Here is a 122,743-nt window from a genome sequence, read left to right as displayed (position 1 = left end):
ACTGTGTAGCGTGCATGTGTGAGGGATGCTCTAAACGATTGGGTAGGTAGGAATGTCATAACAGCTCTTCCATGCTGTGTGTGATGAGAAGTTGATGTTTTAACCATATGGGTGGTTATTAGGATGTTAAATATTGCATCTTTCTTTATTGTTTTCACATGGTTGAGTTTGGGCCGCCATACTTATTATCATATTATTGAATCTGCTTCTTTATTGGATCACAATCTTTCAGGTTTTGTAAAAAGAGAGAATCAATCGATTCTCTCTCTCTCTCTCTCTCTCTCCCCCCCGCGTGCGCCCTTCTCCCCTTCCTGGATCCGGTCCTTTGCAGCCCCTCTCATTCTTTACTGATTAGGGACAAGACAACAGAAGAGAGCAGATCTAAGCTTGGATGGGTATTGAGTTATACATTGATAATGTATCTGATCATATTGGTAGACACCCATAAACTCCATCACGCATAGTAGCTAGTCCCTAAGTCTAGATGTAGCAAACCCCCCTCCATGGTATGGCTGAAGTACCCTAAAACATCTCAGAGATACTGGGAAGTTGCACATGTTCATCCAAAAGGATATAGCAATATATTGAAACACAAGGATGGTAGTATGACATAATAAATGGAATGAACTACCCCCAATACACCTTGCAAAATCCTTGGCACCCGATGGATCCACACGAACGGACATAATAAATGGAATGAACTACCCCCAATACACCTTGCAAAATCCTTGGCACCCGATGGATCCACATGAACGGACCAATCTAGAACATCCGAAACCTAATTCGACAAACAGTCAGGTAACAAGTCCGGGTCACACCCAGGTACAAGGATCGTTATATGACAAGAAGGCAAGTTTCAGTGCGTGTGGACAATCATCGAATGATTGTCGTAGAGATGCCCAATCTTTAGCAAGAGAGGGATCTGTGGATTTATAGGCACATGTTAGCTTTTATTGGTCGTTGCATCCTTGCTTGGTTTTCAACGTTGTGACTATCATGAGATGAAATTGCACGATCTATTGTGTTTTCAGAGGATGAGTTCGGGCATGTTCCTGGATTCATCTAGATGTATATTGCCTTACATTTGAGAATGTATTCATAATAATGGTAGATGCCCACAACTGAGTTCCATAATGTAAGCCACAATGCCATAAAAGCTTTTGTTGTGTTGTTTTTAACATTGAGTTTGAGCATTAAGAGTTTAATTTTGATAATTCTTTTTTAAAGAGTGGGTCCTACACTGGGATGCAGAACTCCAGTGACATGGAACATGCTTGCTTATGATGAGACGCAAGTCAAACAAGAGCTCCCTTAACCTCTTTCCTAGGGTTCTCCTTTCTTCTTAAGAGGCTAGAGGAAACAAGCAACTAGTTCTAGGCTCTCACAGACACCCATAGTACTTTATGTGCTCGTTTATGCATTGTGTAGATATGTGCATGCATGAGAGCTACAATGGTGTGCCCATGATATGATCCACAATTTTTTTCGCTTTCTAGCAAGCTGTGCTATTTTCAAACCTCTTGCAAGATTGTGAGACTCCGTTGAGGTTGACATTGCCTTCACCTATATTGGGGCAATTGTCAATTCTTGTTGTTGATGGAGCTTTCAACTACAATGGTGTGTGCCCATGATTGGGTCTTGTTGATGTTCGTAACATGATCTACAATTGTCTTCGCTTTCTAGCATGTTTGTATAGGTTGTGCTATTTTCAAAGCTTTTGAAAGATTGTGAGGCTCAGTTGAGATTGACGTTGCCTTCACCTACGCAAGGGTGATTGCCACTTCATGTTGTTGATGGAGCTTTCACTTGAATGTCACCCACAAATCCTGTTGAGACGGTCCCGAGTCTTTCAAGAAGCATAGTTGTGCATTCAAGGAGCAGTTAATGAGTCACGTGATGAAGTTTCAAATTGTTGTAAAATTTAGTCCTTGTTCCTTATTGTAAGTGATGATATCTCGTATACTAAATTCTTACACCAGTCCATCAACACCCATAGATTAGTAGTTGGATTGAACCAAATCAACTAGAATCTTCCTAAAGCCCAAGGTATTGTAAATGTGCCATATTGTCCTGAGCATTATAACATCATCTATCATAAATGAGATACATGTTGCATTAAGTGGAGGGGATTTAAGAAGCGTAGTCATGCATGGGAGGGCCATCAATGTATTGAAATCTCATTAACATGTGCATTCAATGGGCAATTAAAAACCTTATTTACACATGGTATTTCAAATATTGTAACCTTAACAGTTCCATTTCTTCTCAGCAATAATAAAGATAATAAGGAGTCACCTTAGAATAGAACATGTAACAGCATGATTGCATGCTTTAAATGGCCATTTCAAAGGCACACTTGGTCTCTCATTTTGCGTTAGAGGCACTTCAAATGTTTTGGACAATGATTGATCTAGATGCTCACAATAGTGCACACTTTTACAAGTGCAATTGGGTTTTCTCAAGAACGAGCATCATTAATTTTGAACAAACTATGAAATCCTTTGAGCATCATTAATTTTGAACAAACTATGAAATCCTTTTCATAAACGATAGCTCTTAGGGTTATAAAATTAAAAGACCCATTCATATAGACTAACCTTTACAAAAGCTTAGCGAATAGGGTTTCACCATATCATTCACTAGAAGTGGCATTTTGCACTAAATTACCAAAATCTTATAAGTTTGATAGGCACATTCTTAAGATGACCAAAGACAACTTTCCAATTGTCAAAAAATGATTATACTTCTCCGAAGCATTAATCCCTAGTTGCTAGTAGCTCCATCAAAGCTTAAACCAACCACCATTCATCAAACATAATAGTGAAAAATTATTCCATCAAAAGTGCATGAAGTTACGATCTAAGAATTTTAAATGTACCTTTGAGCATGACAAAAAGTCTGGCAAATAGGGTTTCACCATATCATGCACTAGAAGTGGCACCTTGTAGTCCATTACCGCAGTCTTATTAACTTTGAAAAGGGCACATTCTTGAAGACGACTTCACATGTGCAAAGACAACTTCCCAATTGTTAGAAAATGATTATACTTCTTTGAAGTATTAAGCGCAAGTCGCAAGTAGCTCCATCAAAGCTTAGATCAACCGCCATTCATCAAACACAATATTGAAAAATTATTCCATCAAAAGTGCATGAAGTTGCCATCTAATAACTCCAAATGATGGCAAAAGTTTGACATGTTTAGTGATGCAACTCAAATCTATGGACACCAAGGCACATTAATGAGTTTTAGGTGGCTCTTGAGATTATGGGCACATGTATAAAAGACAATGTATGAACCGATGACTACTCTTATGACTTGATGTAGATGGTAGGTGCAATAAGGCATGACCATAAGTTTTCATGTGCATCAATGCTAAGAATCAACAAAAAAGTTGCAATGTCACCCCAACCACAACAATCAAGGTCAAAGAGCACAATTCATAACCCTATCACAAAAAAGATAAATAACAAGCCACAAACCAAAATGGAAGTGATATAAGCAACAAAAGAAATACAACCAAGAAAATTCAACTATAGATCTATAAGTAGTAAGAGGTGAGAGAAATATCGTAAAAAAGGATGTACATAGGTTTGAACCAAGTGGACCTATGTATAAAACTTAGACCACTCATGAATATTGGCCACAAAGGTCAAAATCACATGAGTGCACTAGATGAGGTATAGCAACAAGGCCAAGACCAACCAATGCCCAAGAAGACAATTGAAGAACAAACTCGCATTAACACATTATCAATCAAATAAGGCCAAACCAAGATTAAAACCAACTCACACTAACATATTTTCAATCCAACCAAGATTAAAACCAACTCCAACTAACATATTAAGATTAAAACCAACTCACACTAACATATTATCAATCATGTCCAACTTTGTCATCCTAGATATGACCAAGGCTGAACAAACATATCCTCTACTTCTTGGTGGGCCATGGTTGCAGTCAGCAAGGGCCATTCAAGATTGGTCAATTGATGAAGTTCGGTTGCCACCATTAGGATCCACATTCTTGGAAATAGATATGGTTATGAGAAAGACACGGCACCAACCATCAATAGAATTAGGGGAAGAGGTTTTGAAGAGCAAGTAGGAGTGGAGGAGGACCATTGGGCTCCTAGGGCAATATTGGCCTATTCGGGTAGAACAACTCGTCTATGATGTGATAGCTCTCAAGGGGAGGGTGAGAGCTCGACATACTTGTTGGATCAGGTTGGAACAGAAGAGGAAAAATCTATTTTCTTGGATTGGATGGGAGCCTTGGGCTCCCTAGCCACCATCAACATGGTAGAGTTATGCCAGCAAGAGGATTCGAGGTCCATCTTGATACTTCAAGGATGGTGCAAGAGGGAAGTCATGAAGCATTTTGCTCCTGGTCTAGTAGCACTAGTTTATGAATGCCGTTTGTTCTTTGCAATAATCCCCACATTTATTATAGAATGGTGAGTACAAGTACTGAGCAAGGTAGTGTGGTAAGGTCAGTAGGATGACTCAAGGACATAACCGTCAAAGGCTTAACGAGGACACAAGATATGGATAGCTCATACTAAACTAAGGACCATGCTACAACAACAAAGGAGGAGGAGACTGATGGCACTATAGAAGACACTGATGGTATTGTAGAGGACATTGATGATGCCGAGAAAGATGATGATGGGATCACAGAAGTAAACATGTATGATAGCGAGTAGGATGACCACCGATGCTTAATGTCACCCGGAGACTAGTAGTAGACTGGATGACTAGTGAGTGGAAGGACACCTACCACCATAGTACATCAGGATGGGTATGGAGGAAACCAAGAGTAGACTAGACAGCTAAGAGGAATTGTACATATTCCAACTATAGTAAGGCACATTCCACGCAATGGAACACACCACACCCATTATGGAGAGGAGGACATAGATGACTTTAGTTTGCTTGACCTTTATTTGTTAGAGGCAGATCTTCCCACCACTAAGGATCTTCTAGGGACCACTTATGAGGTGGGGGGCTTACCGTACCAACGCATGCTCAAACAAGTGTAGTGGCATAAGAAGAGAATAACAAGCAATGCTCATCCTTTGCAAGAAAACCCACCAATTTCTTTTCCATTGTCTTGGCTACGTAAAGTGGAAGGGGAATTTTCCCCTTGAGGATACTCCTGCATATGAAGGATTGGGAATAGGGGAGACAAGTAACCCCACATCCCTGAGCATGCCCTAGGTTGATCATGCAAGGAACTGGTAGTACCTTAACATTGGAACTAAGGAACAACCTCGACATTTGAAGGTAGCTAGTTGGGTTTGTGAACATGACTACCTTCTAGCAATAGTAAACAGATTTTTTCCAAGAATTTTGTGGATGTCTTTGCCTGGTCATACAAGGATCTGAGGGGGGTGTCGGGTGAGTTCATGGAGCACTGCATCGACTTATACTTTGACATAGACCCAATGTGATCAAAGGACCTTACTGTTTTAATAAGGCTGTCCAAGATGACATTCGAAAGATGGAGCAAGCAAGGTTAATCTACCAAGTTGACTATTCTAAGTGGGTCAGTGGAATCGTAGTTGTACCCAAAAGAGAGATCGGAAAAATTTGGGTTTGTGTTGACTATCAGAGTTTGAATGTAGCCACATGAAGAGATAAGTCTCCCCTTCCCTTCACTGACAGGGTGTTAAAGATAGTGGCAAGTCATGCTCTATACTAATTCATTGATGGTTAGAGTGGGTACAACCAAGTCAGGTTTTGAGAGCAGGATCAATCTAAAACCACCTTTGTCACTCAATGGGGAACTTTTGCATACTGGATGATGCTCTTTGGTCTTTGTAATGCAGTGACCACATTTCCATGCCTTGTCACCAAACTGTAATATCGGCACATTCCTTGAGGTCTTTTTAAATGACTTCTATGCTTTCAATGGTAAGAATGCCTCCCATCTTGATCCAGCCATACACAATGCTCATCTATAGAAGTTGAAATGGGTGTTTAATAATTGCAAAGAAGTCTGCTCTTGTGTCTGTATCCCGACAAGTGCTTCTTTTAAGCACTATGAGGAATTCTCATTTTCTAGAAGGGATGACTATAGATCCATTACCTATTCCCTACAATCCAAGAGAAGTGGGGTCCATTTTGGGGCATGTGCATTACTACACAAGGTTCATCCATTCTTATGCTAACATTGTTGTAGCCCTCACAGAGCTTCTTTGCCAAATCTTTTATCTAGTATGAACCTCAAAAATTAGCATTTCAAAATCTAAAGGAATGACTAGTGAGGGCACCTATTCTACGACAACCTAACTAGGATGTCATTTTTCATATGCATGTGGATGCAAGTGGGCTAGCCATTGGTGCAATATTGGCCTAGCCTGACAAGCCATATGCTGGATACTTGTTTGCGGTAGAGTGTTTCTCAACATGGTATGATAACATAGTTCATTGTTTGCCCACGAGTGAGTTTCCTAAAGGACTAATCCCAGCAGAGAAGAGGACGTGGATCATCTAGGTAGCACCATTGATTTGCTGGGCACCTATATAAGTTGGGGAAAGAGCATATTTTGCGGTGGTGCATGCTCCCTCATGAAACTATGTGCCTCCTTAAAGAGGCTCATGCTGGCATGGGGGGTGGTCATATGGGCCCTAAAGCCACTACTCAAAAAATCATGCAAGTGGGGTTATGGTGGCCGAAGTTGTTCCAGGATTGTCATGCCCATGTGAGAAGGTGTGACTCGTGTCAAAGAGCAGTACCCAAACCCACCAGACGTGAGTATCTTCCAAAACCCTCTTTCGATAATTGGGCCAATCACTCTGGCCACAAGAAGGGGAAACAATTATGTTATAGCTGCCACAGATTATGGTACAAAGTAAGTGGTGTCCCACCTCTTATATGATCAGATCATATCTAGGTTGGGGTGCCCAGTGGAATTTATGAGTGATAGAGGCTGCCATTTCATCAATGATTTCATTACAGAGTTAGTCACCCAAATGCAAATGGTTCACAAGACATCCACTCCCTATTATCCTCGTGGCAATGGCTTGGTAGAAAGTATTAACCAACTTTTGGTGGAATCATGACCAAACTTTGCCTTAGTTGTCTGAAAGATTGGGATGAGTTACTTCCAGTTGCTTTATTCACTTGTTGGACCACCTATAAGGCTAGTACAGGGTATTCCCCCTTTGAGTTGGTATACGACCTTGAAACGGTCGTGCCCATATAAGGTTCACATGGAGGCCACTTGGGTGATTGCACAAATGGATCACGAAAATTATTCCAAGTGGGGGTGTTTACTTGGCCACTTTGGAGGGCAAAATGTTAGCTGCATCCATGAATGTCTCATGGGTAAGGAAGTATCATGTTCAATAAGAATATCTCCCTTGATGATTCTTTTATATACTTTTAAAAAAAAAGGAGTGCATGTATTACACCATGTTCACCCCCTGTTCACTCTTGGTGGTCATCATGGTGACAACCTTGTCAACCCATTTCACCTTCTTCACTCTTGTCACCTTCTTCACCTTGGTCATCATGATGACAACCTTGTCACCCCATTTCACCTTGTTCACTCTTTGTCACCCTATTCACTATGGTCATCATGGTGACAACCTTGTCACCCCATTTCACCTTGTTCACTCTTGTCACCTTCTTCACCCTAGTCATTAGGGTGACAACCTTGTCACCCCATTTCACCTTGTTCACTCTTTGTCACCCTGTTCACCTTGGACATCATGGTGACAACCTTGTCACCCCATTTCACCTTGCTCACTCTTGTCACCTTCTTTGCCTTGGTCATCATGGTGACAACCTTGTCACCCCATTTCACCTCATTCACTCTTATCACCTTCTTCACCTTGGTCATCATGGTGTGACAACCTTGTCACCCCATTTCACCTTGTTCACTCTTGTCACTTTCTTCACCCTAGCTATCATAATGACAATATTGTCACCCATTTCACCTGGTTCACCTTGCTTGTTCAAGTGACAACCTTATCACCCCCTTGTCACTATTGACAACCTTGTCACCCCCCTTCACTTTGGTCACCCTAGTGACAACATTGTCACCCCCTTTCACTGTGGTCACCCTAGTGACAACCTTGGCACCCATTTCACTCTCATTGTCCAGTGACAATTTGTTACCCTCTTTCACTCTGGTCACCCAAGTGACAACCTTGTCACCCCCTTGTCACTCTTGACACCATTGTCAGCCTCTTTCACTTTAGTCATCCCAATGATAACTTTGTCACCCCTTCGCCACTCTTCTCACCTTGATCACACTTATCGCTCAACCTTGTCATTCCCTGTCACGTTGGTCATCCCTGTGACAAGCTTGGCACCCTCTCATACCTTTGTCACCCTTGTGACACACTTATCATCCTTGTCGCTCCTGTCACACCCTCATCATCATTATCACCCCATGACACCATTGTCACTCTTGACATCACTTGTCGTCACCTCGGGTCCTACAGTTGCAAATAGGCTTTCGTGACTTTGTGTGCCTAAGGACATCTGCAGACTATAAGCTGCGACTCAAAAGAAACGTTTTCGCCATGGTATGACATCTCGACCCACCAACTTTCACTCTATCCATAGCCGAGTAACATTGGCAACGTTTGGTGCAATGCCTCGCAGAATTGAGGGGCAACAGCCTCCCATTGGACCCGGGCAGGGCATTGCATGATGTATTGAAACTAATGAGGACTGACCCTGTCACAACAACGCAATATTACGTACATAAGTTTAGAGCTTTGAAGACTTTGTTATGACAGGATGAAAACATTTTGGGTCGGATATTGGATTTCTTCTTCGTGATGGAGTTTCAAAACAGGGGCAGTCAACATGACCATGGGTTAATTTAGGTCGAGAACGTGCCTTCTTACAACAATGCCAGTGCAGCATAGAGCAATTCATTGACAAATACATCACCACAAAAAGTGATTCCCTCAATATCAATCAAATGGTTTTGCAAACCCACAAGCACAGACAAACCTGCAGAAGGAAGAACATACATTGCAGGTTTGGTTTCCCATGACCACCCATGCGGGAAACCAAGATTCTTACGCCGCTGCAGAACAATGCAAATAGGAAGGAACACCAAAAAAACTATCTCAAGATAACAACAGCTTTGCAAGGCGCTGCAATTGCTGTGCTTAGATTTGATGCCTTCCTTGAAACACTAGCAATGTTCGAAAATGATTACAAGCTCGCTCTAAGAAGCAGTATTTCCCAAACAAAAGTCTTCATCAAAAGAGGCCCGAAGGACATTTTCACAAATAATTTCAATCCCATGCTGACCAAGCTCTAGGGTGCAAACACTGACATCCAGTTCATTTTAAACCCTCACGGAGCAGTAGCATACTGTACATTGTATATGACCAAGGTCAACAAAGAGACAAGCACGGTGGTGAAATCAGCAATGGGAGCAAGCATCAAAGAAAATGCTCCCGCAGACGAGCACATCCAGATAGTCGGCAACATAATACTCAACACACAACATATTAGTGCACAGCAAGTAGTGTACCTATGCCTCTCACTTCCACTGAATACCTCCACTAGGGAATTCACATACATAAATACTAAGACACCCCTCCTTGGAAGCCTCTCGCATCCCCTCGGCTGGGGTCTTGCCCTCGAAAGTCCCTCATCCATGGATCTTCATCATCCATGCATTCCCATTGGGAGTGCCTTGCAAAGGAGGAGGAAGCATAGATCAGTTAGGTATCACTTGTCAATAAGGAATTCCAAAAATTCTTCAAGAACACTTGAGATAAATTTGACAATGGAAGATAACCTAACTACTAGATACGAGTATTGGTAAGCAACTTCGAGATCTTGACAAATCCAAGTTGGACCCCAAGGTTACTCAAATAGTGCACGACCTCAAAAAGGAGTTTTGAGGAATGGGCATCTAAAAGAAAATGAACCAAGAGACGACCATCATACAGGTACCTAGGTACTAGTGTGGTGCATAAAAGACATGCAAATTAACTACCACCAATGCTCTAATATACACTCATGCAACTCCCTCAATAACTTGGGGTGAGGTAGCAATGATAACACCACAATAGTGACATCAATGTGGTGCCATCCATATTTGCTCCAACCTCAACTCCAACTTCCCCTCTTGAAAGGCCACTTCTCAAGCAACAATCCAATTTGGGAACATTCAACATCTTTGACAAGGAATCAAATTTTGACCCTATCAATGCATGGGATCCAAATTTATCTCAAGAATTCCTTAAAAAGAGGAGAAATGATCATGCAATAATGGGCCTATCATGTGAACAGAGTTTCCATAAAGCATGACTCGCATAGAAGCATACATTTTAAAAGACATAAAGCCCCAAATCCTAGCAAATAGACACCACACGATGCATGGTTGTGCACAAGGTGCATAAAGCTAAAAAGAAAAGGGAAATGTAGCTTCTTGAGCCCGCTTTAAAGAATAAACAAAGCTAAATAGTCAAGCATTCTTGATCATAATTGTATTGCTAGATTGAAAGTGATGCATCATCTCAAATGATGTCATGAAAAATGACTCAAAACATTTAGCTCGAATAGCGCTTGACCTAAAAAACGAGGTATGAGGAGAATGATTGTATAAAAGAAAAGGAAGAAAGAGACAATCATACACATAAGTAGGCATTAGTGGGGCATAGGAGACATGCAATTAAGTGCCACCAACAACCACTCATGCAACTCCCTCAAGAACTCATCATGCGGTAGCAACAATGACATCAATAGCAATTGGCAACCATATGTGCCGATTCCAATGTCCCCTCCTAAAAAGTCACCTCTCCAACCAAAATTAAATTTGGAAACACTTAATGTCTTTGATAAGGAGTCCAAGTTTGACCCTATCAACACATGCATCATGGGATCTTGATTTAACTCAAGAATTATCCAAAAGATTAAAAACTGTGACTCCCATACAAGCCTAATGTTTGAAAAGACACAACCCCAAGAAGATCCTAATAAAGCCTAGCAACCATTTTAAAATTGGGGTAAATATTGCATGCAATGAAAAATGTTGTCTACAAGGTGCATAAATCTAAAAAGTAAAGAGAAATGGATATTATTGAGTCCATTTATACAATAATCATTTTTCAATTGTCAAGAGGTTTGAGGAACCCTTCAAAAATTTTCTAAACCCTTGAACCCCTATGGAGGTAAGTATCTCGATCAAACCTTGTGAATAATACTTCGATCAAACCTTGAACCCCTATGGAGGTAAGTATCTCGATCAAACCTTATGAATAACACTTCTAAGTTCTTTCCCACCTAAGTTTATCCTCACTAGTGAGTGATCCCATAGGAATATATATGGCATGTATCCCCTTTTCTTGTGTTGTATTGATGCCCTCAGACTCCTCACATTGGAATGGAGCTACATTGCTTCCACTTTGTGATGAATCGCTAGCATCACATTGGCCCTTTTGATTGACAATCATACGTCCAGCCACGTTGGTCCTTTTAATTGATAACATCTTTGACATTGCACATGCTCCCAAGCCATTTCTTGTTTGTTTCAAGGGACACCAACATAGCTATTGTCACCCTCTTTGTAGCTAGTTGAGGTAAGCTATGCATCCCTTTCACTTTGCATAGGCCATATCACAAGTCATAGAGTAAAGTCTCTTGTTGGTGCATCTATCAAGGTGTTGGTAGAGTTTTCACCGTATTCATTTTTGGGTGCAATCTAAATCTTTTGAAGACTCAAGATTGGCAGTTATTGGAAGGGCCTGATGTTGCTACCTCAAGTGCTCCCATCAATTGTGAGACCATAGCTTGGTTATTTTCTGTCACGGAAATGTTCCAATTCATGCATTAGCAACTACTACTTGCTACTGATATGCAAGAAGTCTTTTTCTTCACATTGTTTCTTTCTTTGCAAACATTACAAACATGTCTTTCATTAATGTTTTGAGATTGTGCCACTTCTATCCTCACTCTGCAATTTGTTCCTTGTGCCTTGACCAAGCTTTTTAGATGTCCTATCTCATAGCTTCTATTTGGCTCTCTTGCAAGCCATGATAAGCTACATATTGATCAACTAGCTTGTGAACCAAGCAAAAAAAGGAAGGCGATGAGTCTAAATTACTTGAATAAACAAGGAAGATAATACCAGATGACAAGATGCACTAGAAAGAGGCACATTGTGCTGTAAACACTTGTTGTCTCTATGTCAACATGGACTTAGGTAGCACAGAATGTGTATGTAGGAGGGTAGTGGCAAAGCTCCGCTTGTACTTGCATAAGTCTAGGAATAATCCCTCTTAGGAATCCAACTTGCATGTTCTACATGCAAGTTCTACATGCAAAGGAGCAACATGTAGGAGTTGCATGTAGAACTTGCATGTAGAACATGCAAGTTGGATTCCTAAGAGGGATTATTCCTAGCCTTATGCAAGTACAAGTGGAGCTTTGTCACTACCCTACACACTATGTTGTCTCTATGTCAACATGGAGTGGCAAAGCTCCGCTTGTACTTGCATAAGGCTAGGAATAATCCCTCTTAGGAATCCAACTTGCATGTTCTACATGCAACATGTGAGTTCTACATGCCACTCCTACATGCAACATGCAAGTTCTACATGCAACTCCTACATACAACATGCAACTCCTACATGCAACTTGCAACTCCTACATGCAACTTCTATATGCAAGTTCTACATGTAGAGAGAGAATGTCTTACAATTCCTACATGCAGAGAGAGAAGCTCTCCAACTTGTATAGATACCCCATAATGGAATGAAGCCCACACTCTTTAGGACATTGTGTTGAGTTCTACTTGGGTATTCCAAGCAATTGTCTCAAGTGTCCATGCTTCCTTACACTCCACGTCCAAAAGCATGTCCTAAACTTGCAACTCCTCCTCCCCTCTCCTCCAACCTTACAACCCATCCTCTCCCTCTCCTCCTCCCCCCTCCTTCTCCTCCTCCTCCTCCTCCTCCCTTCTCCTCCTCCCCCCCTCCTCCTCCTCCTCCTCCTCCCTCCTTCTCCACCTCCTCCTCCTCCTCTCTTCTCCTCCTCCCTCTTCCACCTCCCTCCTCCCTTCTCCTCCTCCCTCCTCCTCCTCCCTTCTTCTCTCTCTCCTTTTCCCCCATGCTCTTACATCTTCTTCCTCTCCCACTCCTATGCTCCCCCTAAACCCTTAGTTCCTCAACCCTTAACCTCCATGATCTACGAGTTCTCCACCATGTACTCTACCCTGAACCTTCAATCCTCCTTCTAACCCTTGAACCTCTTCTAAACTCTAGAAACTCTTTCTAAACCCTAGAGCCTTCTTCTAAACCTTGAACCTCCCTCTAACCCTTAAACTCCTCCTAAAGCCTTCAACCCCCAATGAAGGCGAAAGCCTTCATTACCCCAACCATGATGATGCATGTTCCTTTCACACATGCATGCACTATGTTTTCTTACCACACTTAAGCCTATGTCAGAATCCTGCGTACTAATAATACCCTACTCTTTCTGTGGAAGCCATGCAAAAGAGCTAACATTTGGTACTGCTATCGGGGAGACATCCATAACTTCATTGATAGAATAGTATATACCACCATTAGCAAAGTGGCAATTTGCAACATTGTCATTTTTATGGTGGTTTCATGATGTTTTTTGGTAATGCATGTGTGAAGAGCAAGTACTATCAATCCTCTGAAGTTAGTGGAAGATGATATGTTATCAGTCACTTGTGTAAAGCTATATAGTCAAATAGCTATGCAGGTAACTTGGCACCAGGTTAAGTTTTGGGTTTTCTTGCTTTACTCAATTTGCCTATTGCTAGAGGTCAAGTAACGAGTAAACATACGCAAGTATGTGTAAAAAGCAAACTACTGTGAACTTTTACAAACATAACACCCAAGGGCAAGGAGAGTAAATTTTTTTTCCCAATTGTAGCCAAACATATTAACCACAAGCATCAACCTTGGGTTACTACCTTGCGAAATGTTCTTTATTTCTTAAAAAGAAGCCACTTGAAAAACAAATCAGGCTAGGTAATGGACACGAATGTGTAGAGCTTGGAATTTTGATCATTTCACCTTTTTACAAAAGAGCGATTCGAGCTAACCATGAAAAGTTGTGGCTCGGGAAGAGTCTAGGGTCTGACCCTAAACTCTTCCCATGAAAAGTTATGGCTCAGGAAGAGTGTAGGGTTTGACCCTAACCCTACACCCATTCCTATAAAAACCCATTCCACCCCCTCATTCTTCTTCTTTCACATATAGCCTCCACCCTCTTTCCCATTCCGAGCCCTACACAAGACCCTCCTCCCTCTCCATCGACCACCACCGTACTCCCATCCTCACACGATGAGTTGTTTCGAGCCCATCTCGCGTAGCGATAACCTAGCCATCCACCCACCGTCCATTCGCCCTCAACAATCCTGTTACATCAAGAAAGACTTGTAGAACGCTCAAGTGACCATCTTTTCCTCCCTTTGGATTTCCGTTAAGTTTTCTCCAACCCCCCCAGAAGCTCTCCAACTTGTATAGATACCCCATAATGGAATGAAGCCCACACTCTTTAGGACATTGTGTTGAGTTCTACTTGGGTATTCTAAGCAATTGTCTCAAGTGTCCATGCTTCCTTGCATTCCACATCCAAAAGCATGTCCTAACCTTGCAACTCCTCCTCCCCTCTACTCCAACCTTACAACCCATCCTCTCCCTCTCCTCCTCCCCCCTCCTTCTCCTCCTCCTCGTTCTCCTCCCTTCTCCTCCTCCCCCCTCCTCCTCCTCCTCCTCCTCCCTCCTCCTCCACCTCCTCCTCGTCCTCTCTTCTCCTCCTCCCTCTTCCACCTCCCTCCTCCCTTCTCCTCCTCCCTTCTCCTCCTCCTTCTCTCTCTCCTTTTCCCCCATGCTCTTACATCTTTTTCCTCTCCCACTCCTATGCTCCCCCTAAACCCTTAGTTCCTCAATCCTTAACCTCCATGATCTACGAGTTCTCCACCATGTACTCTACCCTGAACCTTCGATCCACCTTCTAACCCTTGAACCTCTTCTAAACTCTAGAAACTCTCTCTAAACCTTGGAACCTTCTTCTAAACCCTGAACCTCCCTCTAACCCTTAAACTCCTCCTAAACCCTTCAACCCCCAATGAAGGCGAAAGCCTTCATTACCCCAACCATGATGATGCATGTTCCTTTCACACATGCATGCACTATGTTTTCTTACCACACTTAAGCCTATGTCAGAATCCTGCGTACTAATAATACCCTGCTCTTTCTATGGAAGCCATGCAAAAGAGCTAACATTTGGTACTGCTATCGGGGAGGCAAAGTGGAAATTTGCAACATTGTCATTTTTATGGTGGTTTCATGATGTTTTTTGGTAATGCATGTGTGAAGAGCAAGTACTATCAATCCTCTGAAGTTAGTGGAAGATGATATGTTATCAGTCACTTGTGTAAAGCTATATAGTCAAATAGCTATGCAGGTAACTTGGCACCAGGTTAAGTTTTGGGTTTTCTTGCTTTACTCAATTTGCCTATTGCTAGAGGTCAAGTAATGAGTAAACATACGCAAGTATGTGTAAAAAGCAAACTACTGCGAACTTTCACAAACATAACACCCAAGGGCAAGGAGAGTAAATTTTTTTTCCCAATTGTAGCCAAACATATTAACCACAAGCATCAACCTTGGGTTACTACCTTGAGAAATGTTCTTTATTTCTTAAAAAGAAGCCACTTGAAAAACAAATCAGGCTAGGTAATGGACACGAATGTGTAGAGCTTGGAATTTCGATCATTTCACCTTTTTACAGAAGAGCGATCCGAGCTAACCATGAAAAGTTATGGCTCAAGAAGAGTCTAGGTCTGACCCTAAACTTTTCCCATGAAAAGTTATGGCTCAGGAAGAGTGTAGGGTTGACCCTAACCCTACACCCATTCCACCCCCTCATTCTTCTTCTTTCACATATAGCCTCCACCCTCTTTCCCATTCTGAGCCCTACACAAGACCCTCCTCCCTCTCCATCGACCACCACCATACTCCCATCCTCACACGGTGAGTTATTTCGAGCCCATCTCGCGTAGCGATAACCTAGCCATCCACCCACCGTCCATTTGCCCTCAACAATCCTGTTACATCAAGAAAGACTTGGAGAGCGCTCAGGTGACCATCTTTTCCTCCCTTTGGATTTCCGTTAAGTTTTCTCCAACCCCCCTCCCCCTCCACCCCCCCCTCCACCACCCCCTCCATCTCCCCCTCCACCCCCCCCCCCCCCCCCCGCCCCCACCCCCACCCCGCCCCACCCCTTGCAACCCCCCCCCCTCCACCTCCACTCCCATCCCATCCCCACCCCACTCCCCCCCCCTCTCCAACCCTCCCCCTCCACCACCCCTTGACCCCCTCAATCCAGAGAGAGAATGTCTTACAATTCCTACATGCAGAGAGAGAAGCTCTCCAACTTGTATAGATACCCCATAATGGAATGAAGCCCACACTCTTTAGGACATTGTGTTGAGTTCTACTTGGGTATTTCAAGCAATTGTCTCGTGTCCATGCTTCCTTGCACTCCATGTCCAAAAGCATGTCCTAACCTTGCAACTCCTCCTCCCCTCTCCTCCAACCTTACAACCCATCCTCTCCCTCTCCTCCTCCCCCCTCCTCCTCCTCCTTCTCCTCCTCCTCCCTTCTCCTCCTCCCCCCTCCTCCTCCTCCTCCTCCTCCTCCTCCCTCCTCCTCCACCTCCTCCTCCTTCTCTCTTCTCCTCCTCCCTCTTCCACCTCCCTCCTCCCTTCTCCTCCTCCCTCCTCCTCCTCCCTCCTCCTCCTCCTTCTCTCTCTCCTTTTCCCCCATGCTCTTACATCTTCTTCCTCTCCCACTCCTATGCTCCCCCTAAACCCTTAGTTCCTCAACCCTTAACCTCCATGATCTACGAGTTCTCCACCAGGTACTCTACCCTGAACCTTCGATCCTCCTTCTAACCCTTGAACCTCTTTTAAACTCTAGAAACTCTCTCTAAACCTTGGAACCTTCTTCTAAACCCCGAACCTCCCTCTAACCCTTAAACTCCTCCTAAATCCTTCAACCCCCAATGAAGGCGAAAGCCTTCATGAACCCCAACCATGATGATGCATGTTCCTTTCACACATGCATGCACTATGTTTTCTTACCACACTTAAGCCTATATCTCTCACCGAAACATGACTCGAGGTCCTAAGCTGCTACACTTATACTACAAACGACAACATTAGTATATCTATAGGTGACAAAAAAGCCTCAGAATCCTGCATACTAATAATACCCTGCTCTTTCTGTGGAAGCCATGCAAAAGAGCTAACATTTGGTACTACTATCAGGGAGACTAGCTTCTCAAGTAACGAGTAAACATATGCAAGTATGTGTAAAAAGCAAACTACTATGAACTTTCACAAACATAATACCCAAGGGCAAGGAGAGTAAATTTTTTTCCCCAATTGTAGCCAAACATATTAACCACAAGCATCAACCTTGGGTTACTACCTTGAGAAATGTTCTTTATTTCTTAAAAAGAAGCCACTTGAAAAACAAATCAGGCTAGGTAACGGACATGAATGTGTAAAGCTTGCAATTTTGATCATTTCACCTTTTTATAGAAGAGCGATCCGAGCTAACCATGAAAAGTTATGGCTCGGGAAGAGTCTAGGGTTTGACCCTAAACTCTTCCCATGAAAAGTTATGGCTCAAGAAGAGTGTAGGGTTTGACCCTAACCCTACACCCATTCCTATAAAAACCCATTCCACCCCCTCATTCTTCTTCTTTCACATCTAACCTCCACCCTCTTTCCCATTCCGAGCCCTACACAAGACCCTCCTCCCTCTCCATCCACCACCACCGTACTCCTATCCTCACACGGTGAGTTATTTCGAGCCCTTCTCACGGAGCGATAACCTAGCCATCCACCCACCGTCCATTCGCCCTCAACAATCCTGTTACATCGAGAAAGACTTGGAGAGCGCTCAAGTGACCATCTTTTCCTCCCTTTGGATTTCCGTCAAGTTTTCTCCAACCCCCCTCCCCGTCCACCCCCCCTCTCCACCACCCCCTCCATCTCCCCCTCCACCACACCCCCCCTCCACCCCCACCCCCACCCCCCCCACCCCTCGCACCCCCCCCCCCCCCCCCTCCACCTCCACCCCCATCCCATCCCCACCCTGCTCCCCCCCCCCTCTCCAACCCTCCCCCTCCACCACCCCTTGACCCGCTCCATCCCCCCCCCCTTCACCCCTTCACCCCCTCTCCACCCCCCCATCCCCCCCTTCTCCACCATCCCTTCCACCCCCCCCCCCCCCCTCTCCCCCCCCCCCCCCCCCAAGCACCCCCTACCCCCCCTTTCTCCCCCCCCCCCACATACCCCCCTCCTCCCCCCCTCTCTGTTCTCCCCCCCACCCACCCCCTCCACCTCCCACCCCCCTTTTTGCAACTCCCCCCCTTCCCCTCCCTCGTCGGCCGCTCCTCTCCCTATCTAATCTAAGGGCCTAAGGCCCTTGCTAACTAAAGGGCTAAGCCCTTGTTGCAGCCCGCACGCAGGGCAGTGCAGTGGTGCACCCGCGTCCGCGTCTCCATCCTCGCTCCTGCGCCACTCCCTTCGCCCACCTCTCTAACACTCCCTTCCTCACCACCTTACCTCCTCTCCTCGTTACCTCCCCTCACCACCTCTCCAACCCTCTCCTCCTCTTCACACCCCCCTCCCCCTCAACTGCAACACCCCCCCTTCTCCAAATATGCCGCCAACCGCTAGCCCCCCCCCCCTCCTTTTTTTAAAAATTAAAAAATAATAATAAAATCTAACCCACCCTAAAACTAACCTAGGTTAGGTTAGTAACTTAGGTTAGGCTAGTGTTACTTTAGGTTAGTAACTAACTACAGATAGTTAGACTCAAAGGTTGGTTATGTTAAGTCTAACCTAACCAGTGTCAAATAGATTAACTGTTGTTAGGATAGGTTAGCTGCTGTTAGGTTAGGTGGAACTGTTATTTGGTTAAGTGTTAATCACAATTAGTTTAGGTTCAATTAGGTTACACTAACTATTAGTCACAGTAACTGTCTAGTTACTTTAATTGGACAGTTAGGCTAATAGGCTAGTTACACTAACAAGAATACCCTAGTCCAATTTCCTCGATTGGACTTAAAGCCTATTTATACCAAACCTTTGACCAAGAGACCCCCCCCCACCAAAAAGACCCCATTTTACCCCTACTTCAACACTTCGTATCTCGCCATTTAGGACCCAAACTGGACCTCGTTTGAACCACGGTTTCACACATAGAAACATCAAGCTATGGGGCATTTTTCCAACCCATTGTACACCATTTCGGCATCCCTAGCACTCGTTAATTTGTGCCCCTTGTGTGGGTCTCTTTTCGCACTAATTCGCTCATATATTTCCGTCGTGACCGATTGACGATCCGTCTGCACCGGCACATTTCCTACACATGGGCACATGAGCCAAAATAAAAGAAGAGGCTCTCGCAGACTATGCAATGTATAATGAAGGCAATTCGTTCAAGGAAGCCCATAGTGCAGGTCTGCAGGAGGCAGGTTGCTTGGTGGCACGAGCCGTGAGGAGACAAAAGCACTTGATGGTGGGGAGACTAAGGGGTGGGGAGGTGTGTAGTGAGTCAGGGGTAGTGGAAATAAACCGACGGGGTAGCGGAGGTTTGTGTAGTAATTAGGTTAGGGGCACGTAGGGTAATTGAGTTTTATTAAGGGTAAGGTAGGAAAAGCAATTTATGAAAAAATAGACATTAAAATTAGGATACGTTTAGGATAATAATTAAATTAGTGTAGACTCTAAGCTTTAAGAGATACAAGGAAAATATGAGGAAGAACGAGGGAAATTTAGTAAAGAATGTTTTTTTTTTAAAGGGGGAAGCAAGGAATTTAAGGACATTGGGAAAATCAAAGGGAAAAAAGGGAGAGGGGGTAGAGGAGAAAATGTAAAAGGATAGATGTAGAGGAGAATTTTTTAAGTAAAAGGATAGGAATAAAAATAGGAAAATACTTAAATTTAAGAGGGATTAATGAACAAAGGTCATTAGAAATTAGGGAATAATTTTTTAATTTTCTTTTATAGGGAGATAATTTATTAAAAAAAAGAATGCATAAGGAAAACTTGGGATGATCAGGGGAAGTAGGGGAGAATAGGGAGATTGGGGTGGGGGGGGAAAGTGGGGAAAGGAAGTAGGGTAAAGTGAATGTAAAGGGGGAAAGGAATAGAAGTGTGTGTGTGTGTGGTTATATATTCATATAATTTGCCCTCTCCTTTTTCCCTTTTTTCCTTTTTCCTTATTGATTTAGAATGCATTCCACTTTTATGGTTGCTGTTTTAGTATCATGGGCTTTTATAATGGGCTTTTATAATACTCTTTTAGTGTCATGGGCTAGTTTTGATCAACCAAAAGTGATTGATTATAGTCCTTAGCCATAATTAAACATGAGCGAGTAATGTATTGGATGTTCAAACACTTACTAAACAAGAGACGTTATCATATTGGAAAATACATCTTATCCAGTGACGAGATTACACTCATCAACAACTTCTACATCAAACTAAACAACAAAATGACATTGGACAAGGTACACTCGATAAAGAATTGGGTATGCCAAGTAATATTTCATTATAAAGTCATATTATATGACAAGACAAAAACCAAACAGTTGTACACTAGACAAAACATTGTTAAGCATGAATTTTTGTGACATGGATAACAAGTGGGGAGATGCATTGTAAACCTTCCTTCCCAGTGTCACGTGTATTGTTCTAACATAATGTTATGCTGGATGGTGGCAGGTTAGTACCTCTCCTTCAATTAAATATGACAAATTTCACAAACTTTGATGATTATACTTGGGTATTTATTTCAACAAAATTATTTTGATTGATTTTTAGATTTCTGGAAATTTATGAAAAGATAATACTTGAAAAATAAATTTACCATTCGATTGAAATACCACATGACAATTTGAAGCATTCTATTATTATACAAAGTAATGCTTAGAATCAGATTTATATTAATTCAATAAGTTGAATAAAGTCCAACAATGTAGAGAATTGATTTGCATACGTCTTGTAAACACACACACACACACACGCGTGCCCATGCACCCACATAAACTCACACACAATCTCCTTCGATGATGTGATGTTTCACCCATCCTCATTCCTCTCTCTTTTTCTTTTAGCTTGACATCTCTCATTGGATCATGATATGTTTAGACAACATGGTTCCCTTGCTTAACCTCCTTCCCTAAGCATATTTGACAATTGCTTTTACCTTCTCAAATAATGATATGTTTGGCCATGATGCTTGGCAATGATGCTATCCCATCCCCTTCTTCCCTTTGTCTATTCCCTTTAGCTATTAGAATGCCTAGTGTAGTGAAACAACAAGGTCAAACCAGAATGGGTTTTAGTATATTTCTCTCTAGAATATGCAAATTTTTTAATGTCGTGTAAGCTTAACATAACTAAATAGTTAGGGGAACCAAATCATTTTCTCAAATATTTTTGGAAAACATTTTAGGTAAAAATCATTGTGAATGCCTAAACTTAAATGAATTAATATATTTCGAGAAACATCCACGATGCTTGGCAATGATGCTATCCCATCCCCTTCTTCCCTTTGTCTATTCCCTTTAGCTATTAGAATGCCTAGTGTAGTGAAACAACAAGGTCAAACCAAAATGGGTTTTAGTATATTTCTCTCTAGAATATGCAAATTTTTTAATGTCATGAAATAGTTAGGAGAACCAGATCAATTTCTCAAATATTTTTTGAAATTTTTTAAGGTCAAAATCATTGTGAATGCCTAAACTTAAATGAATTGATATATTTCGAGAAACATCTACACATGGAGTAAGATACATATTATCTCCCTTTGTATAAAGATTTAAGTCAAGGTCCATTACTTAGCACCTCATGCAAAACTATTGATTACTATGGAAAAGATTATGAGTATTGTGTGTACAGGTGTGTGCACTTGTGCATGTGTGCAGTGCTTATGCATGTGGGTATGTGCTTGCATGTGCGCATATGCACATGTGAACATAGGTTCGCTTGGTATATGAATTATGTGAGGCCACAATACCTTGTGTCTTTACCATTTGATCAATGAGAAGATAGACAAATTTGTGCTCCAAGGTTGGTTGTCTTTAGGAAAGCTAATGATCACCATGTATGCATGAGATTCACAAGAAATAAGGCAATGGATAAATTTATATTCCAAGGTTCATTGTCGTGGGAGAATCTAATGGTCATATGTGCTACAAATTAGTAATTTATTAAGTAGGCATGAGACTCGCAAGAAATGAATGCAATGGAAAAATTCAAAGTTTAGAAAAAAGAAGCAATAGAAGCTCGTAAGGTGTTAAGAGTTGTAGATAATAAGTGAGCTTGGTCATGTAATCATGAACATAGCATGCACATCAAGGTACAAGGGAAGGAGAAAAAAGAAGATTTGGTAGACCATTCCATAAGATATAGCGTTGCATGTAGAATGGAAAGCGACCAATGATTGATTACAAAAATGGGGTGGTGATACACTATCATTTTGCTTAGTTCTCATCTTCGTTATCTCTCCTTAGCTAACCCTTATAGGTCTCATGGGCTAAAGGCCATATCAATGCATTAGAGATTGGTGATCGAATCATTAGTAAGATGAAGAGAGTTTTATATATGTTTAAAGCACTGGAAGTCCTTATGAAGCAACGAGATGACAAGATCACAAGGTTAGGTGGGAGGAAATATTAAAAGATCTAATTACTTTCTCTCCTAATCACTGCAAACCTCTTCGCTTCTCTTCGCCTCTGCTCCACTCACATTCAATGCCTCCCTCCTCCCCCTCTCACTCTCTCCTCCTCTCTCTTCCCACTCCTCTCCCTTCCCTCTACCTTCCACTCCTCTCTCCCCCTTCCTCCCCTTCTTTTCCTCCTTATCTTCGAGAGGCCTTCACAGCCCCCCTGCCTGCACTCTACTGCCCCCCTCCTCCTTTTATACTGTCTTGGAGGACCTTTTGGATTCGGAGGCTTCTCGAAGACGCCTCCAACTTGCTGCACCACCAATCGACTGCCTCCTCCCCATCGTGTCGCGTCCTCCCCATCGCGTCGCATCACCTTAGCTTATAAGATTGACCATCGCGTTGCCTTACCTTAGCTTAATTTTTGGTGCACGCCCCCAAAACACATAGAAATTAATTAATTGCGAGTTTTCCTCGTTGGGAGGCCCTATTCAAAAGAAACTGACCTTGGATCTTCTTAATCCTCCTCTCCTCTCTCAATGTCATTAGTAATGGTTTTCTTTTGGAGCAAGTGTTTGGGCTTGAAGCGATATATCATTTAGGGTGAACATGAGTTGTGAGCATTGAAGAAGCTTTATGTGGTGTCACAAGTTGTATGATGAGTAGAGAGCTCTAAGAGTTATTTAGAAGGGTGGAATTTTTAGTGAGTGCTTTAAAACCTTGTTTTCCTTAGTTTTTCAAGGGATAGAGGAGGGACTTCTAAATATGATCGAACTCTTGGAAAGTGAGAGGGGTAGGCTTGGAGCAAGAGAGTTAGGTGGGGGCACATGTGATGGAGGTGGGATGTGGATAGAAATAAGATCAAGGCTAAATTCTAGAAGATCAAGGGGTGAGGAAAGAAGGGTTAGATTGGTCAAGCAAACGGCCAAAATATTGATTGACTTTGACAATGATATGTTTAGACAATCCACCACATGTTATCTTTGATTATGACGAGTTGTCTCTTAAGCATAAAGTTTTGAGTATTGCTTGCATGCCTTCTTTTGGATTAAATAATAATATTTTAGTGAGTGGCAAAGATGGAGACAATCAAAGAAACAATGCTCTAACTTTCAAATACGACCCATCTCTTGGAAAGTGAGATTGGGAAAGGGAAACATTCTGTGGCACATGCTATGGAGGTGCATGGTGGATGGAAAGAGCTTGGAGGGTACATCTTGAGGAGGCAAGGAAGTAGGGAGGATAAGGCTAAAGACAAAAGGCCAAGCATCTCCTCTTTGATTGTGATAAGTATGGAAAATGACTATGCCTCTCTCTCTCTCTCTCTTTCTCTCTCCCCTTTGAAGATGTCATCTTTTCTTCGCTCCTTTCTCTTTCTCTTCTCCACCTTGTAATCTCTCCTTGGATCATGACATGTTTAGATAACATGGGACCCTTGCCAAACATGTCTAGCAAGGGGAAGGAAGTTTGGCAAGGGTGCCATGTTGTCTAAACATTTCATGGGTGTCCTCTTCATTCCTCTCTCTTTTTCTTGTCATCTCTCCTTAGATCATGACATGATAGTGCCGTTGTCAAACCTCCTTCCCCAAGTATGTTATGCATTTTCTCTTTCCTTCTCAAACAAGGATATGTTTGGCAATGATGCTACCCCATTGCCTTCTTCTCTTTGTCTACTCCCTTTAGCTATTAGAATGGTGCTGCAATGAAGTAGGAAGGTTAGATTGAAATAGGTTTCAGTATACTTCTCCCTAGAATATATAATTCTTTTTATGTTCAATGTAAACTTAAGAGACTAAATACTTAAGCAGCTTATAGCATTTTCAATGATTTTTTGTTTGGAAAACTCAAATCTTTTAGGTAAAAATCATAAAGGAATCCTAAACTTTAAAGGATTCATAAAATTCTAGAGAAATTTGCACATGGAGTAAGACACATATTTTCTCCATTTATATAAATATTTAGGCAACATAATGTTTATATGTCAATGACTTCTTTTGCACCTCATGCACAATTTTTGTTTTCTATCCACACATATTTATGGCCTTTAATAACTATTAAGGCAACATAGTTTTTATAAGTCAAGGTAAATTCCTTTGCACCACATGCAAACTGTTGATTATGATGTAAATGCATTATGTATTTTTCATGTACATGTGTGCATGTCATTTGCATGCTGTGCATATGCTTGCCATGTTTGTGTGTGGGTGTCTATGTTTGTTTGTGTGCATGCATACATGCATGTGTGAACATAGTAACTCTTTGTAGGTGAATTGTGTAACGTTATGGTAACTTGTGTGGCTCAATGAAGTGATACACAAATTTGTGTTCCATAATGGTTGTCCTTGAGAAAGCCAACGAAGATTAAACTCTACAAACTAGTAATTCAACATGTAGGCATGAAATTCACAAGAAATGAATGTACTTGAAAATTTCAAATTCTAGAAAAATATAACAATGGAAGGTTGTAAAGCGTTAATAGTTGAAGATAAAATTACAAACTTAGAAAGCTATAGAGCCAAAAAAGTGTAAAACAACATGACATAAATAATCATAGTAAAGTAATCCACCAAGGTTACATGTAATCCTCCTCTTCATTCCATCTCCCTAGTTAACCCTTAGAGGTAATATGGGTTGAAGGCCATATCAATGGCATGTTGCCACAAACATTGATGATATCATCACTGGTGAAGAGGGTTTTAGATTATGCGTGTGAAGAAATCGTAAAGAAGCAGGGATGAAAAGATCATAGGGTATAGGTAGGAGCAACTGTCAAAAGCAACATAAAATTAGATCTAAGCAAAACAAAGATTTTGAACCCTCTTACTCCTCTCCACTCTCAATGTGGTTTTCTTTCGGAGGAAGCATTTGAGGGGCGTTGAAGTAATAACAGTGAATAAACTAAGTAGAGGCATGAGTTGTGAAGAGTAAAGGTGAAGAAGCTATACTTGGTGGCACGAGCTTTGAGATGAGTAGAGAGCTTTAAGAGTTACTTAGATTAGAAGGCTTATTTTGGATGTAAAATGGAATTTTTAGTGAGTGCTTTAGAAACTTGTTTTTCTTACTCATTCAAGGGAGAGAGGAGGGACTTCCAAAGATGTTTGAAATCTTGGAAAGTGGCTTGGGGAAAGAGAGTCAAGGCAATGTCACATGTGATGGAGGCGAGATGTGCATAGAAGTAAGATTGAAGCGAGACTCAAGAAGCTTAAGGGGTGGGGAAAGGAAGAGCAAAGCTGGTCAAGAAGGGGGGTAGGATATTGATTGACTTTGATGATGATAGGTTCTCACAACTCACCATGCGCTTTGGGTGTCTCTTGCTCTCTTTTTCTATCTTCTCCACTATGCTGTCCCTTGTCTTGTATCAATTTTCTCATCTCTTGTTGGCTCATGATATATGTTGTAACAGCAGGATGGCTCCCCTTTGCCTTGCATTGTCAGTTTTGCATCCTTGAGAGATGATGGCGATGGGGTTGGGCAGGAGTGTCAGGGGCTTTTGTATGTCCTTCCAAGATGGGGCAAAGGTAGGAAAGCGGGGAGGGAAGCAGAAGAGAGGTTATAGAGGAAGGTGGAGGGTTTGTGGCAATGAGAGGAAAGCGGGGAGGGAGCAGAAGAGGCGTGCAGGAAGGGGGGGGGGGGGGCAATCGGAAGAAGCGAGCGACGGAGCGAGGAGGGACAGTGGGAATTCAAAAAGTGGGTAGGTAGGGAATGTCACACAAGGAGGAGTGGTGGGTGGTGGGGCCAGGGGTCACGGGAGAGAGTGGGGTGGGGGGCCAGGGGCACACGAGAAGGAGTAATTGTAAAGGGTGGAGTTAAGTAAGTACTTAAAATAAAGTTGGGGGGGGGGGGGTGCGAGGTAAAGTAACTACTTAAGGGTCAATACATGCGCTCCCGCCCTTTGAATTGTTGTGGCAGGGACTGTGAAAGCTCAAAAGTGAAAAAAAAAAAAAAACTTTAGTTCTGCTTTCCTGCCTTCCTTCCTTCATCCGCCATAGCCAAAAGCTTCATCCGCCATAGCCAACAACAGCTTCATCCGCCATAGCCAACAGCTTCATCCGCCATAGCCAACAGCTTCATCGCTCCTCCCTTCAACCTGCATTGCTCCCCCCCTCCTTCCTCCCTCCCTTCTTCTCCCTTCCAGATCGCTCTCTCCTCCCTTCACCTCTCAATTTCCTCCCCCGCTTCTGCACGATCTCCCTCTCAGCGACTGCCAGCCCCGTGACAACGGAGTGCGAAGCCTTTCCGCGAGGCCAGCGGAGTCGGACGCCATCGGAATGCATCACGCAGGGAGGAATTCCTGGGATTGCATCGCGCAGGGAGAAATTCCTGCGACGACAATGTCGATTTGCTGCCCGACTCGTCTCTCAATTTGAGCTCTTCCCTGTGAATTTTTTGACAATCCTCCACCTGCATTCCGCACTCCTTGCTCTTCCTCCTCATTCAGGCTCCCTACAATGTCATCCAAGCCCCGAACAATCTCCCCCTTCAGATTTCGGAAGCCTTCCTCCTTTAATGGCGCACTGCCGGGCCAATCGCCTGCTTCAATGACTTCCTCGCACGCCTTCGGATCTAGCTCCACCTCTAAAACTCCTTCCATTTCGGGACGGTCCTTGACTCCCGGTAGAGGACGGAGTCTGCCACCGCCAACTCCTCCTCAAAAACTCCATCTCAGCTCGAACTCATCAGTTGGTTCCGTAAGTCCGAATACTCCAACGTCAGAAAAAATGGACTACATTGGCAGGTCGAAAGAGAACGTCATTGTTACTGTCCGCTTTCGCCCCCTCAGGTGGACGCATTTGTGGACATGCTTATTATCGTTGCTGTCAAGCCATTCTGAACTCTAGAGTTTTCGCGCATGGACTTATTCTGGTCCTTGTAATGTGCTGCAGTGCAAGGGAAATTCAAAAAGGAGATGAGGTTGCTTGGTATGCAGACGGAGATACGACAGTGCGCAGTGAATTCAATGCAGCCACCGCCTATGCCTTTGGTAGTCGACTTTCCGCCTCTTATTTTCGTCCACCATAGCAAGCGAGCACTGTAGGCTGGCTTTCATCGTCAAACAAAACAAAATTGCAAAATTGTATCTCGTTTTCCTTTACCCACCTAAACTTGTGGACTACTTTCAGATCACAATTTTTTTCGAAGAGTTGCTCGAAATTGCACGCCTCCTGCAGCCGCTGTAGTTTTTGTTTGAGACACACCGTCTACCCCTACAAATTTCAATTTGTGGAACTTTTCTGGCCTTTGTTCTCCGTCTGCGCATCGACTTTTGCTTGCCCTACCGAAAATTTATTTTTTGAGTGCACCAACGTGGTCGTGTCGATGACGCGTTGAAAATTTGTCGAAATCGACGGTGAGATTGACTCATTTCTCCAGAGTATGCAATTACCGGGACATCGAAGGAGAGACTGCACATCATGGACAATTTTTGATGTATTCTTCTTTGGGTAGATAAAAAAAATCAAAATCTACGTTTTTCTTGTCAACCCTAATTCAATCCTCCTTCTTTGGTTGGCTTGATATCTCTCGCTAGAAACATAGTCATCATCTCCAGATGCATCGGGCTGTACGTCATCATGTGGCTGCCAAACTGGCTGCTCATTGTCTGAATGCCATCAAAAGCATCAAGTAAAATTCAGACGATAGTGATGGCTCCACATAAAATTTGAAGTAGAAGTGGGATGCATCATATTCTTTGCAATATTTGTATGAGGACAGGTCTACTTGCTGTAGCTACTTCGGCTTTGGTGCATAAACAGAACTGGAAATTACAGCAGAGAAGGTATGCAAAAGCACTCTTTATATAATTCTACAAGGACTGGAAAACCTTATTCAGGGTGAGCTACAAGCATCCACCAAATGCTGGGCACACTGCAGCCAAAAGTTAAGCTGAGAAAAATGAGAAATATGGGCCATACTCTCTCTTCTTCTGACTGTCCCCTTCCACCTGCTGGGCCAAAAAATATGGCCTACTGGAAGGGGCCAGGTTAAGGTCAGGCCTGTGTGGACAGCCCAACCACAGGTCAGGCTGTTCCAGTCCAAATAGAGCAGCAATGTAAGAGCTCGTAGACACCAATGCTCAGCTATAGAAGCAAAAGTACCTGCACACACACACCCCCGCCTCAACCACCGAGTAAGAAGTTAGAACCCCCATCAGTGGGTAGGGGAGTTTTTGTTCTCCCTCTCCAGCCTCTCCTCTTGCTCTCCTCTCATAAGCTGTGTCCTTGGCACTGCAATGCTCAAGAAACCATGTCTTACTCATGTGGAAGCTTTGTGAGGATAAGTGCAGCCAGCTGAGTAGAGGACAATGCGGCACCCATCGCCAATAACTGGTCATGGATGACCTTGGCCTTCATTAAAAATGGCTGCATCAAGCTCCTTGCAGAATACTCAAGACCGCAGAGCTGACCCTGCAACGTGACTGCCTGCAGAGAAGAATCCTGAGCATAGAGATCCTCTAATTTGGAACATACTTTAGAAGAACAGTCTAAGGTTTGCACTGCCGGGGAGACCTCCTTTGTCTGCACCAACGCTGTTGCACCAATGCCGAGTGTGCCTTAGAATCATGTTCCTCCCAATCTTGCAATTCCTCAAGGAAAGCATCCTCCTGGTCTTTGGTCCAACGCTTTGTGCTCATAGGACGTTCTGGCTTCTTCTCATGGCCTTGAATAATTTCCCAGAGACCCTTACAGGTGAAACCCAGCCAACAAACCCACCAACAAGGTCTGTGACTTGGCTGACTTAACACGACCAGATCTGGTCAAGTTGGTTGATGTGAACTTGGTTTGGGTCCTGGGTTGGCCTTAATCTGCCCATTATTTGGCCTAGGCTTTGGCCCATACAGTGGCCTATACCAAGCCCTAAATTGCCTCTACCAAGGCTGCTAAAGAACTATTTGGCTATACCTCTCTCTAGGCGGGCACATCCACATAGTAGCCCTCACTCACCACATATGAGATGCAATATATTCTAATAGGTCAAGCCTTGATGCCTCTCATATGGGGCTCAGAGGTAGGGCATTGATCTCTATGGATCCTTCCAACTTATTCTCGTTTGCAAATTGAAAATATATTGTATTGATTTTGAGACATCTTGTGAGTGATGCACTGAAAACAAAAATTTGTAAACCATGAAGCAAATGCGAATTTGAACCTTATTTCAAGTGGCTATTGTTTCAAAATTTCAGACTCGGTCCTCCTTGTGCATTGCCCAAGGTCACCATGAAGCATTCAGAATACTCTTCCAACTGAATGTGATCACAAAAAGGACATAGGATCCAGTTATAGCTTTCACAATATAGAGCTGTTGCTCTCTTTCCCAGTGCTACAATAGCAATGCATCACTAAATATTTGCTCGCAATATGAGCAATGCAACAGCATATACCCCTTTTCAAACCTGGTTCCTGTGAAGTTGGACCTTCATCCTATTGCATAAGACTGCATGTGAAGACACTACATTCTTGTTTCATCTCTGATTTTTGCTGTCATATATGGTGGCAAATTCTTGCTCACCGATGTTATTGGTGCTAGCATTATTATTTACTGTGTGCACTCTCTTTGAATGAAACCCCAAGAAGTTGTACAAGGATACATGAGCCCACCTATGTTGCCTGTTTGTACGGCTGAGCCATACACTGCCTTCTTGTGCCGCCTGTTTGTACGTCCTTGGTATGGCTGGCTGTCCGTGCTTGTTCCCCTCTTTATCTGTTCGCTTGGTCTCTTCCTCTTCTCATCCCAATCATGGAATGTTGCTGCTCTGATACCAAATGTGAAGAACTAGAGTTTTCAAGAATGCAAATGTGTGCAATGCATGCAGAATTTGAAAGCCAATTGGCCCTCCTACGGGGGAAGAGTGCCCCCGTGAGAGTACTTGCTTCTATCTGACCTACATGCAAGGTGGGAGAGAGATGGCGGATGAATGCAAGGTGAATACAGAATGCTACGTGAGATTCAAAGTGAAGGGTGATACCTCGTCATTAATATCCCTTGAGATCACTCAAGCTCCATCTTCCCATTTAGACCTACCCTCAACCTATGACCATGCATCTAATCTACCATGCAATGCACCTTAATGCACCCTTCCCTTCCTATTGCCCCTAGGACCTAGACAATTTGGTGTGAGAGGTTGGGGAGAGAGAGAGAGAGCAAGAGAGAGTGAGCTTGAGAGCTGAAAGCTTGATAGCTTGGTTGCAATAGAAGAGTGTAAAAGAGTACAACAGAAAGAGTTAGAGATAAGGTTTTGTCCTAGTGACAAAACCTTAGTAGTCACTAACCATAGTTAGTGAACTAACTGCGGTTAGGGAGAAAAACCTCTTAAAGAGGGAAAAGTGTCCCTAACTAGCTTATTAAATTACATTGGTCACTGCTGAATTATATCTATAATTCTAACACCCCCCTGCAGTGCCAATGTCATGTACAAGGCTGATCAATCACCAAACGGATATAAGTTTAGGGCACTGCGAAATGCCTCAAACTTTTCACGTGGTAGTGCTTTGGTGAAAATATATGCAAAACATACTGATCTCTCCTGCATGCAACTTCTCTCTGACGTAGTGATAGTGAATTTCAATGTGCTTCGTGCGAGCATGAAACACTGGATTCTTTGCCATTGTAATGGCACTCTGACTATCAGTGAGAATTGGAGAAGGACCCTCCAAAGACAGATGAAGATCAGCAAATAGACGTCGCAGCCAGACACATTCAACTGTTGCTGTGAAAGTTGCCCTGTACTCGGCTTCGATGAGGTAGCCACTGTAGATTGTTTCTTGCTCAGCCAGGGAATGCAAGATTTACCCAAAAAGAAACAATTGCCACTAGTGGACTGCCTAGTGTCATAATCACCAGCCCAATCTGAATCACTGTAGGCATGCATCTGCAAGTCAACCCCCTTGGGAAATAACAAGCCAAAAGACTTCGTGCCCTGCAAATAACGGAAGATGCGCTTAACTGCCTGCCAATGCATAGTTTTTGGGCTGTGCATATACCTGCTCACCTGAGATACTGCAAACTGAATATCAGGTCTAGTGTTGCAGAGATATATGAGGCATCCAACAGCCTGATTGTAAGATGTGGCATCAACTGATTCTCCTGCATCATGCATTGTGAGTTTCAGCCCCGGCTCCATGGGAGTGGCTATGGGCTTACAATCATGCATGTTAAATCTGTCCAAGAGTTTCTGCACATACTTGGACTGAGACATAAGAGTGCCACGTCTCTCTTGAGAGAACTGGATCCCCAAATAAAAGTGAAGCAGCCCCAAATCTGACATGTCAAAGGTGGTCTGCAAATCAGCTTTGAAATCTGCAATTTTATCTTCATTGGACCCTGTGAGCAGTAAGTCATCGACATAAAGAAGGATGACTAAAATTTCCCTTCCATCCATCTTGATGTAGAGGGTGCTCTCAGTAGGACATTGTGCAGCCCTTTGTTGGTAAAAAAGGCATGAATCTTGGCATACCATGCACGAGGGGCCTGTTTCAGCCCATACAAAGCTTTGTTTAGCTTGCATACCTGAAGTGCATTTGCTGTAATCTCAAAGCCTGGAGGTTGTTTGACATACACCTCTTCCAGCAAGTCTCCATTTAAGAAGGCTGTTTTTATGTCCAACTGATGAACATTCCACTCAAAATGTGCAGCCATTGCAATAACAGATCGGATGGTGGTCATCGGGGATGTAGGAGCAAAAGTCTCCTCATAATCTATGCCCTTTTTCTGAGCATAGCCTTTAGCAACCAGCCTTGCCTTGTATCTGTCAATGGAGCCATCTGGCTTCCGTTTCACCTTGAAAACCCATCGTGTGCCAATGGCATGTTTACCTGGTGGCAAGTCTACAACATCCCAAGTCTGATTTTTTTCAATGGACTGCAACTCATCGTGCATGGCATTCATCCAATGCACATTGTCCTTTGCTTCTTCGAATGTTGCAAGCTCCTCCTCATCAAGAAGAGTACCTGCATATGCCGATTCCACTGAATTAGCACCTTCCATGTGCCTTGCTGCACTGCGAGTCCTGCCAGGTAATGGAGCATCAATCTTACTCTCTCTGAGAGTCTATAACAGCCAGTTTGGGACTGTTTTTGCTGCATGTATGTCTGCAATTTCTTGCTGCACCACCTGTTCCACCGCCTGTGGAGGTGGCAAGACATCCTGTGGCTAAACTAAAGCATCGGGAGGTGGCTGTAAATTCTGATTTGCATCAGAAATATCAGCAGGGGAACCCAAGGCAATGGGTAGCAACCCCTCAAAAACATCCTCTGAAGAAGAAGGCATATGAAATTCAGCCTGAGTGTGAGCTGAATTTTTTGCAAATATCACATCTCTACTGACAATGATCTTGCGTGTAGCAGCATTGTAGAGACGGCACCCCTTGCTTTCTGCACTGTATCCAACAAATATGCACTTAATTGCCTTATTTGACAACTTGTGCCTAAATTCAACTGGCACATGAGCATATGCAAGGCATCCAAAGACTCGGAAATGATCCACTGAAGGCTTTCTCCCATTCCAGACCTCATAGGGAGTTTTTGTTTTCAAAGCCTTAGTGGGAGCCCGATTTAAAATGTAGTTGGCACACATCAAACCTTCAAGCCAGAATTTGTGAGGCATGTGTTTGCTTTTCAGTATACATCTGTCCATCTCCATAAGAGTTCTATTTTTCCTCTCAACTTTGCCATTTTGCTGAGGGGTCAGCCTCACTGTGAGCTGATGCACAATACCCTTGCCTTTCAGAAAAGCATCAAAATCTGCAGACAAGTATTCCCCACCTCTATCTGTGCGCAATGTCTGTATCTTGAGTCCGGTTTCATTTTCAACCATGGCTGAAAAGTGTTTAAACACCATGAACACTGCTAATTTGCGCTTTAGCCCAAAGATCCAAGTGAAATTGGAGTAATCATCAATAAAGGTAACAAAGTAGAGATGACTACCCAATGATGGAGTCCTCATGGGACCACAGACATCACTGTGTATAAGCTGTAATTTGCGGACAGCTTTAACTGAACCATTCTTTTTGAAGGGGAATCTATGCATCTTGCCTAAAATGCACCCTTCACAGGCATGTGGAGGAGGTATCTCAAGAGGTGGCAATGCATCAACCATAGAGTGCTTTTGAAGTGTCATCAAGTTGTTATAATGCATGTGGCCATATCGGGCATGCCATAATTCTGCATTTTGCATGGCAGCAGTAGGGGTAGAAACTGCAAGAGCATGGGCTGCTCTTTTCTCAAAAAGATCAAGCTGAAAAAGCCCATGCAGCAGAGTACCAGATAATCTTAAGGCATAATCATTTTCCGTGTCTTGGACAGCACATTTGTCATCCTCAAAGATGACCTGAAATCCAGCTCTGTTAAGAGTGGACACTGAAAGAAGATTCTTGGTGATACCAGGCACATATAAGACATCTGAAAGTCTGAAAACTGAGCCATCAATGGCAGTAAGCTCAACTTCTCCTGTGCCACGTACTGAATATGACGAGTTATTGGCACAAGTGACTTTCTTAGCAACGGGAGGTGGATGCAAGGAAGTAAAAAGACACTTCCTAGAAGTGATATGCTTGGATGCACCGCTGTCAAAATACAAAGTGTTCAGTGTTTCATTGACATTGAAAGCAGATGCATCCGTAGAAGAGTCATAACTGCAAGTCAAAAATGCATATGTATCATCATTACAAGTGGCTGTACTATCCCGAGCATTTGGAGCAGCCAGCCTAGAATCTAAAATGCAAGATAAAAAGGCATAATCCTATCCAACAAAGTTGGCTGCAGCATCCCCACTGTCAGAGGCATGAGGAGCTGAATCTGAAACAGCCATACCGGAGCTGTTTTTCTTCTCTTTTGCAAGCCTTTTCCTGCATTCTGCAATGTGATGACCTGGCTTTTTGCAGTAATGACAAAAACCCTTCTTCTTGGGCTTACTCGCATCATTTTTAGCCTTTTGTGAAGGCTGTCTTGACCCACTGGAAGGCTGATTTACTGATGTCTTTGCATGTCCCATTGTTTTTGACTAAAACTTTGAGGGCATAGCTTGTTCACCTGCACGTGAAGCCAAGTTTTTCCTGGTTTGCTCTTCCTGAAGCAGAAGTCCTATCAACTCATGAAAAGTGAGAGGATTTGCACCCCCCCTCAATGATAAGTTCAGCGAGGTATGAAAGCTGAGATGAGACTCAGGAAGAGAATTCAGAGTGGTAGTAATCATCTCTGAATCAGGAATAATCTCATCTATGTTCAATAATTGCTCTCTGAGATCCTGTAGCTTTGTGAGGTGGACTGACATGGAGTCACCCTCTTCCATATGTGTATTACTTAACTCTCTTTTCAAGAAAGATACCCTTGCATCATTCCGGGCTGCATACATGCTTTCTAAGATATCCCACGCTGCCTTCGAGGTCTTACACGACCGGATATGCGGAATGATAAATCTTTTCATTGAAAGAGAGATGCATGACAAAGCTAAGGCATCCCGTGAATCCCATCTCTTCTGCTCTGGAGTAGTGGCTATAGCTGCACCAACAACTTGTTTTGCAGCTACACCTTGTGCACGACCTCTTCCACCTCCTTGTTGAGGAGGGGTATTAGGTGCCATACCTGCTGGTCAGATCTCACCCCCATTCACATAATCCCATAGAGGGAGTAGTTGGTACCATCCAACTTGTCTTCTTGTGAAAGACCACTGAACTAGAAGTCATTTTGATTTTGCTGGGCCATATCTGAGAAAGAGATTTAAGCAGATACAAAACTGAATTCCCTTACTGGGAATGAAATGCACAACTCCCAAAAAACACAGCCAAGCACTAGCTGTAAATGCAACTCAGATTTCTGCACTTGCACTGTCAGAAATCTGTCCAAGCATCAAAAACTCTCCAGAATCTGCCAAAAGTGCTGCAAAACACTTCAAGAAAGGCAGTATGAACTGAAAACTCCAAAATTGCTCTCCCAACACAAAAGCCCCAAAATAGACCCGAAATTGCAACCGGAAAGGGGCAAATTGATCAAAAGCCCCAAATGTTGCAAGAATTGCGCTCTATCCGCAAAAGCCCCAAATTTCACTGCGAAATTGCAGTGTTATCACAAAATCCCCAAATTTTTGCAAGAAATTGTACTGCAAAACTGAAAGCCCCAAATTTCGAGCTTGAAATTGCAACTAGAAAGGGGCAAATGCACAGAAAGCCCCAAATTTTGCAATTTCAGCAGAAAGCCCCAAAATTTTGGGCTAAACCTCTGAATCTGCTTGCAACGTCTGCTTCACAAGCAACTACGAACCCGAAGATACCCAAATGATTGCAAAAGACTGCAAATGTCTGCACAAACACTACTAGATCTACTGGTATGGTGATTGTACGACAGAGTACGGATGACCGTACTGTACGGTCGATGCAGGTTGGTGCCACACGTGTGGTACGGAATATCTGTATGCAGTTGTACGGAAGCATGTACGATTTTTATACGCAAGAGCTGTACGGAAGCAGGTACGTTTTTTTACGTAGGAGTTGTACGGAAGCTTTGACGACAGATGTACAAAATATGACGCAGGGTTGGTACGGCGATACAGCGTACGGCGCCACACGTGTAGTATGGCCTACAATCTGTACAGCCGTACGGTCAATGAGACTGCAAGTGCGAGCAGGTACGAATAGCGATGATGCAGCTGGTACGGTACGTGCAGGGTACGGATTCCGTACAGTCGTACGGACTGTACGGATAGTCGTGTGATTGCTTCGAGTTGTACGGACGGGATGTAGCAGCAGGAGCGGCAGCAGGAGGCTAGAGCTGAACGAGGCTCTGATACCAAATGTGAGAGGTTGGGGAGAGAGAGAGAGAGAGCAAGAGAGAGTGAGCTTGAGAGCTGAAAGCTTGATAGCTTGGTTGCAATAGAAGAGTGTAAAAGAGTTCAACAGAAAGAGTTAGAGATAAGGTTTTGTCCTAGTGACAAAACCTTAGTAGTCACTAACCATAGTTAGTGAACTAACTGCGGTTAGGGGAAAAAACCTCTTAAAGAGGGAAAAGTGCCCCTAACTAGCTTATTAAATTACATTGGTCACTGCTGAATTATATCTATAATTCTAACATTTGGTGCCGTGACCCATCTGAAGCTTCTTTGCCATCCTCTGTTAGAGAGCGGTTGAAATTCAAGCTAAAGATTCCAAGACCCAGATCATCGTGGGGCATCTCGTAACATGAGCCCCTCTCCAACTAGACTGAAGGACTTCGTGATTTCAAGGGGAGATGTTTGTATTGGTGATAATTCTATCATCAATGTTCGTGGAGAAGGCAATCTCGACATCATCCCCGGCGGCAGAGGAGGGATGCACTCCTCCAAGGTACTGCTTATTCCCTCTCTTGGTTTCAATTTGCTGTCAGTTTATGAGACCTGTACACTTGGTACCATGGTTCTATTTGATGAAGACTTTGTGGAGGTCAGGGATAAAGTAGCTGGCCAAGTAGTTCACATTGGTACGATGAATCATGGGATTTATACCTTGTCCACTCTTTCCTCAATCATGTCACCCCTTCAAGGTGACATGTGGCATTTCCATTTTGGTCAGTTGAATGTTGAAGCACTATGTAGAGCTGCCTGGGACCACATGGTCCTTGGTCTACCTAATGTGGGGAGTATGCATGGTCATCGCAATTTATGTATTCGAGGGAAGCAACACCAGGATGCATTTTCGAAGGAGGCCTCTTGGCGGGCTTCTACACCTGTGGAGTTAGTCCACGTAGATCTTTGTGGACCTATGACAGTTCCTGGTCTTGGAGGTGCGCTCTATTTTTTGCTAAAGTAGTCCATCATGGTGTGTAGATTTGTGATTGTGGTGTTCTTTGAGAGGTATCTATGCTCAAGTCACCACTATGGCCTTGCTTTCAACAAGTTAGCACAATCACTAATCCCCATTTAGAGAAAATGTAAAGTAGCTCAGATAAATATTACAAACAAAACTTCCAGAAACTAGAAACGAAAGGTGTAAATTTGAAGGAAAGCAAAAGAGAAAATGTAAGTGAAGGTGAATGAATATGGGGAAAGGTAGATGAGTGAAAAGAGAGGAGAGGAAAGAGATAAAAGAGGGGATGGACCATTAAATATGAGTGGGGACGTGACCATTTTGGCAATACTATCACATGCTTTTAATAAAGGTGGTGTCATACAAGCTAAATGATAAAATAAATCACTACCCTCATGTCAGGCCAAAAAATTTGATCCACACAGAGTGACAAGTTCATTGAGGATCTCTACAAAGACTCAAGAGACAAAAAGCTGAACCTGAAACTCATTACAATGGCCTATACCATCACTAATCCTAACATTAAACACTAAATAAACTAGTCAACTTGACCAAATGCATTGCAAAAAGTGGGATGGACCAGATTAGCACAAACTAATCAAGTTCATGCCTTAGGACCCTTGCAAGGCCAAAAAGCTTAGTGATCAAACTTTGAGTGGAATCTTGCTGGATACAGTGGTCCTGTCTAATTGCCCTAAGCGGTTGGTCTCTGTGTCGTACAGCCTCATGAATGAAAGTTGCCAACATCTCTGATCTGGGTGTGACAAGAGGCTGGAGAGTGGTTTGGATCCATCCCTAAAAGGACAATAGTAACAACCTTGGATCTCATAGTACACAGGGCATTTGAAAGAAAAATGCTCCAATCTTGTGTATTTCATAGAGTGCAGGTGCGACCCTCTCTAGGTATGCCCTCAGCCGGTCTGCTCTCAATGCGTAGTCGGTGTGATGAAACACAGAACTGCTTGATTGATATCCTCAGAGAATGGGGGAGGTGGATTTGTGTGTGGGTAGGTGAAGCCCTCCTTTGGTATCCATTAAGTAGTAATCTCTGTAGAAGCTGAGGAAAAACTGAGCCGTCCAATCAAAGAGAGAGAGAGAGAGAGAGAGAGAGAGAGGGGGGGGGGGGGGAGGGGGGAATACAAGCTGCTTGTGTTAAAAAGTTCATCAATGTTTGCCAACTGGTCTCGCAAGTTAGTTCACATAGGATGTACTCCGTCAAGCTTCCCACCCTTGCATTTTACAGTGATTTCGCTCATTTATGATCGAAGCTCATTTTTTCCGTGGTCCATCTTGTCCAAGAGGCTCCATGCTGCCTTAACTCCTTTGTAATGCTTGATACTCAGCATGGCATTCCTAAAAAAGGAGCGTGCAAATTATGGAGAGTGCCTGTTGTCGTGAGATTTCTTTGCTCATTTAGAGGGGGACATGCAATGGTAGTGGAATAACCCTGCTACCTCTTGTAATTGCCAAGGACAATAGTTGGACGCATCCAACTTATTCCCATAAACCTTCCCTCTTGCTCCCTTCTATGTCTTCTCTTCTCTTGCAAATCTAAAGCAGCCCCTTGTTTCACTAGGGTGGGTGTTTTTTTTAACTCTTTCATGTGATCCTCTTTTGAAAGCTTGTATATTGGATGAAAGTACAGCTTAAAGTAAAGACTCCAATGTGGTTGCATTCATTATTGAAGCTATTTTCTCCTTTTTTGTGTTATGTGTCCCTTTGTTCTGCAGCTGTGTTTACTTATGCTTTGACCTTTCTTTCATGCTTTTTCTGCCTACCAAATCAGCTAGAGGTTGTGTTTCTCCTCTAATGTCCTAGGTGACACTTCATTCTACATTTCAAGCTGTTGTTATTCTCTGTTATTATCTTGGCTACTGCCTCTTTAATTACATCAGATTACCGTCCTAGTTTTACGTATTTCTGGTTCGCATAGTAGTGGATAAATAGGAAAAACTTTCATACGAGATATTAAAGAGTTCATTTTTTAGATCTTAACTCCAAAAAGGCTTAGTTTTATGCATAGTCGGATCAGCATATCAGTACTTAAATAGTATGAACTTTCACCACGAGATATTAAGGAGTTGAATTTTCAAATATTTTTTCTTTGTCCTTTATAATACAACAGAAAATGAGGCCATGACCCTTCTTCAACACATTGTCCATGAAAGCAGGCCACAAGAGGCTGCTTACAAGGAAAATAAATCTCTCATGTGTATAGCAGCATCAGAGATGTCTTTTAAGGCCGCAAGCATAGGATGCTTGCAAGGAAAGAAATCTTTCACGTGTAGAGCCACATCTTGTAAACTGCCACATTTTTTCTAACCTTAAACACAGTATGGATGAAAGTCGAAGCACATATACATATATACAGAGGAATCTCATAGGATTCAGCAGAAATGTACAATATTTAAAAATCATCTTAGCTGATATTTTGTGTGTGCAGACCGTGTATTTGGGCCTGCAACTACCACTAGACATGTGTATGATGTGGCAGCCCAACATGTGGTCAGCGGTGCAATGGAGGGAATGAATGGTAAGAAGAATGATTACTTGTGTTAATTAATTTTTTATTTTTCAATGTGTGGATCTGCACAGATGTTAGATGGCCAAATTGACCTTGTGTGAAGGTAGTGGCCAACATTTGAACTAAATTTGGGGTAGGTTTTGTACAGGTACTGTCTTTGCATATGGTGTCACCAGCAGTGGCAAGACACACACCATGCATGTAAGTCTTTGTGAAGGTGTTGCTAGTAAATTGTAGACTTAATAATATAAGAATTACATACGGGGTATAGCCCTTAGCACACCCATCCTTTAACATCTAGAAGTGGCAATTTAGAAGGCAAGGAGTGCACCGCGACTAACTTGTCAGTTAAGTCCCTTCTTGTGGTCAATCTTGTGTCACAACATCCACAGCATGCCACATGGCATAGATCGATCTTTGTGGGGTAACTATGAATGAACTATTTTTTAAAGCTGAATCAAGGTATGCATGATGCTATGCCGTTTTATGTGGAGTGTCATGTCAAGCTATACCAGATTATAGAAGCATCTTTTTGCGTATTTTTCATTGGAAGAGACTAAATTGAAGTAAGCTGTCTTTACAAGCAATCGTACCTTGGATGGAGAGAATCAGAATGTGCCCTGCACCTTTGAGGCTTTTAATGTGCTCGTGTGTGCATGGTATACTTGTGTTGAATGTGTGTTTCAATGTTTGAAAGTGCATGTTTACACAATGATCTGTTCCCAGCTTTGACAAGCAATGACATCTGTGTGATGGTTTGTACCTCTGTTGACTTCAATGAGGTCAGAAGATCCCCCCCCCCCCCCCCCCCCCTCTTCTCTCTCTCTCTCTCTCTCTCTCTCTCTCTCTCCCTCTCTCACATAGCTAGGAGACTCTGTACTTATATAATTGGTGCTAATTACAATGCAGGGTGATCAGAAGTCTCCTGGGATCATTCCTTTGGCAGTGAAAGATGTTTTTGGAATTATTCAGGAGGTGCCTTTTCTAAACTGTAATATGTCAGTATTGTAAATGAAGTTTGAAATACCAGGAAAAGATTTGAAATATCTATCAGCTCTTTGCCTTCTAGCCCCTTTTTTACATTATTTTCCTGTTATGTAGCATAGAAGATATCAAGCTGACTAAGGTAAATGTTTCGCTCTTCTGATGTAACTGTTCCCATTATATGCTGCCTGAGGTCTCAATATTTTCAGGGTAAGATTGCATTAGTCTTTTAAGTATGAGGAGTACCTTCTATTTTTTGCCTGCTTGGGGAGTCTTGCATTTCTATCGATTGTTATTGAGGTTTTCTTTCCCCCTTCCCCCAAAAGAAGTGCCTTTATTATTCAGACCTTGAAAACGAAACAAAAGGTTCAGCTATCTGTGACGCGCTGACCGAGAACTGCCAGCTGTCATCTCGGGTCCCAGATCACTGCCTAGGGGACCCTGGAAGCAGGTGCCAACAGCTAGTGTGGAAAATTGTACAATGAATTCTTCCTCGATCGGTGAAAGTATTAAGGATACCTGCAGGCAAAGGCTTGCAGAAATGCTCCTGCTTCTCAGTGGTCTTTCTCAACTCTGCGTGCAGAGTGTAGATGACGTCACATCAAATGTTGACAAGGTTAGTTGCAGGATGAAGCTACTGTCCTCACATCACAAGGATGCAGGATGGTACCCAAAGGCTCGAGGTGGTACTGCTGGCAATAGTCTACCAGACATTGCTCTTCAGGGAAAGCTCTGGGCACATTCGCGTAAGAGGCAGCTTTGAAAGCTTGGAGATTGAAGAAGGATCCCATGCAATAAACTTGCCTACGAGGGCTCGATTTTGCTTCTCTTGGTCAATAATACCAAGACCACTACATTGAGGCCTGACGATGATATGTCAAGCTATGCCCAAGTGTTTTATGCGCCATTCGACCCCACCCGCAAAAACTTCTGCACCAATGCCTGAGCTGTCCTATGCAAAAGCCCCAGCAAGACGTGAAATGTTAAGCCATGGCCAAAAGTACCTAGTTAACCACAAAGCTCTCTTTTTGCCAAGCAAAGTTTGGTGGAGCTTCTAAGGAGATTAAATGGGTTAGTGACATGCTTGATAGCTAAAGATGGTCAAAGCCTCTCACATTCGAGGAGCTTGGTCCATTGTTGCCTCAGGAGGAGGCTCTATAGTTGTTTGATGGAGTTAGTTTTTATTTCACTAGATCAGCCTTGGAAGTACATTTTATATCATCACATGTAGCATTCCACTCCATGTCTAGGTGGTGGAGGGGGGGCAAGCTTTCAGTGGGACTTTATGGGTATTTGGCTTTTGGCTCCCACCTCAGTTTCATTGCTAGCCTTGTTGAGGCTTGGGATTAAATTATTTTACCAGGGCTTTCATGTATCTCTTTTTCCTCTCAAGATGAGGTTGATACACTGTATGTGTTCTTTCATGATCTCATTTTGAATCAGTTAGACCTGCAGGACTTGTACTCAATGTGCTGCTTAGGAGTTTGGTTTTGTTGCATCAGTGGGCACTTAGAAATTGGCTGGTCATTTATCCACTTCAAAGCTTTCTCCTCGCACTGGTCTTACATGCTGTTAAGCATTGCTACTTTGCCTTCTTTCAGCTTCCAGGTGGCACTTGACTGTGAGATGTATATGTATGGCATGGTGAGTTCTCTCCTATTGTACTTCTTGATATTTGTTTTGCATTGGTGAAGCTGGTCGTTGATCTTTGGCACATCATTGCTCTGATCTTTCCAATTCTTCAAATTTGGGTTGTTGAAAAGACTAGATGCTAAGTGCCTTTTACTAATCCTTTTTCTTGATAGCGGCTTTGGGAGGTTCGGCATTAAGTACGTACTCATACCATATTTCTACATCTTCTTGGCCTCTTTTCCATAAGAGGCTTCAGCCTTCCAATTTGTATATCAGTCCTGTCTCATGTTGCCATCTAGACACAGCTCTAGCACTCTAGCTCATTCTATCTTGAGGCATTGTTGCTTGGCTAACATAGCAAGAGAACATTATTTTTTATTGTTAGCTTTCAGGAGCTCAAGATTCTGCTACCTTAACTGAGATTCCCAAGAAGTCAATTCTTGTTTTACCACCTTCTTGCCTCTTTGTAATACAATGTGAGAGCTTGCTAGGAGTTTGACCACATGAAGGCACATTCTTGTCATGTTCCCTAGATATTTTCTGGTTATCTTGTCGGATCTGACTGATGCTTTTCATGGAAATTGAGATCGTTGTCAGGACAATTCTTGGCTGCTAAGAATCCACTCCATAGTTTTTGCAAACCTAGAGATAAGATTCCCTTTTCCAAAAGTCATGGCATTATCTTCCACCAGACTGGATTCTTGTAGATATATTTGTTGTTTATAGGGTATGTAGACCCTTTTTGGTTGTTTTTATATAGCCTTGGACTGGTTTGTTGGTTTTTTTTGGCTACTTTGCGACCTTAAGTTGCTTTGGCATCTCACTGTTTCCCCTCCAAGCTAGCTATTCATTGCTTAATTAAGAGTTTCTTTCTTTTCGCTTCCCAATAGCATCTGCTTTTTCCAAAGGTTGCTTGGACCACCATGGTGAGATATGCACGACCATGGAACAAGTGCTTGTATTTGATTTGTTTTGTTTTCTTTGCCTTTCCAATAGCAATGACTTCCATAGGTTTGCTTTGACCAACCATGGTGAGAGCAGCAGTGGGAGGAGTTGTTCTTGTATTTGAATTTTCGGTTTGACCATATGTGTTTGTGACCGTCTGGCTTGAACAAAGGCTGTTCTTCACTTGGCAGAAGGCCTTTTTCTTGCTACTACGATACAAGGATAACTCTATAGGCTATAATTTATTTTACACTTTAATAATTGTAATAAAACTACATGTAATGCCATTGAAATAAAAGTGACAAGTTTCTAGATTGCTCTATCTAAGCATAGTTGAAGTTTTTGTTTGGTTATATGTCACAGACTCCAGGGCGAGAGTTCCTTCTTCGAGTCTCGTATCTTGAAATCTACAATGAGGTGCTTTCTATCTGTCTAGTCTCACATTATCTAAGGTGTTTTGTGGCAAGATTTCTAAATGATTGGTGTTTTTGAGACATTCAATGCTTATTGCATGGAGTTGGTCCATTGTTGATGAGCTTAAGCTTTTCAGAGTTGAAGTAACATCATGATTGATTTTTTTGAATTTCAGGTCATTAACGACTTGCTAGATCCTGCAGGGCAAAATCTGAGGATACGCGAAGATGCACAGGTGAGGCAATTGGGACCTTAATTTTTTTCCTATTGTGCAAGTCTATCAAGTCGAAATGGTTTTATATGCATGTATCAAACAAGGTTGACCATAGTAGTTTGAAGTCCTCAAAGGAAGTTGGCTTTTATAATGAAACCATGAAGATGCTATGGTGATCCTAATAGATGTTGAAAGCTTATTGTGTTGAATCCACAAAGGTATCCATGGAAAAAACATCCAAAATTAGTGTATTTTCCAACTCAAGACTTTCGGATTAAACTATGTTGTTTAGAGTTTTGCTTGGCGAACCAAGTTTGACATGTGTGTGTGTGGACTGTGTTTGTGGCAAGCTCTCTCTCTCTCTCTCTCTCTCTCTCTCTCTCTCATGCACACATGCACGCACGGGAACATTGACAATAGACACTCAGAGATTTCTTCCCAAGTAAGATCCCATAGAGAAGGCGGAGCCGGCTCTTCACAACTATCAAATTGTAGGAGGTTGGACATAGGATCCTTGAGGTCTCATCCCATTTGAAGCACCCTCATATTAGCATTGTGGTGTTAGGCCATTTCATGATACCCATGGGCCAAGCAAAGTAGAGAATGGAAGAAGTAGATTTTCTTAAGAGATACTAGGAACCCGATAGGATTCTAGTTGGGTCCACATAGAGCTTAGGCCCGGGGCATGTGTGTGTGTGTGATCTTATGATGTATTTTTGGATAGTCTCATAGGCCTCTTTGCCATTTCACAGACATGAGACGTTAATTGGCACTTTTTTAATTTCTTGTGTTCTCTCACTTTTGGGTCCCAAAAGTTGTTATAAGCAATAATTATGGAGGCTTGAAGAATATTCTTCTGGTACACATAAACCTGCTTATTTCATTCCACCATTAACTTGGGTTGTGGTCATAGATTTCAATGATTTATGGATTTTACCCTTTTGCCTTATTTCTTGCACATTAATTTTGGTACTTCAAACCCTCACCACTACAACAATCTCTCTATTAGTAAGCGTTGACACCATTATCTTGGTCAGGATACTAGTGTTGCATCTGCTTCGTGACTTCCTTTCTTACTTGCCTACTTATGCTCTTAGCATGTCTCTCCCTTTCTTGAGACAACTACATGAGACAAAAAAAAGCTTGAAGAGGAGAAAAAGGGAGGGGGGGAGTCAGTCTCAACAAGAAAAATGTGAGGCAACGGTAGAGGCAGTGGGTGTAAGAAACATGTCCCAACTCAAGTAGCACATGAGAGCACCAAGATTCAATGTAGAATGGGAGGGACAATAGAGAGCCCCAAGCATGGGAGGGGGGCCACTAAGCTCCTACAATGCAAAATGATACTCCAAAAGAATTTTGCGCCTAATGTCATTATTATCGGAGACATTCTCTACCTTTGTAGAGTAAGTAGCCGTCTTCAATACTATGTTTTTTCTACTTGAGTTCTTTATCACCAATCTGTGTTGTGTCACCATTTCCATGTGACTTCTCAATGAAAGCTCATGAACGTGTTGGTCTCTCCAAATAATTGCTTTCCATATTTCAGAATAGTGAGGATCAACTCACATTTTGCTTTCAAGGACTCCGGGAAATCATTTTGGAATCAAGTAGAACTCCATTCATCAACTATTGGCATTGGCTTAGGGATCCTGCTGCCACATCGAATATCCCCTTTCAATATGTTAATTGGATATCAAACTCTTGCGTTATTTTCAGCCCACCTAGCTTTTGTTCTTGTAAGCTCTGTTTATTGCAAATCCATTTGATACTTTCTTGATATAAAAAATGATCTTAAACTTAGCCATTTCTTTAAAGCATAAACTATAACATACAGATCCTTCTCATACGTTGAGTATTTTTGTTGAGCACGGTTTAACTTTTTGCTTTCAAAGCCACTAGTCGATTCTTTTATAAAAGTATTGCCCCAACAACAAAATCACTGGTGTTTGTTTCAACTCATGAATGGTTCATTGGGATCCACTACCTTTAAGATAGGAGCTGATGTTATAGCTACTTTTAACTTTCAAAACTCTTCATTTGAGGTTCATCCATATGAAGGTACTTTTCTTCCCCTTAAGCAAATTTGGCTCGGAACAACAATTTTGGCATAGTCTTGGATGAATCTCCTATAAAATCTAGACAAACATAAGAATATTTGCAATTCTTCAATGTTAGTAGGATGTGGCTACTCCAATCTGGACCTTACCTTTTTGGGATCCATACGAATCCCTTCTTGGAATATACTTTGTCCCAAGTACTTCACTTCTTTTGCAAAGAATTCACTCTTGGATTCTTTAGCAAAAAGAGAGTCATCTCGAAGCAATTGGAACACCTGTCAAATGTTCCATATGCTTTTTTCTTGTTTTACTATAGATAAGGTTATCATCTAAGAGTACCACAGAAAATTTCCCTAAATATGGCCTCAATATGCTATTCATAAGTATCATAAAGGTTGCTGAAGCATTTGTTAAATGGTGTTACTCTGAATCGGATAATGCCTATACCTTGAACAAAATGATTTCTTGGAAACATCCTCTTCTCTAATTTTACAGTATTCTGAGCCAGCTGTTTGCCACGTCATGCAAGCATTGGATTTGTATGGTCTTTCAACAGGGCTGAAAGACCATATACCAAAACCGAATCTTGCCCTTACTTGAGTGTGACTGGCATTGCTTTTTGTGGCCTAGCTTTTTGTTGCGTGTGCCATTTGGGATATCCATTGGATTGCATATCTCATTATTGCAAAGAGAGACACTGGGTGCTTCAAAAACTCTTTTATAAGATTGATTATTTGAAATTGTCTACTTGGCCAATTCATATTCGTCTTCGGATCGTGCAGTCCATTATCATGGCATATATGCAGTTCCATTTGCTGCTTATTCCTTGGACTGTAATGGACATTGAGAAATATATGTCCAAGGTTATGAAGTGTCTTTAGCACACCAAAATTGATCTTAAGGCGCTCCGCCTTCTCAAATATATTTATGTTTGTACACCCAAGTTGCATGGGGGCTTGAACATTGTAAATATTTATACTCATATGTTAGCTCGCAAGGCCACACTGTTGCTCACCTTTGGGGAGCAATGCAAGCCCTAGACAATTATGCTTTTTTATTTGATAGGTTCTCTTTGTACAGAGGCTTTTGTCCATTGGAATCTTTGCCATTCTGGTTGTTATTTTTGGACATTTTTATGGGCAGATTCCTAGGTGTCCCTGTTCTACATGTTTGATTCATGACTGGCACCAGCTCCTGGCTCATCTACTATGGTCAGGTTTGCCTCCCGATCCTGGGATAGATCATCCATTGGAGCGGAGAGTTTGATCCCCCTTTGGCTCACCTTTAGGCTCACAAGGCATATTTCCTTCATGGTTTGGGTATTTCTACTGTGGCAGATGTGGTGGATGTTTGGAGGCTTGCAAGTTGCACCACAGACTTATTTGGTGCGACCTACCCACCAAGCTGCAATCCTTTCAGCCTGTACCTTGCCTGTTTTCTACTCTTCCTCTATTGGATTGGAAGTTTGATCAGGGGATCCCGGGCTACTCCCCATTCTCCTTTGCAGGCCTTTCAGCCAAAATGGCTTATCGTCTAACACATCGCAGCAGTGGATTCAAGAGCATGGTAATCAACTTTGGCGATTGGACAAGTCTCTTGCTCGATGAAAGACTTGTCTCAAACGCATATGGAACAATAAACTTCCCTTCAAGCAGCGGGTGTTCTTGTGGTGCTGTTTGGTGGGTGCATTAACAGTGTGTTGTTTGTTGGCTGCTAGGCATATCACTTTTTCGTATCTGAGGCAGATTGTTCTGCATCTTCTCTGCACCTGACCTAGTGCTCGTGATTTTCGTTCTAGATTGGCATCATTTCTTCATGGCCGTTTTCCCAGGATTTCCTTTGGTAGGCATTTTGGTTGTTTGGTAGATATGTCTCCATACTGGATTATGATAAGTTCTTTTATTGGTGTCATTACTGGGCTCTATGGTCATTATGTCATGCCCCTAAGATTTGGCTGTATGGGCACTTCTCGGTGGATTTTATGCTTTTGTTGTTCTTCCTTGCATCAATCTCTCCAAGATGCCTAGATCTTCCAACTGGAAGTGTTTTATCACTGTTTCAAGCTCTTCAGTAGTAGTTTGGGGGCAGCTATGAATGTACAATACTTATAATAAAATAGTATTTTCCAAAAAAAGAGTGTGTGAGGAGTGTCTTTGGTGCACCAAAACTGATTGTAAGGCACTCGGCCTCCTCAATACAGTTATGTTTGTACACCCAAGATGCAAGGAGGCTTGAACATTCTTAATATTCACACTCATATGTTAGCTCATAAGGCTGCTGACCTTTTTGGAGCAACATCAGCCCTAGATAATTATGCTTTCTTGTCTGATAGGTTCTCTTCCTACAAAGGCCTTTGGCCACTATTTTGACTTGGTTATGTTGAGAAGCACTCAAAAAGTAGCTTACTTTGTTACATTGAGATCAGTGCCTCCAGATTTGTTAGCTGTTCCTCTTCTTGTTTATAAATTTTCTGCTAAAACATAAAATCCCTCCAGGCTATGGGCAAGTGTTAGTATCATATAATGTTACAGAGACTTTTTCACAGACAACATTTATTGAATCATATCATGCATAGGGGTAAATCGCTGTTCTAATGTATTAAGGCATGCTTAGCAACAGCAATCCAATCAGGTTTGTATTAAGAGGACGTGCACTAATTTTACTTGATTTTGCTCCTCTTCATATGCTATGTGATTTCTTTCTGAGATTACAGTTTTTGAAACCCTTTTATGTGGTTGAAGTTTGATCATGTTGCGGATTCTTACTCTTTTACAATCTCTCATTCCAAATGCCAAGTGTATAAAATGATGTATTTTATAGGCCTGGGGTGGGAAGTATTTTTTTTTCTGTGAGAAAGCGTAGCACTTCTGTTAGCCACTGGGGTGTATCAAATCTTGCAGCATACCACCAGGGCAGAGTGCTGTCAAAAGGTTGACATAAATTTGTAAACCTATAAAGTTCAGTTTGTAAAATTTATGATGGTCACAATCCCATGTTGATAATAGTTATATTGGCATGGCTTTGGGCTTAGAATTTGCATTTGCTAACTTATGTGAGATATTTGTATTGTGTAGGGAACATATGTGGAGGGAATAAAGGAGGAAGTTGTCCTTTCTCCAGCGCATGCTCTCTCGCTAATTGCCACGGGAGAAGGTACTGAACCATCTGTTTCGTGTTGTCCAGAAATTCGTATAAAGGCTATGCTTTGACCTTGAAACCCTTCAGTGGTGTATGCACAAGAACTGGAGAAAAAAGGAAAGAGGAAATATAAGGTTCTTGAAACCCTTCATTTTGTGATGAAAGTGGAAGATCTATTGTGAATGAGATCATGCTGTCATTTGCATTCTTTGTTTCTGCTTGATCGGGCTTGCATAAGATTCCTTTTGAACTATGGGTGAAGTAATACACAACAATTAGATGTAGGTATCTACTGGCTAAAGACAATACATAAAAGGTGCAAGTAGACTGGCTTGCTTTGCGTCAGATTACAACACTTCTGCGATTTTTTCTAAAACTATGCATTGACATTGTGTCTGGTCTACATACTTGCTGATGTATTGCTGTTAACTTGGCATCAGAGCATCGCCATGTGGGGTCAAACAATTTCAATTTATTGAGCAGCCGAAGCCATACAATCTTCACTCTGGTAGGCTATTCTGGGATATCGATATCTCGTCTTATATGGGCTGCTTGCTTGACATGCAGGTTGTTATTGAGGAAGGTTACCTTTTTAATGAATTATTTGTTATATTTCAATATTGCCTCTTCAATTCATGCATGTACTACGAGGTTTTAGAAGCGGGTCTGATATTGTACTGCGTGTCTTGTTTGCAGACAGTAGAGAGCAGTCCTAGGGGCGATAATTATAGTGATGAAGAAGTTACTCTTTCACAGCTGGTACTGTTCTTGTCAGCAAAAAGTTGAAAACCTTTTCTATGAAGATATTGCAGAGACACAGATTTTTATTGGTCCATGTCATGTTTACCAGTGTGTCTGGAAGATGAAGAAAAGCTTAAGGTGTCAAAATGCTTTTGCTTGGGCATCATAAAATGAAGGTTTTGCTGTCTACCTTCTCACAGTTGCCAGTATGGTTGTCCATGTGCAGAATCTCATTGATCTAGCAGGTTCTGAGAGCTCCAAAGCAGAAACAACTGGGCTGCGGCGGAAGGAAGGTTCTTACATCAACAAGAGCTTATTAACTTTGGGAACTGTAAGACCAACTTTCTGGCTTTGTAAAATAGGCCCCACCAGGACGGTTATTGATATTCTTTCCCTCCATATGGAGAGATATGTGCGCAAGTTATAGTAGCTGATCATTTGAGCTTAATTTTAAATACAGGTCATATCTAAACTAACTGATGGGAAAGCGACACACATACCGTATAGGGATTCAAAGTTGACTAGACTACTGCAGTCCTCTCTAAGTGGACATGGCCGTGTATCGGTAAAAAAAAATACCTTTTTTTTTGTAGACTCCTTCAATGAGGAAGTAATAGCTTGGAGGTGTAGTTTGCTAATCTGTTTGTTTTGCTGCAGCTCATTTGCACAGTTACTCCAGCTTCTAGCAGTAATGAGGAGATCCATAATACACTGAAGTTTGCTCATAGAGCTAAGCATGTGGAAATTTATGCATCTCAAAACAAGGTATAGCAGTTATTTTTAAGGTCAAAGTGGATGCTATCCTCCACTTAAATAGCTTTGAAAAGCTGCAGATATAATTTGATAGTTTTCTTTTTCTGAACATAAAAGCAAAATGGTTCCCTGTTTTGTGAAAGACTATTATTTGGCATTTAATGTTAAGTGCGATTTTGTCATAGTTTGCAAGCTTGGTAGAGGCTCTAAAGTTTACACGACGTGCTTGTTCACTGTGTTTATCCTTGGCCGCCCTGTTTTAAAAATCTATCAATGCTGTTTGAGTCCTTAAAATGCTGTGTGCTTGCAGATCCTTGATGAAAAGTCATTGATAAAGAAATATCAAAAAGAAATTTCAAGCTTGAAACATGAATTGGAGGGTCTTAAAAAAGGAATGCTCGAGAAGTCATACCACTTGGATAATAAAGAGGATCTTGAGGCACTCAAGCAGCAGGTTTGGGTTCTACTCTGTCATTTTTTCTTTGTCATTATTTGGCTTCCTACCTTTATGTATGCTCCTCCTTTTCTCTTGGTTAGTGCTGTTTTCATGTATGGCTCATAGACGCATATTTTGCCTCCGCGGATAAGCCTTCAGTCTACCATACGTTTTGTTGTGAACAACTCTTTCCCTGTTTGCTTCCTATAAAAAGCACCTTCTATCAGAACTTTGAAAGCAATACAAAAGAGTCAGCTACCAGTGAGGCAATGAAGGAGTTAAAACCCTGGCTGTCCTGCGTTTAGCTTCTTTGGGTCCCAACACACGGCCTAGGTCATACAGGCCATACATTGTAGAACCACTCATGCCGCTCGGCAGTGTTTTTGGAACCCTCCGCCTTGCTCCCAAATGGTGTCAAGCTGTAGTTGAATATCAAATCAAATGTTGATGAGAGTGGTGGTATAACAAACTTGTTTTCCTCTCATCACACAAGGCTATAATGTATGACCCAAATGTCCCAGGAGTGATGCAAGCAGCCCAGACGGTGTCCTCGGAGAGAATACGGGGTGCAATCAGGAATCGTGGATATCTTGGTTCTCGTAACTATCTCCCGAAGTGTCAATTGCCGAGAGAGAGAGAGAGGAAAAAGAAAAGTGAAGTGTTGGGGCATTTCAAAGCTTTTAAAGCTATGGTTGAAAAAGAAACAGGCCTGCAAATAAAATGCTTAAGGTCAGATGGAGGGGGAGAGTACCTCTCAAACGAGTTTGCAAGGTTCCTGCAGAAGCATGGCATAAAGTAGCAATATTCATGCAGTCATACCCCACAACAAAATGGACTTGCAGAAAGGAAAAACAGGCATATTGGAGAGAGAGAGAGAGAGAGAGAGAGAGAGAGAGATGTATTAACGTCTGCAAGAGGCCTCGCGGGCCTATGAGACAAAGTGCAAAATCAAAAGGTAACTCATACAAGCCACTGAGGGCTGAAGCAAAGGGTTCACTAAGATCCTCGCTGAAAACTGAAGCTAAAGTGCTAAACTAGTGAACAAAATACTGGAGTAGCAAAATAACAGAAGAGTGTCAGATGCTGACTCCTAGTACATGCTTAGGTTCCACATATCCAGGTAACCTGGTGGCTCTCTGATGAGATGTGAGGAGCTCTCGTATCTGTATCTGTCGAGTTGTCTTACGATGTGGGGGGGCGTGGTCTCCTTGATCTCTCGATCCGGTGGGCTACGTCAAGGGTGATGCCTCATCTTTGGGGGTCACCGGTGAGAAGGGTTGAGATAGACTGGACCTTGATTGTGCGTGCTCTGGTCTCTCTCTGTGTCGCATGTGGGGTGTGTCTCTCTCGTTTGGTAGTATCGTGGTGGACACTCCTCACCATCAATTGTCCTTTTAGAAGGATTTTGACAAGTGTCTCATCACAAGATGCTTCTTTATCCTTTTGAGTAGAAAAGTCAATAGTCCTCTCACATGGAGCCCAAGAGGACCCTCCTCTTTTCCACATGTCAACATCCTCCACATTTCACATAAGAATTCTAGAAGGATTCCTTTTGACTCCACACTCCTCCACACTTTTCCACATGCCCTCCACATGCTCTCCATGTGCACTCATTATTTTAGTACATTATTGAGCTCATGTAGGCTTTTGGCCCACTCTAAATTAATTAATTTACTAACCCCCTCCCCTATAGCCCCTTCCCTTAACTAATTAATTTACTAACCCCCCTTCCCTATAACCCCTCCTCTTAACTAAACCCCCTCCCTTGTAACCCCCTTAATTTACTAACCTCCCTCCCTTATAACCCCCTTCCCCTTATTCCCTGGCCGCTAGGGAATAAGCTAATCCATGATGCTCTCATCTCATCAATGATATGATATGATTGTATTAAAGTCCGCAGGAGAGATCCTTCAAGATCTATGGAGAGAGAGAGAGAGAGAGAGAGAGAGAGAGAGAGAGAGAAAGAAAGAAAGAAAGAAAGTGTATTATTGTCCACTAAAGGCCAAAATGGGCCCATGGAGAGAGAGAGAGAGAGAGAGAGAGAGAGAGAGAGAGATGCGAGCAACCGAGATGGTGTCCTTCGGAGAGAACAAAGGGTGCAATCAGGAATCGTGAATGTCTTGGTTCTCGGGGGGGGGGGGAGAAAGAAAGAAAGAAAGAAAGTTTATTAAAGTCTTCGGAAGACCGATGGGTCTCTGAGACTGTGAAAAACCTGATAGAATGAGCTGTGGTAGTGGAGCTACTAAACGAGCATCCACACCAATGCAGAATGCAAAAAATGCAAAATGGCAGTGCTAATTGTACAACATAGTCATGTCAATAGTCGACTATATATATCAATCTCAGCGTCATCATCGACATCATCATACTCATCATCATCATCATCATCAACAGTAGCAGGACATCAAGATGGATGAGGCAGTGGAAGTGGAGGCATGACGTCAGCAATAGAGCGTTGTCGCCCCCCTAAGGGTGCAATCTTGGTACGTCTCCTGGTCGTAGCTCTGCGTCTAACCAGTGCCACTGTGACCCCTGTTGGTCGGGCTCCGACCCTAAACAAGGAGGGGATGTCCCCAAGTATGATATGTGAGTCAACCCTCTGTTTGAGCTATTGAGTCACAGGCTCCGGGTCACGGTCATGTCGAGGTCTCGTCTTGTGTGGGTCTATGTGATCTGGCTGAAAGAACTCTGTGATAGAGCTTAGAGAAAGAAAGAAAGAAAGAAAATTTATTAGAGTCTTTGGAAGACCGATGGGTCTATGAGACTGAAAGAAAACCTGATACAAATCACAGTAAGGATGGAGCTACTAAACGAGCATCATCACCTGTGTTGAGTCCTAAGTCTGATCATACATAATCAAATACATCTGAGTGTGACAATGAAAAGAAAAAAAAAGAAAAGAAAAAAGGAAAAAAAAAGAAAAAGAAAAAGAAAAGAAAAAAACAAGAAAAAAAGAAAAAGAAAAAAAAAAGAAAAAAAAAGAAAAAAAAGGAAAAAAAAAGAAGAGAGAGAAAGAAAGAAAGAAAGAAATATTAATGTCTGCAAGAGTCCTCGCAGGCCTATGAGACAAAGTGCGAATCCAAGAAGCACCTCATACAAGCCACTGAGGGCTGAAGCAAAGGGTTCACTAAAACCCTTGCTAAGAACTAAAGTTGAAAAATTGACTGAAAATAAAAGCTAAAACACTAACATGCTTAGCTAGTGAATAAAATGCTAGAGTAGCAGAGTAACAGGAGCGTGTCAGGCGCTCAGGGCTAGCACTCCTAGTATGTGCTCAGGTTCCATATATCCAGGTAACCTGGTGGCACTCTGATGAGATGTGAGAAGCTCTCATATCTGTGTCTGTTGGGCTGTCTCGCGACATGGGGGAGGACGTGGTCTCCTCGATCTTTGGATCCAGTGTGCTACATGAAGGGTGATGCCTCCTCTCTGGTGGGGGTCGCCTTTGAGAAGGGAGGAGATAGACCGGACCTCGATCATACGTACTCTAGGCTCTCTCCGCGTCGCACGTGGAGTGTGTGTCCCTCGTGCACCCCTACCGTTGATCCATGATGCTCTCATCTCATCAAGCTCTTCTCTCTCGGCTACGTTGGTAGTTGACTCAGAGGCATAAAAATCTGTGACAGAAGTCTGTGATCTGTTGATGGTGACCTGTGGCATAGGTCCATGCTGCTCTCTGGCCTGTCGCATCAGTGTGTCTCTTTGTCGGCGCATCTCAAGCAGGTAGAGCCCAACATAGACCTGATCGTGAAAATGTATCAATCGTGTGGGTGGGCCAAAGCCCTGTCCCTCCTGAAAGAGGCAATGGTATTGTCCTCGAATCTCATAGTAGACTGGGTAGACACATAGAAAGTGCTCCTCTGTCTCGATCTCCCCCATCTGGCATAGTGTGCAAGTCCTTTGCTCTCTGGGTATGCCTGCAGCTCTCCCTACCTCGATCCGTAGCTGATGTGATGAGACTCGTAGTTGACCAATGGCGATCCTCAGTGCATGTGAGACTCTCTTGTCCTCAAGATACTGAGGTCTGATGACAAGACCGTGCTCTGAGATCCTCAGGAAGTGATCACGGTAGAACTGGATCTTGGTTGAGAGCTCCTCTCCCCCCCAAGCCCTAGACGTATGGAGCTGGAGGAGGTCCAACCATATGATAAGGTTGATCTCATCTCGTGGGATCATCTCGGGTGGTGCGTCAAGGCTGTATTGAAAGGGAGGAAGTATGTCCATCTGAATGCCGTGGCTACCAAACCATGTGGATACGCGTGCATACCATGCTATATCGACACCACTCTGTGCTAGTTGCCTGGAGGACTCTAATGCTAGTCTCGGTAGTCTCCACTGGGGTAAGGACCAAACTCTGTAGAGAAACGTCCATCTGGAAGATGGCATCAACTTGGAGGGGGGTCATGGCAAACTCTGCCTGTATAATCTGATGAGGGACTGAGGGTTTACTCCGAATCATCGTGGATCCCATGGTCACCTACAATCTCTCAAATCTCTTTCATTCCGTCATTGAAATGTCACTCCCCCAGAAAGGTGTTGCTTACATGGCACTCACGAGTGTGTCAAAGAGCCAGCCCTTCGTAGGGGGGTCCTGGAAGTGTGCCTGGAAGCATCGCCTCTCTAGTCGGTCCAGAGCACCCCATCCTCGTGAGTCGTGCCGTACTTGCATGGATCATCGTGAAACCTGGTCTAGTGAACACTATCCCCAAATATTTGTAGGACTGCACTATCTCCACAGGCTCGCCGTGGTATGTGAAACTACGGTGACGGGATACTATTGCGAGAGAGAGAGAGAGAGAGAGAGAGAGAGAGAGACAGAGAGAGAGAGAGAGAGAGAGATTAATGTCCTTGGGAGATCTCATAGGTCTATGGGACAAAGCACACACCAAAAAAAGATGACTTACAACATCTGGATAAACCAGAGGGTCGAGGAGTGCACATGGCATCTCAGCTCGAGGTTATTATAGCACACATCTAGATTCTACTACTATGATAAAAATGGCCTTCATTACATCAGTTTAAGACTGAGGGTCTTTGAGTTTGGATTTGAAGTCTGTGATAAGTGCTTGCCCATCACTGTACACAACACATTTACCTTCCTTGGGAGCTTCCTTCACTTAAGCTAATTCTGTGGCTTTCATCTAGCTGAGTCGGGGTGAGATCCTTTGAGATCCATATCTTTGTAGCTCTTAATTTGTTGGTTTGCTTGAGAACTTTGCTTCTTGCTAACTTTTCCCTCAGAATTAATTGGGCTTGTGCCCCTTGTTGGTGGAAACCAAACATATCTTTTGAGTCCCATTCAATCTGGGGAATTGCTTCTGTGACATGCTCCAGCTTTTCAGCCATTCTCCCATCTGCCAGCCCATGGGTAATCCTCCTATGCGTAGAATCCGGGTGTTATTAGCCCCTTTTTCCTGTTGTTGTACTTCTTCATAAACATCCCATGTGTTGATTTTGTTGTCCATTTTTGCCTCATCATCAGCAGTGCTTGACATGTTTAAGAAGAAACTGGAACACTAGAACTGGCAACATGGCCTTTACATGTCCGCTATCACTCACGGCAGCAATGCCAAGGTCAGGTCGCAAGGGGATGCAGGTCCAGGGAGCAGGTCGCCATCTTAGGGGATGCGCAACAGCAGCCCATTCTCAGACCCAAGCTGAGCTGAGCCCCGGGCTCAATCTGGGGTGTTAGAGATAGCAAAGGGGCCTCCAAATTACTCACAGGCTGTCATGGAGTTCTCGAAGGCCTCCATGGAGAAGAAACATGTTATCTCAACCCCAACCTCGACCCCTAGAAACTCTCCTTTGCTGCCATTACTGGTTTGGCCCCGACCCCCTCTCCTTATGATCTGAATTATCAAAGGCAACGCAGCAAACTCACAGGCTTGAACCTACAGGAACAAGTTTATTATTTACAACAAGAACTCAAAGAGGCTAAGGCTCGACTTGCCTCTCTAGAGATGAAAGTTTTCAATATGGAAAACAAAGGAAAACACGAAATCATACAAGAAGTATTACAAATACAAAGTGAAGCAGCGTTCGAACCAAAGCTGGTAACCCAAAGTCCGGGACTTGGCTACCACTCAGATCAAATCAGTAAAACAGGAAATTACGGCACCGTACAAGCTGTGTGGATAAAACAATGTATGATGCCACGCTTTCTCATGGAGAGGCAAAAGCTTAGATTTGAGAAAATTTACTTGCAAATTGGCAGCCAAACCATATAAAGAGAAAGCATACATGAGGTTTGAGAGATCTCTTTCAATGTTTTGGGGCAAGGAAAGGGAATCATCATCATATGCTTGCTCAATCGAGGGTTTGCTGCCATGTATCTCCAAACCATGCAAGGCTCCCATATCTACCAAATGATCCATGTACAGCATGGGATGAGTAGCTATGGTATAGAACAATGCACTAAGAGGGCAACCTTGTTGTACTGAACAAGAAAGTGTACAGTGATCCGTAATATCTCCTACCAAAACTCCATCAAAGAAAGGCATTAAGCCGCCAGGGGTAATGCAGCATGCCTTGCCAGATTAAAGAAAGGATTGTGGAGTATAGACCGAACCAAATTTAAAGACCTCTCATTGCACAATAAGCCAACGACCATTCTGGTCATTAAAAGCGACAATTGGCTGGACAAGAAGCACTACCCCAAAAAAGCAATGATTACCAGCATGAAAAATGTCATCCGGCAAAATGCCCTGTCTAGCCCACATAACCATGTTGATTATGCTCTTGCAAGGCTACTATATTTGTTAGAAAAGTGAAATCCCACCAGAGGGTATCCTGCTGCAGAAGACTGATAGTTTAGCTCAGGGATTACACGCGGAAGTGTTTCACTATGGAATCAATACTTCATTAAGTGTGTGTACTTCACAACATTCATGTGTCCAGACTAGCAAATAGATTGTGCTTAGAGACAAATATAGAAGCAACACTTTATATTTTCGTCTGTCCACAAACTATCCAGGGTACAATACCAAAAGATTCTCCTACTAAATGCCTTGCACCTCTAGATCTCTGAGCCTGCATTCTCCATTGAGCGTATTAGACTCTCTATCCAAAGGATCTCTCCACCTTGCTGTCCGTAACCTCATCCTAGGTGGGCTGCCACTCAAGCTCAGTCTGCAGCTCCTTCAGTTTCACCTTCACCTCCTGTGGATAGGCACAAGGGTCCCCTTCTTGCTGCTCGCAAAACGAGGACAAATGGCCGACCCTAGGTGCCGACTCTTCTACCTCCTGCTGGCCTATCTGGTTGGCTGGCTCAACTGACTTGGTTGGCTCAGCCCAACCAGCCTATATAAAGGCAAGGGGCCAGCCCTCCTTTCTGCCTCCGCTGCCAGGGCCCCTCTACCAGCTCCATGTAGGTGCCTTTTCAGGCCATTTCCCTGCCCAGCCATGGTACATTCCTGTCCTGCAGATCCGCCCTGTTCTGGACCTCTGCCAGTTCCGCACAGTCCACATGCCGTACGGCAGCCGTACTGATGTCAGCACCACATCATCGCAGATCTGCCATGTGGCATTGCGCCTCTGTTCCACGCTGTCTTGCAGCTCTCACAGCAGGTATAGTATGTGGTGTGCTGCCCACATGATAAGCTATCATGCTATCCATGTGGCAGCCCTTTATTTCCTTTTCTTGATTTTTGAATGTTGCCCCCATGGCAGCTAGGATGCTGCCCATGTGGCACTCCCTCAAAACCTAGGTTCACCCTCCCAATGCTCTCCTCATATGGGGGCTCACTGACGGGGAGGTGACCTTTTTATTTCCAACAATATCAGGCTTTAATTTATTGTCATACGCCTATATGATCTTCCATTTGCACAAATTGCATAACCCCTGTACATCATACGTCAAACACTGAAGTTTTGGCAGCATATTTACAGATTTGCAAGTATGTACATATCATGACACCCGAAAATTAATCAGGACTGCATGTGTACCTCAGGATCTAAAGCATGATCTCGAGAGCCAATCAATAAGAGAGCAGCTTCGTCTTCGCGGAAGAGAGTATGGCTGGCAGTCACTGCAGCCCAAGTGATACCCAAATCGGAATTTTTAGCAGGGTTGTGTCCACTAGAAGATGCATCCATCCAAGTAGGTGGAAGTAGCCTCCTAGCTGAAACAATATTCTTGGAGATTTCCAGCCCTCATTTAAGACTTTTTTCTTTGCCTTTTGCTGAGTGGCCGAGGGCGTAAGACCATTGCCATTGCCAGTAAAGGTAACTTTAGCTTTCCCTTTATCCTGGACCGCAGGAGCTGGTTTATTTGGTTTGGCTTTGGGTCTTGAAGTCCGAGGGGAATCCTTACTTTGCATTGGAGCAGAGTAAGGATGGGTAGAGGAAGGCTGCCAGAGGCCCATAACATCTTGGGGAGGGAGCAAGGGCTTGAGGAAACCCTAGGTGGGCTGTAGGAAACCATGGCTGCTCACTACCCACACACACACACACACACACACACACATTTTTTGGGGGGTGAAAAAACCTGTCCTAAAGTGAGACAGCTACTACTCATAAACTAGAAGAAAATGAAAAAAGACCAAGGAGAATGTACATTGAAAGCTGCGCCAAAGAGGAACAACTTCTACTCCAAACTAAAAATAGTGAAAGAAAGTTCTAATTGGGCCGGATGAAGATCTCCTTGTGCATGTGCATCCTGAAGTGCATCCTGAAGGGATCGGTGTAGGGAGGATCGGAAAAAACCATAAAGATCCACATAGGAAAACCCATAAAGGTGAGAGTTCTGGGCATGATACAATGTCAATAACGCCCAGTAGTGACACCATGCAAAAAAGTAATCATAGTCTGGTATAGAGGCATATCTCCCAAACAACCAGAACGCCTACCAAAACACACACACACACATGCACGCATAGAATATGAATCAATCAATCTCAATGACCGCCCCCCCCCCCCCACCACACACTTTTTTTTTGGTAATTCCATGGACTTGTATTAGAAGATTAATATTGTACAAAGAGACTCTTCTAAAAGGGGAGAGCCCAAATCAAAAACACAAATAAACTATCTCCATGCAGGACCTGTCTAGATCTCCTTCCTTATAGGCATCATAAACAGATTGCCTTAAGGAAGCTCTGAAGATTCATAGGGCTGATGGAAGTGTTTGTGCAAGTATGCCATATTATGTTCAGTCCAGAAGGTCCATAGAGCCCAAAATCTAATCCAGTGAAGGAGTAGAGAATAAGGTCTCAATGGAGTAGGACATCTGCCAAAAAGCCAATTTTTTTTTCCAAATTTGGTATTCGGGAATCTAAGACATAAGAACCTTGAAATCTTTGCAGTCAAAAGCCTGGAGCATTGACAAAACCATAATAAGTGTGGTACTGTCTCTGCATGTGCCTGGCATCGTAAACAGGTAGCGGTGGCAGTAGCTATCTTCCTCTTAACCAAAGTAGTTCCAACTGGCAATGTTCCAGTAATGCAACGCCAAAGAAATAGTCTTTGTTTGAGAGGCAGCTTGGCCCTCCATAAAATACTCAAGTTCCTTCACCACCAAGAGAGGGGTTTTTGCATATGCCACAAATAATTTGCATGAGTGTGTATCCACGGCATGGGCTACAAAAGTCTATATGTTGTCATAGAGGTGAGTTTGCTGATAGGCACAGGGCGCATATTCAGCCCTTTGGGACATAACTTCCAGTCAGCTAACTTGTTATCATGTGAGAACTGGGGAATAGGCAATAAAGGTTGCAAAAGATCTTTTATTTTCTTCCAGATAGGCCTGTGGTGCATTCCAAGATGGTATTTGGCCATGATCTGAGGAAAAGTAAGAAGTTGCCCCTGATCATCTATCACATCTGCAATGCATCTGACACCCATTTTGCTCAAATTATATGATTTGACAGGCTCCTGACAAGCAAAGGGGAGGATCAAAAACTGCACTCCAATATATGCTCTCACTCCGTAAAGAGTTGTTATGGAGGTTTGCAGGATCCCATTTGATATTAGAGAGGACCTCTTTCCAATCATGAATGAGTGTCGAGGCAAAGGTTCAGTTTGGGATTTTCCCTATAAATTTTCCAAGTAAAAGCTCCTAGACATCCACTTCCCATTTACCATAAAAAAGTGTCTGCATAGTCTGACACATATAGGAAAGCATTCTTGTCCATGGTTGTGTTTGTGTTATGCTCTAGCCGAGATAGCATGACCTTGGAAAGATCGGTGGGCATTTTCTCTTAGATGACCAACTTTTGTAATATTTTATGTGCGTAAATAAAATGGTCAAGGGAAGTAACTACCAAGGTCCTAGGTGAGGGTGTATTGGCATCGACTAGGTGGTTCTGAGTGCTCAGGCCTAGGTGCACCTAGATGTGTAAGAATGCCAAGGGGCAAATGTTTTAATTGTGCCCCAAGAGAGGGGTAAATGGTGTACCAAGATAAAGGTCTAAAATGATGACATGTGGCAGAGGGAACCATCTAGGGAGTTGTGGGCTTGTGGATATGCATAAGGAATGAAAAATTACGTATCTAATGATGCATGCAATCCACAAGATAGGCTGGGAGGAAAAATACGATGCCAGCGCCTGTGATTGCCCGTGAATGGACGGAGAGAACGAGAGATTAGAAATTGAACGTATCATTTGGTATCAGAGCCTCAGGTTGGACGAAGGGATCGCGTAGGAATGTGAGCATAGAGAGCTGCTTCCGTTGATGGAGCGGTTGAGCCGTTGATGGATTCGCTACAGGAGCAAGTATAGCTGTCGCAGGGCAAGGTTCCCGTGGGCAGGTGATAGAAGAGCAGGTTGATTCCGTTGCGAGGGATTACGTCTGAGAGACTTGGGAAATCAGCGGGGTAGGTTGACGATGGGCGGCGATGAGCATTGACGGGCTCTTGGCGACGACAGCCTCTCACGCTTGTTTACTTATTCCATCTCAGCAAATCATCCATCCACCATTCCCACCCGCTGCGAAGCTTTCACCACCTCATCTGCCTTCTATCCAAGTTTTCTCCCAAGGATTCCTTGGTAGCAGGAACATGGGTAAAGCTTATCTGCGGAGCAAGTTTTGAGGAGGTGGCTGACGTTCGCAACCTATCCTTGGTTTACACGCTTGTGGGCGTTGATTGCATCGATTGTGCTACGGATCCGTCGGTAGTGCCCGCAGTAAGGGAAGGTATAAATGAAGCTATCCACGTAGTTGAGGCACTCGATAACAATACAGGAGTAAAACGACCTTGGGTCATGGTCAGCATCAATGATGATGAAGATCTTCGCTTTAGCAAAGCTGAATTTGATAGCGAATAGCTTGGATTTTTGAGACTTGCAAAGACTTTGGCAGAAGAAGGAAGTTCGGACATCTGCGATTCGTGGAACTTCCAGGGAGCATCATTTTTTCCTCCTGTATAAAATCTTATTTTCCAATTTGTAGTCGATTTATTCCTATACATCAGAGGAAAATTAGAAGTGGGAAAAAAAAATTATTTTCCCTTTTGAAACAATGGATGCAGAGGGACAAGATTCCAGGGTGAATCTTGGTCAATCTAGAGCGCAGTCTACACAACAAGTGTCCCATCACATAACACCTACCCTGGTGGGTAGGATTTCTGTATTAGAAGATTCCTTACAACAGATCATGAACCAGCAGCTTCAACGCTGGTCAAAATGAAATTAGAGAGATGGTGCAAGCCTTGTCGGCTAGACCATCTAGAAATGAAAAGGGCAAAGCTCTAGCAGAGCCAGAGCCTAGTATACACTCATCAGAGCATGCGAAAGTCAAGGTACCTAATATTGCCAACTATAGACCGGAGAAGTACACACTGGTGGGATGACCGAGCGCAGTTCTGATGTGATCGAGGTTTGGTTACACAAGTGGGAAGAAGCCTTAGCCATTTGTGAAATGAGATCTGATCTAAAGAAAATCCGCGAGACCACTCACCTGTTTATTGAGGTAGCAGATAGGTGGTGGATAAAGCAACAGAAAGATCAGGTTGCCCCTACCACTTGGGAAGGGTTTAAGGCTGAATTTAAGAAACACTTCCTTCCACCTAACGAAGAGTCCCGAGCTTGGGATGCTTATATAAACCTTCGCCAGAGGAATTTGTCGGTGGCAGAGTACATTGACAAGTTCAGGGAATGTGTTATGAAAATAACAGACCCTCTCCCTATGTCGGTTCAGTTGAAAGACTATATCTATGGACTGAACGACAAGATTAAAATGGAAGTTCGGGCTGAATATGTGACTACATTAGATGAATCTATTGCAGTAGCCCTGAACTATGAGGATGCCAGAGGCAGATCTAGTGGATTTGTGCAGGCAGGGACTCAGCATGAGTACCCGAGAAAAGGGGGATTTCAGAGGAAATGGACTTCAAAGACAAGTGTCTCGCAGCCAAGTGGCCAAACAAGTACCACCGTTGGGGTGAAAAGAAAAGTAACTCCAATGGCAGCCCGGGCTTGGTCAAAGTCCTCGTTGACCCCTGAGCAAAAAGAGAAAGCTAGAAAAGAAGGATTGTGCTTCGGCCGCCTTCAGCGACATCAATGGAAAGATTGTCCACTAAACAAAGACCGTGGCACGACCAATATGATAATATCTGAATGCGACGCAGAAATGCAGGAGAGTCCCAATGCAGAACATATGCAAATGCAATTGGCAGGACCTTCTCAGAGGTTAGTACCTGTGTTGTTAAGTGTGTTTGTTACTAAGTTATTAAGCGGTGCACCTGATAACATCCTTTCAAAGCCCGCAGCAACGGGGTATACGGTTTTGGATGAGCCTGAGTTAATTGAAATGAAAGGGCAAGTAGCCAATCATGATGTGATTGTGTTGTTTGACTCACCATCAACGCACAATGTAATTAACTCGAAGCTTATTAAGAGGCTCAAGTTGAAAACTGGTCCGTCTGACTATGCTTATATAGTCAGGATGGCGGATGGAAGTTCAACTGAAGTATGGGACCAGAGGGTTACCCAGTTGGAACTTCGAATACAGGACTATGTTGAGAAGCTGGACTTTGAGTTGACCAGGCTTGCTCACGTAGATATAGCCCTAGGCATGGCTTGGCATTTTTGGAAAAATCCAGCCATTGATTGGAAAAAGCATATTTACCAGTTCAAGATGAACGGGGTAGAATATGTTTTGCGAGGTGAAAAGGATTTACCTCGAGGACCATTGATTTCAGCCATGGAAATTCGAAAGACTCCGAAAGAGTTTCTGTGTCTGTGTATAGCATCGGTAGAGTCGATTGATGATGCATCGGCTAGCATTGAGGCTACCTAAGCCGGGGAAATGGCCGAGTTGGCTAAGGAGATATCGGAGAAGTTCTCTGATTGTTTCAGGGATGAGTTACCTTATGGGTTACCTCCAGAGCGGAATGTTCAGCATAAAATTGAGCTTATCCCAGGGGAAGAACCTGTAAATAGACCTCCCTATAGATTAAGCTTTACAGAGGAAGCTGAGGTGCGAAGATAACTGGAAGAATATCTCAAGCTGGGGCAGATTCAACCTAGTTTTTCACCTTTTGCTTCGCCAGTGATATTAAAGAGGAAGAAAGATGATACTTTTCGCCTCTGTATAGATTACAGAGCATTGAATAATATCACTATTAAGCACAGGTATCCGATGGCTCGGATCGATGATTTGCTAGATGCATTACATGGGGCCGTAATTTTCAGTAAGATAGATCTTAAGTGTGGCTACCATAAGATCCGTATTAGAGCCAAGGATGTGCATAAAACCGCTTTCAGAAGCAGGTTTGGTCATTATGAGTTTTTGGTAATGCCCTTTGGACTTACCAATGCTCTAGCTACATTCGTCATGCTTATGAACGATTTACTACGTTCGTATATCTGAAAGTTTGTAGTATATCTTATTGAAGATATTCTAGTATTCAGTAAAAGTATTACTGAGCATCATGAACACTTAAGAATAGTGTTTAGTACTTTGAGGAAAGCCAGTCTTTATGTAAATAAGAAGAAAACTATACTGTGTATGGTTAGACTTGAATATTTAGGATTCATAATTACTCCAGAGGGGGTAGAAATGGATTCGAAGAAAGTGGTTGCGATACTAACTTGGCCAATCCCTCAGAGTTTGACCGCTTTGCGATCATTCTTGGGATTTGTTCAATTTTATCGAAGGCATATCAAAGGATATTCCGAAATAGTATCGCCATTGATTGATCTGACCTCAGATAAAGTACCTTTTATATGGGGACATAATCAACAAGAAAGTTTTAACAGCATAAAACAAGCTGTGGTCACAGGACCGGTGTTAAAAATAGTTGATCCCCAGAAACCATTGTTTCTGGAAACCGATGCAAGTGGCATTGCGGTAGGAGCAGTTCTCCTCCAAGAGGGAAGGCCAGTAGCCTTTGAAAGCAAGAAGCTTTCTCCCTCTCAAAGAAATTGGCCAACTCATGAATTAGAGTTGTATGCTGTTGTCCATGCTTTGAAAACATGGCGACATTATTTGTATGGATCAGAGTTTTATGTGGATGTTGATCATGATACTCGGAAACATTTTTGTAAACAACCTGACTTGAGAGGCCGCCAAGCTAGGTGGGCAGAACTCATGCAGAAGTCTAATTTGACGATTCGGTACCGAAGAGGGAAAGATAATAAAGTTGCTGATGCGTTGTCACGCATTATGCATAACATGAGTTTCACGGTGTCAGAGAGTGCTCTGATGGCCGAGATTAGAGAAACTCAAAGGGTGGACGAGTTCGTCCAGAGCCTTTGGCCTAAGGCTCATGTATTGAAATTCGGGGAAAAGGATGACCTGGCATCCAGAAAAGGCCAAACTTATGCAAGATATGCCATAAGGGATGGTATGCGGAAAAGAAATGGCAAGGTAGTAGTACCTAATCAGAATGATCTCAGGCAGAGAGTCATTCGACAGTGCCATGATAGCCCATGTGCGGGACATCCAGGAGTCGAGAAGACATATGACCTCGTGAAGCGAGATTTCTTTTGGCCAAAGATAAAAAAGCATATTCATGAATATGTGACACGTTGTTTTTCGTGTCAAGTAAGGCAGAGCGGGTGAAACCATCGGACTTTTACAGCCCTTGGAGATACCACTAAGTAAGTGGGAGAGCATTTCCATGGACTTTATTATAGGACTGCCTACGAGACAAGGTGGATATGATTCTATCCTTGTGGTGGTTGATCGTCTTACTAAGATGGCTCACTTCATTCCAACTAGAGAGTTTGTTAGTGCCCCGCAAGTAGCGGATTTGTTTATGAGACATATATTTCGTCTGCATGGATTACCCAAATCCATAGTGTCAGATAGAGGTCATTTTTGGACTGCGGTATTTGAGACACTAAGGACTGAGTTGGGAATGAGTAGTGGGGATCATCCAGAAACGGATGGTGAAATAGAAAGAATCAACCAAATTTTAGAGGATATGCTTAGAGCATGTATGTCATTGAGGCAACATACATGGGACAAGTGGTTGCCATTGTTGGAGTTTGCCTACAATGATAGAAAACATTCCCCTACAGGGTTCAATCCGTTTGAGCTGAACTATGGCTGTAGACCAGCGAATCCAACTATAGTTGGAATACCTCAGAAAGTGCCTAGTGCCGCGAACTTTGTGGTTCAGATGCGGGAGATGCTAGCACTTGCGAGAGCTAACATCTGCCAAGCTATGGATAGAGCTAAGGCGTATGCGGATGAAAACCGATCCAATAGAGAATTTAAGGAAGGAGAAAGAGTTTTTCTCAGAGTTCCTTCGCATTCTAAGTCTTTGACTGCAGGAGAATGTGCTAAGTTATCACCTCGATATTGTGGGCCATGGTTAATTCTAAAAAGAATAGGCAAGATAGCCTATAAATTAGAATTACCACCGGGGTGTAAGGTGCACCCAGTGTTTCATGTTTCTCGTTTAAAGAAATTTTTGCATACAGGTGACTCACTAATCGAAGGTGTTGTTTTGTTTCAGGAGATAGAGGATAATGCAAGACACAAACCAATAAGAATCCTGGACCGAGGAACAATGCAAGTGCGCAATCAAAAGATACCCACGGTGTTGGTTGCATGGCATGGTTTACCTCTATTGGAAGCTACCTGGGAATCCGTATACCAGTTACGGAGAGTATTCCTAGATTTCATCATCAAGGACGCTGATGCTTGAAGAGGGAAGGAATGTTATGCTCTAGCCGAGATAGCATGACCTCGGAAAGATCGGTGGGCATTTTCTCTTAGATGACCAACTTTTGTAATATTTTATGTGCGTAAATAAAATGGTCAAGGGAAGTAACTGCCAAGGTCCTAGGTGAGGTTGTATTGGCATCGACTAGGTGGTTCAGAGTGCTCAGGCCTAGGTGCACCTAGATGTGTAAGAATGCCAAGGGGCAAATGTTATAATTGTGCCCCAAGAGAGGGGTAAATGGTGTACCAAGCTAAAGGTCTAAAATGATGACATGTGGCAGAGGGAACCATCTAGGGAGTTGTGGGCTTGTGGATAGGCATAAGGAATGAAAAATTACGTATCTAATGATGCATGCAATCCACAAGATAGGCTGGGAGGAAAAATACGATGCCAGCGCTTGTGATTGCCCGTGAATGGACAGAGAGAACGAGAGATTAGAAATTGAACGTATCAGTTTGCTTAAAGAAGGTGAGTAGCATTGATACCTTTGGTGAGAGTGCATGATAGCGAATATTAAGCACATTCAAACCGCTACATTTCCGAGGAGAACAGATAAAGTCCATTTTCAACAAACGGAATGCCTTCTTGGAGGCCTTATTCTTCCATAGCATGTCCATGGCTTTTGACATATAGGCTGCAATTTTTTGATTTGTCCAATGTAAGAGTGGCAGAAAGAATTGTATGTATGCCATAACAATGGATTGCACATTCCTGAGGCGGACATGAAGTGGCCAAGTGGCAATTTTCCAATAATTTAGCTTTGCATTTAGCTTATCTAATATCCAATTAAGCTGCTGTTTTCTAGTGACCAGCCAGCCAATAGGATATCCGATCAGAACATGAGGATCTAAAATCTCTCCTGGCCAAAGTATGGCATGCCAATCGCGACTCTTTAAGGGTTTGAGTTTGGATTTCTCAAAATTAACATGCAGTCCCGCTGCCAGTCCAAACAAAGATAAAGCATCCATTAAAGTGTTCAGTTCTTGCTGTGTATTTTGAGGCATAAAAAAGGAGTCATCTGCATATGCCTGGGCCACAAAGCTAGATCCTCCTGGCAACTGTTAACCTTTTAATTTCCCCTGTGAGGTAAGATGATCCATATAGATTAGCAGGGGGTGAGTGGCAATGGCATAAAGTAGCGCACTGAGAGGGCAACCTTGCCTCACTGACTTACCCAATGTCCAAGATGTAGACAAATGATTGGCCAAAATACATTGGGTTGAAGAGTCTTTATATAGCCAATAGATAACCTGCACCATTTTTGGCCCAAATCCCATCTTGTGCATTGTTTGTGCAATGAAATCCCACTGAACAGTGTCGAAAGCTTTAGCTATGTCTACCTGTAAGATTAAAACATCTTGTTCAGTGTATTTGGCATACTCAATGGCAGTCATGGCATTGGCAATGTTATCATATATCTGCCTTCTAGGCACAAATCCATATTGAAAAGGATGTAGCCCATCATGCAAAAAGGTATGCACTCTATGCACAAGCATTTTGGTGATGAGCTTATATTGCACTGGCATGAGAGTAATGGGCCTCCAGTCTAATAAAGTTTCAAAAAGATTTTTCTTCGGAATAAGCTTGACCAGCCCATGTTTCCATGAATTAGGCATACAATTGTTGTTCCAGGCATCATTAATCATTTGTAGCATGACATCTTTAAGGTCGTCCCAGAATGCCAAATAGAATTCCACTGTTAGACCGAGATTTCCCTTTGCCAAGATGGAGCAAGGCATTATGTAATTCTTCTGCTGTGAATGACTGATCCAGGGATAAGGCATCCTCCTGAAGCATGATTGGTTGGACATGTCTCAAAAGAGCTTGCCGTGCATCTATCATTGGCTGAGTGGGAGCTGAGGGGGCTGCAAATAGCTTCTGAAATTGATCATAACATTCATGATCAAGATCAGAGAGAGAAAAGTCCAGGTGCCATCAATCTTCCTTACTCTTAGACAGGAGCTCTTCCTCTGATGAGAATGTAACCCCTGGAAAAAAGATTTGGAAGAGCATCCTTTATCCATGAATGGTGTCATCCGTGCACGGACTTGCCACTTGTTGAGTTTCCTTTGATTGTTTTCTTGTAACAATAAAGACCTACACTGCTCCTCTTTCTCTCATGCTTATTCATCTTCTTTTGTGAATTAATAAAGACCAGGGAATCTGTGTTATGGAATTGTACCAGGATTAGTGGTACTGCAGTCGCTGCTACAAGCTTGTTTCTGTTGCCTTCTACTTTGCACAAATCTTTATGCCTTAAAAAAAAAAAGCAAGGTAAAATGAATATTGCATTTAATTTTTGTTTCTTTATTTAGTATGGTGATCATGCCGTGATGTTTACATAAACATAAGTGATGCTGTCTGAAATTTCTAGTCTGCTATTCTCTCATTGATGTTGTTTTCATGTCTTTCTTAAATAAACAAAACAATTCTTAAAGGTTTCTACTTTGTGTGACAGCTCGAAGCTGGACAAGTGAAGCTCCAGTCACGGCTAGAAGAAGAAGAACAAGCTAAGGCAGCTTTAATGGGCAGAATTCAAAGACTGACCAAGCTTATACTCGTTTCTACCAAAAACACAGTCCCTCAAAGTCTTCCTGAAAGGCAAAATCATCGACGTAGACATTCTTTCGGTGAAGAGGAGGTAATGAATTGCATCTCTCAAGGAAATTAGCTTTTCTTGTTCTCAGTTGAAATTGGAGAGGAATCAAGAGAAACACATTGATACATCAACTGCCATAAACTAGCAGAGGGCTAGCTAGTGATTCACACTTACTGCCCTGCAGCTTGCATATCTACCAGATAGAAGGCGTGAATTTATTGCTGAAGATGATGATGGTCACGACTCAGAACTGTCTTTAGATGGAAAAAGTGACAACATTATTGCAGATGACATTTTAAAAGGAGAGAAAAAGAGCAAAAGGCGCAGTATGTTGGCCTGGTTCAAGCATAAGGCAAGTATTCAAGCTTCTACCTCTTCCAGTGCAAATGCTTGATGCTGTAATATTGTACATTGTGTCAATCCAATTAGCTTAATCAAGGGATGTGGAAAACAAGAATCTTTGTGTTTAATCTACTAAGACATCATGAGGTGTTATTGAATTTTAAATTGGAGAGTTTTGTGTGTCATTTGTATTTCCCAACCCCTGTATTTGGTTAAGGTATAGAAAACTCAATGAACAATTGATAGATGAAGCCACATTAACAATAGAAGAATACAAGTTATTAAAAAGTGCCAACAGGCTTTGGAAGTAAGTACAAAATGTCTAGGATTACTGAGTGTGAACATGAGGTGCCCAAAAAAAAAAAAAACATTAAGGTTCTGATGGTCTCTTCTTTGAAGACAATCTTTACTGCATGCACATCAAATAAACAAAACAAATTTATCTTTTGAACGATGTGGAACATTCTGGTGCTTGTCTGCCATTTGTGATAACCCATGATGAGACATGCATTCATTGGTTATTTCTTTCAGAAAAATGAACATGGCAGCACGGGAGGGAATTTGGATTCAGATAACTCTTCCTGTGGGTCACCTGCAACAAGTGGGTCTTCTGCTGTACAAGTAGATCATCCCGGTTTCGACTTCAAAGGACGTCGCAAGTCTGTCAGTCGAAGAGCAGACGAGATAGCTCCAATTGATTCTTTTCTGGAACCTACACAAGCTGGAGAACTGTTTAGTGCAACCGTACGTGGCAGGAGGCCTCCCCCTGTAAGCTCTCTCTCTCTCTCTCTCTCTCTCTCTCTCTCTCTCTCCGTGTACACGAAACAGGACAACGACATTACCATGAGGGAACACAAAGTTTATCAAAAGCACAATTCAATCATCAGGGCTTAATTGCCTGGCAGATGCCATGGATATCTTAAGTTTCTGAATGAATGCATTATCTAGACGTAGTTTTGGCTCCATAACTGATTATCCATCCTTAAAAGTAAAAGCTGAAAGACTGAAAGAGCAAGTGGGCTGAATGAATGAATGCGTAGGTGCCAATTATAATGTTGGAACTTGTGCTAATGGGTTATGACATAAGGGAAACCACAAGGGCTTGACAGTGCTAAAGGGCTAGGACTTGGGGGCATTCATAGGTCTAGGCAATAGAGGGGTGTATGTCGGCCCATGAGAGGGCTAATGTGAAAGGTCCCTTATAGCAGACTTGGCACTCACAAAATGAATACAAGTCGCTGTTGGAGGTATAGGGTCAATGCCCACCTATGACTCATGAGCCTGTTAAATCACGCAGCGCAACGGAAGAGAAACTGAACAAAGAATAAAGAGTACACAGCAAACTGGAGATTAACAAAATTTTCCTAAAATACTGATGTAGTACAGATGATGGCTCTGTCCACCCGTGCGCTCCCATAGTCGAGCTTAGATGGCGATCTAGACAGATACTAGGTGAAGAGCTACTAGCTGGAAGATCTGATCTGATCTGATATGAACTGATATGATACAATGGACTGGGGAGGTCGCCTTTTTATAGCTATGAGGGTGGTAGTCGGTGGAAACGACCAGTCAACCTAGTCAGTGGAAACGACTAGTCAACCTAGTCGGTGAAGTCGTCCATGGAATATTCAGGGAATATTTCCTATACCGTCGCCTCGGGGGCTCTCACATCCTCGAACCCCCACCAAGGGGGCCGCTAGCCCCCCTGGGACCCCCCAGTTGGCCCCCAAGCCCCAGTAAGAATAAGGGGCTCCCACACAATCACCTTTCTACCATCAACGGTGTCATTGATAGACCTCATCTAACATACAAGTCAACATGCAAGTCAGGATCCATCCGGTGTCCCGGGCTCACACATGGCTTCTCCTCATATGGGGGCCTTACAACTTTAGCACCATGGACCATTGGTGGTTACTAGGAGAGTGGGGCATTGAGCATATCTAACAGAGCCCTCGGCTGAGGAGAGCTTAGGGGCTTGACACCTGTATAGCATTGTCAGTAGGTAGACGAGTACTGGGATGGGCTGAAGCTGCCATGTGGGCAGCATGGACAGCAGACAGAGATCCTGTTTAGGGTTTATTTGGGGCAGCCCAAACGGCAACCAAAGACGGCAACCAAAGACTGAACCCAAACGGCCACCAAAGACTGCCTTCATGGGCTGGCTGTGGGTTGGAAAGAGCCCAGCCATGAGCCCAAGCAGAGGGCACATGCACATGATCTGCAACAGTGCACAGCAGCAGCTGCAGGTAGAAAGGCTCTACACCCACTGTTGGGCGCTGATGACGTTAGTGGGGATGTCATAGTAGCTAGTAGCTAGTCCTTGCTATGCGTGATGGAGTCTATGGTTTTCAATCTTATGAGTGACTATTGTGAGATTGAAACTGCACTATGTTGTCTTTTTAGAGGATGAGTTTGGGAATGTTCCTGGAGTCATCTATGTATTAGCAGCTGAGAGGAAGGAAAGAGGGAGAAGTACAACCGGGGAGAGAGTGAGAGAGAGGAGTGACACAATAGATGCGGGTGTGAAGTGATGAGCCACACCACAAACTCATAGGTTTTATTAGGATTAGGTTTTTCACCCTATGACTGTCTTAAGACAGTCATAGGTGTCATATCTTTAATAAAGGGGTGGCAATGTGCCTTTACCCCAACAACCTCCCACCTAAAGGCCAATGTGCCTAAAGGGGAGAAAAGAATAAAAATTACAGCAATATACAGTTACTGTATACAAGACCATAAAATAAGAATGGTCTCATCCTAATCCCATGATGTGGCGGCAATGTGCAAACCACTCTGTAGGCAAGCTCTTAGTGAGCAAATCTGGAGCAAATCTGCAGGATTATCATCAGTATGCACTTTCACAAGCTCAAGTCGCTTGTCTTCCAGTACCTCCCTGATGAAATGATATTTCACATCTATGTGCTTGGTCTTTTGATGAAAGACCGGATTCTTTGCCAACATGATAGCACTCTGACTATCACAATGCAAAACTGGCCCGTAATGCCCAAATCTCCCACCAGCCGAGTAAGCCATATTGCTTCCTTGCAAGCTTCAGTGGCTGCAACATATTCAGCTTCAGTAGTTGACAGTGCAACGCATTTCTGCAACCGAGACACCCATGATATAGCACCTCCTGCAAATGTGAAAATATAACCGGTAGTAGACTTCCGGTTATCTGCATTCCCTGCATAGTCTGAATCTGTAAAACCATGCACCAATGCATCCTGCCTACCATAGCATATGCACAAGTCTTTGGTACCCTTGAGATACCTCAAGACACCTTTCACTGCTTCCCAGTGCCGCTTGCCTGGATTTGCCATATACCTGCTGATGACTCCCACCGCAAAAGTAATATCCGGACGAGTGGCAACCATGGCATACATCAAAGAACCAACTGCAGATGCATACGGAACCTTGGCCATTTCAGCCTTATCATCATCTGATCTGGGACTGCTGTCCTTACTGCTGAGTTTTAAATGTGGAGGCAACGGGGTACTAATAGCGGGGTACTAATAGACTTCCCCCCCTCCATTTTAAACCTCTGCAGTACTTTGTCAATGTACTCCTTCTGTGACAGAAACAAAAGTCCCTTGGACTTGTCACGAGTAATCCGCATGCCAAGAATATGGTTTGCATCACCCCAGTCTTTCATGTCAAAAGACTTATGCAGTTGTTTCTTTAAAGCACTAATCTCATGCTGAGATTTACTGGCAATCAGCATGTCATCCACATATAGAATGAGTAGCATCAAACTACCATCCTTTGCCCGTTTGGTGTACAAGCAATGATCGGTCTCACACCTATGATACCCTTGGGACTGCATGAAGGCATCAAACTTCTTGTACCATTCTCTTGGTGCCTGCTTGAGTCCATAGAAGCTCCTCTTGAGCTTACACACAAGCTGCTCTTTCCCTTTAACAGCATATCCCTCTGGCTGACTCATATAGATCTCATCATGGAGATCTCCGTGAAGAAAAGCAGTCTTCACATCCATCTGACATAAATCCATGTCCTCATGAGCAACAAGAGCTAACACCGCTCTCAAAGTAGTCATCTTGACTACAGGAGAAAAGATCTCATCAAAGTCAATGCCCTTCTCCTGCTTAAATCCCTTGGCAACCAATCTGGCCTTATACCTCGGTAAAGCATTTGAATCCACTTTGACTTTGTAAACCCACTTGCATGGCAAAACCTTTCTGCCTGCAGGTAGCTGCACCAAGTCCCATGTATCATTTTGAAGTAGGGAGTCCATTTCTGACTGCATGGCTTTCTCCCACTTCTTTTTCTCTGTTCTTCCCATAGCTTCCTTGAAGCTGGAAGGCTCACCACAATCTGCCAGCATAATAAAATCAGCCACATTATTGGCTCCTGGAACAAACCTGGCAGGAGGCCGTTGTACACGGGTGCTCCTCCTAACAAAATGTTCCGGATTAGGCTGCTGTCTAGCCTGTTCGTCATGCATGACGGGTGGCTGTACCACCATATCTGGCTGTTCCACAGCCCCATTTGCTGGCATATTCAGTGGTGCATCATTGGCAAAATTATCTGGCTGATTTTCAGCCTGTATACCCTTTTGCACAGGGTTATCTGCAGCAGCCTGCTGCTGCATATTAAGGGGCATTCTTTGCTGTCCGACATCATCATAAACAACCCTCCTGTATTCCACAGGTTGCACGGGTTCTTTGTGTACACTATCCTCTTTAAAGATGACATCATTGCTGCGTATAATCTTCCGTTTAACGGGATCCCATAACCTGTACCCCATTTCACCTTCGTCACCATAACCCATAAAGATGCATCTGGAAGACTTTGGCTCCAGTTTGGTGCGCAGTTCTTTGCGTATATAAGCAAAGCACTCGCAGCCAAACACACGTAAGTGCTTATATGAAGGTGGCTTGCCAGACCACACCTCTTCTGGCACTTTCAACTCCAAAGCCTTGTTAGGCGACCTGTTGATTATGTGAGCTGCTGTTTGCACGGCTTTTGCCCAAAAGCCATGGGGCAATGCAGCATAAGACAACATACATCGAACCTTCTCCTGAATAGTTCGATTCATCCGCTCACTTACACCATTTTGAGATGCATTATGAGGGGCTGTGAGTTCCTGTTTAATGCCCTTAGCTACGCAAAACTCTACAAAAACATTTGACACATACTCACCCCCATTATCGGATCTGAGGCATTTCAGCCTGCGACCTGTCCGATTCTCAACCTGAGCGACAAACTTCTTGAAAGCATCTAAGGCAGCGCTCTTATGCTTCAAGAAATAGACCCACACTTTGCGTGTGGCATCATCAATAAAAGTAATGAAATACTTTGCACCCCCTAGTGATAACTGTGGCATCTCACACAAATCAGTGTGCACTAGATCAAGCGGTGCTCTATTTTGGGGAGTTCTCCTCTTATGAGGAGTCATAGAATGCTTGCCAAATATGCAATGATCACAAGTAGGCAAATCTGAAAATGAAAGAGACGGCAGATAACCCAAACGTGACAGTTCTTGCATTCCTTTAACGGACATGTGTCCCAACCGGCTATGCCACAATGAAACCTTTGGCAGCTCGGTTATGGTAACAACATGATTACCTACACTGGAAACATAAAGAGGGTACAAGGTATCACTCTTAAAACCCTCAGCCACTACAACCTAGCCATCCGGTATCAACCATTTGGAATCCCCAAATGTGGTGTGGTAACCATTGTCATCCAACAAGCTAGTGCTAATCAGATTTTTCTTGATTTGCGGCACATGGCGAACACCATCAAGCATAAATATGCGTCCATCAGGGAATACTATGTGTATACTGCCAATCCCTGCAATCTGACATGCATAGTTGTTCCCAAGGTGAACAACTCCATGAGTACCTGTGTAGGAAGTAAACCACTCCCTATGAGGAGTAACATGAAAAGAAGCACCTGAATCCAAGAGCCAGGTGTGCATGTCATGGCCATCAATAACCAAAGTATGTGCGATACAGCAGAAGAGCATAGAACATCATGTCTGTCACTGTCACTGTCCTCTGCTGCAACATTCACTGCATCCAAGTCATCTACCTTGGCCTTGCCTTTGCCTTTGCTTCCACTGCCTGCATCCTTTGCCTCAGCCTTCTTGGCTTTCTGATCCCGTATAAACTTGAAGCACTTAGACTTCACATGTCCCTTCTTGCCACAATAAAAGCATTCAATATCCTTTTTGCCACGGGACTGACTGCGGGATTTGGACTTACTAGCAGATCTCCCCTTCTGCTGAGTCCTGCCTCTTTCCTATACTTGCAAAGCATTTGAAGACTTGCTGCCCGCATTATTCTTCCTGCTCATCTCCTCCATGAGGGGAGAGCTCTCTACATCAGCATATATAAGAGTGACATTGGAATTAGACAGGGTGGTCTTGAAAGTTTCCCTACTCTCAGGGAGGGTACACAACAAGAAAGTAGCCTTGAACTCCTCATCAAGGTTCAACCCCTGTGCAATCAGCTGTGTAAAGATGGCATTGAACTCACTCAAGTGTGAGGTCATAGCTGTACCTTCCTTCATGCGAAGATCAATCAGCTTCTTCAACCAATACACCTTACTGGCTGAACTCTTTTGGGCATACAACTCTGCTAGCCTCTGCCATACGCCATAAGAGGTCTTTTCAGCCTGAACATTGTACACAAGAGAATCACTGAGAGTAAGCATGATAGCAGCCCTCGCGGACAAATCTAGCTCCTCCCACTCATCATCTGACATCCTAGATGGCTCGACACCCTTCACCCTTATGGGCTTAGAAATCTTCTTAAGCAGAAGTACATTCAAACACTGTTCTGCCCATAATGCATAATTGTGTGCCCCTTCCAATTTCTTTATGTTCAGAATTGATGATTCACTTCCCCCTGATGCCATATCAGATAAGGAAAGTACCTGACTCCCTGTAAGTGAAAAAGGACTGAATAAAATTCTGATTTCTCAGAAAAAAAAAACCTGCTCTATCAAGAGCCAAGAGCACTCACAATAGTGCTGTTTTTACTGTCAAAAAATCTGCAGCAAAACAGAAAAAATTTCCCTCCAGTTACTGTACCTTCTGACACACTGTACCGTGCTCAAATAGGCATAAAACAGTAATTTCAGAATGCTGCAGCTGTTCCACAAGTGCTTTAACAGTGCATCATCAGTTGACGAAGCACAAAGCACTGCTGTCCTGATCACTTCTCCCACCTCAGATGAGGTATTGCACTGATTTTATATGCATAAACCACTTGTCATACACTGTTTTGTTCACTGAAAAAGAGGCTCGAGACACTTCAGCCTGTCACAAACCTGCAACAGAAAATGGGACAAATCCCAAGCAATCACCCTTCTGCCAAGGGGATAAAAGGCATCTGAAGGTCTCAAACAGTAACCCAAGTGCTCTCAAGCAAAATCTGGGCAAAAGCCACTTGATTTGACACCCGTACCAAGTGAAAAACACCTCAACACTGAGGTAGCATACAAAATGCAGCGCTCTCCTGGCACTTTCACCTGACAATGCAATGCATAAACAGCCCTGTGTACACAATAACAACACAGATCCCAACGTACAAACACTGAAGAGAAAATCTTTTGAGCACTGTCAATGATGGACAGTTAGGGACCGAGTAAAACTCGATGCGTCCTGGCCAAGCGTGGCTCAACTGAGATTTTCCAAGGTGTCGTACACAAAATGTGACCTGCAGAAATGTCACTGAATACGCTGCGGAAACAAGACCAATGTGGGCTCCCTGGCTCCACACTGCCTCAAGGCATACACTGCATAAGCTTCCAGGCAAAAGCCCTTTGAAAATGTCACCCAAAAGCTGAGATTTGCACTTAGCAAAAGCATAAAAGCCCTTTGCAAAATCAAGGCATTACCTTCCCGAAACAAGATAACTGTGCAACCACCACACACTGTGGTACTAGTCACCTCAAGCACGAGGGACACAAGGGTACTTACTGTACCTTCAACACAGAGTTTTAAGAACTGAACAGCTGGGAATGCTCTCTCTTTTTCTTCTTTCCCCAAAGAAAAACTGCTGTACTTTCTGTACCTGTGTACTTGTGCAGGGTACCACTGTACCTGCTGTACCTGTGCAGGGTACGAAATTCCAAAACAAAGAGAAAAAAAAAATTCGAAATGCTCTTCCTTGACGAAAAAATTCCTGACGCAGCTCCCTGTACGTACGGCGGCGTCCGTATAGTACGGACGCTTGTACGGTGTCCGTACGGAGGTACGGACGGCCGTACGTCCGTACACGCGCGCGCCTGCACGCCGCCCTGTTCGAGGCCCTGAGGCTACCTGGGTGCGCACCAGGCAGCTGCTGTTGCAGCTGCTGGCGCTGCTCCGCGCCGCCCTGTTCAGCCCGCACGCGCGCTGTCGCCCGCGCTACTGTCCTCGCTATCCCGCTGAAGCCCGCGCTGCCTGCGCAATGCCAAGCTCCGCCCACGCCGCCTGCACGCTGCTGAGGGCACGAGTCCCGAGGGGACAAGGTGGGGTAGAGGGAGTGGTAGGCAGGAGTGAGGAGGGAGAGATGATGGCTCTGATACCAGTTGAGAGGAAGGAAAGAGGGAGAAGTACAACCGGGGAGAGAGTGAGAGAGAGGAGTGACACAATAGATGCGGGTGTGAAGTGATGAGCCACACCACAAACTCATAGGTTTTATTAGGATTAGGTTTTTCACCCTATGACTGTCTTAAGACAGTCATAGGTGTCATATCTTTAATAAAGGGGTGGCAATGTGCCTTTACCCCAGCAGCAGCAGCAGCAGGTAGAAAGGGCTGCGCGATTTCCTGGTCAATAGCAGGAGCAGGATCTGGTACAGGTGGGAACATATATCTGGAGCAGTACAGAAGCCTGTACGGCAGCAGTGGGGCAGGGCTGCCAGAGGTGGGCAGCACCAGCAGCAGCCAACACTGACTGCTAGGGGCTGCTTTTATAGACCCACAAGTAGTTGGCAGACTGCTGACAGACCCAGTCAGGTCAGATCTGTTTGGTAGTCTGCTGACCAGGTTGGCTGGTCTGCAGGATCAGTCGGCCAGTTTGGCCAAGATTTTCCTATAAATAGGGCTTTCATTGGCAGCACACCCAGGTGCTTAACTACTCAATGCAGCAGAGCATAAGGTGGTGCAGCAACGGGAGCTTTGTCTGCAGTACACATCAGCACATATCTTTGCAAGAGTCTGTAGCCTTTGAGCAGTTACTGAATCTACACAGAGGCATGTGGCACAAGAGGAGTTACATACAGAGGGTGCATCAAACAGAGCCTTATATTGGTTCCTTACCTCAGGGATTGTTTCTAGAGGTGTGGTACATATGTTGGCAACTTTTTGTACTCGATGTTAACCTATATATCCATTCTGTCTCAGCTGTACATCTGAGTTCTCTTTCAGATCTGAGTTGCCTTCTTTACATTTAAGTAAATACATGTATTTGAGTTGTGTTTCCACAAAAGTATCTTGTGATCTCGGGGTGAATCTTCCGCTGCATAGGAGTGTTGGCCTTAAGAAGCAATCTCTCTCTACTTTTCTACCAAGAACTGGACTAAGAGGGAGGATTCCAGAGCAGCTAAAAAAAGGAGGTCCCAACAAGGAGGTCTCATGGCTTAAGGAACATGCTAGCTCATAGAAAAAGAATCCGTGGTTGGGTGGTTATGCGAGAGAGTGCCCTCGTATTGATTGGGAGTCTATCATTGTATCAGAGCCACAAGGAACTTGATGTGCTACACTGCATTTAATTTGTTAAAAAAATTCTGACTCTTTCAAAGTTAACATTGTCTCACACTATTGACTCAGAAATGAATGTGTACTTTTGAAACTCGTTTATGTAAAATCATAGATTTTGTACTCCAAGGGAAAAATCTGCACTTTTTAAGTAATGGTCAGCTTGCATTGCTCCCCAAGGTGTGCTATTTGCATAAATTTATTTAGCCATTTTTTTGTTGTGGAAGCTTAGTGCTGGTCTTTAATTGCAGACAGGGACAACTATGGCCGATCAAATGGATCTCTTGAGAGAGCAAGTCAAGATGCTTGCGGGTGAGGTTGCACTGTGCACAAGCTCTTTTAAGAGATTAACAGAGCAAGCCGCAAATAATCCAGATGATAGTCAGCTACAAGTAGGTTGCCTTCTCTATAACGGCCATGGAGAGTTTTATCAAATAGTGGTCCAATTTAGTAGTTCTCGTGACCATGGATGTCCAGGTTGCTTTGATTGTTCATGTAAATAAATTTTCTAAATTTTCCTGCCTTGGTATTTTACAGGCACAGATGCAGAAATTGAAGAATGAAATTCAAGAGAAGAAAAGGCAGATGCGTCTCCTAGAGCAACGCATGGTTGGTAGTGGAGAAGCTGCACAAAACAATATTGCTCCGTTTGAGTTGTCCCAGGTCCCCCCCCCTCTTCCCCTTCTCTCCTTGAAGATACAGTTGTTTTGGGACAACTTCACGAAGCAATGTCTGGCCCCTGCTCTCGTGTGTGCACATTTACCCACTCCTTACTGAGCTATTGGGGGGAGAAAAAAGCAATAGGCTAGAGGGGGTGAAGGGAGAATAATGGGGTGGTGAGTGGTGGTGTTTGCAGCTTGCAACATATAAATATAAAAAATTTTTAGGCAAAGAATTGATGCAGCATTGAAGGTATGATGTGTGTTATTTAAGCAGCGATACACTGAGCATATGACAGAGGAAAATCCAATATGAAAAACCGTAGCTTCTAGGTTTGCATAGTATCATCACTCCCAATACCTGAAGTTGTAGCTCTACATTCAGAGTGTGTGAGAAATAATATTTGTTGTTGTCTTTACTCTGTCATTTGTTGAAGTTTTTATTATGTACAAAGAGTTAAAGAAACCGTGAATTTACAAAAGACTTTGGGGCCAACCACACCAAAGGCTAACCAAAAGAAAAATTTTAATGTGCATTTCACATACAGACCATCTCGAAGCTGGCAGGCCAACTGAATGAGAAGTCGTTTGAACTGGAGGTACATAGAACTTTCTAAGCTCTTATGTTTGCTCACTGTCTTGCCTAACAAGATGCAAAGAATGAAATGAAACATGCTTTACTGATTGCAGTCATTTGTGAAGATTAGCTTCTACAAGGTCTGATCAGTTTTTACATTTATTGTGAAGATCAAAAGTGCAGACAACAGGATTCTTCAAGAGCAGTTGCAAGCAAAGGTAAACATTGGCAACCCAAATCGGGCCTCTTATTCATGTTCAGATGTAGAGACTGCTTGCTTGTTTTTCTTTAAGGAAACTCAATTGACCTGCACCGCTGCACCTTTTACATAAAATTTTCCCTAAAGGGTCCATTAGCCTGTACAGACGCTTTTGTGCTCAACAGGGTCATGATTTATTTCCTTGGAACATGCAGATAAGTATATATAGGATCTATGAAATAGAGAAACAGTTTAGCCAACACCTAAAGGCTGTTTGGAATGCGTGAAAACTGTTGTAAAGTGCTTGACAGGTTTGTGAGAGTTACATTTTAGGGATGGACCAAAACATTACTTGCCTCTAGGAGATGCTTAGGAATATCACAAACCATTACAAAATCAATTTGACATTATTCAAGAGTGCTGGATGTGAGAGCCCCTTGTAGAAAAATAGGCTTATATATAAATATTCTACAGGGCATGGATGGGCCTACTTCACCATGAACGGTAAAAGAAACTATGTAATGACCTCGGTGAAATTCATTCTTGAGATTGGTTGATCGTAAGGTCCATGTAGACATACATGATCTATGGGATCCAGCTCTTAGGAGAGACCCTGTCAAAAGGTGCCAAGTGATTGAGTTGGAATATAAATGGACCTATTGAACAAAATCTAATCCACCACAGCTTATGCGAGTGCATTCATCTGCATGGGCACCTGTGCGCGTGTACATGAATGCATTCTTGCCCATACAGCGGAATATCACCCTTAGGATTGGTCAAAAGCATTGTGGCTCATTATCTTCCAAACCACCGAGTCTTTCCACAATGTAGGAGCATGGCATCTTTGTTTTCTGCAATTTTATGCAATCTTTAGTAACATTTTGTCTGGTCTCCACTCGCCTCTGCCTAGCGTTCCAAGGGATCTCTGACACTGGTATGATGCCCTCTTCTCTATTTCATGGCTCTGGCCCATTGGTGGAGACCAAATGCAAGGGCCTTGACTTTACAAGTTGCAGGAAAAATCTGCTTCAAAAGCATCAAATATATGCTCGGATGCCCACCAAGGTATGTTGTAAACTCCATTTGGAAGGATCAGTCTTTTGCCAAATATGGGCATGATAATGGAAATCGTGCACCTTCCAGCTCACAGTGTGCAACTTATGGAGAGGTTTTGAGCATGACTTAGAGACCCTCTGGCCATGAAGAAGCTTTTAATCTGCTGGATTTCAAGGGGGTTTTGGAGGGAGAATAGTTGAACCTTGTTTGATAAACCAAACCATTAATACCAAATTGGTGTCTTTGAACTGCCTAGCCACATGAGTCAAGGTTCAGACTTGGGAAGGCCCAATTGTGGTGGTGTGTGGGTCTAGTTGCATTATTATCAGCATGCGTCCCACATTAATCCTTCCCCTTGTAAACATGATGGTCGAAAGTCTTTCAGCCTCCCTTGGCTTTACAGGAACCTCGACATTCCTACTTTGTCTCGTTTAAAGGCATCACCTCGTTTCCTGATGCTATAGATCATGCTGGTACTGTGCTCCCCTTTTCTCTAGCAGCCACTACATATGGATTGGGCTCTCATTATCGTCCTTTGTGGCAACAAACTACTTGCTTTCGCCTTTTGTTCTGATTCCTCCTTTGGAACTCCAGGACTGGCTGGAAGATTAGACTTTGACTTCTCCAGGTCCTCTTCTCGTCTTTGAGGCTATCTCAGATTACTGTATGTGCATTGTATAAAATCCTTTTGCCTCAACCTTGGGTTTCAGAGAGAGATGATTCTGTTTGGCGAATGCATCACCCAGCCAAGTGGTGGAGGAAAAGATTACAGCAAACTTTGGGCCTATAAAGTATCGCTTTGGCAACATGTTTTCTTTAGGCGAGTTGGACTTTATGGACATATAGGAATTGTAAAGTCTTTGGTGATTCTACTGACTATTTGGGTTTCATCCATCCAGACCGGAGTTTCATCTTTTCTTCGTTTGGGTTGGCTACTGGGCACTATGGACTTTATGGACACATAGGAATTGTAAAGTCTTTGGTAATCCTACTTTCTCTCTGTTTGGCTTTTTTAGGCGTTCTCTGCAGCAATCTTTCTTTGATTGCTTGCAGACCCGCTGCATAGATTGTTGGGGTAAAGGCACATTGCCTACCCTTAATTAAAAGAATTAAAGATAGGATACCTATGACTGTCTTAAGACAGTCATAGGGTAAACCTAATCCTAATAAAACATAAGTGAGTTTGTGGTGTGGCTCACTTTTCACTTCACACCCACACTAGTGTGTCTCTCTCTGACTCTCACTCTCTTGCTCCCTTCCTTCTCTCTTCCCCCTCTCAACTGGTATCAGAGCCATCGAGCTGTCTCTCACTCTCCCTCAACCTCATCCTCATCCACACGTACGGACGTACGACCAGTTCCGTACTGCCGTACGTCGTTCGTACGACTGTACGGACTGACGGCGACGAACAGTGCGCAGGCTTTTTCGTCACGGGCTCGATAGCGTGGTCGCGGGTGTGTGCATCCCAAGCGGCGCGGTTTTTCGAGGGCATCAGAGAAGGCGTGGTTGCGGGCGCATTTCGGCGCAGATCTGCAGGCCTTTTTTTTTTTTTGAGCTGGTCGCTGGTCGGAGCTGGTCGCTGGTCACGGGTACCCGTACACATGAGCTGCTAGCTGCAGCTCGAGGCATCGCATCCAGCAAGCAGCCAGCTGCTGCATAGCAGCTGCTACTAGCTGCTAGGTCTTTGAGGAGAGCGTGGGCGTCGCGAGCCTGCTGCAGTACAGCAGCATAGCTGCTGTGTTATACAGCAGCTCTTACATCAGCTGTACGGACTGTCCGTACAGTCGTACGGACAGCTGTACAAAGGGTACGGACGACAGTCCACCTGTGTGCAGTCCATCTGCAGATACGCTGAGTTGGCGTCGAAACAGCAGGTACAGAAACAGCAGGACTTGGTGTTTTTTGCTACAAAGTCTTTTTTTTTGGGGGAAGCGCGTGCTACAAGAAGGACAGCAGTACAGCAGGAGTTTCTATGCATTTACTGAGTGAAAATCTCAGTTTTGGGTGATTTTATCAAAGGGCTTTTGCCTGGATGTGTATGCAGTATATGCCTTGAGGCAGTGTGTAGCCAGGGAGCACACATTTGCTTTATTTCCGCAGTGCATTTGGTGACATTTGTTGTAGGTCACATTCTTTGTACGCACTTTGAAAATCTCAGTTGAGCCACGCTTGGTCAGGGCGCATCGAGTTTACTCGGTCCCTAACTGCCCATCGTTGACAATGCTCAAAAGATTTTCTTCTTGGTGTCTGTACGTTGTGAGTTGTGTTGTTACCGAGTACACAGGGGCAGTCTATGCATTACACATTGTCAGGTATAAGTGTCAGAGAGATTTTATTTTGCATGCTACCTCAGTGTTGAGGTGTTCTCCACTTGATTCAGTTGTCAGATCAAGGGGCTTTTGCCCAAACTTTGTTTGATAGCACTTGGGATACTGACAGAGATCTTCAGATGCATTTTCTCCCCTTGGTATAAGGGTGATTGCTTGGGATTTATCCCATCTTCTGTTGCAGGCTTTGTAACAGGCTGAAGGATCTTTTTTTTTTTTTTTTTTTTTTTTTTTTTGGGATGTTTGTCAAGTGGTTTCTGCAATTTCAGTCAGTAACATACCTCATCTGAGGTGGGAGAAGTGATCAGTACAGTCAGTACACCAGTGTTTACAGCAGTGTTGGTGGTTTTGTCAGATAAGTATGCACTGTTAAGCTCTTGTTGAGCAGCAGCAGCAGTCTGAAATTACTGTTTTTATGCCTCTTTGAGCTCAGAACAGTTTGTTAGAAGGTACAGTATTTGCAGGGACATTTACTGTTTTGCTGCAGATTTTACTGACAGTAAAAACAGCACCTTTGAGAGTGCTTCTGGCTCTTGAATAGAGCAGGCTTTTCTGAGAAATCAGAACTTTTATTCAGTCTTTTTTTTACTTCCAGGGAGTCAGGTACTTTCCTCATCTGATATGGCATCAGGAGGAGGTGATTCTTCAATTCTGAACATAAAGAAACTGGAAGGAGCACATAACTATGCATTATGGGCAGAACAGTGCTTGAATGTTCTTCTGTTAAAGAAGATTGCTAAGCCCATAAGGGTAAAGGGTGTCAAGCCATCTGATATGGCAGCTGATGACTGGGAAGACCTTGATTTGTCCGCGAGGGCAGCTATCATGCTTACTATATCAGACACTCTTGTGTTCAATGTACAGGCTGAAAAGACCTCTTATGGTCTATGGCCAAGACTAGAGGAATTATATGCCCAAAAGAGCTCAGCCAGTAAGGTTTATTGGCTGAAGAAGCTGGTTGATCTTCGCATGAAGGAAGGTACAGCTATGACCTCACACTTGAGTGAGTTCAATGCTATCTTTACACAGCTGATTGCACAGGGGTTGAACCTTGATGAGGAGTTCAAGGCTACTTTCTTGTTGTGTACTCTTCCTGAGAGTTGGGACACTTTCAAGACCACCCTGTCAAACTCAAATGCCACTCTTATTTATGCTGATGTAGAGAGCTCTCTTCTTATGGAGGAGATGAGCAGGAAGAATAATGCGGGCAGCAAGTCTTCAAGTGCTTTGCAGGTACAGGACAGAGGCAGGACTCAGCAGAAGGGGAGATCTGCTAGTAAGTCCAAATCCCGTAGTCAGTCCCGTGGCAAAAAGGACATTGAATGCTTTTATTGTGGCAAGAAGGGACATGTGAAGTCGAAGTGCTTCAAGTTCATACGGGATCAGAAAGCCAAGAAGGCTGAAACAAAGGATGCAGGAAATGCAAGCAAAGGCAAAGGCAAGGCCAAGGCAGATGACTTGGATGCAGTGAATGTTGCAGCAGAGGACAGTGACAGTGACATACATGATGTTTTATGCTCTTCTGCTGTAATAGCACATGCTTTGGTTATTGATGGCCATGACATGCACACCTGGCTCTTGGATTCAGGTGCCTCTTTTCATGTTACACCTCATAGGGAGTGGTTTACTTCCTACACAGGTACTCATGGAGTTGTTCATCTTGGGAACAACTATGCATGTCAGATTGCAGGGATTGGCAGTATACAGATAGTACTTCCTGATGGACAGTCATTTATGCTTGATGGTGTTCGCCATGTGCCGCAAATCAAGAAAAATCTGATTAGCACTGGCTTATTGGATGACAGTGGTTACCACACCACATTTGGGGATTCCAAATGGGTGATTACTGATGGCCATACTGTAGTGGCTGAGGGTTTTAAGAGTGATACCTTGTACCCTCTTTATGTTTCCAGTGTGGGTAATCATGTTGTTGCCATAACCGAGCTGCCAAAGGTTTCATTGTGGCATAGCCGGTTGGGACACATGTCTGTTAAGGGAATGCAAGAACTGTCACGTTTGGGTTATCTGCCGCCTCTCTTTTTTTCAGATTTGCCTACTTGTGATCACTGTATTTTTGGCAAGCATTCTGTGACTCCTCATAGGAGGAGAACTCCCCAGAATAGAGCACCACTTGATCTAGTGCACACTGATTTGTGTGAGATGCCACAGTTATCACTAGGGGGTGCCAAATATTTTATTACTTTCATTGATGATGCCACACGTAAGGTGTGGGTCTATTTCTTGAAGCATAAGGGAGATGCCCTAGATGCTTTCAAGAGGTTTGTCGCTCAGGTTGAGAATCGGACAGGTCGTAGGCTGAAATGCCTCAGATCCGATAATGGGGGTGAGTATGTGTCACATGCTTTTGTGCAGTTTTGCCAAGCTAAGGGCATCAAACAGGAACTCACAGCCCCTCATAATGCATCTCAAAATGGTGCAAGTGAGCGGATGAATCGAACTGTTCAGGAGAAGGTTCGATGTATGTTGTCTTATGCTGCATTACCCCATGGCTTTTGGGCAGAAGCCGTGCAAACAGCAGTTCACATTATTAACAGGTCGCCAAACAAGGCTTTGGAGTTGAAAGTGTCAGAGGAGGTGTGGTCTGGCAAGCCACCCTCATATAAGCACTTACGTGTATTTGGCTGCGAGTGCTTTGCTCATGTACGCAAAGAACTACGCACCAAACTGGATCCAAAGTCTATCAGATGCATCTTTATGGGATATGGTGACGAAGGTGAAATGGGGTACAGGTTATGGGATCCCGTTAAACGGAAGATTATACGCAGCAATGATGTCATCTTTAAAGAAGATAGTGTACACAAGGAACCCGTGCAACCTGTGGAATACAGGAGGGTTATTTATGATGATGTTGGACAGCAAAGAATGCCCATTTATATGCAGCAGCAGCCTGCTGCAGATCACCCTGTTCAAGAGGGTATACAGGCTGGAAATCAGCCAAATAATTTTGCCAATGATGTACCACTGGATATGCCAGCAGATGGAGCTGTAGCACAGCCAGATATGGTGGTACAGCCACCTGTCATGCATGAAGAACAGGCTGGACAGCAGCCTAATCCGGAACATTTTGTTAGGAGGAGCTCCCGTGCACAACGGCCTCCTGCCAGGTTTGTTCCAGGAGCCAATAATGTGGCTGATTTTATCATGCTGACAGATTGTGGTGAGCCTTCCAGCTTCAAGGAAGCTATGGGAAGAGCAGAGAAAAAGAAGTGGGAGAAAGCCATGCAGTCAGAAGTGGACTCCCTACTTCAGAATGATACATGGGACTTGGTGCAGTTACCTGCAGGCAGAAAGGTTTTGCCATGCAAGTGGGTTTACAAAGTCAAAGTGGATTCAAATGCTTTACCTCGGTATAAGGCCAGATTGGTTGCCAAGGGATTTAAGCAGGAGAAGGGCATTGATTTTGATGAGATTTTTTCCCCTGTAGTCAAGATGACTACTTTGAGAGCAGTGTTAGCTCTTGTTGCTCATGATGACATGGATTTATGTCAGATGGATGTTAAGACAGCTTTTCTTCACGGAGATCTCCATGATGAGATCTATATGAGTCAGCCAGAGGGATATGCTGTTAAAGGGAAAGAGCAGCTTGTGTGTAAGCTCAAAAGGAGCTTGTATGGACTCAAGCAGGCACCAAGAGAATGGTACAAGAAGTTTGATGCCTTCATGCAGTCCCAAGGGTATCATCGGTGTGAGACCGATCATTGCTTATACACCAAACGGGCAAAGGATGGCAGTTTGATGCTACTCATTCTATATGTGGATGACATGCTTATTGCCAGTAAATCTCAGCATGAGATTAGTGCTTTGAAGAAACAACTGCATAAGTCTTTTGACATGAAAGACTTGGGTGATGCAAATCATATTCTTGGCATGCGTATTACTCGTGACAGGTCCAAGGGACTTTTGTTTCTGTCACAGAAAGAGTATATTGACAAAGTACTGCAGAGGTTTAAAATGGAGGGGGGGAAGTCCATTAGTACCCCGTTGCCTCCACATTTAAAACTCAGCAGTAAGGACAGCCCCAGATCAGATGATGATAAGGCTGAAATGGCCAAGGTTCCGTATGCATCTGCAGTTGGATCTTTGATGTATGCCATGGTTGCCACTCGTCCGGATATTGCTTTTGCGGTGGGAGTCATCAGCAGGTATATGGCAAATCCAGGCAAGCGGCATTGGGAAGCAGTGAAAGGTGTCTTGAGGTATCTCAAAGGTACCAAAGACTTATGCATATGCTATGGTAGGAAGGATGCATTGGTGCATGGTTTTACAGATTCAGACTATGCAGGGAATGCAGATAACCGGAAGTCTACTACCGGTTATATTTTCACATTTGCAGGAGGTGCTATATCATGGGTGTCTCGGTTGCAGAAATGCGTTGCACTGTCAACCACAGAAGCTGAATATGTTGCAGCCACTGAGGCTTGCAAGGAAGCAATATGGCTTACTCGGCTGGTGGGAGATTTGGGCATTACAGGTGACATGCCAGTTTTGCATTGTGATAGTCAGAGTGCTATCATGTTGGCAAAGAATCCGGTCTTTCATAAGAAGACCAAGCACATAGAAGTGAAATATCATTTCATCAGGGAAGTACTGGAAGACAAGCGTCTTGAGCTTGTGAAAGTACATACTGATGATAATCCTGCAGATTTGCTCACTAAGAGCTTGCCTACAGAGCGGTTTGCACATTGCCGCCACATCATGGGATTAGGATGAGACCATTCTTACTTTATGGTCTAGTATACAGTAACTGTATATTGCTGTAATTTTTATTCTTTTCTCCCCTTTAGGCACATTGGCCTTTAGGTGGGAGGTTGTTGGGGTAAAGGCACATTGCCTACCCTTAATTAAAAGAATTAAAGATAGGATACCTATGACTGTCTTAAGACAGTCATAGGGTAAACCTAATCCTAATAAAACATAAGTGAGTTTGTGGTGTGGCTCACTTTTCACTTCACACCCACACTAGTGTGTCTCTCTCTGACTCTCACTCTCTTGCTCCCTTCCTTCTCTCTTCCCCCTCTCATAGATCATGAGGTCTTTTTGGCATATACTGAAATTTTCAGTTGATGTAATTGTAGCACCTTGTTTTGAGGTTGCTACTCATATAATTTAATAAATCAAAGATTTCACAAAAAAAAAAGTGTGTGTGTGAGAGAGAGAGAGAGAGAGAGAGAGAGAGAGAGAGAGAGAAGTAGAATTTATCAACGTCCACGGGGGGCTAAAAATGACCCATGGGACCATCTCAATACAATGTAAAGAAAGTCTGCTAAAAAAGAGGGGTCAGGAATCTATGAGTTCCTGACGACATGTAAAAAGACGGGTGACAAAAGATCCCAATGTTGTCGGAGAGGCAGTAGAGAGAAGTGATGTCAATTGAGCAGAGTCCTCCAGTATCTGCTGGTTGTCCTCCCTGATGTGCATATCGAGGGCACTATAAAGCTACACGTGCTTCCGTCTCAACTGACTGCAAGTCGCAAAGAGTACAAACTCTGGCGTGTCTGGGTTGATGCATCCAAGCTCCCTTCTCTATAGCAAGCGTATGAGATCTGGTGCAAAACCTGGCTATATTTCTGCGATAGAGAAGGGGAATAGGTGTGCTAATGTAGGGCTGAGCAGAGGCCTCCATGGACATGTATGTAGACCAACATGAAGGGTTTATGTTGTCTTGACAATACTCCAGCTTTGTCCTCTTTTCATTTGTCAACCGGTGGGTCTGCAAAGTGCTCAGTAGGGACATTTGAAATTCTTGCATGGTGACCTTTTCAGGCGGCATGGTCAAGTACGCATCTACTTTCCATCGGCTGAACCATTTCCTTATGTCTGTTGCCCACCCTGTACAAATGATCTTACTTTTGTGATTCTTTTGAAGCTTTGTGCTGGCAGTCCATGCTCTATAAGGTAGTCTATCTGGTGGCATTTGCTGCACCTCTAGCAAATATTGCATAACTCTGATCAATGCATGAAATTCGATCGGCCTCCTACCTGTTTCCAATAGAAGCACCGAGTATGGGGTAGTGGGTTTGACACCAAAGTGCTTGCGTAGAAATGCTTTCTGCATTTTTTCAATCTCATTCCATGTAGATGCTGAAATACTGCCTCCCCATACTTCCACTCCATATTGTGAGGGAAAGAGAGAGGAAGTGGAACAATGGAGACAGAGAGAGGGAGACACAAGAAGTGTGGGTGTGTGAAAAATGTGTTGAGCCACACCACAAACTCAAGAGTTTTATTAGGATTAGGTATTCACCCTATGACTGTCTTAAGACAGTCATAGGGGTCATAACTTTTAAAGGGTGGCAATGTGCCTTTACCCCAACAACCTCCCACCTAAAGGCCAATGTGCCTAAAGGGGAGAAAAGAATAAAAATTACAGCAATATACAGTTACTGTATACAAGACCATAAAATAAGAATGGTCTCATCCTAATCCCATGATGTGGCGACAATGTGCAAACCGCTCTGTAGGCAGGCTCTTAGTGAGCAAATCTGCAGGATTATCATCAGTATGCACCTTCACAAGCTCAAGCCGCTTGTCTTCAAGTACCTCCCTGATGAAATGGTATTTCACATCTATGTGCTTGGTCTTCTGATGAAAGACCGGATTCTTTGCCAACATGATAGCACTCTGACTATCACAATGCAAAACTGGCATATCTCCTGTAATGCCCAAATCTCCCACCAGCCGAGTAAGCCATATTGCTTCCTTGCAAGCCTCAGTGGCTGCAACATATTCAGCTTCAGTGGTTGACAGTGCAATGCATTTCTGCAACCGAGACACCCATGATATAGCACCTCCTGCAAATGTGAAAATATAACCGGTAGTAGACTTCCGGTTATCTGCATTCCCTGCATAGTCTGAATCTGTAAAACCATGCACCAATGCATCTTGCCTACCATAGCATATGCACAAGTCTTTGGTACCCTTGAGATACCTCAACGCCTTTCACTGCTTCCCAGTGCCGCTTGCCTGGATTTGCCATATACCTGCTGATGACTCCTACCGCAAAAGCAATATCTGGACGAGTGGCAACCATGGCATACATCAAAGAACCAACTGCAGATGCATACGGAACCTTGGCCATCTCAGCCTTATCATCATTTGATCTGGGGCTGTCCTTACTGCTGAGTTTTAAATGTGGAGGCAATGGGGTACTAATAGACTTCCCCCCCTCCATTTTAAACCTCTGCAGTACTTTGTCAATGTACTCCTTCTGCGACAGAAACAAAAGTCCCTTGGACCTGTCACTTCCCTTGAGGCACAATAGAGGTCATCCTTAGGTCTTCATCATCTCTCCACAGTCGTGGGAGAGAGCTATCCACATCAACAAGAAACTCAGAAATATATACAAGTGACTCTTGTACCAACCAACCCTCGGCCAAGTCTTTCATGTCAAAAGACTTATGCAGTTGCTTCTTCAAAGCATTAATCTCCTGCTGAGATTTGCTGGCAATCAGCATGTCATCAACATATAGAATGAGTAGCATCAAACTGCCATCCTTTGCCCGTTTGGTGTACAAGCAGTGATCGGTCTCACACCTATGATACCCTTGGGACTGCATGAAGGCATCAAACTTCTTGTACCATTCTCTTGGCGCCTGCTTGACTCCATACAAGCTCCTCTTGAGCTTACACACAAGCTGCTCTTTCCCTTTAACAGCATATCCCTCTGGCTGACTCATGTAGATCTCATCATGGAGATCTCCGTGAAGAAAAGCAGTCTTCACATCCATCTGACATAAATCCATGTCCTCATGAGCAACAAGAGCTAACACTGCTCTCAAAGTAGTCATCTTGACTACAGGGGAAAAGATCTCATCAAAGTCAATGCCCTTCTCCTGCTTAAATCCCTTGGCAACCAATCTGGCCTTATACTTCGGTAAAGCATTTGAATCCACTTTGACTTTGTAAACCCACTTGCATGGCAAAACCTTTCTGCCTGCAGGTAGCTGCACCAAGTCCCATGTATCATTTTGAAGTAGGGAGTCCATTTCTGACTGCATGGCTTTCTCCCACTTCCTTTTCTCTGTTCTTCCCATAGCTTCCTTGAAGATGGAAGGCTCACCACAATCTGTCAGCATGATAAAATCAGCCACATTATTGGCTCCTGGAACAAACCTGTCAGGAGGCCGTTGTACACGGGTGCTCCTCCTAACAAAATGTTCCGGATTAGGCTGCTGTCTAGCCTGTTCGTCATGCATGACGGGTGGCTGTACCACCATATTTGGCTGTTCTACAGCGCCATTTGCTGGCATATCCAGTGGTGCATCATTGGCAAAATTGTCTGGCTGATTTTCAGCTTGTATACCCTCTTGGACAGGGTTATCTACAGCAGCCTGCTGCTGCATATTAATGGGCATTCTTTGCTGTCCAACATCATCATAAACAACCCTCCTGTATTCCACAGGTTGCACGGGTTCTTTGTGTACACAATCCTCTTTAAAGATGACGTCATTGCTGCGTATAATCTTCCGTTTGACAGGATCCCATAATCTGTACCCCATTTCACCTTCGTCACCGTAACCCATGAAGATGCATCTGAAAGACTTTGGCTCCAGTTTGGTGCGCAGTTCTTTGCGTATATGAGCAAAGCACTCGCAGCCCAACACACGTAAGTGCTTATATGAAGGTGGCTTGCCAGACCACACCTCCTCTGGCACTTTCAACTCCAAAGCCTTGTTCGGCGACCTGTTAATTAGGTGAACTGCTGTTTGCACGGCTTCTGCCCAAAAGCCATGGGGCAATGCAGCATAAGACAACATACATCGAACTTTCTCCTGAATAGTTCGATTCATCCGCTAACTCACACCATTTTGAGATGCATTATGAGGGGCTATGAGTTCCTGTTTAATGCCCTTAGCTTCGCAAAACTGTACAAAAGCATGTGACACATACTCACCCCCATTATCGGATTTGAGGCATTTCAGCCTGCGTCCTGTCCGATTCTCAACCTGAGCAACAAACTTCTTGAAAGCATCTAAGGCATCGCTCTTATGCTTCAAGAAATAGACCCACACTTTGCGTGTGGCATCATCAATAAAAGTAATGAAATACTTTGCACCCCCTAGTGATAGCTGTGGCATTTCACACAAATCAGTGTGCATTAGATCAAGCGGTGCTCTATTCTAGGGAGTTCTCCTCTTATGAGGAGTCATAGAATGCTTTCCAAAAATGCAATGATCACAAGTAGGCAAATCTGAAAATGAAAGAGACGGCAGATAACCCAAACGTGACAGTTCTTGCATTCCTTTAACGGACATGTGTCCCAACCGGCTATGCCACAATGAAACCTTCGGCAGCTCGGTTATGGCAACAACATGATTACCTACACTGGAAACATAAAGAGGGTACAAGGTATCACTCTTATAACCCTCAGCCACTACAACCTGGCCATCAGTAATCACCCATTTGGAATCCCCAAATGTGGTGTGGTAACCACTGTCATCCAACAAGCCAGTGCTAATCATATTTTTCTTGATTTGCGGCACATGGCGAACACCATCAAGCATAAATATGCGTCCATCAGGGAATACTATCTGTATACTGCCAATCCCTGCAATCTGACATGCATAGTTGTTCCCAAGGTGAACAACTTCATGAGTACCTGTGTAGGAAGTGAACCACTCCCTATGAGGAGTAACATGAAAAGAAGCACCTGAATCCAAGAGCCAGGTATGCATGTCAAGGCCATCAACAACCAATGTATGTGCAATTACAGCAGAAGAGCATAAAACATCATGTCTGTCACTGTCACTGTCCTCTGCTGCAACATTCACTGCATCCAAGTCATCTGCCTTGGCCTTGCCTTTGCCTTTGCTTCCATTGCCTGCATCCTTGTCTCAGCCTTCTTGGCTTTCTGATCTCGTATAAACTTGAAGCACTTAGACTTCACATGTCCCTTCTTGCCACAGTAAAAGCATTTAATATCCTTTTTGCCACGGGACTGACTGCGGGATTTGGACTTGCCAGCAGATCTCCCCTTCTGCTGAGTCCTACCTCTTTCCTGTACCTGCAAAGCATTGGAAGACTTGCTGCCCATATTATTCTTCCTGCTCATCTCCTCCATAAGGAGAGAGCTCTCCACATCAGCATACATAAGAGTGACATTTGAATTTGACAGAGTGGTCTTGAAAGTGTCCCAACTCTCAGGAAGGGTACACAACAAGAAAGTAGCCTTGAACTCCTCATCAAGGTTCAATCCCTGTGCAATAAGTTGTGTAAAGATGGCATTGAACGCACTCAAGTGTGAGGTCATAGCTGTACCTTCCTTCATGCGAAGGTCGACAAGCTTCTTCAACCAATAAACCTTGCTGGCTGAACTCTTTTGGGCATACAACTCTTCTAGCCTCTGCCATAGGCCATAAGAGGTCTTTTCAGCCTGAACATTGAACACAAGAGAATCAGTGAGAGTAAGCATGATAGCAGCCCTTGTGGACAAATCAAGCTCTTCCCACTCATCATCTGCCATCCCAGATGGCTAGCAGAAGTACATTCAAACAGTGTTCTGCCCATAATGCATAATTGTGTGCCCCTTCCAATTTCTTTATGTTCAGTATTGAAGATTCACTTCCCCCTGATGCCATATCAGATAAGGAAAGTGCCTGACTCCCTGTAAGTCAAAAATGACTAAATAAAATTCTCATTTCTCAGAAAACCTGCTCTATCAAGAGCGAGGAGTACTCACAATAGTGCTGTTTTTTACTGTCAAAAAATCTGCAGCAAAACAGAAAATTTTCCCTCCAGTCACTGTACCTTCTGACACACTGTACCGTGCTCAAATAGGCATAAAACAGTAACTTCAGAATGCTGCAGCTGTTCCACAAGTGCTTTACAAGTGCATCATCATCTGACGAAACACAAAACACTGATGTCTTGTGATCACTTCTCCCACCTCAGATGAGGTATTGCACTGATTTTATATGCATAAACCACTTGTCATACACTGTTTTGTTCACTGAAAAAGGCTCCAAACACCTCAGCCTGTCACAAAACCTGCAACAAAGTATGGGACAAATCCCAAACAATCACCCTTCTGCCAAGGGGATAAAAGGCATCTGAAGTTCTCAAACAGTAACTCAAGTGCTCACAAGCAAAATCTGGGCAAAAGCCCCTCGATTTGACACCTGTACCAAGTGAAAAACACCTCAACACTGAGGTAGCATACAAAATACAGCGCTCTCCTGGCACTTTCACCTGACAAAGTAATGCATAAACGGCCCTGTGTACACAGTAACAACACAGATCCCAACGTACAAACACTGAAGAGAAAATCTTTTGAGCACTGTCAACGATGGACAGTTATGGACCGAGTAAACTCGATGCGCCCTGGCCAAGCGTGGCTCAACTGAGATTTTCTAAGTGCTGTACACAAAATGTGACCTGCAAAGAAATGTCACTGATACACTGCGGAAAACAAGACCAATGTGGGCACCCTGGCTCCACAGTGCCTCAAGGCATACACTGCATACACTTTTAGGCAAAAGCCCTTTGAAATTGTCACCCGAAAACTGAGATTTGCACTCAGCAAAAGCATAAAAGCCCTCTGCAATTTAAGGCATCTGACCTTCCCGAAACAAAATAACTGTGCAACCACCACACACTGTGGCACTAGTCACCTCAAGCACGAGGGACACGAGTGTACTTGCTGTACCTCAAACACACAGTTTTAGAACTGAAAAAATTCCGGGAATGCAGAGCAGAGTGCTCTCTTATTCTTCTTCCCCCAAAAAAAAAATCTTTGCCTGCTGTACCTTCTGTACCTGCGCAGGGTACCTGCTGTACCCTGTACCTGCGAGGGCACGGATCTCCAAAAAAAATTTCGACCTGTACCTGCTTGTCGCGGCGTCCGTACAGCCGCGTCCGTACAGCTGGTACGGTACGGCTGCCTATACGGCTTCCGTACAGCCGGTACGGCTGGCCGTACTTGTCGCGGCTGGTTGCTGCGGTACGGCTGCCTGTGCAGCCTGGTTGCGCGGCCGTTGCTGCGTGCTGCGTGCGCTGGCTGCGCGCGGCCGGTGCTGTGCGGTGCGCGCGCTGGCTGCGCCCGCCTGGTAGCGGGTAGCAGCTAGCAGCAGCTAGCTGCTGTTGCAGCTATAGCTGCTCGTGCAGCTGCTCCTGCGCGCTGGCTGCCTCGCCCTGCTCGCGCGCTGCTGCCCCGCGCGCTGCTGCCTCGCCCTACTCGCGCGCGCTGCTGCCCTGCTCGATGCTGAGGGCACGAGGCCCGAGGGGAGAGGGAGGGGTAGAGGGAGGGGTAGAGAGAGAGGGAGAGAGTGGCTCTGATACCACTTGTGAGGGAAAGAGAGAGGGAGTGGAACAATGGAGACAGAGAGAGGGAGACACAAGAAGTGTGGGTGTGTGAAAAATGTGTTGAGCCACACCACAAACTCAAGAGTTTTATTAGGATTAGGTATTCACCCTATGACTGTCTTAAGAAGACAGTCATAGGGGTCATAACTTTTAAAGGGTGGCAATGTGCCTTTACCCCAACACATATAACATTGTCTGCACTGCATATGCATCAAACAATACATTTCGAATTTTCCAATTCCTGGTGTCAGTGTGCTTGCAATCATTCTCAAACTGGTAGTATTTCCCCCAACCAGTATCGATCCTTCTGTGTATGCATTGCCACCATCTGTGATCCACCAGGATGTCAATCGCCAAATACTTGAAGGCACTGACATATTCAATGATCTGTCCATAAAAAGTGATCTTAGGAGGATGCTCGGGCTGATTGGTACACACTGCCATCATCTTTGTTTTTCCTACCTTTTTTTCTTCTTGCTGATTCTCTTCAGTTGCATGCATATGGCAAGTGTTACATATCTCTGAACAGATATCTGAGAATGTACTGAAACCTGTGCAAAGAAGGGTATACAATGTTGGGATGGGTGCAGAAAGGAAGGCTTCTGCTGATGACTATTGTTGCCCATGTGAAAATGAGTGTAAATTGGCAGTAAGTGGCCAGGAAGGGGCTACAAACTGCACATTGAATAAACTTATGCAAAGTATTTTTGTTTAAAGACACCTTGTGGACGTGAACATTCTCTTTTGCTCCCCCTGAATTTTAACTTGCTGCTGTCTCAATCTTGGACTGATTGTTGAGCTTCACTTGAGGATCTAGTGCACAAAATACTATATAGAAGGAGAAGAGGCCCACAATCACCGTCATCCTCCTGCATATTAATCGGGAAGGTCTCTGTCTGAATATTTGCCAAACGCGTTCTCAACTCCACATTGAGAAGATAGACTTATAATAAAGGACGTGTACAGGCAATGGCTGTATCATTGTTACGACAACTCCTCTTTGCTAGCCTAAATAGCAGACATTGGTTTTTAACAGTGACATCGTTTACTGATAATGAATCTTGTAATAAAAGTCAATTGTCATTTCTTGATATTGTAGAGGAAACGTGGTACTGAGTAAACAGAAAAGCAGAAAACAGCTACCATTGACATGGAAGCAGTATATCTTTTCAATCAATGAAGAAATGCTTTCCTGTGTTTCCAGTCTGTAGGTTATCGATGTTATCTCTATTTTCTTAGCTCGTGTGCTTGGAAATTCGGCAAAAGGTTGTGCTCTTGTTAATCAGGCTAGCCCTCCACCCCTCCTTCCTGTCCGGGCATGCACTCACACACCACCACCAATACAAAGCTACTTGCAGTTACAAAAATATTTGGATGCTCTCTAAGGTATTCTCTGAATATATAGAGGAGGCAGAGGGAAAAGATAGGGTATGGATTGTATGGAAGAGGTCGAAAGGTTATGGAGGAAGTGGTAGGTGGTTGTGGGGGAAGGTGGGATGGTGGGTGGGAGTGGAGCTGTGTATGTCCTCATAGCTTTGAGGCTTAACCCCCCCTTTTTTCTTCTGCCAGGTATCTGAAAACACTGAATTGCAAAATACCATCGCATCTCTTCGCCAGCAACTTGCTGCAGCAACAGAAAACTCAATGCATCAAAAGAGCACAGACATGCACGATCAAGACCATTGTCAGACAAACAGCTCTGTGGAAAACATCGAGGGCATTGATGGCTTGTCAAGCAGTACAAATGCAGCTGGGGAGGGTGGATGTATTAAGGGCGAAGATGCTGAGGACTTTTTCACTCCAAATCTTGTTTTGAATGAAAGTTCAAAAGAACCAGTTGAGAAGTCTGGCCTTCAATCTCAAGTACTTCAACAGGTGGGAATTTTGGAATTTTTTAAATCAATGCTCAATAAGAGAACTCATATTGTAATGGAAATTGCTGCATTCTGGTCTGAAGGCTGTGTGCTGAATGACAGATATCCTATTATTGTGAAAATAAACCATGACACACATTACTGCTTAATGGGTCGAAACTGCATTTTTTTCAGTTATGAAGCAAGGAAGCACACATTTTGGTTAAGTTTGAGATGCTAAACATCGGAACATCTCATTGAATCTCACTTCAGAATCAGAGACAGGCATATCACATTATATATTTTATGGTGTCTTATACATCGTGCTGTGTTTTGACTCTGCCCATCTAGCTACCTTCTCTTTATAATCCTTTAAAATTTTTCTTTCTGGGTTTGCAAAAGGAGAATTGTTTGTTCCTATTATTGTTGGTTGTGGCTGAGTGAGAATAAAAGGACTGCATGTGTGGGTAGCATTCTTTGCCTTTGTCTTTGCTGACTCTATCCTTCCTTTTGGGACAATCCTAGCAAACAAGAATGTTGGTGTATGTTTATTTACGATTGCTGGGATGTGAATATATGCATGTACGATTGCTGGGATGTGAATATATGCATACATGCACCTGTGCCTAGTACTTGCACTGGTGGCACGAGCAATTATGCAGCTCACACAATGCATTGCAATAAGGCTTAACCATATGTCATTTTTTTCTTTCTTTTTTTTTGGGGGTGTGGGGGGGGTTACTTTTCAGGCGGTGGAGATTGAGAGGCTCAAACAGGAGAAAGACAGGCTGTTAGAAGAAAAAGATGGCCTTAAGATTCAAAGCTGTAAACTGGCAGAAGAGTCATCTTATGCCAAGGAACTCGCTTCTGCTGCTGCTGTAGAGTTGAAAAATTTAGCTGAAGAAGTGACCAAACTCTCTTATCAAAATACCAAGCTGGCTGCTGAGCTCGCTGCTGCTCAAGAGCTAGCATATTCTCGGCCTGGATCGAAATCTTTGATGAATGGAAATCATAATACTGGAAGGACAGAACGACAGCGCATGCATGCTAGCAACGCAAGGAGATTGGAAGAAGAAAATATATTAGAAGATCTGAAGAGAGAGCGGCTAGCTAGCAAAGAGAGAGAGGCTGGCCTTGAAGCTGCTTTGGCCGAGAAAGAGTTGAAAGAAGCAGAGTTACGCAAGAAATTGGAGGAGGCAAAGACTCGTGAAGCAAACTTGGAAAATGATCTTGCTGGCATGTGGGTGCTCGTTGCAAAACTCAAGAAGGGAAGAGGCAATGAAGAAACCAACGCCCTGGATTCAGAATTGATAAATGTTGTAGATGGTGGAGGTGAAAACGGTGGTACAAGAGTGAACAATCTGGACAGCAGTTTGGATTTGAGTGAGCTGCATCGGTGTCTAGAGGAAGAGAGGCAACACAGTACAGAGCTTGAAACACTTGTTTCACAATTGAAGGTAACATCTATTGCTTTCAATCATCTTGCATGCTGCTACACGTTTCTGAGTTTTGTTGGTAGAGTCCAAGGTCTACGCTTAAATTAAGTTTTGTCCTCTTTAATTCATTTCCACTTTGGATAGTGTAAGTTTTCTGAATACAGAAGCTAAAAAGTGGTAACAGAAAAGTTTCACAGGAAAACAAAAATTACAAAAGCTGAAAAAATGTAGGATCACTAGTTGTCTAAAAACATTGCCCCTCTCATGCAGTAAACCCTTATCTTTGACATTTAAATAGTGATTCTTATCTTTGAATAACAATTTGGCGAAATATTACAGTAATTTCTGATACGGAGCATTGATCTGTCCTCAATTGTCCTACCATCGTGGGTTTAGTTGCACCGAAACTTATCAACGGTTTTGAAAAAAACATATGAGTAATTTTTACATTTATTTTAATTCTTTTTCTTTGGGGGGTTTAACAAAGACAAATTGTATAGGCGGTAGATTTTCTTGGTGGATCCTTGCGCACCATTTAGCATATTGTGTCAATGATTTTTTAATTGTTAAATGGTCCTTAAGGAGTCGTCATGCAGGCTGAGTATAATGATGCACAATGAGGATCCAAGCTGTAGCTCTCTTTATAAAAGGCCAAACACAAGATCTCAACAGATTACACTTTTTTGTGTGTTGATTCACGAGAATTATCTGATGCAAAGTGCTCCCATGGTCCGTCCTTCATTGGTGCAATATCTTCTATATCCAGAAAGACTAACCTATTCAATTTAAGAGAAAAGGCTAAGAGTCTCTATGCTTGAGGTAGTCGCTCCTAATGCGAGCAATGCAGGTATTATTGCAAGTCAGTCATGCATGTGATGGTTTTTGGAGCTTGTGTTTCTCGAGCTTGACTGTCATGCTTTTCTTGGTGCCTTAGAGCACTAGGCTCTTCATAAGGGCCTCTTTCTAATGATTATGCACGTTCTGGCAACTGTCAACGTGCTGTCTTGTATAAGATGATGTTGAGAAATGAACAGGCATTATTAAGCTTATAGACTAGGATTATAAGCTTAGCATATACCATGTGTTTTGGTTGTGCTGTACTTAAGCTCTATGTATCCCTTTCGTTAAAGTACAGATGGTTTTATTTGAGCAGCAGTAATTTGGTGATGAGCTTCTTTAATAGACTTTAAAGTGACGCTTCAGTGTTAGGACTTCGATTTCGGGCCTTGTCTAGTGATGCCTAAACTGTAGCTCAGGAGAAGTCATCTAAATCCTCACTTTTGTGCTTGGCAAGAATAAGAATATTAAAGTTAGATATATAAATGTGTAGGAGGTCATCTGGTGAAGAAGGTTTCTTGCTAGATCTGAAGGTGAACATGGTTAGCTTTCATCTTTTTATAACCTGAATTCATAAAAAAGTCTACACTTGAACTTTGTTGCAAATGCAGATTGAATGTGCACAAAGAGGAGAAATTGTGAATATTTTCCTGCTTGACATAAAATATTTGCTGCCATTGTCATGCAGCTTTCTGTGATGGTTCTGAATTTTGGTTTTATATAACAAGCACAATCTATTGACCAGTTTAATATACTTTTCCTTATTTTTTCCTGTATACAGAGTGAAGATCTTGATGGTTTAGATCTTGCTGCTTTGGAAGATCTCAGTGCCCTTCATATTGAAGCATTGACCCGATTGTGCCATGCCAAGGTGCATATGCGGCTAGACTTGTCTCATCTCTGCAACATTGCTGTATTTTTCAATCTGATGTATTTGTTTTTCCAACTTGAGACAGTATTCCACCCCTTAGAAACCTTGAGTTTTAAACGCTACTTGAACCTGATACATCTGTTGGCATTTCTTAAGCTGGTGAATTTGATAAAGGTGCAACCTTGGTGACGTGCTCTAAACATAATCTTGTGCCATTTGCGTTCATATGCAGGCTAGAATGCAAGAGAATTTGGAGAACAACAAAGAAAGTGGAGTCATAGCAGCTGTGATTCAACAAAGTGAAGATGATAGGAGCAGTCATCTCTGCAAAGTGTGCTTTGAAGCACCCACGGCAGCAGTTCTCCTTCCTTGCCGTCATTTTTCTTGTGAGTTTTGTTGCTATGTTTGGTTTTTCACAATCCAGTATATTAATAATGGCTCATGGCGTTAATACAGTTTTTTGATCGTGAGTTGAATGCAGTGTGTAAATCGTGTGCAGTAGCATGTACAGAATGCCCGCTTTGCAGGAGTACAATTCAAGACAGGATCGTCACGTACACATCCTGATTGCCCCCCTTAGCTATCGCAGTGAGTTTATACTGTTTCTGGCCAATCTTAAGGAGATAACCATCGTTCTCATATCATAAATCAAGGCCAGTTCGCTGTTTATCCAATTTTAAATTGTGCACGCTAATCCTCCAGTCTTAAGGGCGTGAAAATTTGATAAGGGGTTTCTTAATAGCTCTCTGGAGCAATATTTATTTCTTGCAGCTTTCTTGGCACGGGACTCATTACGGAGAGTACTCCTGTCTGCATCACCAATGCACTGTTGGCGCAATGATCAAATGGGTCATGGACAAAAATGTCCCTTGTTTAATTAAGCATTGCGGTTACAGGGCGTTGACCCCAAAGCAGAATTATCTTGGGAGTTAAACAGAAGGTCCAATCAAGTCTGTATGAAAGTCAGTCTTCAATGCAATTATATTACATTCTTTCTCCTCAGCTACGGATGCCCAACCTCTCCAGGGATATTGTGGAGGTGTGGTATCCGGCATGTTTGCACAGCGAGGAAGCCTTAAAGTCAAATGCATCCCGGTTTTCATTGCAATATGTGAATGTAACTTTCTAGAGTCTTCAGATCTTGTTACAGCATAGCCCCAAACAGGTGCGGGGTATGGAAAGGATAATAGAAGCCACATTAATCAGTTTGCATGCACTGTTTATGATATCGATGTAAGCCAGCTTCATTGATTCTTTGTACATGTCCTGTATGACTTTTATTCCCCAGATGCATGCAACCTTGTTAAAGGCAAGGAAGAAATGACTGGTAACTTAAAATGCTCTCGATTTTGTGTCCTTTGGTTTTCAAGATTACAGGCCCTTGAATGAGCTTCCTTTGTGGCCTGGCCAGCGTCATGGGTGTGAATGCCTCATACTGATAATGCTATCAAATACAGACTTCTGCTCGCTGCTTCAAAGCCTAAGCCTCGACCTCAAAACTAATGCAGGAAGATGAACTTGGCTTTGAATGCCTTGCCCTCAGATGGTACCAAAGATAATTATGATTGCCTCTCATGTATGATAATATACTGGCTGCTAATGGTTTAATCACTCGGTATGTTGACATTGGTTGCACATTTAACATTGACTTTCATAGTTGAATACAGGCCGAAGCATTTTGGTCTCAGCAGTGTCGGCAAATTTGATAAGGTTTATGATGTATCGGGCAAATTTGATCAGGTGTACCATGTTTCAGTTTCTTGAAAGGATTCAGAAGGATGCCTTCTAATCACCTGTGCAGATCATCAATGGCAGAGATCTGCAGTTACATGTCGCATATGTACATAGGCTTGTGCTTTTTCAAAGCATCTCCCTCCACCCTCTCTTCCCAAAAGTCTGTTGACAGATTTTTCATCCAGCCAAAATTGAAGTTTTTAATGCAAAACATATTATGATTAGCTACGCGAGCGCCATTTTACATATATAGGAATCAGAAACTCATTTTATGCACTCTATTTTGAAGCCTAAATGTTTTTTAATTCTACCTCTAATGTGCAACTTTTGAATGCGACATTTTCGACCACTTCTGCATTCACGTTATGACGTCCTGGTGCAAAACGTACTTGGAAATATTGTATAGACCATGCTTTCTGTTCTGCACAGTGTCATCAGCTTATTCTCTGATTAGGGCCATCAATCTTACTTCCACAGTTGGAAGTTTTTTAACAATCATGTGTTTTCCTATTTGAGTACATATCTGTTAACGGGAAATCTGCAAGCCATCTCATGAGTGAGTTGCATGAGACACTGGAAGCTCATGTTTTTTGTGTGCTGCTTCTCTTACGTTAAGAGCGATCAGGTCTTCAGGTAGCTCTATCAAGCATCTTTCATCCTGAATTCTTGTGCATGTTTAAAACACTCTATTCACTGGAGTAAATCCAACTAAGTTTGATATGGCATCTGGATTGTGACCTTGTAGCTACAGCTGACTTAATCCATTTGTCCCATTGGCATTCAGCAAAACTGACCATTTGATTTGTAAGCGCTGTTTAGTGTTGTTATTGGGCATGCAATGACCGTATAACACCAGAAATGTGTTGGAGGCTGATAGTAAGTTGACTAAGAGATTGCTTCTGTAGAGTCAATCAACGACGATAAACTGCCTTGATTATCAAATGTTCATCGTGGTAATGGAGCACATGATGAAATGGGACACCGAGTGTTTTTTAAATCAACATTGTAATCTCAGTATCTAGATGAATTGGAATTTGTAATTATAAAATCTGCTTTCCCAGAAGTATTAAATCCCCTCAAATGTAAAGATTAAGCATAGTCATTTCAATTGGTATTTAAATCTGTTATTGAGCATGAACAGGTAAAATGCAACAAGCATATGGAATGAATAAGAACGCAATCACATACTCAGTTCATGTTACAAGGCTAGGCATAGGCCAACCGCAGCTTTATGCAATGGCCACTTCTAAAACAAATGCTCTTGGCCGCACCTACGTATTTTTCTTATCTCCATATTTGTTGTTTGCCTCTCCTTGAAGGCTTCGTGACTTGGCAGATATGCTAGAGTCGCTTTTATCCAGTGCTCTAGCTACCATGGTTCTTGCACATGCCAAATCCTCATCGCCTTGAGATACTCTACTCCCCTCCAGTTGGATCTAGAACCCATAAGTTCCACCATTGGCTTCATGCCTTCTAGTGCAACTTGCATTCCAGGTGACGTAGCCACCCGTCACAATCTTGAATTTTCTTCATACCATCATCTTCGTGTCTCCTGATGTTGCCTTCGTCTTTGTAGGGCTGTGAGGATTTGGCATGTCACTATCATCTTTATATCTCTTGATGTTACCATTGTGTTTGTATGGCTACAATGATTGGCCGTGTGAGAGTTATGATGCCACTGGAGAAGCTAAAGCATTGGCTAAAAGTGACCCTTGCTCATCCACAAAATTGTGAAGCTTGAGTTACTCTAATCTCCTTAAGTGGGATGTAGAACTCGAGCTCCACTCTTGGCTTTGGTGCCACTTTGTCTCTTGAGATGACGGAGTACTCATCCATTTTATATGATATCTAATGATGTGGCTTTTCATTTGTGATCTCAAATTTTTTCATCTTAATGTCACCATTCTCTCTCCTAATGTCACTTTGCCTTTGTACCTCCCAATGTCTCAATCGTCTAACTTTAAGGTGCTCGGTGCTCGGAAATGATCCAACCTTGTGGGGTGCTCAGGTGAAGATGCTTGCTCTTGCAATCCTTAAGTGCAGTGTGTGCTCATGGTTATGAAACAATGGCCAACCTTAAAGACACGGAGTTCGGGGTTAGTTGTTGAAGGGGAAACCATATGGTGACAGGAGAACCGAGTTAACAACACTTAGGCAATACTTCATTGACATATGTAAAGGAAATCAACTCGTATATTGATGCATTGTATGTACAACACTATGTACAAGCTTCCTAGCGTAGCAAGCTTAGGCGAGAGGGAGATGTGCTTTCAACCTGTCAATCTCTCCTCTTCTTCTTGTTACAAAGCTTTTTCTACACCTTCCCAAAGATGACGCGCTCGGCTCGTTACGCTGTTGCTCGTCATTAGTTGATCGCCCTAAATCATTTGCCTTACTGTGTGTTGCTACTTGTGTTCGCGATTCACAAGTTAACTAAGCCACACCGATAGTGGATGCTCGTTCTATCCAATGTGGCACTTGGTATCGCTTGCTCGATCGTGGTAAGTCCCTTTGTTGGCCTTAACTCGAGGGCCACAATTCGCCTCAGCTAATCTTTAATCGGGTCCTCACGGTTATGGGTTGGCAGGCACCATCCGTTGCTTGAATGCTGAGGCTCGGGTGTTGAAGCCACGGGTTGTCGTGCAAGATTGCGACGTCGTCGAGAAAACGCAGTAGAGGGTCTTGGTGTAGTAGAGGGGCCAGCTTCGTCGGGTGTCGAAGATTGGGGAGGCGAATCTAGAGCAAAAGGGTCGAAAGGAGGGAACGTTCATCGAGAGGAGGCCACGGATGTAGCGAACTGATGTCCAGTGGTGGCCTATTTGGATGGGTCAGCCATTCCACTGTCCAGAGCTCGGCGATAGGGTCTTTGGCCGGATTGGAGATGCCCAACGCGATGTCAAAACGTATCGCATATCTTCGAACAAGTGTGACTTGCTACTGCCACTTTGTGAGGGGATGCTTACATAAATTGCGGATATTATTTCGCATTGCCGCAGCCTCGGTAATGTGGTTACTTATTAAGTTTTCTAACTCTGGGCTTAGGGTTGACGGATGCGGGCAACAATCAAACGCCGCTGTCTTGAAAATGTTGTGTTGGCTCGTTGCTCGTTCCTCGACAAAACGGTTTAAGGCTTGTATGGCTCGGTCATAAACAGAAATCTTGGTTTGGATCGGTCCCAGCACGCCTTGATGCAGAGACGGTGGGGGAGCAAGATTGATCTCTATTTCTTCAATCTACTGCCATGCCCTGTATCAACGGACAGGTAAAACTTCCCGGCCTAGTTCTCGGCGCAAAACGTTGGTTCTTGGCACTGCATAAGGGAGATCTTGCCTTGGCAAAATGGCTCGGCATCAAAAACTTGCTCGGATGTTTGAGTCCCTAAGTCAGAACTGTTCTTTGCTAAAAATGAAACCTGCACTCCTGCCTCTGCAAAATTGTTGTGGGTCTGGGTACCCACGTTTCTGTGTGATTTAGTGCCCATTGGGCCGGTTGGATCCAGTAATAATAGTGCTTGGGCCGTGGCTCTTCCGCTGCCTTGTGAGGTATCGCCGTTTTTTGCAGGCTTCTGCTTCGAAGGACTTGTCTGAGTGGTAGCTTGAGACAGGTGACACACATTAGCATTGCATATTGCCGAGTCCTCGTTATCTGGCGGCTGTCTTTTGGGCAGCTTGTGTGGGTGCTCGTCAAGTGCTCGGAGCAGCCGGATGTTGAAGTTGGGCGTAGTTCTCCAACTTTCCTTTTAATCGAGTGTTCTCCTTCCGTAGGGTTTTAAAAGCTTCTTCAATTGGCTATCGGAATATGGTGTTTTATGCTTATAGCCCTTTAATGCCTGTGCCGCTTGGAATGCCTTAGGACCAACCCTTGTTTTCTGCACCTTCTCCAGCTTGTCTTGAAACTGCAAGTTGGCTGTTGCAAGGTTAACCAACTCATCTTTGGACCTGGCATTACTTGGATGTAGCTTGTCTACCTCGCACTTGAGGTTGCCGTGGTCTGTTTGTAGCTCGGCGTGATTGTGAATGAATTTTGACTAACTCGTAATATACCACCTCTTTGTTGTCGAGTTGTTCCTGCAAACTTTTGCACTCGATGGTAAGGTCTGCCTGCGTTTGCCTTAGCCCAATTGTTTGCTCTTCGAATAACCAGGCTAGCTCCTCCCTTTACTGCGCTTGAAGAAACAGGTTATGGTCTAAGACTTGGGGAGGGAGTCAGAGGGTTGGCTAGATAGTCCAAGCGTGTACCATATTCTCCCATAAGATTTGCCACTGTGACTCGGTGGCATTCCAATCCTGGTGATTGTCTTGTGTTAACATAGGGTCTAGGGAGAATGGTTCCCCGTAAGGTGGTAGGAGATGAAGGGGAGTGATGGTACCGGTCGGAGCACTTGCTATTACTCCATCAGTTTTTTGATCGGGCTACCGCGTTGTTGCTCAGCTGGTGTCTCCTGGGGTTGCTTGCTTGGAGTAGGCCGTAGGCCTTGTCCGTCTCTTTAATAGAATCTGTGCTTGTTGCTAATTGCCCTTGGGAGGTGCCCTCGCTGCCGTCGCTGTTCCCCTCTAGAGTCTTTTGACCATTTCCCTTATTCTTTTGGTCGCTGTAGTCACCATGCTCCTTGGAGACATGCTCTTCTGAGTGCTCATCCTGCCAACTCCATCAGGTGTGGGAATTGTATTTGGCAATTGTACTTGGCCGGACGTAAGCTTGTAGTGCATCATACAAAGGTGAGGACCGAGCTTGTTGTGGGGTTGCCGTTTGCTAACAGCCTTCAACTATGTCTCGAATGCCTTCTCAAAAATGGAAAACCAATCCACTGCAAGGTTGTGTTTTAGAGCCACAACCAGCTGAGCTACATACTGGCGTGACATACAACCCACGCTCTTCTTCAGGCCAATAACCTCTGACAGGAACCTGCATATTGTCCAAAGGTCTTCATCAAATGCCTTACTGATTACATATCCCTACAAGCTCGAATAGCTATCTTCATCAAATTAAGCGTCACAACGTTGAGTGGATCTGCCGATGCCTTTATCCAAAAAACCTCCTCCAAGAATGCATAACTCAAACAAACATGGACATCTTTGACAATGACGCTGTGATCCTTGGCGTCATATGAGTCTAGAATTTCCACAGCCAGGGTCTCATCCTAGACTTGCTTCCATGGCAATCATGCAAACTTCAGGAGCTTTTTGCTCCTTAGGATTCCCTTTATAATGTCGTTGCTGAAATCTTTGATGGGATGCGGAGTCGAAACACGAGAAGGTGCCTTGCGCCTCTTTTGGCGATCTGTGCATATTTTCCGGTAACGGGAGGTATGGACAATAGGAGCGTTAGGAAAATAGTCGAAGACAAAGAAAGCAAGAGGGCTATTGGAGATGGAGGCAAGGAAGCTGTAAGAGAGTGTAGTAGCAAATGCCACAGACGACGAAAATCCAAAGCTAAGTATAGATGACCATAAGCTAAAATTGGACGTCCCGTCACTTGAGTGTTTGCATGATTAAGTAGAGCAGCCCCCTCTTGGATATGATCATCCTGAATAATGCCTCCATAATGTTCAAATTGCCACGTGTTTGCATGGAGTGTATCCCGTCCAGTGTAACTAAACGAATGACTAGTTCTTGTATTGGCACAAATTCACCAAGGCATTGTCAACCGAGTGATTGCAATGGTGTTCTATGTGACTGAGAAACCTGCTACTCCTTAGAGATTCACTTTGCTCCCATTTTTTAGCTCGAGGAATACATTCCCTTGCAAATCGTCGAGCTGTACCGTTCCTCAGGAAAGACTTAAGCTAACTTGTAGGATCCATTCCATCCGAGTTTGAAATTTGTTTTAAGGAGGTTTCAATTTAGCATTATATAATAATACAAGCATATCCTTTTCCAAGTGCTTAGGCACAACATGCCTATCATGCCATGCTTTGCTTTTGTGTTGTATCACCTACTGTGACCAGTCTGCTTGGTGACGTAATTCATCCATGCGGCTTAGCTGATGTAATCTCCTTTGATTGCCTTAAATTCATCTACCTAATGCTCGGTTGCGACATGGAGACTAGGAACAATAAATTGTAAGGGAACTACCGCGTCCAACCCAAAGGCAACTTAGTATGAACATCCTTAAATAGAGTGTTCCATCATCAACCTATCTGCAATACTTTCCTTGTAGTTAAATCTCCTTGGAAATGTCCACCTGAAGGACCCGAGTGAGCTTCTAGCATAACAATTGCTTGCACTTGTGATAGAACCCACTCATGAAGAACACCATTTGCATAGTGGCGATAAAGGTGTCCCCCTTTTAAAGTGAATTTCTAAGCCTTTAAGGCTAATTGTCTGCGCTTATCTCGGTCATAGTGTCATGACATGACTTTAGATAAATAATGCATCAACTCAGCATTTTCATGTTCACAGTAATCAATTGCAAAGAGCTTGACATCTGGCAGTTCAGTAGTGATTCCTTGAGTATCTTCTGGGGTAGGTAGTCTAGACAATTAGTTAGCTCCTACATGAGTTTTTCTTGGCTTATGAATAATTTTAAAATTAAACTCTTGTAAAAGAAGCATCCAACATACTAGGCATCATTGAATAACCGTTTTGTTGATCAGATAAAGCAATGCTTGATGATCCACATAAAACACAAAAGAATTGTTGAGTAAATAATGCCTTAGTTTTTGCACATTGAATATCATACACAAAGCTTCGTGCTTGGTGGTACTATGTCAGACTCGGTGGGGGTTAAATAATCGGTTGACATAATATACCAAATAATCTAATCGACCATCTAGTTGAGCCAAGATAATGCGTAGAGCATAACCAGAAGGATTCACATGCACATGGAAAATGACATCCCACTTTGGTTGTCTCTAAATTGGGGTAGTTGTTGCTTAGCTTTTCCAGTCATTGAAAACCACAAACAACTCAATGGTCCATTCAAAGTCGGCATCTTTCTTTTTCGACTCATACAATGGAGCTGTAATCTTGGCAAAGTCCTTAATAAATCGTCTCTAGAAGCTGACAAAGATCACAAAAGAACACAATTAAGTTAGATTTTCAAGCTTTGGCATTTGTTGTATAGCGTAGATCTTACCTCGCTCGTTGCGTATACCATCTTAAGAAATAATATGACAGAGTAAAATGCCAACTCGGACACAGAACACAATTTTAGCCGGGTTAAATGAAATACCCACTTGCCTACATCTCTGAAATACCTTCTCTAAATAATAAACATGATTCTTATTTGAAGAATAAACATAGAAATCATCCAAGTAGATGGCAATGAACTCAGTGAGGTAGTGTCCAAAAGTTTCTACCATAAACTTCTGGGAATTTCTCAAACCAAAGTGCATCACTTGATTTGCATAAGCACTCCACTCAGTAATAAAGAAACTTTTAGACTGATCTTCTCATGCCACAGTAATCTGATTGTAACCATTGTAACCATCCATGAATGAGTACATTTCATGTCTTGCAACTTGATCTAAGATTCCATCAGTGAAAGGTATTGGCAATGGGTCTGGAATAGTTTGTGCATTCAAATTTCAATAATCCACGCACACTTAGAGTTTACCATTCTTCTTGGGTGGTATCACAATGGGAAATAGCTAGTCAATGCGGTCAATAGCATAAAATAAAGCCAGCTTGCAAAAGTTGCCTTTCACTTGTTTGGCATAGTTTGGATTCATCCTATACCTTTGCTTGTCAATTGGTTTAGCATCTAGCACCAAGGATATTTTATGTTGACACAACTTGGGAGGAACTCCACGAAGGTCAGTGTAGTTCCGCGAGAGAGATTGGCTCTTAAAACCACAATTGCAGGTTTTTTTAATGTTCTGAGATTAAGTTCTGTAAGAAAACAATACAACGTCTGTGCTCAACAGATAACAGGATCTCATATGCAAGAGAGAAAAGCAGATAGTATGGAGAATAAAAAATTTGATTACTATAAAACTGATACAATAGATGGCGCTGTCTCCCAGCCGTGTGCTCTTGTGTAAGAAGCTTCGATGGCATGCTGGAAACAGTAGAGGACGGAGTCTGGATGCTAAGGAATCAGGGTTGCTGTAGCCACTGATGATAATGGGCTTCACGGGCTTGCTCTTATATAGCCACCAGTCGTAGTCGGTTAGACCCAATTGGGTGATCGACCTAGTCCGCCCAAAACGGTTGACTGGGGGTCGGAATAGGCCTCTGACCACACCCTCTGACCACACAATAGAACTGTGGCGCAAAATAGAGCAACTAACCTACAGCGTCCATTTGGCCCAGAGCCATCTGGGATCATCTGGGGCTCCAAACGGGCCCCGCAACCCGAGAGTGGGCTGCCCCGGGAAATGCTCCGTCTACCCTCAATGCGGTCAGTCATGGGATGCCTTCTCGCACTTACAGGTAGCCTAGTTGGCAATGTAGCAACTCTATCTGAAGCCGTCCAGCCATCAGGCCACACATGGCCCCCATCTGGTGTCCAAACCAGGACCTACCGGATAACCGAGCTACTCAAATGCCTTCTCCTCATATGGGGGGCTTACAAGTAGAGTTAGTTGGTTCCCGCATAGTTACACGAGAGTGGAGCATTGATATCTAACAAGTTAATGGGTTGGTTCTAGCACCAACTAAGAAGTATCGAGTCATGTATGATATTCACTGGTACCTCAATTAACACCTGCTCGTATATATTTTTTGGGCAACTTGCTCACCCTTTAATTTTTGCTTGATGTCTGCAGCCACTTGGAAAATGTCAATCTCACCCATAGGAAGTATTTGTAGTTCCATCAGTCTTGACTCGACATCGTGAGGGAATGGATCTGTGACTTCCAAATCCTTAGGCCAACAACTAGAAATTTTTTGAGGATTGATAGCTATCTTGATTTTCTGTTTTAATGATCATACCTTCTGAATCCCAATCATGGAGTACTTTTGTACTTTTAAGACAAGGTCATCTCGACAATATCAAATAGGCATGTTGCTCCATGGCAATTACAATAAGATTGATTGTATAATAAATACCACCCACAGAAATGACAAGATGCTGTAGCATACTTTTGGGTGAACTGGTTGTTGGTATGCCATACGTACTCAGAAGGGGAATGGTTTGAAGGACTTGAACTCAACATTTTAGCAATCTCTTCAGAAATAATGTTACTCTAGAACCACCATCTACTATCACACCTAGTACAGTCTTCTTGTTGACTTCAATGGTGATCACTGGTACTTCTTCATCGACCATTGGAGTGGTGAGTGATGATAGGTACAGTGACTAAAGAATCCACCTCTTTTGCCTGCTCAGATGATTCTTTAATTTGTTGAGCAAAGAAGTCACAACAATATGGAGCTATCTGTATCAGCTCAGCGAATGTTAAACTAATTTGCATGTTCTTGAATATTTCCCATACTTAAGCTAGCTTTGTGCTAGGATCTGACAAAGTGCTCGGTTTGGATACACTTGCCTTGATCTTGAAGATGCGCCTTGAGCGGTAATGGATGGTTAAGGCTACTCATTAGGCATCTCCATTGCTGGTGCTTAGAACGGGGGTCGAATGATTTTGTGGATGAAGTGACTAGTGCATTCCTTTCTTGAGACTTGCATGAGAGAAACGCCAAGCAGCAGAGTCTTTGCTTTGGTCCCAGCACTCATGCTAGGAAGACATTCAAAGCTAGTGTTGTCATTTGAGCAGAAAACCTTTGTCGCAAATATTCTCGGTTACATGCATGTGGTTTTTTCCTCCTCTTCATGGGTCGTATACCTAGAGAGAATGAATTTCCATAGTGGTTTGCCAACGCTTTCCAGCATCGGTGCCTACGTGACTACCAATTTATGGTACGTGGCTTCTTTTAAGTCTCTGTTGCCTCTTAGATGAAGAAGGATTGCGTTCGTTACAAGGGCAACTTGGTGTACTCTTTGCCCTAGAGCGCCACCTTCTCTGTTGAGGAGGTCCTTCAACATCATTGTCCAGGAGTACAATGACATAGAGACTATTTTGCCTCATCTTTGGGCCGAGTGCTTTATGTTCCTCCTATTCAACCCAAGCGAGCCTCTCCAAGGCATGCATCTTATCGGATCGATGCAAAGAGCCTCCCACACATTTAGAGGTCACCATCGAAGGTTTGGTGAGCCCGCAATTGTTCATTGGAAAAAGTTGTAGTGCCTCCAACCCAACTAGATACCAAGGATGCATGTGATGTGATTCAGGTCATCTACAAGAGCTTAAAGACCAACATGCTTCCACTTCAAATTTGGATGTAGACTCTAATGCCTAGGCGGCAGTACCTTTGATTCCACAGCCTAAGGGTAATATTTCTCTCCCCCAGGCCATGGTCATCTCACCCTCTTCGAATGTTGTGGACACGAATGGACAAGGAGCTAGTGAGTTGGTGCGAGATGGGCTCAACAAAACAAGTTTTCGTCCAAACCTATTAATGGTCCAACATATTGTTCTCATGGAGGGGAGGGCAGTCATCTGGAAGGGGAAAAGGAGAAGCTACAAAATAAGTGGGACCTAATCGGGTGGTAATTGGGAGGAGAGCTGAGAGATGTAGTAGAGAAAGGCAAGGAGCCCACTGTCTAGCTAAAGGAGTGGTAGTGGTAGTGGTCACAATTGAATTTGTACTGAGAGAAGAATCTAGACCCAATCTGAAATTAAGATCAAAGCCACAAGGTCCTTGAGTGACCAAGCCCACCATGTGAGGCAGAGATTAAGGCCTATGGTGCTTTGTATGCAGATATTACCTCAATGGGCTCAATGAGTGACAAGAAAAAAGGAATGGGCTGGACCTCAGAGGATGCTGTAGGAGTGGAAGAACCATCATGGATGGAGGCAACGACGGTATCAGTAACTATACCACAAATAGAAGAAGCGCCCCGCCTGATGCCCACATGGAGAATATCCATGAAAACTATTGTCGCCTTTGATCTTGATCCCACCAAGACTGTGTCTAGAACAGCAATCCACAGAGATGGAATGGAGAGGAGAGGTGGAGGATGCTATTATAGGGGAGGGATGGAGAGTAGGAGATGGAGGGAGGGAGGAATTAGATGATGCAAAGATGGAGGGAGGGAGGGAGGAGGCATGAGATGATGCAAAGGTGGAATGGAGAGCAAGAGAGGAAGATGGGGGAGTGGGAGCATGTGATGGAGGAGGGGTCAGAATAGAAGGAAGTAGATGTGTCGGAGGGGAGTGGTAGGCTGCACTCCCTTAATTTAATAAGTATGTGAGATGAGGGCCATAAGTGCAGTTACGTGTACCTTGGCACTTGCGCACAGTGCTACGAAAGGTGGAGCAAAACAAAGCAACAAAGTCATACAGCTGGCCTAGTAAGAAGGGCATTCAGGGTGGGACGAATACCCTTAGTGATGAAGGAATGACCTGGTGCCGAGTACAGTTGTCAGAAAAATTACAGAGTGAGAATTTCCTCCCTGCTTGTCCTGCCTATTAGTTTGTGACATGTGTCCCCGCCTCTGAAATTTGCATTGAGCAATGAAATATAGCAGCAAAATTGAGACTCACCAAAAGTAGGCTGCACAGGTACAGTGGAAAGGTGGAGGTAAGCTGACACAAGAGTGGTTGTAAGAGTGTGGCGTGAACCCAAAAACTCAAAAGCATCAGTACCCCCCACATCATAGGACCTTATGAAAGACCTGTAGTGCTAACCATCCATAAATGATAAAACCACCTTGTCAAATTAGGTAAGGGACACTACATCAATCTCGACTGTTGTGGCTGATAGGATGAAGGATAGTGAAGGAGTCGGATCAAGGAGTTGTTGAAGATGTCCCTGATCTTAGAGAGAGAGGACATGGGATGGGAAGGGGATGTGCTATAGAGGCCACTAGATCCCTTTGGGGGATGGTAATCCGAGCCACCATGATCAGAACTAAATGCCGATGCTCTCAGCATAGACACGAGGTGGGAAAAAGCTCACAGTGTTGTAGTCTGTACCCGATCCTCCTCCAAGAAGATTGTAATATCTGGTGCACTTGAAGGGACATATGGACTAGATAGAGAACTAGGAGCCACTTTGTGATGGGGATGCATGAACTCATGGTGTAGAATGAAGTGAAGAGGGTGTCCTTCAAGAGGTGATTTTTGTACTTTCATCGAAGTTGTTCCGGCATGAACCTATGGGTACCACCAGAAGGGAGAGATGAGAAGAATGAAGGGGACTATGAGCAGAGGAGGAGAATGGGGGAAGGGGTGGCATTGTAAAGGCTAGGGAGAGGGGCACACAGAGAGGAGGGGCAAGGGGCTATAGATGCTAGGGGAAGGGGCATGCAAAGAGGAGGGGCGAGGGGGGAGATGTAGAGGCTAGGCGCACAGCAAGGGGGGGTTGTAGCAGCACAAAGAGAGGAGGGGCGAGGGGGGGGTTATAAAGGCTAGGGGGAGGGGGTACATAGAGAGGAGGGGCGAGGGGGGCTGCAGAGGCACATAGAGAGGAGGGGTGAGGAGGGAGGTAGAGGTGCAAAAAGAAGACGAGGGGGTTGTAGAGGCGTATAAAGAGGAGGGGCGAGGGGGGGTTGTAGAGGTGCACTATGAGGAGGGGTGCATAGAGAGGAGGGGCAAGGGGGGCTATAGAGGTGCACATAGAGGAGGTGCAAGGGGGGGCAGCATGAGAGGGGGCACACAAGAGGAGAGGTGAGGGAGGGGTACAGGGGAGGGGGGGTAATGATTCAATAGAGGAGGGGGGTAATGATTCAATAGAGGAGGGGAGGAGAAGAGTCATAGGTGAGGTGAGAGGAGAGGGGAGAGGGGAGAGGTGTTGGCAAGGTAGGTTGGGGGAGAGATGGAACTAGAAGGGGTAAAATTGCTAAAGGGGGCAAGATGGCGATCACCAGAGGAGACATGTGGACTTCAAAATGATGGAAAGGGACAAACGGTGGTTGAAATAGTGAGGGTGGCCTAAAATAGCAAGAACTAGACAAAAATAACCATCATGGTAACAAATACTTATTGTGGCAAAAAATAGCAAGTGGCAAGCAAAATTAGTAAGTGTGGCAAAAAATAGCAAGACTAGACAGGGTTGACAAAGGTGTCCCAAAGATTTCCCAGGTGACACGAGTGTTATGAGGTGACAAATATGACCAGGTTTGATAGCAAGAGTAGACAAGGGTGACAAAGGTGTCTCAAATATTTCCCAGGTGACAAGGGTGTTATGGGGTAACAAATATAACCAGGGTTGACAAGGGTGATAAGGGTGGCCCTCTCGATGTTTGTGTCCAATACAGATGTTCTCGCATCAAGCTTTCTCCAACACAGTTGCCCTTTCCTCAGGTGACCCACGTAGATGATAGAACTTGTTGCACCAATACTTTCATTGTCTTGAAGAACAAAATTTCCACTAACATTGTGAAACACCGATCCTAGTTGCGTAGTTCCCATTTGACTATTTCTTGGTTGCTTGTTCTGGCTGGTACAGCATACCTTCGCGGACACCTGCAGACACCCAAAGAATAGCATGGGGAAAGTGAGCTCTTCGCGGTGTTTGTCCTTGAAGAGACTCAATGGGGTGAAGCCCTTTGAGGGAGCCACTATCACAGGCCCGTTTTCAAATTCAACTACTTGTTGGGAAGTGTATATGACATGAACAAGTGTGTCTGTTGCATTAGCTAAGTGAGTGGGGCTACTGCAACCCTCACCCTGCATTGGTGGTGTTTCGTCTTCTTCTTCTTGAATGTTTTGAATGTGTGCAAGCCACACTTGGTTTATCTTTACATTGTTTTGTCGGCACAGAGGAGTATTTAGCATCTCTTATAGCACCCGCATTGTCAACGTAGGATGGACTAGCCCGCTGATGTAGTTGTGTCTATAGTGCAAGCGCCTCTTAATTGCCATTGTGACTGTTGCGATGTATGTAAGGAAGTGGGAAAGGACTCACTGGGCCTTGTCAATGTCTGTGAAAACATTAATAACACTCCTGTGCAAGCCTTGTTGTCCTTTGTATGTCAGCTGCCTTATTTGTGTGAATGGTATTCTTATTGAAATAAGGCGTTGCTTGACTTTATTGAGAGTGGCAGTGTTCTTTTGAACATTAGCCATTTGCATGTTGTCTTTTGAGAATTTGGGTTTCTTGTTTTTCTGCAGCTGGCCATAGCACAATGAAGGTTGCTTTGTAGTATACTGAAATTATGTCATTGCAATGACCACAAGACATGGACTCATTGTGTAGTGCAAATCAAAGACAAAGGTACCCATAAAAGCAAGGACATATCATGTAGGTATGAACGAAACCATCTACCATAAATTGGCAAAGAAATGACATGGACTTGCTGCGGGGTGCAAAGTTTTCTCACATGCAGGTTTATGACAATTTCTTGTTTTATTCATGGAAGTAAGTATAGTGGAGGGAGCTCCATCCAACTCGCCATGGGATTTGCAATGCAATGTCAAAGACAATGATATCCACAAAAGCAAGGAAAGATCATGCAGCTATCAACGAAACCATCTACCAAAACTTGGCGAAGAAATGAAATGGCTTGCGAGGCATATATAGCGAGTGGTGGGTGTGGGGTGGAGCGTCGGGGCTAGGCAGTCTCCATGAATGATGTGGAGCTATTAATGGTAAACTCTCCAATGGGCCTCTTCTCAAGAAGCATAGACCGGGTTGCCACCACACTATAGGTGTGAAACTCAAGGAAGGAGCAATGCAGGCCGAGGACCTTGTTGACATGTGGTGGACCACGGACTTGAACAACAACTTGGTGGCTGTCACATTGCACCACATAACCTTTGAGATATAGAACTTGGGAAATGGCCTGGGTGCTATCCAACTATAGCAGAATGGGCGTGTTGGATCATGGCTGACTCACACTCCACCGCATGCCTCACAGCGGTATTCAACAAGGGGGTTGTTAAGACTTATTAGGTGAAGCATGCCTACAACCTGCAAGGGTTGAAAACGTCATAAATATAAATCAAAACAATTGTAACTACGGCCCTTTGCAATTAAAGTTTGAGTTCCACCTTTTTCCCATAGCCAAGGTGCGAGACTTGGCAATTGAATGCGTCCAATAGTGTGGTTTGTAGATTTCCATGTGGTACTGCTCCGAGGATGGTGAAGTCGAACACCCCTATGGCATGCCTCGCCTACATATAAGAAATATTTTTCACACCATACATTACGACCCCTTCGTCCATGAACTCTTCCACTAGTCGTGTGAGTGTGTGCCTCCTATCGGTCACAAAAGACAGATGTTGCAAACATGAGATCCTAAGTAAAACAAGCTTGAAATCATTGCCACTTACTAGGAATTTGTCATTGGGAGTAGTTTGTGTTCTTTACCATCTTGCGGTCCTCGGGGTTAGGGCCATCGACGATGATCAGCTGGTTTGTCAGAGGGCCATCCAGATCCACCTTGATGATAACAAAGGCTAGGGTGTCGATTATGGAGGTGAAAGGTGCTCACATATTCTCCATCTGATTTGTCGCCTAGGGTGTGTAGTGCTTGATCACGTTGTTGGGGACAAAAGAAATATCGCCATCGAATGGCTCGCCCTTCAAGATTGTGGTTGTTGCATCTATGCGCAGAGAAAATGAGGATGTGCCTCCTTTGTTGAATGCATGCTTGTTGGTGGTTGGGCCCTCCACCTTGACAAAATCATCTACTTGGAAGACATCCTTCAGTTCAGTTACGTACGCGTGAGGAACATGTAGCGTGATTATTTCTGAAACAAAACAATTAGTCATGTCAATGTGCACGTAAATAGGGTAGGGTACATCCTTGGCTTTGTATGTCCCATAATTTGCCAAAACTTTTCCCTTAAAGACGAAGTGATGGGGAACAAACTTTAACAAGGCACTGATACAAAGGATTGGTAGTGCATTTTGGTTTGGAGGATTTGGGGCGATGGGTGGAATGATCCTACTGGGGCCACTCCCATCATCCATCTGTTGCATATCTTCATTGTGTTGTATGTTCTCGGGATTGGGTCGGGCCGGATTAGATGCCCCAAAGGCATGGGCCTGGCATCAGAACTTGCTAAAAAAAGACGTTGCATGAAGTGAGTGGTTGTTGTTATCTTCTATGGGCAAAATTTTAGAAAAGTTTATTCCTTAACTTTTTTTTTTCTTTTTTCATGTTGCAAGGCATGTAATCATGAGCTATTTTGATAGAAATTCAGTGTCTACCAAAGGTATGACTTCATTGGGTAAAATAAAGTTGTTACTATGTCGTTGCTTTAATAAGACTTGTCTAGAATTTGAATTCCATACTTGGTTGGGAGTGAACATATCTTTCAAAAGATGTAGCCTATTGGAAGATGTCTCCCGTAGTGTATGTTCTTTATATTGTTTGGTTAAGAATGCATTATTTCTAATTATTACATCATAAGAGAAGTTTGCAAAGAATGAAAGCATAGAGAAGTTTCAAATGCACGGGAAAATTAAATACATATGGCAACGAGCCATTAGAAACGCACCGTAATTTATTGCAATTACAAAATGGAGTGGAGGAACAATTTCGCAATAGCATTGGCAAGTCCTACCAAATTTTAGTGCATGTCGTTTTAAAACAATGGAGTTTGTGTATTGCACCATATAAACGTAATCTTTAATAGTAGTGGTAAATAAAACTTAATGGCTTCCTCTAGGACATCCTTTTACACATGGATGAGAAGGTATTGCGCCATGGAAAGACCAGGAAAACAATGAAGCCAAGTTGGGACTAGGTGTCCTCAACTTTCAAACCACCATTTTCCTCTAGGATTAGGAGTCTCACAAACACAGTTATTTGGCACTTCAATTTTACCTCGCACCCTTTCTCGCAGATTGACTGTCAGGATAAGAGAAAAAGGTGAATGTTTGCATACCTTCGACACATGCCTGCTTTGTTGCCATGGAAAATGCAGTCTTCAGTGTTCGCTTGACATGCTTGCGAACTCCATCGTCTTTTATTGGAATAAGCTCCAAAGGGAAAGTCTTTGTAGATGTGGGAGGGGGTACAAATGTTTTTATCAAACATGAACCAGATGCAGATATCACGCCTTGCTAGGCGAGTGCACGGATCGCGTCCTGCATTATAAGCCAAGGCCTTCGAAAAAGATCGACAACAAAGGTTGGTGGAGTGGAGCCTATATCACCAGTTGAACGTGTGTATCATTACAACCAAGGTTTTGGAAAGCGACTTTTGTTGAAGGAGTACCTTCTGTAGGGTTGAATTTCTCGGCTCTTATCTCCAGAGTGGGATTTGATGTTTGAGGGAGGTCGCGAGCTGCTAATGTATGCGCTCCAGACGATTTCTTTCCCTGTAAGGAAACGTAGCCTTAATTTGCGTAAGGAAAAAGTAGACCAAAGAAATAAACCAATGGAGAAACTAGACCAAAGAAATAAACAAATGGAGAAACTCATCCTACAATCCGATTTCTATTGCTATAAGGAAACTTAGCTAGAATTAAAGCAAGGAAAGTGCAAACCAGAGACTTGTATAAATGAAGAAAACGTAGAACAAAAGTGAAGTACCGCCGGTTGCCTGGTTGTTCTCAAGAAGATGCTCATCTCTCGGGTTTTGGAGTCCACCAATAACTTCCTTAACTTTGGAAAGCATGAGATGTTTCATCCACGATTGTTCCACAAGTTTTATTTCGATCAAAAAATAAAGAAAATAAAGTGCAATGGTCCATCAGAGAGGCGATGATGATCAATAAACACTGTACTAGTCTAGAGAGATGCACAGTTTATGTTCGAAAGAGAAGCTATAAGTGGGGTGGCAAGAACGCTGTACACAGAGAGAGAAAGCTAAAGAGCTGGTTGGAATTGAAGAGCTTATAGGAGGACCACCACGTATGCTTATTACAGGCTCATGCTGGTTTGTTACATGGGAGAAATACCGTTCGGAGGCAACCTCTACGAAGTCACGCGGTAGTAGAAGTACAAGCAGGAATAAGAAGCTGGTCGGCAGTAGAACTACAAGTGGGGAGTGCAAGGAATGGCAAGAGGCACGCTTTTGGAATGACAGAGAATTGGAAAAAGGGAAACGTCTGATTTTCAAAACGCAACTTACTATACCATCTAACTTTGGCAAGTAAGCCCACTTGCCAAAGTGAAGTCAAGTGTGTGAAGTCAAGTGCTACAAGCTCCTGCAAACTCCCTCCCCTCTTCCGCTCCCATCTACCTCCCTCTCGCGCTGCGCAGCCCTCCGCCCTACCTCGTCCCTCCCTGCTGCTTCCGCACGGCCATCTGCCCCCCTTTCCTCGCCCTCCGCCCGTCGATCTGCTCCTCCCCCCCTCGCCACACTCCGCTCACCCCCGCTTCCCCGCTCCACTCCTCCCCTCTCCGCCCGTCGCTCTCCCTCGCTCTGCTCCTCCTTTCCTCTCTGCGCCTCCCCTCTCTGCATTCAGCCTCCCCACCCGCTTCCCCCTCCTCGCATGGCACTACCAACCCCCCCGCCCCTGCCTGCCCCTCCCCGCTAAGGCGCTACGCTGCCTCCCCCCCCTCCCTCCCCTCCTCACCTCTCCTCCCCACCCCCCCTCGTGCGGTGCTGCCACACCTCCCCTTCTCCTTCCTTTCACCCCCCTGCGCTACGCTGCCCCCCCCCTCTCCTTCTCCTGCTTCTTCCTCTGCCACCCCCTTCGTCACCACCTCTCTCTCCCCCCCGCTTCCTCATACCTCTCCATCCCTCCCTCTTTCCTCCCCCGCCTTAATCCCCCATCCCCGCCTCTTCCGTTTCCTTCCCCTTCCCTTGCCTTGGAGCGTTCGCAGTTAGTCAGTGCGATATGGTGGCCACGTACCCGGAACCGGTGGCCCAGATGGAAACCCCCCCTCCATCAACCTATCGCGTAACATTGACAGAGCACTAGGTCTCCTTGGTGAAGCAGG

The 122,743-nt window shown here is 43.6% G+C and overlaps 1 protein-coding gene across 4 annotated transcripts; it reads left to right on the top strand.

The window, feature by feature from the left end:
- Positions 1-26,622: 26,622 nt before the first annotated feature.
- Positions 26,623-104,179, top strand: LOC147898142 (kinesin-like protein KIN-7E, chloroplastic). Of its 4 annotated transcripts, none has more exons than XR_015541494.1 (28): positions 26,623-27,490; positions 27,594-27,691; positions 39,921-40,010; positions 40,150-40,202; positions 40,911-40,976; positions 43,926-43,979; positions 44,152-44,211; positions 49,322-49,400; positions 49,826-49,893; positions 50,082-50,144; positions 50,353-50,457; positions 50,587-50,691; positions 50,784-50,891; positions 51,190-51,333; positions 69,888-70,070; positions 70,213-70,380; positions 70,902-71,138; positions 80,333-80,473; positions 80,619-80,744; positions 81,289-81,339; positions 81,488-81,535; positions 98,790-99,095; positions 99,823-100,530; positions 102,128-102,217; positions 102,450-102,603; positions 102,699-102,870; positions 102,989-103,005; positions 103,117-104,179. XR_015541494.1 is itself a non-coding variant. In XM_087378878.1 (28 exons), exons 1-26 carry the CDS (start codon positions 27,159-27,161, stop codon positions 102,782-102,784), a joined length of 3,723 nt encoding a protein of 1,240 aa, XP_087235004.1. In that variant the 5' UTR covers positions 26,623-27,158; the 3' UTR covers positions 102,785-102,805; positions 102,989-103,005; positions 103,117-104,179. The 4 variants fall into 4 exon arrangements, 3 of the variants coding, with proteins under 3 accessions (XP_087235004.1, XP_087235003.1, XP_087235002.1); XM_087378878.1 differs by having other exon boundaries at positions 102,699-102,805; XM_087378877.1 differs by having other exon boundaries at positions 102,699-102,805; positions 102,989-104,179.
- Positions 104,180-122,743: the final 18,564 nt, after the last annotated feature.

This window comes from Dipteris shenzhenensis, chromosome 9 (assembly GCF_047967505.1).
Source record: "Dipteris shenzhenensis isolate YYH24624 ecotype China chromosome 9, Dip_SZ_1.0, whole genome shotgun sequence".
Taxonomy (NCBI): domain Eukaryota; kingdom Viridiplantae; phylum Streptophyta; class Polypodiopsida; order Gleicheniales; family Dipteridaceae; genus Dipteris; species Dipteris shenzhenensis.
The sequence above is the reverse complement of the archived record's forward strand: the minus strand, read 5'-3'. Positions and strand labels throughout refer to the sequence as shown.

What these genes read in the sequence shown, in the direction of transcription:
- LOC147898142 (XM_087378878.1), top strand. Translation starts at nt 27,159, where the DNA reads ATGTCATCCAAGCCCCGAACAATCTCCCCCTTCAGATTTCGGAAGCCT. An exon ending in AAGAGCAGTTGCAAGCAAAG is followed by an intron (nt 81,536 to 98,789) that starts GTAAACATTGGC and finishes TTCTTCTGCCAG; the next exon opens with GTATCTGAAAACACTGAATT. An exon ending in TCCTTGCCGTCATTTTTCTT is followed by an intron (nt 102,604 to 102,698) that starts GTGAGTTTTGTT and finishes AGTTGAATGCAG; the next exon opens with TGTGTAAATCGTGTGCAGTA.